We start from the raw sequence: 144,179 nt of genomic DNA, 5'->3' as shown, positions 1-144,179 counted from the left end.
CTTCGGTGCTCATGACGGAATGGTTCCGTCATGAGCGTCGGTTGAGCTGTGCTCATGACGGAACCGTTCCGTCATGACCACGCCCGCGCAAGAAACGGTCAGCACCGCGGGGGAATCCGCGCCGCATCGAAGGGGTTAATAAAAAGAGTGCAACGAGGTCTATTCGACTCCTGTAATTTCTGTTGGCTAAAACGCAGTTTATTTCAACACCTAGATGAGCAAGATATTGCTATTGCTTTTGATTTGATACTTACTTTACAACATGAACGAAATTGTTTTTTTTTTTTAATAACAAAATTAGGTACAATTACTTGCAAAGATCACAGATTAATTATATCCAATACAGAAGACTTCATAGACGAGATGGAACCACCTCAAGCCAAAACACTTTGGAGAAGATTTACAAGACCCTTGCACCACTTTTGCGTCATTTTTAACATGGAAAAAATGACGCAAAAATGGCGCAAGGGACTTGTTAATCTGCCCCTTTATATGAAATTTCGGCTAGGGATCCTGACACTTTGCTCTGTAATGGCAAAATGGCAGCGTGTTTCCAAGGAGTCAGATGGGGTTTGTCCTCTCTGTAACCAGGTAATTGAAACGATTGAATATGCTGTCATTTTTAGTCCAACATATCTTGGGTACAGAGGAAATAGATTCTCCCGTTGTGTTACAATTTGGCAATAAGGGACTACAGAGTAGTCATTTGGATCCTGAGAAGCTATGTGAGATACCCTGTTGTGTTTGCGGTTTCACGCTTTCTGTTACGTCCCTGGAGGTTTAGACAAAAAAGATTGCAATGTAGTGGGTCATCTTTGTAGTCTAAATGTGTCTTTATGTTTTATTTAGGTATTTAGGGGCATATTATCAAGCAAGGCGTTACAATTATCGCCGCTTTAGCGGCAGACAACTGCAGTTTAAAGCGGCGATAATGGGCTTGATAATATGCCCTGGAGAATTTCAATAGAAGCCCATATTCTGGTGTCACCATGGGCTTCTATTGGAATTCTCTAGAGCATATTATCAAGCCCATTATCGCCGCTTTAGCTGCAGTTTTCTGCTGCTAAAGCGGCTATAATTGTAACGCTGTTTCTTGATAATATGCCCCTTAGTGAGGGAATAGGACCTTATGGAGTTAAATTATCTTAACATCCTATGCTTTCTCTAGTATTTATTTGTCCTTTGAGACCAGCCCTGTTCACCTCCAGGATCCAATATTGGGCACTAGAGGTGTACTGAGAAACTATCTTTGCACATGGAATGCTGCTTTGTTTTACACATTGAATAGTAAATGTATGGCCCTAATAGTTTTAACTTATTTTACTGTTTTAGTATGAACAACTTTTTTGTGTATATTATAGTGTGTGATGTTTTTTATGTGCTTTTATGTCTGTACAGCCGAATAAAGATTTATATATGTGAAGTTAGAACAAAAACAGTATAATTATGGGTAATATCCCTCAAATCTAGAAAGTAAACACAAATTAGTATGTCCATTTTTAAACAAAAAAGAGCATTCATCTTATCAAGAAGATGGGGAAACAGAGAAAGGCAATATACAATTGTCGCAGATCATGAAGCTACCTATGAGCACAAAAGTGATTTAGATAAAAATGATTGACCTACAAAAGAAATCGGTTTAAAAAAAAACAAAACATTGTATAGGCATCATAGTATGGATGGGGTTACTAAAAGGATATGGGCAAAAAAAAAAAATATTAATATGGCACATTACCAAAAATAGTGGTATAAATCTTGATCACAAAATATTGTTATCCGACTGTTAGAGAAAGGATCGCGTGGAGGTCCTCCACAAGCAAGAACCCATCCATTCTCAGCGGGCTTCTTTGTTGTTGCCAGATGTTCGCACTGATGCAAAGGTAATACTCATTAGAACAGTAAATGGAGAACTACTTTAGGGAAATGATTTGCATTCTTTTTAGCAATATTAAACAGATTAGATGAAGATTTTCTTAGATACATTTTAACTTAATGACTTTAGCGAAAATCGAGCGCTTAGCTCGCTGAAGCTTACATTTACTTAAAAGATTTTCTGTAATTAGTAGGGCCAGACAGCCAGGCTGAAACGTTTGACAGATTTTCCTGGAAGAGGTACCTAACCGTCACTTTGCACCTTATGTCTCAAGATGTGTACACAAAGAGGATTTTGATGTTTTTTATTTCAGTTTTCATATTTTAACTACCATGATGAAAATGTAATGTTTTTTATGAGAAACAGCCTTACATACAATTGTAGCAGATTTGTAAGTCATATGACACTTATTTTGATCACTGTAGAAGAAAATCACAATTAAACTATTGAAACCATTCTGCACAACTGCCTATGTCTTTCAATACGAGTGGGCTTTTTTCCCCCCATCCCTGTACAAACGTGCTTGTGTAGGAAGCAGAATCACAAATTTCACAGTGAGTACTGCATCCCCGCAATTTTCCACATCTGAGTTTCAGCAGGTTAAACCTGTCAACATTTACTGGTAAGAAATGCTCAGAAAAACTGGTACATGCGGACTTAGATAGACAAAGGACCTACAACCACATGTTATGCCCCATTTCCAAGGGTACTTCTTGTTATAGGCAATATTTATCTCACATTTTAAATACTGATTCAAGGGGTATCAGTTTTGAAAAGGTGCAATAATGATCGCATCCGCAGATGGTATCGAGGTCCAAAGCCAGAAGGCAGAAGGCCCTCTCTCTAAGTGATGAAATATATCCCATTACCACCAGAGAAGGGTAGTTGAAAGTCACTTCACCTAGGGTGCCATCCGTGCACTGGTCCTGATTTCAAATAACAGAACACTTTTTTTCATGTTAGGTTGCAATAAGTAAGGGAAAATTAAAAAAAGATCACTTCTAAATGGGAAAAACAAATGGCAAAAATGGAATGTGTCAATATGGAATATTTGAGAAAATATGAAGATGCTGCTTCTCTTCATACACCCTCGAGGGCCTCGAAGATATGCCATAAACAATATTAAAGTGCACTACCTATGCCCTTAAGTCATACTCAGCAGCCTATCGAAGTCAGTCTTCTATGAGCATTGGTGCACAAATCAGGGACTTGGGTACGAATCATCAGACTCTGGGCAGTGTCTTGCCTCATGTCCCTTGCTGTTGAAATACGCCTTCTGGGTTTTTCGTGCAGTTGAAACACGCTTGCTTAGTTTTTCGTCCTGTCACACCCTCTTCCATCGACAAGCCTTTCACCTTCACTTCCCACTGGGTGCAGAAGTGCCTCTTTTCAAAACGGGAGGTTGTGGTTAAATTTGCAGGACTTTTGCTATCAGGCAGTGTTAAATTACAGATATTGGGGTCTAGATGGCCACCAAGCAGAGGTATAAGGAAGGTAATATCATAAATATAGTATGTAAGAGCTTTCACACACGTTCTTCCCCTTAAAGTGTCTGGTATTTTTAATCTGCACCAAAGGGAGTGCATGCACTTGCGTCAGTAGTAGGTCTTTCATTACTAAACTATTAGGGTCTGTGAGAAAGTGCCTTCTTTTGTGTGATCACTCCGTAGTAGGAAAGTCATCCTTTTTTCCCTATTCACCTCCATTTTTAGGTCTCGCCTAGCTTTGCAGCGCGCATGCGCTGCTCACTCTGCGAGGCATATTGTAGTATGGTAGGTTTTAGAAGTGGAGTGGCTTGCGTCATCGTCTATGCTAAACGTTGGCTTTCGATTAAAAATGAAGCTTCTTAGTCCCTCCTTGTTACCGCCCTGTCTCCTTTTGGGACGGCCCATCTGGACTGGATCTTTCACTTGCGGTGTTACACTGTCTCCTTCAATTACTGTCGGTAGGCACTTATTTTTTTCAGCCTGCTTTGGAAATGGTGGCTGTGTGTATATGCTTGCATAGTGCTTTCACTTTAACAATAGCTACCGCCCCAACCTGCGTGTGCTGTGTGGGTTGGCAGCTACTGTTAATGTGAAAGCGCGATGCAAATATAAACAAGAAGGCTGCCTTTGCAATGGTGACAGCTTGTTTTGTATTTGCAGCGCGCTATGCGCGCTTTCACTTTTACAATGGGGCCACACCCACCACTAGCGGGACGGGCTCTGCAGCTCATCCAAAACATTTTTTTTTAACATTAAATAATGGTGGCCGTGTGTCTTGTTCACAGCTCGCCCAACTCCTTATCTTTAATTTTAGCGGCTCGTGCGGTACCCCCCACCCAGTACACCACTCTGTCTTGTCCCTAGTGTTATAAAAATGTATATTTTTTAAAAGCCCCTTTGGAAGATGGCCACCTTTTTTTTATTTAGTCTGCTGTGTTCGTTGCTTGCTGCTGCGCTCTGGTGCCCTGCTGCTCCTTCTCTGGTCTCCTGTGTGGTCGGAGGCCCTGTCTCTCCTCTTCCAGCCCCCCTTACCCGTATCTGTCCCAGGCGGATGAGACCATGAGCGATAATGATGCCATTGAGGTGGAGAGCGATGAAGAGCAGCAGACCTTCTACTCCGAGACTGACAAACGGGCACACCACAATGCACTGGAACTCAAGCGCAGGGGCCACATCAAAGACAGCTTACACAGTTTACGCGACTCCGTCCCTTCCCTTCAAGGAGAGAAGGATTCCCGTGCCCAAATCTTGGACAAAGCCACAGAGTATATTCAGTATATGCTGGACTGGCAGCATTGCAGCATTGCAAACCCCAGGTGAGTGTCAGCCCAGCATTCAATTTTACTGCAGCTTGTGTGGTCGCGCTGCAAGGTGTCGACATTGCAAAGTTGCAACTAGGGTCGGCTGATATCCAGGTATTTTGAGAGGCGTATCTGCCACTAGTGAAGCAGGTAGAGTGGCACCGGGGCCCACCGGCTTGAAGTGCCCACATAAATCTGTGTATTGCTTTAATTTATCATTCAAACATCAGCCGAGGGCAGTTCTTTCGTTGCAGGAGGGCCTATAATACACTGGCTTCACTACTGGCATGTTCCTCTCCTAGAAGTGTAAATGAAGTGCGACGTGCAGGCTTGGACTTTACTCTCGCTGCTGTACTGGGCATGCCACTATAACACCAGTCACCTTCAACCGCGAAGCCTGGGAGGACAGGGTGTTCCTTCATCTTTCACTTGACATGATTACAGTTTCACCAAATTTGCACGGGGTATCTATCACTCAACTTTGCAGATATGTTTGTGAAAATTCCAGTTCACTAGTCACAAGAGGTCTGCACAGTCAGCCGCTGAGAGTCCAGCTGCATTTTGTGTCTTGTTGAAAAAATATAGACACAGCTTCCTGAGCCTAAAACTGACCACTGTTCTGTCAGCCAGCAACCGCAGAGCTCACAAGGTCAGTCCCTCCCTGTCTTTGTAATGTAAGCACTGCACCCACAGGCCTAAATGTAAACACTCCTGTCTAGCGCCTAACCGCTGCTGCAGATTTACCCAAAGCAGCGCTTTGATCTTCTTCCTACACCCATTCAATTCCTCTGCACGGTCAAGTTAATGGCAAAATGCAGATTCTTCTAAAAACAATGCTTTGCCACCAGAGCAAGGGTCAGCTGACTATCCATCCATAACCCCATTTCCCAAGCATTCTTCCCTTGCTGCTATTTCCAAAAATAAATATTACTCCCCCATGTCACTATTTTATGGAAGTGTGATTATTTATATACAGTAGTTTGCCCCATTGTGAAACAACACTCCTTTTACAACCTAATTGTGTCCTAATCTCGCCGACCATGCATCCCCATTTACAGTCTAATCCACAGACCTACCAGCCCCCACAGCCAAACCATGCCTTAATTGTTAGACGGACCGGGAGGGTCGGCCGAGGACAAGGGGAGAGGTCTCCGGGGAGAGCTGTCTCCAGCGATCGTACAGATGAATAACTTCCCCCCCACAGATATACACCACACAAGGATAAGATTTAGCGTTCTTTATAGGTGATTTCTTAAGGTACGATGAAATGGTACAAGGAGGTCTGGACTCAGGGGTCCCCTCGATTCGAGTCTCTTGGTTTGGGGAAAGGGGGTAGCGGGACAGTCTGGTTACCAGTCTGGTAGCTGAGATGGTATGGTGGATAGCTCACAATCCTCGAGCTCGGTGTTCTAGCTTGGACGGGCCGCGGCAGCGCCAGCAGGTCCCGGTGAAGATGGTCGTTACACGGTCCGCGGCAGCGCCAGCAGGTCCCGATGAAGGTGGTCATTACAACGGTCCGCGGCAGCGCCAGCAGGACCCGACGAGGATGGATGTTGCAGAAGGCCGCGGCAGCGCCAGCAGGCAGGACGATAGTTCACAAGGCAGGGCTACGGCAGCGCCAGTAGTCCGTCAAGGCTGAGTTCTCTCGGTGTCTCTCGACTCCAGGATACAACTGCCTTCCTGCTCTGGAGCTGCCCTAGTTATAGGTCTGGCGCCCTTTGATGTCCGGACCCTCGCACTTGGAGGTCGGGGGGTCCGGGATGAGGGAGTCCAGACACCCAGCAGGGGGTGGAGCCAGCGCCTGGGGGAGCTGGAGGGTGATCGGCACCTGGCGGGGGAGAGCCCTCGACGCTTCTTTCTCCCATTGATCTGCCAAGTGGTCCGTTCACCTCCTGGGTGGATGGTGGTGCCGGGATGTCGGGGCCGGCCGGGCCCAGGGTTAGGGTCGGGCTGAGGCCACGCGGCCTCGTGGCGCAGTGTCCAAGATGGCGGCTGATCCGGCCGGGGGAGCCGGTAGTGGTTCGGCCCCATGATACATGGATGTCCGGGGGCAGGAGTTCCGTTGGGAGACGGGGTGCGGGTTGCCCTTGGGGGTAACACCTGGGAGTCCGGGGGTTGGGCCCTGTCGTGCGGGGAGGGAGCAAGCCCTTCATGTGGCCTGTCCAACATGCGTCCCCCCCAGCTGAAGGCGGGGAGAGTCACCCATCCTCGTGGGGACTCTCCTCGTCGAGGCGGAAAAAGCGTGACAGGCCATCTGCGTTGGCGTGGTCTTGGCCCGGTCGATGTTCCACAGTGAAGTCCATTCCCTGCAGGGAGATGGACCAGCGCAATAGTTTTGGGTTTTCCCCCCGCATCTGCATTAGCCACTGCAGGGGTCGATGATCGGTTTGCACCCGGAAGTGGGTACCGAAGAGATAGGGCCGGAGCTTTTTGAGGGCCCACACCACTGCGAAGGCCTCCCTCTCGATTGTGCTCCAGCGCTGTTCTCGGGCCAGGAGGCGTCTGCTGATGAAGGCCACCGGCTGGTCAAGACCCTCGATGCCGTGGTCGGAGGCGTCCGTTTGTACAATGAATTCCCGACTGTAATCGGGGGCCTGGAGCACAGGGGCGGTGCACAGGGCGGCCTTCAGCTTCTGGAAGGCCGCTTGACAGTCGGGGGTCCAGTTAATCTTCTTCGGGTGGTTTTTGGATGTGAGACCTGTGAGGGGCCCCACAATGCTGCCATAGTCCCTCACGAACCGCCGGTAGTAGCCGGTGAGTCCCAAGAAGGCTCGGACCTCGGTCTGCGTGACGGGGGGTTGCCAGGACTGGATGGCAGCAATTTTGAGTTGCAGAGGGGCCACCAGACCGCTTCCCACCTGGTGTCCGAGGTAGGTCACGGACCCTTGACCAATTTGGCACTTGCCGGCCTTAATCGTGAGGCCGGCCCGCTGGAGGGCCTGCAGGACCTCTTGGAGGTGGTGGAGGTGGTCGAACCAGTGGCGGCTGTACACAGCGATATCATCCAGGTAGGCGGCGCTGAACTCTTCGAGCCCCACCAAGACCTGGTTCACTAGACGTTGAAAAGTAGCTGGGGCATTCTTCATGCCGAAGGGCATGACCTTGAAGTGGTAGTGGCCATCGGGGGTAGAAAAGGCGGACCGTTCCTGGGCCCGGGGTGTGAGACCGATCTGCCAGTAGCCCGCTGTCAGGTCGAAGATGCTGAGGTAGCGGGCAGCCCCCAGGCGGTCGATCAATTCATCCGCTCGGGGGATAGGATGAGCGTCGGTCCAGGTGACAGCGTTCAAGCCCCGATAGTCGACGCAGAATCGGAGTTCAGGAGTGGTTCCGGGGGCAGCGGCTTTGGGGACCAGCACGACCGGGCTGGTCCAGGGGCTGTCCGAGGGCTCGATGACCCCGAGCATGAGCATCTTGGATACTTCCTCTTGGATGCAGGCCCGCACCCGATCTGGCACGCGGTAGGCCCGGTGTCGGATAGGGGGACTGTCCCCGGTGTCCACGTCGTGCAAGCACCAAGGGGTGATCCCTGGGGTGAGGGAAAACAGTGTAGCAAACTGCAGCAGGAGGTCCCGGCAGCCCTGGCGTTGCTCTGGGGTGAGGGTATCGGAGAGCCGGACCCCGTCCACGGAACCGTCGTTCTCCTGGGTCTTCAGGAGATCAGGGAGGGGCTCGGAGTCTTCTTCCGCCCCACTGTCTGTAGCCATCAGGAGGCTGAGTTCCGAGCGCACAAAGTGGGGTTTGAGTCTGTTGGTGTGGAGGACCCAGAGGGGGTTCCGGGGGGACTCCATGTCGATGAGGTAGGTGACGGGGCTCTTGCGTTCGACCACTTTGAAGGGCCCCGTCCACTTATCTTGCAAGGCACATGGTTCGGTGGGGGACATCACCCACACTTGTTGACCAGGTTCGAATTAGACGGAGGAGGCATTCTGATCGTACCATTTTTTCATGTCCTCCTGACTGGCCTCGAGGTTCGCTTTTGCCATTTCCCTGAAGCTCCGGGTCTGATTGCGTAGTGCCAGGAGGTACTTGAAGACGTCTGGAGGGGTCTTTAGGGGGGCCATCTCCCAACCTTCTTTGACTAGGCTGAGGGGCCCCACAATGTCTATTCCTACCCTCTCGAACGGGGTGGTGACCACTGGGAAGGGTTGCAGAGGGGCTTTGAGCTTACGGCCGCTCTTCCCGCTGGCCTGGCACGTGGGGCAGGACCGGCAGTGGTTGAGGACGTCGTTCCGCATCTTCGGCCAGAAAAAGTGGGTCACCAGGCGACTGTAGGTTTTGTCCTGGCCCAGGTGTCCAGCCAGGGGAACATCGTGGGCCAAAGTTAGTAGGAAGTCTCTGAAACGGAGGGGCACCACCAGCACTCGACTGGCCCCTAACTCCGCGATTCTTTGTTCACTGTATAGCAGGTCGTTATCCCAATAGACCCAATGGGGTCCGGAGGAGTCCCCTGCGCTCTGGGCGCTGGCTTGCTGGCGGAGTCCCTCGAGGGAGGGGCAGGTCTTCTGTTCCTGGCGGAACTGTTCCTGGGTGGGCCCCCCTTCTTGACGCCACTGAGCCAGGCCGGGAAGGTCCTGGGGCTGGGCGACCCCTTCGGGCGTTGGCTCTGGGGGGTCGGTATAGTCGTTGTCCTCTACTGGAGCGACCGGGGGAGGAGGTGCTGGCCATTCTGGTTCTTCTGGTCGGGGGACGGCACGGGCAGCCATGGACCGGGTGGTTACGCAGGCCCAGTCCGGGAGGCCCAGCTTCCCCAGGTGCTCTCTTCTTTCGACGGCGGCCCACGGGGAACTCTCAAGGTCATTCCCCAGGAGACAGTCCACGGGGGCATCATCCCGGACCGTCACCTTCAACATGCCGGAGACCCCTCCCCATTCGAAGGGGACGCAGGCCATCCGACACAGACTTTCGGAATTGTCGGCTGAGCGGACGGGGCAGAGAATGTTCGGCAGGATCTGCTCTGGTTTCACCAGGTGACAGCGGACGGCCGTCACACTGGCCCCTGTGTCACGTAGGGCTTCGGCCCGGCGCCCATTAATGTTCACCCACTGGCCATATTTCCGGGTGTTGGCGGGTAGGGGAGCCCGCGGGACCATGTCTTTTCCCCCTAGGCACGCTAGAATCATGGCGGCCGGTTCCCACTCTTGTTGTGCCTGCTCATATTCTTCCTGTTCCTCGGAGATTTGTTCTCCCCCCAGGGCGGCGGCAGCTACCTGGCGGGGCTTTGGCGTTTGGTTCTGCGGGCAGCTCGGGTCATTGGCGTAGTGGCCGACTCGCTGACATCGGTGACACGTGACGTTGGCTCGGAACCCCGGGCGCATCGGGGGGTTGCCCCGGCCGGCCGGGGGCGGGGTGCTGGCCGCGGGAGTGGCTGGGATGGTGTCTCTCCCTCGCCCCTGGCCTCCTCCTCCTCCTCGGGGACGGTGCTGACCTTGGTTGTTTTTCGGTTTTGCTCGTGTGGCCCTCTCCGGCCCACTCGGGTGCTTTCCCACCGGTCAGCTTCGGCGGCGAGTTGCCGTGGGTCAGTCAATTTACTGTCGAGGAGGTGCTGCCTGAGCTCGACGAAGCAGTTGTTAGACAGGTGCTCCCACACCATAAGATTAAAGAGTTGCTCGTAGGTCGTTACGTGGCTTCCCTTGATCCAACCCTCGAAGGCTCGGCTGAAATAGTTGACGTATTCCACCCAAGTTGTACCCGGGATCCGGGTGCAGTCTCGGAACCTCTGGCGGTACATTTCGGGTGTGAGCCCATATCGGGTGAGGAGGGCAGCCTTCATGTGGTCATAGGATGACATCTGATGATCTGGGAGCTGCAGTAGGGCATCGCGGCCTTCGTTGACGAACCTCCCCCATAGGCCGGCTCCCCAGTCACTCCGATCGATCCGGTGGGAGGTCATGGCGATCTCGTAGGCTTTGAACCACTGTTGTATGTCGTCCTCTCGGACATACTCTCGGACAACATCCTTGGGGATGTGGACTTTCTTCTCGGTTGCTCCCGGGGTGTGCGGTCGCTCAGGCACCCCCGGTTCTTTATTCTGTTTCCGAAGTTCTATTTCCGCCAGTTTGCGCTCGTGTTCGAATGTTAGTCTTTTTTCTTCGAGCTCTCTCTGCCTCTGTTTTTCTTCCCGTTCTTCTCGGAGCCGCAGGTGTTCTAGATTTAGTTTTTGCTCGGCTAACTTTAGTTCACCGTCCATCTTGAGTCGTGCCATTTCCAACTCATGTAATCTGGTTCTTTCTCTTTCTTGGATCTCTTCCTGCGAGAGGCCCGTTCCTCGCTCCTCGGGAGCTGTGGCGTTCCCCTCTGGTGCTACACCGTTTTGGTCGGGGGATCCGGTGACCCCGGTTTCCGCCCACGACTCAAGGGCGTGCTTCAAATCGTCTTTGGTACTCAGGCCGGTGGTAGCAATGCCTAGTTCCATGCAGAATTGTTTAAGTTCGCGATGGCTATACTCTTCCAATTTATCCATCTGGAATTTCTCGGTGGAACCGCTCTCTTTGGTTGACATCGTGGTTTTGTTGTGGGGTGAGCTACTCTCTGTACGATTACGCGTTGATTCGGATCGCGCCGCTGGCCACCAATGTTAGACGGACCGGGAGGGTCGGCCGAGGACAAGGGGAGAGGTCTCCGGGGAGAGCCGTCTCCAGCGATCGTACAGATGAATAACTTCCCCCCCACAGATATACACCACACAAGGATAAGATTTAGCGTTCTTTATAGGTGATTTCTTAAGGTACGATGAAATGGTACAAGGAGGTCTGGACTCAGGGGTCCCCTCGATTCGAGTCTCTTGGTTTGGGGAAAGGGGGTAGCGGGACAGTCTGGTTACCAGTCTGGTAGCTGAGATGGTATGGTGGATAGCTCACAATCCTCGAGCTCGGTGTTCTAGCTTGGACGGGCCGCGGCAGCGCCAGCAGGTCCCGGTGAAGATGGTCGTTACACGGTCCGCGGCAGCGCCAGCAGGTCCCGGTGAAGATGGTCGTTACACGGTCCGCGGCAGCGCCAGCAGGTCCCGATGAAGGTGGTCGTTACAACGGTCCGCGGCAGCGCCAGCAGGACCCGACGAGGATGGATGTTGCAGAAGGCCGCGGCAGCGCCAGCAGGCAGGACGATAGTTCACAAGGCAGGGCTACGGCAGCGCCAGTAGTCCGTCAAGGCTGAGTTCTCTCGGTGTCTCTCGACTCCAGGATACAACTGCCTTCCTGCTCTGGAGCTGCCCTAGTTATAGGTCTGGCGCCCTTTGATGTCCGGACCCTCGCACTTGGAGGTCGGGGGGTCCGGGATGAGGGAGTCCAGACACCCAGCAGGGGGTGGAGCCAGCGCCTGGGGGAGCTGGAGGGTGATCGGCACCTGGCGGGGGAGAGCCCTCGACGCTTCTTTCTCCCATTGACCTGCCAAGTGGTCCGTTCACCTCCTGGGTGGATGGTGGTGCCGGGATGTCGGGGCCGGCCAGGCTCAGTGTTAGGGTCGGGCTGAGGCCACGCGGCCTCGTGGCGCAGTGTCCAAGATGGCGGCTGATCCGGCCGGGGGAGCCGGTAGTGGTTCGGCCCCATGATACATGGATGTCCGGGGGCAGGAGTTCCGTTGGGAGACGGGGTGCGGGTTGCCCTTGGGGGTAACACCTGGGAGTCCGGGGTTTGGGCCCTGTCGTGCGGGGAGGGAGCAAGCCCTTCATGTGGCCTGTCCAACATTAATCTATCTCCAATCTAGCCCTTAACCTAATTATCCCGAACAGGCTTTCCTCTAAAAATCAACAGTGAGCCTTGATCAATCAAGCCACTGACAGACGCCCTGTTTGCCTTACATAACTAAACCAGCCCCCTAGCTCCCCACCAGCCCTCCTGCTCTCACTATAAATAATTAACATCCACTGCTTTGTGCTGCTCCCTATCCCAGCCCCAGTTAATACCAGTGCCTCCCTCCGCATCCTCTCCCTCCTTCCCGACCGCCCCTGTTCAATCCCCACACATTCCTATCTTTTATCTTCCACTGGGACTGGCCACTCTCCTCTATTTATCTCCCTCTTTTTCCTGGAAGCCGTGCTCACTGGAAGGGAAAAACAAGCATTTGCAATTCAATAGGTCTTACATATTAGCAACAGTTTGAGCTATTGGTGTTGCAAATCAAAATGTTTGTTAGATTTATTCACTTTTTTAAATATTCCAGCAGCAGCATAGGTAATAAAAAAAATACCACGAAGCAAGGCAAGGGTGCAGTACCTTATGTGGCTAATAAAGGTCCCTTTACAAATCCACAGGGTCACCTAGTAACAGCCTGTGGTACTACACCCTTTCCTCGCTTCGTGGAATTTCTTTTCTTGCTTATGCTACTGCTGGTTAAATAAAAAATAAATCTAACAAACATTGTCATTTGCAACGCCAATAGCTCAAACTTAACCTAATGCGAGACTTATTGCATTGCAAATGCTTGTTATAACTGATGCTGGTGTTTACTGAAAGTGCCCTGAGCTCTACTAACCAGGCCCAGGGCCAGTTCTCTGCCCATAAAAGGTATATAGTAATTAGTATAATTCTAATTGGCCAGTACAGCCTACCTGCAAGTCCTTCGTATATGGTAGAGCATGTATGTTTAGAAACCCCAGTGGACTTAATGCACTTAGGTGTGGACTGGTGTGGTGTCTGGTGTCATTTTAAAGCCAGACCTGCCTTGCAGGCTGGTTTTAAAATAAAGCAGTTTCTAAACTCATCTTGGGAATTAGGTTACTGAGATGGGTGGCAGATTCTGGGCTTTGATGCTACAGTAGACAGGGCCCAATGTTGATGATGGCACGTGCCTCATAAATGGCTGCACCCACGAGCCATTACGGAGTATAAGTTTAGGTAGTTGGTGGAGGACTGTGCCTTCTTTAGTAAATTTTCTCGTAGGTGGAATGATTTCCAGAAAGGACTCCTTCTATTTCTGGGACCGCAGTGACCACTACAAAAAATAATCATGGAACTGGATTACCAGCCACGACCCTCTGTTTTAAAAAAGCCCTCGGCCGTTGGGCAAATGGGCGAAACACGTGTCGGCTGTCTCTTGAGCCAAGTGTGAAAAATGAATAAACACACCTTATATGAAACCAACCAATGATTTCTGGAAATCATTCCGCCCACAAGAACATTTACTAAAGAAGGCACAGTCCTCCACCAACTACCTAAACTCATCTTGGGAATTACAATTACTTCTAAAGTCCAAACCTACCTTTTTATTGCCTACAAGTCACCCCTACGCTCTGCCCTAGGTGCCCCAAGGGTAGGATGCATTGCTATAAAAAGCAGGGAATATATAAAATATGTTTTCTATCCCTGGTAGGGAAAAGCAGCCAAAGTTGTTTTCCCTAATGTTGTGCTGCTAGCCCCATACTCTAACATGGGAAGGCCTTTATTAATTGTAATTGTAATTGTAAAAGTATTTAATTAAGCGCGTTTGCTGCCCGCAGGCGTCCAAGCGCTGGGTTGATCAGAGAGGTGAAAGATGAAGGAGCTAAGAAACGCAGGATTTGGCGAACAGCAGTGTCTTCAGGTTTTTACGAAAAGAAAAAAGATCTGGATTGGAACGAAGTGAGAGGGGGAGAGCATTCCACAGCCTGGCGGCATTCAAACTTAATAAAGTCTAAGGTTTGATGGGAGTTAGCTAACATTATGATTCAAAGTATCAAAATAATGTTTATAATAAATCCAACAACTTGCCAAGCTCAAATTTATTATAACTATTACAGGAATGTAGTTTGACAACTTATTATCCTGAAGTTACAGAAAGCAGCCCTGTGGCAGCCTCTTCTGATTGGTCAGCCTTTCTGAAACTGACCTAAGCTGCCCCCTGCATAGTTGTCCCAAGCCAGCCCCCACTTCTTTTATCCCCAGTCAGATTGGAGCCAGCCTAATTAGATTAGGAGAGGGACTAGAAGGGGTGTATAGTCAGCTGTTATCCTTACCTCTGGGCTGGGTTGTACTGACACACACTCCAAGGAGGGAATTTCCCCATTTAGATGTTTGTAAAAAGAGTGTATTCTGGGTGAAAAATATGCCTCACTACACAGGAATTGGTCATAGCAGAGGGTGGCAACTTTACCCCTATTGGCAGTGCCCCCCCCTTTGCCAGCCCAAATTGGAGAATAAATATAGGAGAACCGCAGGAGCCCCACAGATCACTGCCTGGAACATCTGGAGAAGAGGACTGCCCTGCCGAATTTAAGGAAAAGGACTGGTCGCACCGAGCAGCAACAGGTAGAAAAATGCTGAAAGAAGCCATCTGGAGCAAAAAAAAAGAGGACTACTCCAGCTGACCAGGTACAACTGGATTTTCCTGGACTGCCCAGGTGCAGTGTGGGAGATTGAGTCCCAGACACCAAGAAGCAATCCAGAGCTTCTGAGCCCATAGCTGGTGCTGCTGGATACTTTTCAACACAAAGGAAATAACCAAGTAGGAGTTCTGAAAGTTTGGGAACTTTCTACAAAGTTTTGGTAAAATGCTCCAGATGAAGACCGGCTCAACATCGAAAGTCAAGCCACTGTGGTTGACTCTAGAATCAACCGGACTGCCCTAGTTTGTCCCCCTGAAAGCTCCAGAGCTCCTCGCCATCAACACTGAGGACAACAACGTCCATGGACTGATCGAGGCATCACGCTGCAGCAGACTGCTGTCATCAAAGTGAACTCCGGATCCGAAGAACCCAAGGGCTTAACATCAAAAATAAATCTTCAAGAAAAAAGTCCAACCTTGACCGGGGTCTGGTGCTTAATCTATCCGACCCACACTCATTCATGGTTGGTCTAAAACTTTGACTTTCTCCTGGTCCATAGTGACCAGATAGCCTGGGGTGATGCGTTAATTTGTTTGGTGCAAGAAAGCACATCTTGTTTATTTAATCTTCAAAAATTCCTATCTATGGTTCCTTACATTGGATTTTTGTCATTTCTGAGTCATTTTAAAGATGAAACTGATCACCATTGTTATAATTGGTGTTGTATTGTGTCTTTTAATTGTTTAATACTTTGTTGATATTAAACACTTTACACACCTGCCTCCTAATTTAGCCTGACTGCTCTTTTGACAAGCTACCAACGTTTGGGTAAGGATTAATTTATTGAGACATGCCTGGAGCTTAATAATATTTGTGGTATTATTACTTGCTGAAGGTGCATACTTCCACCTACTAATAACTTACTTTTCAACACTGGAACTGCTTTTTCAATCAATCAGGACATATTTGTACAGCGTGACTTGTCACCTGAGAGGGTATCCAGGTGCTAGCTGCAGGTTGCAGTCAAAGAGCCAGGTCTTGAGTCCTTTCCTGAAGTCAGTCAGCAAGGCTGCAGTGTGGAGGTGGAAGGGGAGGGTGTTAAAGGTTTTGAAAGTGAGATGGGAGGAGCTTCCTCTGGTATGGCATGTGAGGGGGATGTGTGAGAAGTGGGGAGAGGAGGCTCCTGGGGGTTGGAGGAAATGGAGGTGGTGGTTCCTGTAGGCGTGTCCTTGGTCATAGATGGCTTTATAGGCATGGGTCAGGAGTATGAAGTGGCATCTCTTCTGGTCTGGGAGCCAGTGGAGGTCTTTCAGGTGTTGGGTGATGTGGGTTCTTTTGGGCAGGTTGAGGATTAGTCTTGCTTTTGCATTCTTATTTGTCTGGAGTCTTTGCATGAGTTCAGTAATGGAACCTGCAGGGAGTGCGTTGCCATAGGCCAGTCAGCTGGTAATGATGGCCTGCATTACCATCATCCGGGTGTTGATGAGGATCCACTTGAAGATTTTGTGGAACATGTGGAAGCAAGCTGAGGAGACTCAATTGACTTTGAGTTTCATGGAGAGATTGCTGGCAAGGATGATGCCGACATTGCAGGTGTGTTCATTTGGTGTGGGTCCGCGTTCTGATGACCACCAGGAATCATTCCAGAGGGTGGTGTGTTTACAGAAGAACAGTACTTCCACTTAGTGTCTGAGGGTGCTCTTTATATTACTAACTTGAGCTACTGTTCCTCCCTCAGTGTGCAAATCAGGAACTTCCAGGCACTTTAACATTTCTATTACAGAGATCCTCCAGTAGGAAAGGATGCCAGTACCTCTGATAAAATTAACACTGACAATTTCTCCGCAGGAACCTTTCTTTGAATCGAGAAATAGAAGCACAAATCTTTGGCGTCTGCCAGTGCACTCCAGGCTACTGTTCTCAAATCCCTTCTGATAGCTTGTATCATAGCATTTTTTGGTAAATCTAGGACCAGTTTCAGCAAATTACCTTCTACGCCATCCTAAGCAACCCTTCTATCCACTGGCAACACCTCTGCACCATAAAGAGCCTGAGGTATGAATTTGCATTGTTTCACTTTTCCTAGTGGCTCAAAGGTATAGCTACCAAATTTGCGATTGAACTTTTTTGGTCATTCACTTCTGCTAAACGTACAAGTCTCCAGGAGGCCATATGTTTATCCCATCTCAGATCATGAGAAAATGTCCTGCCCAGATACTTGTACTCCCAAACTTGCTCCAATTGCACATTACCTAGGAACCAGTCAAAATTATTTTTCTTTCTAGCGAAAAACAAGGTTTTTGTTTTATCAACATTTATCATCAATTTGTTTTCCAGACAATATCATTCACAACAAAAAGCAGCGCCATTAAAGACAGAGTTGTAGGTACAAGGCACATCCCTGCACAAACATCGGACTATGCAGTGGTTTGGATATAGTTATCATTCAAGGATGAATATTTTTCTCATAGATGGATGATAGATCATGGATTATTATTGTAAGTTGAATTAATATGGTCAGTTAACAAACAGATTTTTTCTAGCAGAATGTAAACAGCTATTCTGTAAGTATTGTTAAGCATTCTTAAGATGAGTAAGAACCAAATAGTCTAGTTGAATGGTGTAACTACAGCACCAAGTGGAACAGTTATTGTTACATCGAATCAGAGTAATAGATTAAGTATTTCTGAATCAGAAGTATGAAACCCAGAAACAGATGACCAATTAGAACAAGCAAAAACAGACCTTAGTATCAAGTTAGAAGTTAAAGATAGCGCTAGAAGACTAGGTGAGTAAATAGTGGCATTTTGAATATGGAGAAAAGAGTGGAAAATTGGAAGCCTGGAAGACAATAGTCGAAAGAATATGGAATATATAAAGTCTTTATATAACAATGAGGTCTTTGGGAATAAAGAAATTGCACATATTTTTGAGAATTATTTTCAAAGCTTGTATGAGGATGAAGTTAATATTGGGAAAGACAAGGTTGAAAGTTGGCTACCGGATAGGTCCTACCATTTTTAGAAAACCTTATCAAAACAAGCTATCTAATGATATTAATGAATCTGAGATTAAAAAGACAATAAAGGGGCTTGAAAACTGTAAAACTGCATGTCCAATTGGTATACCTGGTGAACTGTATAAAATGCTGATGATTGAACCTGTAATTCCAATAACAGTTATTGAACTCTATATTAACTGTCATAAGGTAAAAATATTATTTATACTAAAGCTAATAATGACCCACGAGAATGTAGCACATACAGGCCAATCTTGTTAACGTAGATTATAAAATTCTGACTTCAATAATGGCATCTAGATTAGCCTCGGAAATTGGAAAACAAAGATGAAAAAGGATTCACAAAGGGAAGAAATCTTACATGACCAAACACATTTATTGAAAGACACTATCAACATGGCAGAAACATTTGAAAAGCCATTAGCAGTTATAACTTTGGATGCGGCAAAAGCCTTTAAAGATGTTAACTGAGACTTTTTCTTGGAATGCTGAAGATATTTTGTTATTTCTTTTGAAGTCATTAAGATGATCCAAACATTCTGTAAAACCCCGACAGCAAGGGTCTTAGTGAATGAGACCGTATCAGAAAATATACGCTTACATTGAGGTGCATGTCAAGGGTGCTCACTATAACCCCTACTCTTTAATATATGTATAGAATGCTCTTTTCAGGTAATAAGACATGATGAATTTGTCGCTCCCTTTAGATATAAGGAAAATTACATTATTGCTTACACATCATATCCTAAAAGAACTAACAATCAGATAGAGAAACTGGCAAGGGAATTTGGATTTTTTTTTTTTTTTTTGTTTTTGAAAATTTTATTGAACAATAAATCAATTACAAGAATGGGCCTACAACCACCGGGGCCGGCCGCTAGATTCGGGAAGGATCATACAGAGGTTAAGGCAGTAGTCGACTCCCGGGGTCCAGCCCCGTACATGACTCCGGAAAGTCCTAGGGAAGCAGGATACATAGGTTTAACATAAATAACAAATAAAAACAAAAGGCGAGGCGTACAGGCAAAAAAAAAAGTGGGTAAGGCTACATCCGGGGGACTCTACTTCTGATCTTCAAATAGCTACTAAAAGGCAGGAGTAATAATAGGTCGGGGGGGGGGGCACGGGAGAGGAACGTCTATATTCGATTATCCCAAAAGTCGCAGGGAACCATCAAGGGTCAGGGGGACAAGGCAATGTCGGTGTCCACCAGGGGGGGAACACAGATACCCCCACGATACGCATTCCATTGCCCCCAGATTCTACCCCACGCCCCCGGCTTGCCACGAGCAACATACACAGTCTTCTCCCTGAACATGCACCAGTCCATGTTCTCCTTCCATACGGACACGGTGGGAGGCCGCTGGGAACCCCAAAGCTGCGCTATATCTCTCTTGGCAATCATGTTCCCCAGGGCCGCCCACCGAGTCTGAGCCGCGTTATAGTCATTGGGCTCCCACACATTCAGGACACAGCGACGCACCTCCGGCAGCAGCACAACCCCGGTGACTTGTCCCATGACCACATGAATCCGACGCCAGTATTCCGCCACCTCGCGACACTCCCAAAGGATATGGAGAAAGGTGGCTCTGAGTCCACATCCCCGCTTACAGAGCCCGTCTTCAGAAAATCCCATCGAGACCAAACGGGGACCCGTCACATACACCCGGTGGAGAATCTTAAGTTGGACCAGACGGAGACGGGCTGGAATGGCCACTTCCTTGGGGGACGACAGTGCGGACTGCCAGTCCTCGTCGTCCAGTTCCACCCCATCCCCCGTCCACGCCTCCCGGAGGCGCACCAAGAGGTCAGCCCGATTATTGATAAGTTTTTTATAAATTAATGAAATAGTACTGTCGGGGACATGACCATCGAGTATGCGGTCCTCGAGGGGCGAAGAAGCCGGGATATTGGTCCCCTCCTCAAAAACAGAGAGCAGGGCATGCCGAATCTGGGCGTAGCGGAAGAACTCCCTTTCCGTAAGTTCGTATTTGCTCTGGAGCGCCGCGAATGTTTTAACAGCACCCTTAATCCATAGGTCTCCCACTCTACTAATACCAATCGTGTCCCAACGTTCAAACCCCTTCGTTGTCCAGAGGCTTCCCAGGCGATCGGAGGCAAACAGAGGAGTAGCACATGTTAATCGCTCACTCCAGCCCAAGGCTACATTGGCCGCCTTCCAGATCCGTACCGCAATCTTAGTAGGGCCCGTAAGGGTCCGTCCCGCCGAGCTGGAGTAAAGTGCCCTGTTATAGTTCCCGCCGGGAAGCAGGAATTTATCCATTTCATACGCCGGATTCAAGCCAGGCGCATACGTGGCATGGTTTATGGCCGACAGCTGTGAGGCCCAATAATACCTGCGAATGTCGGGAAGCGCGATGCCCCCGTCGTACCAGGGGAGAGTAAGCTTCGCCAGAGCGATACGCGCCCGTCCATCCCACACCAGTCTCCTCTGCAGGCTCTCCACCTCCCGAAAGTAGGACACCGGAATAACATCGAAGGAGTTCTGGAGTGCATAGAGAAATCTGGGAAGGGACATCATTTTGAACAGCGCTGCCCGACCCAGCGGGGACAAGGGCAGCCTACACCACCGAGCCGTGTCCTCCCTCAAACGCCGAAGTGGAAGCAGGAGATTCTGCTCATAGCGAGCCACCGGGTCCATCGAGACGTATATTCCCAGGTATTTAAAGCCGGACAGAGATAATTGGATCGGAAGCCGAGGCGGCAAGAGAGGAGGGTCACCAGAGATAGGATAGACACAGGATTTAGACCAGTTGATCGTTAGACCCGAATTTCTCCCAAAGGAAGTCAGAACATCAAAGAGAACATTAAGCGACTGCCGCGGCGAGGTGAGATACAGGAGAATATCGTCCGCATACAACGAGATCCGATCCTCGAAGCCCGGGGCCCACCGGATCCCTCTGATCGAGGGCTCCCAGCGGAGCCAAGCAGCGAGCGGCTCCAAGGCAAGAGCAAAGAGCAGAGGGGACAACGGGCACCCCTGCCTCGTACCCCTACCGAGATCGAAGGGCCGAGAGACCCGCCCATTAACTACCACCTGAGCCATGGGTCCCGTGTAAAGAAGCTTCACCCAGCCAAGAAATCCCTCCCCAAAGCCGAATTTGGTCAAGACAGCCCAGAGAAATGGCCACTCGATGGTGTCAAAGGCCATCGTGGCGTCTAAAGAAACCAGCACGGCAGGTTCGGAGAGGTACTCCGCCCTGGCGAGGGCGCCGTGAAGACGCCGCAAGTTAAGAGCGGTGTTACGGTGAGGGATGAAGCCGCATTGATCAGGATGAATCAAATCACAGATGACGCTCAACAAACGGTTGGCAAGGACTTTCGCCAGGATTTTAGGCTCTGCATTTAGCAGCGAAATAGGCCTGTAGGATGCACAGCGATCTCGTGGCTTACCTTCCTTAGGGATCACGACTATCGTTGCCAGACGTTGGTCGTCAGGAAGGGAACCCGCATCAAGGGACTCCTGAAACATACGACGGAGGAAGGGCGCGAGTTTATCCGGGCGCAACTTGTATAATTCAATAGGCAGACCGTTGGGACCCATCGCCTTGCCCGAACGAAGGGACCGAATCGCAGTTGCTATTTCATCTACAGACAAGGGGGCGTCCAGCTGCACACGGTCTTCGACAGACAAGCCGGGCAAAGCAATATCCCTCAGCAGAAGGCGAGAGTCTTCTTCATCCCTATCAGTCACCGGGGAGTACACGGCCCGGAGGTGGTCAGCGAAACATTCCACAATCTCACCAGGCTCAGTCACACACACTCCATCCGCGACACACAGCTCCGGGACCACTCGGTTCACTCTCTCCTTCCTATCCAGCCATGCAATCAACTTTCCCGCCTTGTCCCCGGCATCATACAATCGACCCTGCTGTTCCCTATACAACGTTTTGGCGGCGTCAGTGACAAGAGACCTGTATTCAAACTGTTTCAGGCTGAGGGCATGGAGCCCGCCCGGTGTGACACCCGCCTCCAAGGCCGACTCCAGCCCCGAAATGTCAGTCTCCAGCTTCACCACTGCCTCACTCTTGAGTTTCTTAGCCACCAGTATCTGGGAGAGGGCGTGTCCGCGGATTACGGTTTTAAAGGCTTCCCACAGGGACATTGCGGACGACACCGACCCCTCGTTTTCAAGGAAGTATTGGTCCATAGCCTTAACCAGGCTGTCGCGAGTCATAGGGTCTCTCAGGTACCACGGGTTAATGGGAGCAATCCGCCCTGCAGACCGCGTCTCGGCGTCAAAGAGCAGCCACAGCGGGGAATGATCGGAAATACCCCGCGCCAGGTGCCTAACCTCCCGAATCCGACTAGTCTGTGCCGCGGGCATAAGGAAATAGTCTAACCTAGAAAGACTCCCATGTGCCCCAGAGTGAAAAGTGTACTGACATTGGGTCGGATGCATTAATCTCCAGCTATCTACCAGGCCGAAGGTATCCAGCAGGCCACCAAGCCATGCCTGGGCAGCGGGGAGGGCCCTGGGTGGGTGACGATCCAGGTCACCCGAAACCACCGAATTAAAATCCCCGCCCATAAGCAAAAGGCCATCCGGAAGTTCAAGCAGCATTCGACCCAAGTCCGCGAAGGTGGAGTTCTGGAGGCCCGGGGGGACGTAGACTGAGACCAGGGAAAGGGGCTGCCCCTCCCATCTCCCAGACAGACACACATAGCGCCCTCTGTCATCCGAGACTACCCTAGTGATATCCAACGGAAGTGAGGATCGCAGGAGAATGCCCGCCCCCCTGGAACCAGTTGTGAAACCAGAATGGGCCACGAGGCGGTATCCTCCCCTGTTCATTGCATGACAAACATTGCCCACCAGATGCGTCTCCTGGATAAACACCACATCAGGAGTAAGACGACGCAAATACTGCAGTACTATACCCCGTTTGATACGATCCCCCAACCCATTGACGTTCCATGACATCAGTCTCAACCCGTCCCCCCCCATCCCCTCCAATAGACCAAAGGCCCCCCCGTCAGTAGCACAGTTCCCGTATCTGGACAAAAATCAATACCTCGCCCTGTAAACAAAAAACACACAGCAAAACAACTCCTCCCTCCCCCCAACCCCCCCCCCAAAAATCCCAACTCCCCCCACCCTGCACCCCTGCGGGCCTGAAAACCCCCCCAACTTGCAGTGTGCCTGTCGCCCTACTAACCCCATTCTACGAAAAGACCCCGGAGGAGGAAAGGGATCCGTCCCCGCCCGCCCCCCACACTGGTCCTAGTGAGACAAAATGAACAAAAGAAGTAAAACCCAGATGAACAGTGCAAAATGGCAAAATCAAGGACCAAAAGTTACTCCAAAGGGGACCCGTCACCTTCGGCGCCCGCAGAGGGCCCGGGACGGTCACCTCTGTCCGGCAACGAGTCCAGCCAGTCACTCACGGCCACAGGAGAGTCAAAGAAGGCAGTCCGATCCTCATGTTCCACCCGGAGTTTTGCAGGGTAGAGCATAGAGTACTTTAGGCCCAGTTCACGGAGACGGCGCTTCACCCCCTGGAATCCCATCCGCTGTTTCTGAACAAGTTGGGTAAAGTCCGGATAAAAGTTGATGGATGAGTTCTCATGACGCACTGGGCCGTGGACCCGTGAGGCCTGTAGAATCGCATCTCGGTCTCTATAGTGGAACAGTTTGGCCACGATAGGCCTCGGGGGGGCCCCCGGCCGTGGCCGACCGCCCGGAACTCGATGTGCCCGCTCCACGGCAAAGAACTTACTTAGGCCAGCAGGGGCCAACTGTTGGAGGATGAGTTCCTCAACCAGGAGGTCAACCGGTCGGCTGTCGGAGGACTCCGGTACGCCTATGACACTGATGTTGTTGCGTCGGGCCCGTCCCTCGAAGTCCTCCAGCCGCCGGGCCATCTGGTCGTTGACCGCCTTAATGTCACCAAGCGCGGCCTGCAGGTCCGACACATCCGTACCAAGGGTGGAGGTCCGCACATCGAGAGCCTGTACCCTCTCATTTGTTTTGGAGAGATCTGCCCGAATTAAGGTGACATCGATCGCCACCGTGTCGATTTTACGGGCCAGGGCCTCGTATTGCGTGGCGATGGTTTCCCTGATGCCCTCAATGGCGCCCATGATGTCCTGCAGGGAGAGCTCCGGAGAGACGGTCGTGCCACCACCGACGGCATCCGGGGGGGGGCCGGTCGCTCCAGGGGACCCTCTGCCCTGAGTGTAACGGTCCATGTTGTTGGCCTGGACCGGTCCCCCGCGGAGGGAGGCCTTAGTCTTACGCCCCTCGGGCCCCCCTTGCCCCCCATGTGGTCACGGACACCGAAGGGGATCGCCGATCAAGAGTCGTAGGGGGACCGGCACCACAGACCAGCGCCTCACCATAGACCACAATATAGCGGTGCGGGGGGACCCAAGGCGACGGGCACTCTAGTGGCAGGTGGAGACAAGGCCTCGCGCAGAGGCCAGGGGAATACCCCGCCACATCAATTGGAGTCGCAGGCCAGCCCCCTGAAGTACGAAAGTGAAACCGAAAGTGGTAGAGCGGCCACTGGCACCGCACTGCAGCCGCTGTTGTTCAATTACGACACGGCTCCACGGTTCACCTTCGCCCCGGGCACCTCCGTCGGGTGGGTCCCAAAAGTTCGAACGACGACAACTCAGGATTCCCTGGTCCGATTCGAGTTCTGAAAAGAGATACGTGCTCTTCCGGTCTTCATCTGCCAGATTCCACAAACCACATCAGGATATTCTCAGGATAAATTCCGAGGAGCAGCAAGGGTCCGGGGAGCCCTGTGCTCACGCGACCATCTTGGATGCGCGCTGGGCTCCTCCCCCGGAATTTGGATTTTTGTTCTCATTATGAACTAAATGAAGGGGAAATTGAAGTTATGGAATGGAACATCTCCCTAGAGACTTTGTCGCAATAAAGAATAACACCAGTAAGATAGTTGGGTATACTAATAATGCAGGATTTGAGAGAAATACCTGCTCAGCACCTAAGTAGGGCTACTAGAGAGACTGAGGTCACTTTAAGGAAATGACGGTGTTTATGGTAGGGTCAACCTTATTAAGATGTTAATTCTCCCCAACCCCATCTTTCTTTTTGATAACATAACCCAAGAATTTGACAGGAAGGAGATCTCAAAATTTCAGAGCAAATTGTCTAGCTACATATGGGCATCCAAAGATATCAGATTATCCTGGAAGAATATGAAAAGGAATTTAGAGAAAAGCTTACAACTACCAGATTTCTTCTTTTACTGCTTGGCGTTTCAGGTTAAGAACAACTGTATGTTAATTTGTCTTCCAGATGATTCCAGTACAGAACAGATGTTAAAATGTATGTTAAACATGGAAAAACAGGATATGGCCTTTCTCTATAAATTTGTCTTGTCTTAATTTTATAAGAAGGTACGTCTTAAGTCTATTCAGGCCAGTGTCAAGGTTCAATATAACATAAGGCTTAAATGGGATACACTATATAATAGTGCAAGGTAGTCAATTTTGGACTCTATCTATCAGTTCTCCGGAATGTTTGAAGGAAACTATAAGCCAAATACTGAGACAAGCCTTAATGCTTTGGTGGGGTGATCAGGCTGAGGGAACCATGCGGAAAACCTGGAAAAACCTGAGAAAGGATATGGCTGGGAGTATAATCAGATTTCACTATATTCAATTACAGTCTTGATTTGCATGGCAAAAATGTGCACAGCAAGATCTCATGGACATGGAGGAGGAACTACACTGTAAAAAAAACCTTGAGGAAAGAGGTTAGAAAGTGGTACAAAGCACTATGTTCAACGGAGGAGTTGATAATGGACCCCCATATTCAAACTAGAAAAGAAGCTTGCTAGGGAAAGATCTGGAAACAAAATGGCAAGTATCTATATACACTTAGTATACTGTTGTGAAACCTGCTACCCTCAAAAGGTAACATTTCTGTGCACTCATCAGCCCATACTAGACCCCTCAGAAGCCAAGCAAACTGAAAGCATCTCAAGAGGTGTATGTAGAAAATGTGGTGGCAAGATGATGTCTGTGTGAGCGGCCACCTTCAGCTGCTCCTCCCCAGCTCTGAACCCCCAGGACAAAGTAAGATGTATCAGATGTGAGAATCTGCATACATCAGCCCTGTGAAATGTGTCGGCATTCCGACCGGCACACTGAGGTGTATTTGGCAGCATGGAAAACAAGGAAAGCAGCGTGTCCTTGGACTGAAATCAGGTCGGAAATCATCACAATTACAGCCAGAGTGGTTGACCATGCTCTGAGAATGCTGCGTCACACTGATTCTAGTCTTCTTCTTTACTACCTTATGAGACCCAGGTGGTTTGCAGTGCGACCTTCCCCAGAGTCTTTGGAGTCTGAAATGCCACCCAAATCTGCACTGTCAACCCAGGACCAGCTTACTGAGGCAATAATGTTGACACCATGTCCCTCTGGACCACCCAACTCAAAACAGTATTGGAACGGGGTAGAAATGAGAAGGAAAGATAACTGGGCCCAGAAACACCATTGGTACCGAGATGCAAACTGCAGCAGAGCAGATTAACCATGATGTCAGCGAGTACATTTTCGTGCCACAACCTTCTATGACAGAATTCTTCTCAGTAACCACTGCCGCTTCAGCCCAGGATTGACTGAAATCTGAGCTTTTACTTGGGTGTATGGGTTTAGAGGAAGGGACAGCTTCTAGTGGTCTCTCACAGAATGGGAATCCAATTGAGGATACAGAAATTGATCTGGCTTCTGTTTGTGACTTGAAGATTAACTCTCCTATTAGTGAGACTGGCTGCACCTGGGAAGGAGCAGACAAAGGACTTGGCAAATGATTGATGGTAAATCTTAACCCTCAAGTTAGTAAAGGGCTTAGAGATTCATTGTAGGGGAAGAATCTCTTTATGAAACAAAATACTCCAGTAATGACAGTCCATAATTTGACTAGGTGTCAAGATATCCAGAGTTTAGGATTCATGGCAAGTTAGGAGGTCGTCATAGGTTCTTTTACTGTAATGCCCTAGTCTTCATCTAACGGGGCTTCAAGACACAAGAATGTGGTGTGGTCAGGAAGGTTTGGGGAATGGGTGCTGCTGGGTGTTTGGTGGGGGGTTCTATTCCACATGGGGAGAAAAGAATGAATTAAGACCTCATTGGGTATTTTTCTTGTTGTTTGGAGGATAGTTTTGGTCAGAGGGAGAGTAAAATTCTTTGGAAAAAATGTTAGATAACACAGGATGTCTCTATGGTTAGCACAGCTAAGATACGCTTTGTCTCAGTTAATATTTGTGGGCTGAATGATAATACTAAAAGTAGTACTGTGGCTGAAGATCTGAAAGCTCTTAGAGTAGACATTCTGGTGCCGATTACGATCCTGTAAAAACCGGGTACGAACCGTCGGACGGAGCATATTCTCCGTCCGACGCGTACCCGGTCGTAACAATATACAAACATGGAATTACGATTCGCACGGAAACACCATTTCCGTACGAATCGTACAAAACCCCGACCGACGAAAATAAACATACAAATGCGATCCGGGAAAGCGCCGACGTGACATCGGGACGCACGCAGCCTGCCATTCACGAACCAGGAATTACGATTCGCACCGACGTCATCCCGCACGGACAATATTTTCCGGCTGCCAAAAACTGCCGGGAAATCAGGACGACGCGAACAAGGAGTACCTGTACGCGATGGACAGACATGGACCCGAACCTACGTGTCATCCCGGCCCTCATAGCAGTCGACCTCCTCAACAGGTTCGGACGCAGACGCCGCAGAAGGTCAGAACCACTAAGGGAGGGTGGAAAGGGGGGGGGGCAGGACCAGGGGCAGGCCACAAAACCCCCACCAAAGTCACACAGCACACATGCCCTGGACATACCTGACCCCCAGGCCCTGGTCACTACGAGGGGGTGGGGGCGTGTCCAGCAAAGCCAGCGTCCGCCACAACGGAAGTGCCTGACGACGCGAAACAGCAACACAACAATACAGGTACGTCCCGTACCCACGCCTTAAGAGCGTGGGTACGAGTCGTACCACGGCCACACCTACGTCACCCCAACAAAGGCGGGACGGCTGTACCCACGTGGCAAAGGCCTGGGTACGGCCCGCACAAGCATTCCACAGCGTGGGTACGGATATGTACGGACCGTACCCCCACCCGCGTATGCATGGATCGTACCCCCCACCCCAACCGTGTATGTACGACCTGTACCCCCACCCCCGTATGCATGGAGCGTACCCCCACCCCAACCGTGTATGTACGTACCGTACCCCCACCCCAACAGTGTAAGTACGACCCGTACCCCACCCGCGTACGTATGGAGCGTACTCCCACCCCAACAGTGTAAGTACGACCCGTACCCCCACCCGCGTATGCATGGAGCGTACCCCCCACCCCAACCGTGTATGTACGACCCGTACCCTCACCCGCGTATGCATGGAGCGTACCCCCACCCCAACAGTGTATGTACGACCCGTACCCTCACCCGCGTACGTATGGAGTGTACCCCCCACCCCAACAGTGTAAGTACGACCCGTACCCCCACCCGCATATGCATGGAGCGTACCCCCACCCCAACCGTGTATGTACGACCCGTACCCTCACCCCAACAGTGTATGTATGACCCGTACCCTCACCCGCGTATGCATGGAGCGTACCCCCACCCCAACAGTGTATGTACGACCCGTACCCTCACCCATGTACGTATGGAGTGTACCCCCACCCCAACAGTGTAAGTACGACCCGCACCCTCACCCGCGGACATATGGAGCGTACCCCCCACCCCAACAGTGTAAGTACGACACGTACCCCCACCCACGTATGCATGGAGCGTACCCCCACCCCAACCGTGTATGTACGACACGTACCCCCACCTTGTAAGCATGGAGCGTACACCAACCCCAACAGTGTAAGTACGACCCGTACCCCCACCTCGTATGCATGGAGCGTACCCCAACCCCAACAGTGTAAGTACGATCCATACCCCCACCTCGTATGCATGGAGCGTACCCCAACCCCAACAGTGTAAGTACGACCCGTACCCCACCTGCGTACGTATGGAGCGTACTCCCACCCCAACAGTGTAAGTACGACCCGTACCCCCATGGAGCGAACCCACACACGTGTATGTTCTAAGTGTACATATCGTTAAATAGGAGGGGTGTGTGCAGAGTCCTCCCAGCAGTGCCCAGAGACAGGAGGGGTGGGTGCAGAGTCCTCCCAGCAGTGCCCAGAGACAGGAGGGGTGGGTGCAGAGTCCTCCCAGCAGTGCCCAGAGACAGGAGGGGTGTGTGCCTATCACTCCCAGCAGTGCCCAGACAGAGGAGGGGTGTGTGCAGAGTCCTCCCAGCAGTGCCCAGAGACAGGAGGGGTGGGTGCAGAGTCCTCCCAGCAGTGCCCAGAGACAGGAGGGGTGTGTGCAGAGTCCTCCCAGCAGTGCCCAGAGACAGGAGGGGTGGGTGCAGAGTCCTCCCAGCAGTGCCCAGAGACAGGAGGGGTGGGTGCAGAGTCCTCCCAGCAGTGCCCAGAGACAGGAGGGGTGTGTGCCTATCACTCCCAGCAGTGCCCAGACAGAGGAGGGGTGTGTGCAGAGTCCTCCCAGCAGTGCCCAGAGACAGGAGGGGTGGGTGCAGAGTCCTCCCAGCAGTGCCCAGAGACAGGAGGGGTGGGTGCAGAGTCCTCCCAGCAGTGCCCAGAGACAGGAGGGGTGTGTGCCTATCACTCCCAGCAGTGCCCAGAGACAGGAGGGGTGGGTGCAGAGTCCTCCCAGCAGTGCCCAGAGACAGGAGGGGTGGGTGCAGAGTCCTCCCAGCAGTGCCCAGAGACAGGAGGGGTGGGTGCAGAGTCCTCCCAACAGTGCCCAGAGACAGGAGGGGTGTGTGCCTATCACTCCCAGCAGTGCCCAGACAGAGGAGGGGTGGGTGCAGAGTCCTCCCAGCAGTGCCCAGAGACAGGAGGGGTGTGTGCCTATCACTCCCAGCAGTGCCCAGACACAGGAGGGGTGGGTGCAGATTCCTCCCAGCAGTGCCCAGACACAGGAGGGGTGTGTGCCTATCACTCCCAGCAGTGCCCAGACAGAGGAGGGGTGGGTGCAGAGTCCTCCCAGCAGTGCCCAGAGACAGGAGGTGTGTGTGCAGAGTCCTCCCAGCAGTGCCCAGAGACAGGAGGGGTGGGTGCAGAGTCCTCCCAGCAGTGCCCAGACACAGGAGGGGTGTGTGCCTAACACTCACAGCAGTGCACATGGAACGCAAAGGGTGGAGTAGCCACAGATACCATGCCCACAAATTTCAGTCAGGTGCACAAAGACCCTGCAGTACATGTACCACATGTGTGCGAGGCTGGGAGTATACGCATGCATAGCGCAGAAAAGAAAACATGTCCACATGAAGTCATGTCAATAGTCCACATACACAAGTACAATGACTACCAAGGATGCCACGAATGATGCAGTTGGAGACATTGCTCAGCATGCATGTGCAAAGTTGAAGGAGTCCGTCACACACCCAGCTAATGTACACACAGCTCAGCGCTAAATATTGGGAACACCCTGCAGGGAAGATGTCAGGGTACACAGAGTAAGGAATACACCTTTGGACAATTTCACCATGCAGCAACTGCTTACATGAACGGAGAAACCTAGCTAACACCGTGTGATGGCACACAGATCCCAGGGTCCCCCTATGACCAGCACACTACTACATTTCCCACACACCCAACACATGAACACCACCCAAAACCATGTAGCAGCCCCACCAACAGCAATAGCAGCAAAGCAGTAGTGTTCCAAGGGGAAAAAAATAAATTGCTTTATTCAGCATGAACCAAAAAAGTCTTGTTTGTAGGAAGTTCAATATTTACAAAGCCCATAGGGCAGTCCAGAAGTCACAGCTGGATGGGGGACACAGTGGGATGCGTGTCCCCTAGCTTGCCTGCACAGTTAGATTCCGTCGTCTTCCACAGGGGTGAGGGCATCATGTGCGGGGGAAGAACCAGGCACCGCAGGGACAGGAGGGCGAAGGGTAGGCGTCGTGGGTGCAGGGATGGAGGACTCCACCACAGGGGGTGGGGCAGGGCCAAAGGCGGAGGCCAGGATCTCGCTGCACACCTTAGCAAGGTCCTCCAGGGAATCCCCTGCACCCAAAGGAACCACAGGCCCCAAAGAGGGGGGGGGTCAGAGGGATGGCTCGTGGCGCCACTGGGGGAGGGTGTAGACAGGGGGGGAATCAACCACCCTGACCGGGGACTCCCTTGACCGCTTGCGGGGTGGTGTCACTGTGGGGCTCAGGGACAGAGCGGCCATGAAGGAGTCTTTGTGTGATATGTGGCCAGGAGAGCTGAGGGGAGGGGATTTGGAGGGAGTGGAGTTGGTGGAATGCGGACTACCACTCTGGCTGCGTGTCTTACGTTTGCCCCCCGACCCAGTGGGTGTGCCTACTTCACACTGTGTGTGCGTGCCAGGAGGTGTGCGGGTGACCTTCCCTGCTGGTGTGGTGCCTGTGTCCGTCGTGGTGGGTGCATGCTGACTTCTGGGTGTGCGTGGGACAGGCATGGGAGTGGGAGGTGTGGATGGGGCAGGGGTAGGGGGTTGGGCGTAGTGCTGCAGGAGACCCACTGCTGCAGTCAGTGTCGAGTCTATCGACCTCAGCAAGCTGCGTTGGTCAGCCTGCGATGAGTGAATACCCTCCAAGTATGCCTCCATGTTGTTGAGGACCTGGCTGTGGCCATGGAGGACATTAAGGATCGCAGCCTGACCAATCTGCAACTGCCGTTGGATGTCCACAGACTCTGCATTGGCGGCAGCAGTGGAGACAGGGGCAGGGGGTGCGGTGCCTGGCAGGAAGGAGACATGTGGTGACCGGGCACGTTGGGAAGGGACACGAGCAAGTGGGAGGTGGCTGATGGCAATGGAGGGGGCGGGGTGCGATGGTGTGCCGCTGTCAGCTGGTGGTGCAGCCTCCGCCCACTCGGAGAGATCATCCTCAGACCCGTCAGCTTCATATTCGGTGGTGCCCGTGGACAGGTCCTCGGCCTCACTCTCCTCCGCCTCTGTACCACTCAATGTGCCAGCCACGATGTAAACGCTGGCACTGGTGCTCGGTCCCTCCGCTCCGTCTGTGCTCATGTCTCCCTCCGTGTCCCCCGACGATGCTGTGGGCAAGGTGAAGAGACAGCAATTAATCACACACCTGTATACATATGTCACATGAGTCTAATCAACGTAGGTTACAGTGCATAGCCTGAAAAGAAAGATCAGTAACATCTACAAAACAAGGTACAGATGTAGGGCATGCAACACACAGTTGGTTGACCCACCATGCCAATGAAAATCCATGGAGAGCATGACACAATAGCAAATGACATGAAATGGAGTTTGACATAGGAGCCAGGCCCTGGGGACAATCCAGCACTGCATCTGCACCACACAGCGTTGCCGACAATAGGGATGAGGAGGGACAAAATCCATGAGCTTGAGGCACATGCTGCATAGGTAATACTGAAAACATGCCCAACATGACTGGCTCACTGCACCTTGAGTGTATGTCCAGCCAAACATCACACACTGGCCAGAACTAGCAAGGAGATTTCAGGTTTTGACATGTAGGCTTGCCCCGCACCAACCACCCCCTACATGAGACAATTTGTTGAGACACAGGTGGCACGTACACCTCTTAGTCTGGGTGAAATACACAGGGGATGCATAAATGCAAGATTGGACGCCAAATACCCGAGGTGCGCCTGTCCAAATAATCATATACAAATGGCCAGCATCAGATGATTGTAACAAGACACACAGGCACTGGCCACTGTGACTATGAACAAGGAAAATCAGGTCAGGCTATACAGTGGACACTTGTACTACATTTCACGTCAATATACAAGGTGCCAGGGGACAATGGCACAGAGCACAACCTATGCTGTAGACACTGAGAGTGTCCACGTTTTGTGATGACACACATGACACCTAGGAAAATATGACCCAGGGGACAGTAGTGGCAACACAGCTCCATGGTCCTGAATGGGAATGACTGCAACACACGCCACCATCCCTGCACTATCCGTATCGCACACTCATGCACATCATGTCACAGGCCACAACATAGGACATGCGCACTGTAAGGCATGACACTTGTGAGACTAACTCCCATGTCTGGACTCTGCATCAGTGCCAACTGACATGGAACCCACATGTACTGAACTGGACAGGGCACAGGCAAGGTCCCAAAACCTGTTAGACACCACCCCCACACATGATGCTACAGGCATAGTTCACGTGGAGAAAGTGCCAGCCTCGATAACCTTGTGAAGGAGTGACTACACACAGACCAGGGAACACATTGCAAGGAGGGGAAGGGAGGCAGGAGAGCACAGCTATACAGTGGGTAACTGGATCTGCACAGCACCTTTAAACCCTGGCAGTGTATCCATGCAACTGTGCACTTACAAATGCTGGTGAAACACAACAAACACACATGTACCTACCCCCTTCCTGCTGCTGCATCTCCTGTAAGCGCCTCTCCAAGTCTGGAAAGACCACCGGCAGCACACGCTTGTGGATGTGGCTCAGTCGGCGGCGCCCGCGGTTCTTATGGCTCTCAGGTAAGTCCCCCAGCAGGACCCGTGCGATCCTCCGTGTCCAGCACCGGATATCCTGCCAGCGTTTCCTCACCTGGGACAGGCGCCGCTTCTGACCATCCGCACTCCTCACGGCGCTGACGGCGGTCAGCCATATTTGCTCCTTGGCAGAGGCGCCTGCCTGTGAGGATGAACAAGTGACACAACATCAATACACCTGGCACATGTCACAGAGACACATATTAGAACACATTTGCTGTTTACAACAAGGCATAGTATGCATCCAACGCATTGCACCTTTGTCATAGGGACATGATCCTCTGGGGAAGGGCAAAAGCAGTACGTGCCATTGAAAGGACACAGGTGGAATGAGGGCAACTACACAATCAATGATCCAGGCTCACACTGTGCATCACAAGCTACACCAGGATAATGTGCAGCACCTCTAAGCAGTCACATGCCACAGGCCACTGACGCTACCGCAGCAGAGTACACAGACACACACAGGCACAGGACATTCACCTGCCATTGCCCAATGCAGCGACAAACCTCACTCTGCACATGTGCCACTAGACTGGGGGGGGCTCACAGGTGTGGGGCTGGCTCTGCACGTCAGACACACAGCACTGCTCCCTGCTCACATCACATGGCCAGGGTATATCTATCCCTCATGCAGCTGGGGTGCTACACTCCACATATGCACCCACCCACATGACAGGGGACTTACACACACACCCATGTCCAGGGTACGAACACATCATGTGGACACTCTCAGCACAGGTACACAGAACTAACACACATCTGTGGGTACAGTCACCTGTCAAACTGGGCTGACCACATAATCACATGAGGACTGTAGAGGCAACATTCCCAGGAGGATAAGACAGGCAGAATGTGGCATGCACCATGCAGTGATTGTCACAGTAAACACGATGCAAGTGAGGACGGCAGACATGCACCACTGCATGCTCTGGCTGGGAGACATCAGGCATTCCCCTCCCTGGGACCCCCCCTACAGTACATAGCATGTGTGAGACACCTGGACACAATGCCAGAAGTCACAGTCACAAAAAAGGGACACAGTCTGTGCTAGTGGACTCTGCACTCACCTGATATCCTGATCGCCCATACAGCATGGGGTACTGTGGGAGGATCACATCCAGCAAAGCCTGGGAATCAGTAGCAGCAGCTGGGTCGTGGAATCCAGAGATGTGCAGGCAAGTGCTCCCTCGTGGGACCTGGCTGCCTTATATCTGCCTTGCTGGCCTGTTTCATGCACAGGAGTACAGAGTGATTGGTCACTCACATTTGCATCCTATGTTTCCTTCAATCCCTTCAAACCTAGCACAGTCAGTGGGTTCTTATTGTGGTTTTTTCTTCAGCATGATGTCAACACCACAAACACATTGCAACAAAGTAGATTCATTCCAACTGACTTCTGCTTTGCACCTTCCAGAACACATTCAAACTTTAAAATTGGTCTCCATGACAACCAGCATGCATGTAGGCCTTAATACTTGTTCCTCATGTGTCCCCTATGTAATTTTGAGCTTCACACACAGGTACTGTGCGTTCCGGGGCCCTAGGGCACCCCAAATGCATAGCAACGGCCCATACAGGCGTGTGTACGGGCCATACCACTATGAGTACGCATACGCAAGAACACCCATAGTGGTATTGCCCGTACACGCGTGCGTACGTTCACTATCACTATGGGTGTCCTCGCGTATGCGTACTCGTAGTGGTACGGCCCGTACACACGCCTGTACGTTCACTATCACTATGGGTGTCCTCGCGTATGCGTACTCGTAGTGGTACGGCCCGTACACACGCCTGTACGCTCACTATCACTACGAGTTCGCATACGCGAGAACACCCATAGTGATAGTGAACGTACAGGCGTGTGTACGGGCCGTACCACTATGAGTACGCATACGCGAGCACACCCATAGTGATAGTGAACGTACAGGCGTGTGTACGGGCCATACCACTACGAGTACGCATACGCGAGGACACCCATAGTGATAGTGACCGTACAGGCGTGTGTACGGGCCGTACCACTACGAGTACGCATACACGAGGACACCCATAGTGATAGTGCACGTACAGGCGTGTGTACGGGCCGTACCACTCTGAGTACGCATACGCGAGGACACCCATAGTGATAGTGAACGTACAGGCATGTGTACGGGCCGTACCACTATGAGTACGCATACGCGAGGACACCCATAGTGATAGTGAACGTACGCACGCGTGTACGGGCCGTACGACTATGGGTGTTCTCGCGTATGCGTACTCATGGTGGTACGGACTGTACACACGCCTGTACGCTCACCATCACTATGGGTACACATACGGCAGCACTCCCATAGTGATACGGGAATGTACACAGGCCCTCTTAGCAAAAGTACGGTGGTTTTCACACATCACAGTGGTGACAGGCAGCACACAGGAAGGAATAGGGCTGACATACTTGTCCATGGATGGACATCAAGGCATTGTCTGGGCAGTATTACATGTGTGGGGCACAGGTGTGAAAGGCTGTGATGTGGCACATTACTCCTGAGTCGAGAAGGCACCAGATGTATGATGAGATGTGTACACATGTAATGTGTGACGGTGCAATGTGTGGCAGGCATGCCCTTGACTCCTTTGACATGTGTGCATGTCGTACTGCACACTTGGGATGAGCGCCACTGGCATGGCACGGACACCAACACACAGAAGTGTCCCCTGAGGCCCGGTACAGGGGTTCCACACCTGACATGTCACTACCCACAGTGCACGATGTGACTATGTCATGTATGTGTGGGGGATTCGCATTAGCTTGATGTTGGAGCTCCCTCAAAAGCTGCAGCTGTTGCAGCAACCAACATGTGTCTGTGTGTAGATTGACATTGCACACTGTTCCGCACACCATGCCACTTGTGGTATCGGATGTGAGGTGCGTATGTATGCATGGGACACGGAGTAGCGTAACAAGGACATGTCTGCATCCTCTCTATGAATGTGTGGTGAGTCATCACATGTACACCTTAATGGCAAGGTGTGTGGGCTGTCCTAGTGTAATGTCATGTGACATGTGGCTCTAGTGTTCTGCTACCAGTCTCTGAAATCGACATCCTACTTCTGCTGATGTGTGGATGTATGTCACTCCTGTCTTGCGTCTGGCTGTTCACTTACACTGGGACACAGCTAATCCCATGCCATGGCATGTGGAGGTTCACAATCTCCGTGTGTAGCTGGGTCTTGGTAGGAGTGTCACCTGGCAGCCATACGTATCCAGGGCATGTGGCACATACCTGACTCCGTATGTAGCATATATGTATAGACAGATTAACATGTGCTCATTACAAATAAATTGTTGTTGTGGTGCACTCACTCTTCCTTGTCACTTCCAAATTACTGCAGAGCGCCGCCTCTTCCCCGACCAATTCCGGACTTGGCTGCCATGCGGGAGAATGACTGTATCCGGTGCTACCGCTTCCCCCAACAGTTGATTCTGGAGTTGACGGCGAGACTGGCACCACACCTGCAACCGCTGCACAGGTATCCTACGGCACTGACACCCAAGCTGAAGGTAATGGCAGCCCTACATTTTCTTGCCACGGGTACCTTTCAAAATACCATAGCTCATGTTGGTGGCATGTCCCAGAGCATGTTCTGCCGTGTGCTGCATGATTTCTTAGAGGCCATGTTGATTCACCTGGATGACTTCATCCATTTCCCAACCCCTGAAATGTTGACTGGGGTCAAGTGTGGATTCTATGCCCTGGGAGGGATGCCCCATGTCATTGGGTCCATAGATGGGACACATGTGGCTTTGGTACCACCACAGGCACAGGAGGTCGCGTACAGGAATCGCAAACACTACCACTCCATCAATGCCCTTGTGGTGTGTCTGTCCAACATGGTGATTTCACATGTCTGTGCTCGTTTTCCAGGATCAGCACACGATGCCTACATCATGAGGCGTAGCAGGGTGCCTGAAATGATGACGCAGCTGCGCAACAAACGAGCATGTGTTGTTGGTGGGTACACTCTGTCTGTCCTGTATTTTGCGTAGACTTCCAGCACGACCGCTTCTCCTGTCCTACTTATGTCCATGTGCTTTCCATGTAGGGGACGCTGGCTATCCCAACATGCCATGGCTGATCACACCTCTCCGCAACGCCATCACGCCGGCCCAGCCTTGCTACAACACCGCCCATGGCCGGACAAGGCGAGTGATAGAGAGGACGTTTGGCCTCCTGAAGAGCCGATTCCAATGCCTCCACAAGACCGGCGGCGCCCTCCCATATGCCCCGGCGAAGGTCTGCAAAATCTTCATGGTCTGCTGCATGCTGCACAACATGGCAGTTGAGAAAGCTGTGCCACTCATCCTGGATCAAGATGACCAGGACCATCCACCCATGGAGGACAAAGGGCTTGGCAATGGGGCTAGTGATGTGGAGGATGTGGAGCCGCAAGAGGACATCCGGACTCGGCTCATACGCGACTTCTTTGCTTAGTGGTGAGTACCAGTGTCTGAGTGTGCACGCATTGGTCCCCGTGTGGCATGTGTTGCGATGTGTGTCTCCATCTGCATGTATGGCACGTGAGTCAGAGGTGTGTGTGAATGTGTCACTGGAGTGATGGTGCCAGTGATGAGTGTATTTCCCCAGTCATAATTGTGACCTAGCATGTTGTCATCCATACATGTGTCGAGTACATGCACATGCAAGTGGCTGTGCTTTTTGTGGCTGACTTCTTGTGTGTCTCTCTTCCCCAGGTACTTGCGCATGCCGTCTGCTGCTTGCATTGTTGTGGCACTGCTATTCCTCATGGACACTAGGCCTGGGCGGTAAATTCCGTTCCGTTCGCGGAATTTGCGGAATTTGGGTAATTTCGCATTCCGCGGAGAACGCAAAATTGCCCAAAAATCTGCGTTAAGCGACTTCGCGAAATTTTTTGCTTGTTCGCGTTCTCAATAGGGGTGGGCGGAATTTGCGTAATTGCGTTACGCAAATCTCCGCGAAACGGTAAAAAATCTTCGCGAACACGCAGAAATTCCGCGAACACGCGGAATTGCTTGTTCGCGATGCTTTTTTCCTGTTCACAATTGCTGTTTGCGTGCTCGAGGAGAAATATCTCGCGAACACGCATTTTGAGAACGCGAACAAGCAAAAATTTCGCGGAAACGCGGAAAGCAGACTTTTGAGCAATTTCACGTTCTCCGCGGAACGCGAAATTACGCAAATTCCGCAAATTCCGCGAGCGGAACGGAATTTACCGCCCAGGCCTAGTTCTCAATATGCGTGTTCGCGAGATATTTCACCCCGAGCACGCAAACAGTGATCGCGAACAGGAAAAAAGTATCGCGAACAAGCAATTCCGCGTGTTCGCGGAATTTCTGCGTGTTCGCGGAGATTTTTTACCGTTTCGCGGAGATTTGCGTAACACGATTACGCAAATTCCGCCCACCCCTAATGGACACGTCATCGTGTGCTGACTCAGCGTTACACGCACGGACAAGTTTGAAAGTCTCCTTAGGGTAAGGGATGCATCAGGGGTGTATTGAGTGTGGCAGTAGTTCACGATGTATGCACACTGCCCCTGTCGATGTTTGTTTCCTCTGCAGACATGTTGCATCACCATGGTACACATGACATGCAGATGGGTACACCTGAATAGATGGGCAGACTTGTTGACAGTCATCAGTGATGGGATTGAGGAATGTGATGATGGCATCAATGTGTGTAACACTGCCCTCGGACACATACGGTTTGCATTGGCTTGACATGGTGTGGGACTTCCACATCAGCTGATCAATGGTGTATGGCAGTCTCTCCGTGAGCAGCAGGGGGTGTGTAGCTGTTAGCCGACACTTGTGTGCCAGTTCCATGTATATCACGCATTTGTGCTGCAGAAGGGGGGTGCCAGTGTTGGACCCACATGTTACTCCACATGTTCATGTGTACTCCGACTTGCCTCTGCAATCCCAAATACATGACTAATAAAGGTGTCCCTATGCCTCCAAGGTGCCTCTTCTCTGTCAATGCTGGTGTGTTGCCAAGGTGCATCCGGCATGTCTGGCATGGTTTTCCGTGATAGTGGCTATGTGTCTATGTGTAGAGTAGCAAGATGCAAGCTGTTTGTGTGGGATTAGACCATGTATTGTGCATGATGTCCATGACTGTGTGGGTATTGTGACATGTGCCATCCCCATGCATCCAACGTTGGCCAGGCCACCATTCTCTGCATCCACCTGACTCAAGCTTGCAGGACATGGTTCTGCCACCTGTCTACACATACCTGAGTGCCCCCCAGGACACTCGACATGATCCCTGACCTCTGCGCATGACTGTTGCTGTACTCAATATGTCTGTCGGCACGGTTGTGCGGCCACCCCCTCAGCTGGTTGGGCCCATCATGGGTGTGTATGGTGCTCCATGTCTGTCTTGCCTAATACACTGTGACCCGTGTGTCCTGTGCCAGACTCAGGCCCCAGGGTGTGGATGGTTGAAGTCAAATGAGAACTCAGGCATGGTTAGACTTTACAAGACACATGTAAGGTAATAATGCAACCAGCAGGCATCTTCTCTTCATGGTGTGACTTTTTATTTTAGTGGGGGGGGGGGTTTGACATGAGGGGCTTTCCGGGTGTGTGGAATCCAAAGTTCACTAGGGGAGTTGGTGTCCTTGCCATTAGAAATCCTCAGAGTCCATGCCACAGTCTTTGTCAACATTGGTCAGACAGTGACCAGCAAGTCCATGTGGCAGAGAATGTCTTTTGATGCTGTGCTGCTGTTGCTCCAGTGGGCCAGGTGCCAGGCCAGGTGTCCTGGGAGATGGTGCTGTTCCGGTCTTTTACGTGGACGACCCGCCCTCCTGCGGGGACCCTCAGAAGCAGGCCGTGACGATGTTTGGGATGCTCCATCGGATGTTTCCTCCTCCTCCTCCTGATCCCTCCCTGTGGGTGGTGATGTTCTACGCCTTCTGGCACAGGGAGGGTTGCCCATGTTGTCGACCATCCGATGGAGTGTAGTGTGAATTCCCGTGAACACCGTCACGAGCTCAGCCTGTCTGTCCTCCATCCTCCGTTGGTGTTGCAGTAGACAGGCATGTTGCTCCGCATGTTGCTGGGCCTGCTGGGTCTTGATCCCCTCGAGGATGGACACAACCTGGGCCATGCCCGTGGTGTCCTGCCGGTATGTGTCCAGGATGTTTCGGACATGGGAATATACCGGTTCCCCAGCCAACTGGTCAGGCTGGTGCCTCCGCCGTCCTCCACTCCCACCACCCCTGCCCACTTGCACCTGGCATGCCCTTGTGGGCACATCGGGTCTCCGGGACCCCTGAGGGGTGGCATTGGCGTTGTCGCCTGCCTCTTCCTGGGTGCCCGGGACACCGTGTCCCTCCTGGCCAGCCTGGCTGCTTTGTGGTGGTGGGGCAGGGATCCTGGGTGTCTCCTGGGATGTGGCAGGAGTGGGGGTGGTGGTTGGCCCCGTTGTACCTGACGCAGGTGCTGCAGGTCGTTGGACACCAGAGGGGCCAGGTTGGTCGGGGTCGGGTTGGTCCACAGAGTGGTGAGAGTCGTCGCTGCCGGTGGCTCCTTCATCCCGCCGAGCCGGGTCCTGTGAGTCTTCCCCCCCAGTGTTGGGGAGTGATCCACGACGTTGACCTGTGTGTGAGAGAGACAATGTTAATTTTGTTCCATGCAACATCCATGTTTCATTAGTTTCAAAGTTGGAACATTTCCTCTGGGAATTTGGATATGTCTTGCATTCCAATCACAGTGCACTTGTGCATGGGTATGTCCCTTGGGCACAGCTTTGGCGACTTTACCTATGTGTGGCACAGTCTTACTTGCGGCGTCAAGTGTGACTGCAGTCAGCAGTGGAGTGGGCAGGTGTGGCGAGCCGTGTATTGGCGCCTTCCGTGTAGCACTGTACGTGGGCACATGAAGTTGTTCCACACACTTATATGATGCAGGTAGCTGTCGTTGTGCTCGTGCACAGGTTGTGACATGGCCCTGTGTTTTGCCATGGAGGAGAGGGGGGGTGCTGGCACTGGCCACCCTTGTCTACATGCACGCAGTCCACCTGCTGACGAGCAGACATTCCCACACACCACAAGGCTGATTTGCTCTCCCTGTGTCTCCCTCCCTCTCTGTCCCCCTCTCCCTCCCTCTGTGTGTCGGCCTCCTCCCTCTGTCCGTCTTCCTGTGTCTCCCTCCCTCTCTGTCCCCCTCTCCCTCCCTCTGGGTGTCAGCCTCCTCCCTCTGTCCGTCTCCCTGTGTCTCCCTCCCTCTCTGTCCCCCTCTCCCTCCCTCTGTGTGTCACCCTCTGTCACCTCAGCCCAGTTTACTGTGCACAGACTGTTAGCAGATCTTTGAATGGCCCTTGGATTGTTGATGTGAGTTTGTTTCTGATCTCCAGGCACCCATTGGGTGTAGTGTGTGTGTCTGCACTGCTGCTGTGGTGGTGTGTGCTGCTATTCTTTCACAGTGTTGGCTGTTCATTAGCTGCTGTCATGTGCAAGAACGTGCCGTCACCCCCATGTGTTGATGCAAGGCGTCCGCCATTTGCTGGCAAGTCTTTCCTGTGTGGGGACATACTGTTTGTCTGGCTGTGACCTAGGCCATATGGGCAGGGGGCATTGTTGTCTGCTTCTGAGTTGCACTATGTGATTTTTGGGGCCCACCCTCCCGCCATCCGGCTTACCGTGTCATGTGTTGGTGTCTTCTGTGGCCTGTGACTTGACATTGTCCAGCTGGGTGCATGGGGCATGGTTGCGCCAGTGGCATGTGCGTGTTCATGGAGTGTGGTTGAGTCATGCGATAGCTTGGGGTGGTTGCGTGCCTGTTTGTGAGTTTGGTTGTGGATGACATTCCCCCCATGTGAGGTGAGTTGTTTGTGTACTCACCCGGGTCTCGGAGTCCTTCTAATCCGTCCACTGCCTCCACCGGCAGTATGGCCATCACCCTCTCCTCCCAGGGATGGTAGTGTACGGGTCTGCGGGACGGCCCTCCTCCAGTGACGTTGGCCTGGTTGTGTTCATCCGTCATCTTGGCTCGGACCCTCCTCCGCAGATCGTACCACCTGGCTTGGCATTCCTGCTTGTTCCTTCTGGTGTCCGCAACAGCATTCACAGCATCGACGATGGTCTGCCACATGGCTGTTTTTGCTGAAGGGCTGGTCTGTCTGACCAATGTTCCAAAGAGGTGTGGCTCGACTCTGAGGATTTCATCGACAAGGACCTCCAACTCTTGGCTAGTGAACTTTGGATTCTTGTTAGTGGGCATGGTGAGGGGTGTGGGTGTGGATGGTGAGGGGGGTGTGTGTGGATGGTTGTGGGTGTGTGGGTGTGGTTGTGCAGGTGTGTGTGTGAATGTGATGAGGGGGTGTTTGTGAAGGTGTGTGTGTGAAGGTGTGCAAGTGTAAGGTGTGGTAAAGCTTCTAGTATGGTGCTGTAGGTTGTCTGTGGGGTCTGGCAGCAGTGAGGCTGTTGCAAAGGCTCATGGTTTGTGTGTGTGGGCCCTTTTTATTGGTCCATTGGTGGGTGTGGCTGTGTTTGAACTTTGGGTGGGTGTGTTATAAGGAGTGGTGGTGTTTTGGGCCTCTGTTTGTTTTTGGCAGTTGCAGGTCAGTGAATGTGTTGTTTTAGTGGTTGTTGGGCATGTTTTGTGGCTTTGTGCCATTCGAATGGTGTATTCTTGTGTCGTTTTGGTTTGTCCTGGTTGTGTACGTGCGTTTTTTGCGTGTGTACGGTGTGTACATGGGCCATTTTGTTGTACAGTGCTGTCCTTGTGTGTGGCTTGGTACGACTCGTACATGCGGTTGTGATGTTGGGGCCTGGGGTGCGCTCCGTACTTAGAATGTTGTGGTGGGGGTACGCTCCATGCATACGCGGGTGGGGGTACGACACTAATGTACACGGGTGTAGATACACGGGGGTATGACACGAACGTAGAGGGGGGGTACGACACGTACACGGGTGTACATACACGGGGGTACGACACGTACACAGGTGTATATACACGGGGGGTACGACACGTACACGGGTGTACATACGTGGGGGGGTACGACACGTACACGGGTGTACATACACGGGGGGTATGACACGTACACGGGTGTACATACACAGGGGGTAAGACACGTACACGGGTGTACATACACGGGGGTACGACACGTACATGGGTGTACATACACGGGGGTACGACACGTACACGGGTGTACATACACGGGGGGTAAGACATGTACAGGGGTGTACATACACGGGGGTACGACACGTACACGGGTGTACATACACGGGGGTACGACACGTACACGGGTGTACATACACGGGGGGTACGACACGTACACGGGTGTACATGCACGGGGGGTACGACATGTACACGGGTGTACATACAGGGGGGGTACGACACGTACACGGGTGTACATACACGGGGGTACGACACGTACACGGGTGTACATACACGGGGGTACGACACGTACACGGGTGTACATACACGGGGGGTACGACACGTACACGGGTGTACATACACGGGGGTATGACACGTACACGGGTGTACATACACGGGGTGTACGACACGTACACGGCTGTCCATACCCGGGGGTACGACACGTACGTACACGGGTGTAAATACGGGGGGGTACGACACAAACGTACACGGGGGTACGACACGTACACGGGTGGGGGTGTATATACACGGGGGTACGACTCGAACGTACGGGGGCTGGGGGGAGTGTTGGGCGCGTATGCGGGCACATGTCTCCATGGTTGCTATGGGAGTTCGGTGCAGACGGTGTTTTTTCCATACGGTTGTAACATCGGACGCACGGGATGGATCGTGATTCCGCGGTCGGACTTCACTTTTCACATTTGTACGGTAAATCGTCCGTGGACGTGTCGGACACATTTTCCGACCCGAGGATGTGTGGGGAATACTTCCCAATGCGATTCGTATGGACTTTTTACCATGCAAATTGTAATTGGCAGTTTGTACGGCACTTGTACGATTCGTACGGTAAAAAGACCGGATACGAGTCGTACGGGCTATTTTTTTACCGGATCGTAATCGGCACCTCTGTGTTTGCAAGAAAATCATATTGAGGGATCTAGTAAAATCTTCTCAATGCTCTTGGGTTTTAGTAGTGGTATGTGCAACACAGAACACAAAAACCTTTGGGGGTGGCTGTTCTAGTCCCCAAAAATATCTATAGGGTTAAGCTGTCCTTCTCTGATAAATTTGGCAGGTTGGTGATGCTGAATGTCAATTTGGTTAGAACTCAGTAACACTTTGTTCAATATACGGTTCCAACTTGTTTTATTTCCTGAATGTTGAGTTGGCCTCATGGCCCACGCCAATAATACCTTGAAGGGATTTGAACATTAACTTGCTGGGTGGGGTACTTTAACAGGTAGGTGCTGGCTATCAGGGTCTCTCTGCTCTACAGTGCCTCACGGGTAATCTCGGGATTGCAGATATTTGTCATTAAAAAAAACATCTGACCCAGATTTACCTTCTTTTTGGGCCCCATAGGAAGCATGTCCATCTGAACAACTTTTTTACATCCCTCAGTCTGGATCAGGTGGTTTAAATTCAGGAACACTCTAGAGTTATGTCAGATCACAACCCCCTATTCATCAAAATATCTGATGTTCAGAGTGTAGGACTGGGGCAGATTTGGACGTTTGAAAGATGCTTATTGCATGATGAGCGGTATATTGCACATATGAATCAGTGGATCCCAGAGTTTCTGAATCATAACTGAGGCAGTGCTTCCTCAGAGGTAGTCTGGGATGCTCTTAAGCCTGGGATTAGAGGAGAGACACTTAGTTATAGTCTTCACCTACAGAAAACTCAAGTACAGTTATTGAAAAACTGCATGGATAATTGGCAGCAGCCGAAGCTAAAATGTATTGGGGCACTTGAAAGAGGAGATGATCTAGCACTAGATTAACAGAATCTTGCTCTAACCAGATTGTCCAAAAGTATTTCGGCAAGTAAAGTGACTGAAAAGTATTTATCCTACAAAAAGGAGTGCCATACATTTAGTGAACAGATGGGTCCTATGCTTGTGGTACGTACCAAACCGAAACTAACTCAGGGTGACATTACGGAAATAAGTTACAAGCGGGGTCATATAATCATGGACTCTGTTTGTTTACGTGACATATTTTGTGATTTTTATGAGCATTGTATAGGACGGAAGGGGTGCTTAATGATGGCATCTTAATCAAATATCAGAAAATAAAGTCACCTCTGAGGTCAAGGCTTTTTTGTACGCTCTTTTAAAAAGGGTTGACGTTTTTATGACTCTCTCTGAACTCACACCTGGAAAGGCAGTTGGAACCGATAGAATACCTATTTAATTTTATAAAGTGTTTTTTTCGGCTCTAGAAGAATACCTAGTTGAGATATTTCTCTAGGTACAGAAAGGATTGGAAATACCAGATTCTTGGGGCATGACTAATATTGTGGTATTTCTTAGAAAAAGGAAAACCTCCACAAGACCCTGGGTCATACAGTCCCATCACTTTTACAAATATCGACATTAAAGATGTATTCAAAAAATGTTGCCACCAGTCTATGTAGGGTTTTCTCCTAGCTAGTCTCTCCCTGGCAGAATGGTTTTATCCCGGGGAGGGGAACTACTGACCATGTCCGCTGCATCATTACTTTTTTTGACGCTTTAATTGTCCTTGAGAAGGCCATGGCTCTGGCCCTGTTAGACACAGAGAAAGAGTTTAACAGAGTAGCCTGAGACTATATTGGGGGAGTGATGAAATGGTTTGGAATCGGGTGGTGGCTACATTCAGGCTATTCAATTGGACTATCATAATCCCACCTCCAGGCTTCAGTTAATGGGGGTCAGTCCTCAACCATCAGAATCATGGGGAGAGTGAGGCAGGGATGTCCCTGTTCCCCTTTACTGTTTGCCCTTTATATAGATCCATTGCTCAGGAGATTAGAGCACAATGCCTTAATTAAAACTATGCGGTTTCTTGATAGGTGTACTAAGAATTTGGCATACATTTATGATATTGCAGTGGTTACGTCGGACCCTGTGATATCTATATGAGGGACAGTAAAATTTGGGAATTTGTCTGGATATGCCTTAAATCAGACTAGGACGCAGGTGGTGGCTAATATATTTGTGCAATCTAACAAAGGACACACTGTCAAAGAGACAGTCTACCTGGGAATTAATATCTTGGCTGATTTAGGGCAGATTGTGGAGTCTAAAAACTCTGTAAAACCAAAAGAGATTTTTGGAGGATAGATAATCTTCATATGTCCTTTGCTGGTCGCTATAATATCATAAAGATGTTATGTCTACCTAAGGTCCTTTATATATTCCAGGCAATTCCTTTGGAATTTGAAAACCGGTGGTTCGACCTGATGGAAGATATGGTTATTAGTTTTGTCTGGTTGTATGCTAAAGCCCTAAGAGGGTTAAAATTCTTAATATTATCTAGAGAAATAGGGGGTGAGTCGTTTTATCAGTGGGCGGAATGCCCAACAATATATGGCATTTCTTATTGGTGTGGGGGAGGGAATAAAGCCGCTCAGGCTGTAAAATTCCCTCTATCTATGAGGTATTGCTTGACAAGGCGGCTGAAAGCAGCTTTTTAAGGATTACTGAGCAGAGTGTTTTTAAGATAGTCAGGTTCAAGACTCTCAATGCGGCTGTTAAAATCGGGATGAATCTATGGAAGGGAGCTGGACTCTGTAAAATCAATTATTACACTATCCAGTTGGGGATCTTAGCACTTCCCATTATTGTTCCAGGACTCCTGCTGCCTCAGATAGAAGGTTGTGGGGCTTAGGAGGATAGGGGATTTTTATATATATATCTTAGTGATGGAATGTCTGATGACCTGGAAAAACATGCTGGCAAATGGGCCAGGTGGATCGATTATGTCGATTGCTGTTTTTACGAGTCCTTAGAACCCGGACATACAATATTGTTATCTGCAGGACTGCAGGCGCAGCACATCAAAACACAATTTGATCTTTACTACACCACGCCCAAGATTGTCAAATGGGGTGGGAATGTGGATATTAGCTGCCCCAATGCCATAGTCAGGAGGCAGACCGTGTGCATATCTTCAAGTCGTGTCCGGGATCTTGATTCTGTGAAACAGGAGATAGTTAGGTTTATATCAGTAGAGGTGCGACTGGATATTACAATAATGCCCCAGCTAATAATACTTTGTCTTTGTGATGATGGAAGTCGGTCATATTTACATAGCGTCAGCCTTGTGTAATCCACTTCCTCCCACATTCCATCAATGGCTAGGCCAATTACCGTTGATCTACAAACTTGAAACAAGTTTATATACTTGTAAAGGCAAGAAAGTCTTGAAGTGTGGTGGACAGGTCTAAGCCCCATTGTCAAAATGGGCTGCAGATCAATCATGGGTTCATGGGGAAGGATAGACCTTCTGTCATATACTTTTCCTTTGTCAAATGAATGATTATGGCACTTTCTCTTTATGCTCAATCCCTTTAGAGTGAAGAAGTCATGACTCTAGGATCTGCATTTTTTCTCTTTATACCCATCCTCGGGTTTGATGGGAAGGCTTTTTGAACATTAGCACTTTCTTTCGCTATGGCTTGTCTTAATGGGTAATGTGTAATGGTTGCCCAATGGTTGTTTTGTACTTATATGCCTAGTAATGGCTATTAAGATATTTTCTATCCTTTGGACTTTACCCTCTAAAGTCTTTTATCGCACTAATCACCATAGAACAGATGTATTTTTGTATTATGTATTCATGTTATTTTTTTTGTTTGGATGTACTGTATTAATAGATTACTGAAGCTCATTTGCGCTTGTTATTATCATGTATGTTTCCCTTGTGGAAATAATTGGGAAAAACCTATAAAAAATATTTACAAGAAATAAATTAAAAAATGTAAATAATCTGCATATGTTTGGAAACAGCACATAAAGTAGGCTTTTACTGACATATATTGGCAGACCCTAAACAGTTCAATGATTTCTACATCAAATCTAAAAATTCCAAAGAGGTTAACCACTGTAGTCACATAGCCTTAGGAAGCTGATTTGCCTCGCATCTGTTTTGCCGCCTTGCCCTGGTCTTCAGAGACCAAGCTGAGTGGCATAATGGCAGCTGGTAGTCTCACCACCTTCCTTAGACTCTTCTTGGTCTCTATAATTGTTAAGGAAATGGGAGAAGGTGGACAGCACTGTGCGTGCGCTGACCACCTTCTTCTCTGTCAGCACAGGTACCTGTAGACTTGTACTGAGATAGGCACAGAACATCTGTCAACTCAGTCCTTGCTCTCTGCTTTCAGTGCGAGAGCAGGAATCCTGTCTTTGGGCTGGGAAGGAGCAGCATTTTGAAGAGAGTGGCGGAAAAAAGTTGCTAGAGGCCAGGGTAATTAATTATTTTAGTTTGGGCAGTGGGCATGTTGAGAATGGTGGGAGATATGAGGCCAGATATTGTTTTGGAAACAATTTGTTTGAAATGACGGGGATATAGACAGTGTGAGGTGTGGGTGGCAGAAGGTTACTTTGTTTATGCCGTTTTCTACATGTTCCATATCCTGCCCCATTAATACTCTGTCACTCTATATATGTTGTAAGCAGAGACAGATGATTTGGGGTGCCTAGCATTTAAAATGCTAGATGGGTAAAATGTGAATTACAGGAATATTTTCAGGGGAAGGTGTTGGGGACTGGTTAAGGATGGTAGGTAAAGAATTTATTTTTTACACATGGGTCACAGAGGAGAGAGCAGATGATTTGCAGACCATCCATAACATACAATTATAGATGGGTAAAAAGTGAACTACAGGGCTATGCTACATCTCGGGATTCAGAAACCCATCCTAAAATACTCAAACATAACACTCATTGTCTATTTGATGTCACTTAAATTCCCTGGGTACAAAAAACATCCCTGTAGTTCACAGTTACCCATGTATAATTCTATATGTTATGTATGACACTTGTGAGAGCAATTATCGTGAATACTAGATTCTAAATCAGGTTATTTGCTGCTATAGTGTTGAAACTATGGAAAACAAAAGTATCTTCCCACTGTTGCAATGCAATAAAAAAAATTCAAGCTGCTCTTATACGATTCTTTGACAGTATGTCAGCACAGCAGTGGTTCTCTTCTCCAATGAAAAGCAGAATGCACAGCTTAGAATGGCGAGGAAGGCACACCGGATGTGGGGGTGGCAGCAGGAGACCACTTTTCATTTTTTGTACATAGTGGACATGGAGAAGCTGTTAAGGTACGTATGCTAAGGAAACAAATGATGGACTGAATGCTAAATAAATCAAAAATGCATCCCCAGTCAAGAGATCTGGGTTAAATCCAGTCTTCTTTTGCTCACCATGTAACCTTAGTTTATACCCAGCCATATGAAAATCAGTCTTGACCCTTCTCCTCATGGGAAGTGTCCAGCCAATCTGCCAAGCCAGGTCCTCCCTGGAATGGAAACAAGCATCCTGTGATCGGTTTCAGGGTATCACCCCTCATCAGCCAGGCTAGCTTGAATCCAGTGGCACAGTGAGCAAGGGATTGAAGTCTGGGCATTCCCATCTCACTTAGGGAGAAAAATGCTATGCAAACAAATGATGGACGAAATGCTGAATAAATCAAAAATGTACCCCTAGTCAAGAGACCTGGATTAAATCCATTGTTGAGGGGTGATACCCAAAAACTTGTTTTAGGAGGATAGTTTCCGGTCCAGGGAGGACCTGGCAGTTTGGGCTGGACCGTTCCCATGGGAACCGGGTCGAGACTGATTTGCAAATGGCTGGGTTTAAACTGCAATGGCATGGTGGGCAAAAATAATTATGGATTTAAGCCCAGATCTCTGTACTAGGAGTGAAGGTTTGACATTGTTCAGCATTCTGTCAATCAAGTGTTCTTTTTGCGTTAAGTTATGTATGACTTTCCCCATGATCCTCTACCTCTTCATGGCAGTTGAAAGTAGGGCAAGAGATTTGGGGGGCATGCATACCATAAAACTAAAGTGGATAAAAAGTGAATAATGTGGATATTTTTCACCTCAGGGTTCGAAGTGACATCATAGACAGCTCGTCACTCTCCTTGTTTTTTTATGCTACTCAAGACCCCTACGTAAAAAAATACTCGTTATTCACTATTACACATCTACCATTCTATGCATTTAGATTCTAATTGCCTGAAGCACTGTACACAAACAAAGCACTAGATGTTATCAATTAATGTACATGATGAAGAAAAAAAATAGAAAAACATTAGTAGCAAATTAATTCTGGGAAAAAACTAAACAATTAATGCATAATCTAGCACGAGAGGGCCAAAGAATAATTGTTCAAAACTCAACAAAAGGACACACGGCGCTGGAGAAGGAAAATATCTGACAGAAGAAAGGTTCACAAACATGAAGCAAATGCAAAGGATACCTCTTTTAAGAAAACTGCAAATCGAATCATTGGTACTACTAAATGCAAACACCTTTATTTCTAGCCTTTCTGCTGCAACCCCTAATCTTTAACTTGTCAGTAAAGTTACCAGTCTCACCGAGAATAAGGGCCTAAAAGAATGAGAAACAAAGTTTGAACTTTGCCCTAAAAGTCAAGGGCAAGCAGTTATTTAAACAACACTGGATTGTAACAAAATGTGCCACAAATTAAAGAAGAAGGGTTGAATGAATGAATGAATGAATGAAAGGCATTTGTAAAGCGCATGGCTACCCGAAAGTGTCCCAGCGCTGTGGACCAACATGGACGGGGGCGGACTAAGGAAACAGTAGAGTCTTTTGAGTTGTTTTCTGAAGGTCTGATGATTGGGGATCAAGCGTAGATGGAGTGGCAAGGAATTCCATAGTTTGAAAGCATTGTAGGAGAACAGTCACCCGCCACTTCTGGATCTTCTTATTCTGGGGACCTCGGCCAGACGCAGATCATCTGACCAAAGTTTTCTGTTGGCTTTATATGGAAGGATCAGGGCTGAGTTGATGGCGGGGCCTGTTCCTGCCAGAGTTTTATGAGCGATACACAACGTTTTAAATTTGATGCATTCATGCACGGGGAGCCAGTGGAGGGAACGTATTGACGGTTTTGCTGATTGTTTGTTGGATGAACCTGTCAGTAATCTGGCTGCACTGTTCTGGACTAGCTGGAGTTTTGAAATTACTGAGGAGGGGGAGCCCAGATATAATGTATTCCTGTAGTCCAGCCTAGAGAGTATGAGGGATTGTATCAGTACCTTTTTTGCTGGTGGGGGAAGGAGAGGGAGGATTTTCCGGGCCATTCTAAGCAGGCCGAAACAAGTTGCTGCTGTCCTCCTAGCCTGTGTCCTAAAATTCAAGTCCTGGTCCAGCCAAATGCCCAGACTCCTGATTTACGTTTTGGGGGTAGGGGGAGAATCCTTGCTAGATGGCCACATCAGGTTGGGGTGGAAGCTGCAGTGGTTACCCAAGACCATCATCTCAGTTTTTCCACTGTTGAGCTTGAGCTGGGATATAGCCATAAATTTTTTTTTTTTTTTTTTTAAACCTTTATTTTCAAAAGTCTGGACACAGCTGTTCAGCCGACAACCCGGAGGTTCGGCAGCTTCGATAAAGAGGAACAGAGACGCGTCCACAGTACAGTGAAGGAGGAGTGCAAAGATTCCATTTTTAAATAAACACAAAACACACAACAACCCCCAGCAAGGCAAGAACACTTAATGCCCATGGTGAAAGCCCCCCAGGGGAGGCAGGACCCCAATCATCCACCAGTTACAGTACTATGAAAAGAGGAAGAAGGGGGACAGCAGAGGCCAAAGAAGTCCATTAACCATACTGAGCTGGAAAGAAGGTTAGGAGGAAAGCTGTTCCTCGGGGGGATCCAAATCAGGAGCAAGACATATTCCCCCCCTGTATTGATTCCACCGCCCCCAGATGGCGTGCCACTTCCGAGGGCGGCCTCTAGCGCAATATACCGTCTTCTCCCTTAGCATACTCCAGTCCATATTTTCTTTCCACGCTGTCAATGTGGGGGGCCCCGAGGAGCCCCACAATCGCGCGATATCTCTCTTAGCGACCATGTTACCCAAAGTCACCCATTGGGTCTGTGCCTCATCGGGTCAGTGGGCCCCCAAGCATTCAGGAGGCAACACCGCGCTTCCGGCTGCATAGCAATGCCCGTCACCTCCCCCATCACTGCATGGACTCTCCTCCAGAATTCCGTAATGACACCACATTCCCAAATGATATGCAGGAAAGTACCCACCATACCACATCCCCTCCTGCATAAGCCGTCCTCCGAGAATCCCATGTGGACCAGCCTTGGCCCCGTCACATACACTCGATGCAGTATTTTAAGCTGCACCAGCCTCAGACGCGACGGGATCGCAACCTTCTTAGGGGAGGAAACAGCGGACTGCCAATCCTCGTCATCCAACTCGAGGCCATCCCTAGTCCACTGGTCCCTCAGCCCCAGAAGCATATCCGCCCGGACATTGATCAGTTTCTTAGAGATGAGCGAGATCGTGCTCTCGGGCATATGGCCATCAAGGACCCGGTCCTCCAAAGGAGAGGACTCAGGCACCTTCTCACCCTCTATGAGGACTGATCGGAGGGCGTGACGCACCTGAATATAGCGGAAAAACTCGGATGGCCCCAGCTCGTACTCATTCTGCAACTCTTCAAAGGACTTCACCCTCCCCTTAATCAGTACATCTCCGACCCTGGAGATGCCAATCAAGTCCCATTTGTCAAAGCCTTTTGTGTGCCAAAGCCTACCCAGTCTCTCAGATTCAAACAGCGGGGTAGCGAGGGTGAGCCTATCCTTCCAGCCCAGCGAGTCAGTTGCCATCTTCCACACACGCACCGCCACACCAGTGGGCCCCATGAGGGACGAGTCCAGAGACCGCGAGTACAACGCCCTGTAATAGTTACCACCACGCAGCAACCACCTGTCCATGGCATACCCAGGGCTGAGGGCAGGGCCATAAAACCCATGATTAATCGCACTCAGCTGGGTGGCCCAATAGTACCGTCGGATGTCTGGAAGCGCAATGCCCCCGTCGTACCATGGAAGCGTCAACTTTGCAATAGCTATTCGCGGCCGCCCATCCCACAGCAACGTTCGTTGGAGGCCTTCGACCTCCCGAAAGTAGTTGTCCGGTACCCAATCCAAAGTATTCTGCAGTGCGTAGAGGAACCGGGGAAGAGACATCATTTTGAACAGGGCCGCGCGCCCAACAAGGGAGAGCGGCAGCCTCCGCCAGCCTTCCACATCCCGCCTCAGGCGCGCTAGGGGGGGGGAGCAGGTTCCTCTCATATCGCACAGCAGAGTCCATGGAAATAAAGATCCCCAGATACACGAAGCCCTGCTGAGCGACCTGGATCGAACATGTTCGAGGGATCGGTGGAACCTCGCCACTAAGAACATACAAATACGATTTACTCCAGTTGATAACGAGACACGAGTTCCTTCCGAAAGATGTGAGTACGTCACAGACCACTATAAGTGATTTCTTGGGTGAGGCAAGATACAACAGGATATCATCAGCATAGAGCGAAATACGGTCCTCGTGTTCAGGCGACCATCTAAGTCCCCGTATATCCGGGTGCCAACGTATCCACGCAGCCAGCGGCTCAAGGGCGAGGGCGAACAACAATGGCCACAGGGGACAAACATGCCGAGTACCCCTCCCAAGCTGAAACGGAGTCGACGCCCGGCCATTTACCACCACACTCGCGAGAGGGCCCTCATACAGCAACCTCACCCAGTTCACAAAACCGTGGCCAAAGCCGAACTTGGTCAACACGGCCCACAAATATGCCCAGTCCACCGTGTCAAAGGCCATCGTGGCGTCAAGAGACGCCACAATAGCTGGTTCACGCAGCGTGCCCGCCCTGGCAATTACACCATGAAGGCGCCGAAGATTTAACGCTGTGTTTCGGTGCGGGATGAATCCGGATTGATCCGGGTGGACCAAGTCACCGAGTACCCTAATCAATCGGGTGGCCAGGATTTTAGCCAGAATTTTCGGCTCTGCGTTAAGGAGTGAGATAAGCCTATATGAGGCGCACTTATCTCGGGGTTTGCCCTCTTTGTGTATAACCACAATCGTCGCCAGTCGCTGATCCAACGGGAGGGCCCCACTCCCCCGCGCCTCCACGAACATGGCGCGCAGGTGAGGGGCGACCCTATCCGGAAACAGCTTGTACAGGTCGACCGGCAAGCCGTTCGGACCCGAGGCCTTGCCCGAGTTCAACGCGCGGATAGCCCCCGCCACCTCATCGACCGTTATGTCTCCATCTAGATCGTCCCTATCTATATCGGAGAGACAGGGCAATGCGATATCCCGCAGGAGGTCACGCGAGTCCTCGGGCGGCCTGTCCGACACTGAGGCATAAACCATACGGAAATAGTCCGAGAAACACTGTACAATCCTCTCAGGTTCCACAATCACCTCTCCCCCCTCTCCTGTCAACTCCGGCACTACTCTATTCACCCGTTCTTTTTTATCCAACCAAGCCAGGAGTTTCCCGGCCTTGTCACCAACATCATACAGACGGCCCTGCTGTTCCCTACTGAGGGTCTTAGCAGCATTAGTCACTAGGTCCTTATACTCGGATTGCTTCAAGCACAGCTCATGCAGTGAGGCCTCTGTAACCTCCTCCTCCAGCGCTCCCTCCAAAGCCGCGATCTCCTCCTCAACCTGCAAAACCTCGCCATCTCTCCGCCGCTTGGCAGCCACTACAAGGGAGAGGGCTTCCCCTCGCAGCACGGTCTTAAATGCTTCCCACAGCGACACTGCAGAGTCCACGGATCCCTGATTGTCCTTGAAAAAATTATCTACTGTCTTTACCAGCGCGCTGCGCATCTTGGGGTCTCGGAAGTACCAAGGGTTGATAGGGGCCACCCTTCCCCCTCCCTCCCGACCTAGATCCAGCCTGACCCACACTGGCGAATGGTCAGATATACCACGCGCCATGTGCCTGGCCTCGGACACCAATGAGGCATGCGCAGCCAGAGTGAGTAGGTAATCAATCCTAGAAAGGCTACCATGCGCCCCGGAGTGGAAAGTGTATTGGCTCTGTGTGGGGTGCCGGAGCCTCCAACAGTCTATGAGGCCAAGCGTGTCTAGAAAGTCTGGAAGCCACTTCTGAGCCCCCCCTGTATCTCTGGGCGGGTATCTATCCAGCAGACCGGAGCCAACAGCGTTGAAATCACCTCCCACCACAAGCATACCCCCCGGGAGATCCAGCAAGGCCCTACCCAGATCTGTAAACGTGGAGGCCTGCAGGGCCGGCGGGACATAAACCGAAACTAAAACCAAAGTTCTTCCTTCCCACCGCCCCGCCACCGCCACAAACCTCCCCCTATCATCAACAATGGTGGAGTCCACCTCAAATGGTAGCGAGGCTCTGACTAGGATGCCCACACCCCTGGACCCAGAGGAGAATCCCGAATGAGCTATGAATTTATAACCCTTCCTATTCAGAGCATAGCACGTATTACCTATAAGATGCGTCTCCTGCAGCAGGGCGACATCCGGCAATGACCGTTTCAAGAATTGCAAAACAATCCCACGCTTAATGCGATCCCCCAAACCATTAACATTCCAGCTTATAACACTTAAACCCCTACCCCCCATCCCCAACCGTAAAGAGGCCCACCCCACACCCGAAGAGCCACCATGGAACAGTCCTGGAAACAATCGCTATGCCTTGCGAAAACAAACCCCCCAACAACAAACCCAAAATCCCGGAAACCCCCCCCACCCTGCACCCCTGCTGCAGCTTACAAAGCCCCCCCAACTTGCAGTGTGCCTGTCGCCCTACCAAACCCAAAATCTACAAAAAGTACCCTAAGGGAGGAAAGAGCTCCCCTCGTCCTCCCACAACCTCCGTATTTACTGCAAGTCATTATCTAGAGTCAGTCCGAGTCAGTCCGGTTCCGAAGAGATCAACCTTGTTCATCCCGGCCACTGTCCCCGTCCACGGCAGTGTCCTCTTCCGTGCGTCGTCGAGGCAGAGCGTCCAGCCATTCATCCGCCATGGCCGGCGACTCAAAGAAGAATGTTCGGTCTTCATACACCACACGTAGTCTGGCAGGGAAGAGCATGGCGTATTTCAGTTCCCTCTCCCGAAGCCTCCTCTTCACCCCCAGGAAGCCCTGCCGCTGCCTCTGCACCTGCTGGGTGAAGTCAGGATAGAAATTCACCGACGCGTTCTGGAAGGGGACCGGGCCCGTTACCCTCGAGGCCTGCAGGATAGCGTCCCGGTCTCGAAAATGAAAGAGCCGGGCGACAATCGGCCTCGGTGGGGCTCCCACCTTGGGCCTCCCACCCGGCACTCTATGGGCCCTCTCAACTGCGAAGAACTTCCCAAGACCCTTTGGCTGCAGATGGTTGAGCACCAAGTCCTCCACGAGCAGGTCCACGGAGGTCTCGTCCGATGACTCCGGGACCCCGATTACGCGCACGTTGTTGCGCCTGGCCCGGCTCTCGAAGTCCTCCAGCCGGCGGGCGGCGAGATCACTCTCGGTCCGCAACTTACGGACCTCGGTCTGCAGGTCCGAGACATCATCAGCAAGGCCCGTGGTCTTGATGTCCAGGGATTTGACCCGTTCATTTGTTTTGCCCAAATCCGCGCGGAGCAGATTAACATCCACCAAGATGGTATCGACTATGTGCGCCAGGGCATCAAACTGTCTCCCAATCGATGTCTGCAGCCCGTCGAGCGCGCCCATGACATCCTGCAGTGAGAGCTCCGGGGCCAAGGGTGAGGCAGTCTTCTGTGTGTCCGGGGACTGGCTCGGTGCACCCGGTGACCCCCTCTGCTGGGCATAGCGGTCCATGTTATTGGCTTGAGTATAGGCTCCCCGCCTGGTGGCCTTAGGCTTCGGCCGGTCCACCTCTGCTTTGCCCGACATGGTGGACTCAAGCAAGTCGGTTCAATCAGGACTGCCCCCTCTCAGCAAGAGAGATCAGGAGTGCTTCGTCTTGCGATGGGTCGCCAGTGTGGCAGGCAGAGCGTCCAAATGATAATAAGGCAGCCGTGAGCACTCCCTGGGCTGGGCAGCCAAAGGGCGAGAAAGTGAAAGTGAAAGGATAGGGACCTCCGTCCGGCAGTTCACACCTCGCCTGGCCGCTGTTGTTCAATTAGAGGTCGGGCATCCTGCCAACTCGAGCCCCTGGCATCCCTCGGAGATAGGCCTCAATCTTCCGCCATGCATAACTCCGGTTCCCGGTGGGCGATTCGACCTCGGGTGGCATCAATCGCCTCCCTGACAGGTCATCTACACGATGCCATGCATACCAACAGGATTAGATACAGGATAGACGACGGAGGGCACGAGGGTCTCGGGAGCTCAAAGCTCACGCGGCCATCTTGGTCAAGCGCTAGGCTCCTCCTCCTCAGCCATACATTTTTAAATGTCTTCTAGGCAGGTATAGAGACTATTGGTGTTATGGTCTGCCTGATTGAGTGCAACCACCAGTTGTGTGTCGTCCGCGTAGGTCACCATGCGGATTCCAGAGGGGGCTACCATGGCTGCCAAGGGGGCCATATACACGTTAAAAAAGGGTCGGGCTAAGAGAGGAGCCCTGCGGGACCCCACTTGTTAAGGTGGCCGGTTCGGATATACCATTCTTCTCAAAAACCTGAAAGGTTCTACCTTCTAGGAACGAGCGCAGCCATTGAAGCACGGTGCCTGTGACTCCTATATTCCTCAGACGGTTAATTAGGGTCACGTGGTTCACCGTATCGAACTCTGCGCTTAGGTCGAGGAGAATGATGGCAGTGGAACCTCCTGAGTCGAGGATTTTTCTTCTTTCCTCTACTACTGCCAACAGGGCCTTTTCAGTGTTCATACGAGGGTGGAACCCTGTTTGAGAGGAGTGAAGCAGATTGTGTGTTTCAAGAAAAACTGAAAGGGTTAGGTTAACAAACTATTCCGTCACTTTACTTATTCCTGGAAGAAGAGATATTGGACGGTAGTTTCCCAGTTCAGCTGGATCTAGGTTAGGTTTCTTAAGTAAGGCCTTGACCGTAGCCTTTTTCCAGCTGGGGGGGGGCATTCCTGTATTCAAAGAAGCGTTAATCAGGTTCAGTATGTTAGATGCTAAGGTGGCTACTGCTTTTTTCAGGATATTGAGTGGAGCTGGGTCCCTTGGTGATCCGTTCTTAACGGAGGACAGCAAAGTGAACAGAGTTTCCAGGGGCAGAGGGGGGGAAGATCTCAAGCATGGGTTTGGTGGTACGTGGATCTGTATTGATCTGCGTTTCCAAAGCGTCATCCCTCTCTGGTAGAGATTCAAGGATAGCTTGTACCTTGTTGTCAAAGAAGTTTGCTAATTTATTGCACCGTTGGCCAGAGGGGTCTGGGACAGTGCGGGGGACAGGTGATTTGAGTAATTTTTTAATAATGATGAATGTTTCCCTGGGCGAGTTATGTGCTAATAGGATCTTATCTTCATAGTAAGATGCTTGTGCTTTTTTTTATTTCTGCCTTATACGTATGAATAGCAACTTTGTATTCAGATTTTTTTGCAGGGAGGAATTCTTTCCTCCATTGCCTTTCCTTGATTTTGCATTGCTGTTTAAGTGCACGCAACTCAAGGGAGAACCAGGGGGCATTGTGAGACCCTTCAGACTTTTTTATTCTGGTTTTAGGGTGGACTGAATCCAGTGATTGTTCTATCCAGTTTGAGAAAATCTTTGTTTGCTATGATTGGGCAGGGATTAGGTCTGGGTTTGGTTTTTCCTAGTGCTTGAATCCATTTCTCTAAGGGAAGCTTGGACAGGGACGGCCAAGGGCCCAGGAGGGTTGAGAGGAGTGATTTGTATGTTGATGGGACCAGGAAAGGATGATCAAGAAATGATCAGTCCATGGGAGGGGGATAGGGTCAGATCCTCGGAGGTCCTCTAGACTTGAGAAAACCTGGTCTAAAAGAGGACCTTTCACATGGGTGGCTTGTATAATCTTTTGCGTCAATTGAAGCGCTGAGAGGTCCCTAGTCAGCTCATTTGCGTTAGAAGTTAGTTTATCATCAAAGTGGAGATTGAAGTCTCCAAGGAGGGTCAAATTGGGCGCTAAGCTTGCTAGGTTAGCTGCTGCCTCCAGTAGTGATTGGCTGATGAGTCCATTGCTCCGGGGGGGGGGATATATGAGGATACCTGTAAATGAAAGGCGGTTACCGCAGTCAGCGATTGGATTCCCAAGCAAACGGCAATTGAATTGATACTTATGGATAGCAGCAATCCCACCCACTCTGCCTGTTGCCTGATCAACCCTCTGCATCACAAAGCTTTGAGGAAGTGCTTGAATGATGTCGGGTTCGGAGCATGTGTTAAGCCATGTTTCCGTCAGAAACAACACATCTGGGTCTAGGTCTTTAAGAAGCATCCAGATTTCAGTAGTGTGTTTCGGAAGGGATCTACAGTTTAATAGGAAGATTTTGAAATAATCAGAGGGGGTGGAGAATTCCTGGTTAAATGGGGTAAATTTGTGCTGACATTGTGGGCAGTAGTCGGGGAACTTTTCTGGCGGAATGGAGTGGGCACACAAGCTTCCTAGAGTTCTATTAAACTGTTTCAGCTGTGCATTGGAATAATGATGTTGAGTGGGGGAAAAAGATGCAGGGTTTCTGGCCCCTGGGCATGTTGGGCATGGACGGGCACAGACGGGCTTGCCTTTGGCGCGCCTTAGGTGCGCCAGCGGTGCGTCCGCTGCACAGACGCGTCATCATGCACCTTTGTAGCGGAGGAGGGCGACGCCTGGGCCCAGCAACTAGACTGCTGACCTGGCGCCGCTCGTAGATGCGGAAGAGAGTGTGCTCCCTTTGCGCCGCAGAGCAATTTAACACAGCTCTGCCCCCGTACACATAAAATACAGTGCAACAAGAATAAAAGATTATTTTGTTTTAAAAAAGCTTCCGATTGAATTATTAAAAAAAAAAATTAGCTGCAGAAGACCAGGAGACTCACACGAGTGGTCCTCCTCCGGTCCAAGTTAGTTTAAGGAGGTTGCGTCCTCAACAAGGATTGCAATTGAAAATGTACTTCTATTATGAAATTCTAAGGTCCTGGCTGGTGTTTCTGAAATCACATGGGACAAAGAAGTGATTTATTCTTCTAGACAGAAGAGATGTGGACATATGGTTTTGTCATATTATTATTATTATTAATATTTAGCGACTTGTAAAGCGCCTGGTGACCCAAGGGCATCCCCGCGCTATAAAATTTGCTGTCCAGATGAGAGGGAGGAAAGAAGGGGGATGACGTTATTTAGGGAATAAAAGTCTTTTCAATTTTTTTCTAAAAATCAGATAATTGGATTCCAGTCTAAGGGTATGTGGGAGAGAGTTCCATCCAGTGCTTTCACTGAGAAGCGTCGACCTCCAGTGCGTGTCTTTTTAAATTTGGGGATGTTGGCTAGGTGCTCACTCTTGGATCTCAGGGATCTGGACGTTTTATATGGAGTAACCAGGTCGCTGAGGATCGAAGGACCACCTCCATTGATCAATTTGTATGCCGTGCACATGGCTTTGAATTCCACTCTTTGGCGCACAGGGAGCCAGTGCAGGGCCTTGATAGCAGGTTTCGCTGACACTCTGGAGGGAAGGTTCATGAGTAGACGGGCAGCTGCATTCTGTGTTCGTTGCAGTTTCGCCAGGGTGGCCTCAGGGGCTCCCAGGTAGATCATGTTACTATAGTCCAAACGTGATAGTATGAGCCCTTGGACCAGTAGTTTCCTGGATGCGGGGGGGAGTAGGGGGAGAATCCTGCCGGTAGTACGCATAAGCCCAAAACAGGTTCCTGCAGTTTTGGCCGCTTGCATTTTCGGGTTCTAACCATACTCCTAGGGTCTTAATTTCATGTTTCGGGGTAGGAATTTCTCCGAACACGTCTGGCCAGACCGCTGGGGGGATGGTCACCCATTGCTTTCCCATGAGCAACACTTCGGTCTTTGACCCATTTAGTTTTAGTGATGACTCACACATCCAACCGTGGATTTCCGTAAGGCAGTTTGCCAGCTTGTCTGGGTGGTCGTCTAGTTGGGATAGGGAGACGACCATCTGTGTATCATCAGCGTAGCTCACTATTTTTATACCGAATGGAATCACCACGTCTTCAAGGGGGGCCATGTAAGCCTTAAAAAGCGTTGGGCTCAGGGAAGATCCCTGAGGAACCCCGCTCATGAGGGGAAGAGTGGACGAGCGATGGTTGCCGTACCAAACCTGGAACGTGCGCCCAGCAAGGAAGGACTCTATCCAACCGAGTGCCGTCCATATTTTATCAATATGTACATATATGCATTTATAAATCAATAGTATAACCCTAAAATGTAGCTAATTCACCATAGAAACAGTGAGTGGACAGTGAATTGAGCCATATCACAGAACAAAGTTTTGGAATAAGCTGTGAATAAAATACAGTCCGATTTTGGGATATTGAGCATGAGAAAGTGAAAAGATATCTAGACATTGATAGCAGCTGCACAGTTACACGGTGGTCAATCTTCAAAGAAACAATTTAAAGATAGAATTGGGTGTCATCCCTGTCCTGGTGGATACATATGTCAAAGTCAGCCAACACATCTGACAGAAGCCTCAAACAGATCCTAAACATCATGGGCTTGAGGACTACACTAATGGACTCTGTGCAACACACTGGTGGGTAGGTTTTCAAACACTCCTGGACTCAGCCAGCCCACCCATGCCATGCAAACCGGAACAATACGGAGATGTTTTCTATGGACAAACGTGTCTAAAGCTAGGGCATGGTCAAGGAGGATGAGGAAGCCAGCATCCCCTTGTACACCATATGCACTGCGTTATTTATTGCAGAGTAGCTATCTCAGTGCTATAGTGCACGTTGATAAGATGGTAAAATATCTTTTTTATTTATTAAAAGCTGGACTTGAAGTGAAGCTTCTAGAAGACTGCCAAAACAACAGAATAGAATTAATATAGAAAAAGTCAATTTTACCAAAAATGAACATTTAGTATTTGGCGCCAGAGTAACAACTCAAACCCTATATGAAAGCTCACTATGAATGGGTTAACCCTGGATGAAGTTCCAAGTCTGAGGTACCTGGGCTTTCAATTTACCCACCATGGGTCACAGGTAACACAGCTCTCAGCTTCAAAAGCAACCACCTTATCTTTGACGAAATGATTTAAAAAAAAACTGGCAATAAAGACGCACCGCCCAGATCTCACAGACATATGTGAAGTGATGGAGGCCAAGTTTATGCCAACATTAACTTATGGTGCAAATGCGACCCTAAAAGATCCCTCAAAGCGCTAATCTGGTTGGGCATTCAGGAAAAGAAAATCAGATGGGAATCCAATGCACGAACTGCAAAGCAACGTTTGGGAGCCAAAAGCGACCTTCAAAAAAATCTGCCCCCAAAGCTAACTTCCAAAATGCTCATTCAAAACGCAAAAATAAAATAAAGGGAGGAAGATTTGAAAGAGCTAGCTGAAAAATCCCATGCTGACTGACGTGCAACAGTCTATCGCGAACAGGGAACAGCTGTATGCCTATCCAGCTCCACGAAAATGGCACTCTTAAAGGATTTTATATCTGCGATTAGGATTAATTCCTCTCAAAATATACAAGTTTGGGCGTTTAAAAGGCTCCGCTGAGCAGAACTGTCAACTATGCAATTTAAAACAAGCATTTACAATGCAATAGGTCTCGCATTTACGCGAATTTGAGCTATTAGCATTGTAAATGACAATGGCTTTGATTTGCGTTTTCGTTTTTCAAACATACATAAAAGGCATCGTCATTTACAATGCCAACAGCTTAAACTCGCGTAAATGCGAGACCTATTGCATTGCAAATGCTTGTTGTCCATGTCTTCGTCATGAGGGAAGCGCATGGCCTACTTTTTATCTTGATGGCGCTGAAAACTCGAACTAGAAAAGATCTGTTGTTGGAAAATGATATAAGAAAACGAGTTGAAGATCATATGATCGGTGACTGCAAACAACAAAACTCTGAAGTCCGTTTCTTTCAGATGGAAATTAAAATGTATGACGTGCCCCAGGGCAGCTGTCCATCAAAGCCAGGGCACTGTATCATTTTCTTGTAAAATGATCCGTACGAGAATGAAGAAATGAGTGTGCTTGGAGTGATCTCGATTCTGTCATTTAACTCTAAATGAGTCATGTTTCCGTTTGGGATTATTTTTCAGGCGTTTACTTTGTCCACTTTTGTTCAGCAGAGGAGACCAAACACCACAATTCCCAAATTGCATCCGTTTGCTATTTGAAGTCTAGGACGAAGAGCATTGGTGTCCATAGTGGCACAAAGATGAATGAACTCCAACTGACCATGTCTAGGATGCTTCCTAGGTATCCGCCTTTTAGGTCTGTAAACTGAATACAAGGAGGGCTCACCGGCTCCCTGTGTGCTGGGACGAGTGTTGACGTAAGCAAAGGTCAGCTCGACTCGAAACAAGTGTGCGAAATAGTGAGTTTTTTATTGTTTCGCCTTTGACGTTTATGGATAAGTTCATCACACAAATTGCAACTTTTGTTTTGTCTGTTTTTTGCACAGATATCTGCAAAGCATAGTTTACTCTGACCGGCTTACTGTGTTCTGCCAGCTCTTGGAAACCTGCTTCGGTGCCGCAGGGCACTACAACTATTTCGGAATCATGCTCTTCGGTACTGAGGTAGACCCAGAAGTTTTAAAACTGCAACATCTGTCATCATGTTTTAATTGGCCTGACTGAAGTGTTTTAATTGGCCTGACTGAAGAAGCCGAATCTCGGTGCCGAGGATCACACGGGGCAGTGTGCGCGTTTGGTGCATTGGGAGGCTGATGTTACAACACTTTCCGTGGCTGCGTTTGCTTCCAGTCCCAGGCCAGCTCTGGTCCAACCATACATGTCATTAAGTGTCATGTTAGGGACTAGCACGTGCTGGTATGGTTTCTGAACGGATGAGCAGATTCTCGGGGCTTTGAACGTCCCCCCTCACCCCAAGGAGCGTCTGTAAACTTCTGCTTACAGCTCCCGCTGACACCATCTCTTCTAGGCGCTATGATGCCATACTATTTGCAGGATGTGTCAAATGGTAGTATACGACTGTAAATGGTAATATAGAAGTGCATGCACTCTCAACTTAAGAGTGAATGAATACCTGTTTGCCCCTGAGAAGTGCCAGTACTCTCCCGTTAAAAGTATTGGAGCAGTGCTGAGAAGTGCTCTCCCTTTCAAAGTTTAGAAATACCGGACAGTATCTGCCCATTGAAATCACTGGCGCCGCCGCTTTTAGTAGTTTGGTGACACCCAGTGCTTAATTTGTGCCGGTGGTTGCTTACAGGTTGTTGGGACCCAGACTTACTTTTCATCATCGGACTTTGACCCGCAGCAGAAGGGGGTAGGTAGGATGGAGAGAAAGGCGGGAACGCTGCAACGAAGGTTAAACTCAGGGTTGAAGGAACCTGCACGAGTGAAATACAGACAGGAACTGTCGGGCGATGGAAGAAAGAGGCACAGGTGGAATAAAAAACTAGGCGCCCTCCGGAGTCGGCAGCCCTGCATTCATTTTAAAAACAAGAATATGTTCCTGCAGTTCTTTGGTGACAGACAAGCGACCGAGATGGGTGACTGGGAAGAAAAACAGACTAAGTGTGTGTGGTACATGAAAACAACATCTTCTGCACGTTAATAGGGGGTAGCACGCCCGCACAATATCCCTTGTTATGACGGACTGTGCTTTATTGTGGGTTAGTCAAGATTTACTAGTGGCCAGCTGTCCTGCAGGCAGAGTGCCTCTTTAACATGCGGTCCCTGTGGGAGCATTTGCACGTTAGATGTAAAGCAAAGGGACGCAGCCAACCAGAAGCGCTCTGCTGCTATAAAGGCAGCACGCAACCTCAAAGAAGCCATTTCACGGCGCAGAGCTTTCAGACGCGGCCCCTTTATGGGATCTGGGAATGAGGCAAGGAATGGCAGTCCCGAGGCCGATCTTTTGCTTCAGGATTCTGTCCCCAGGCAGCCATGCTGTAGTCTAGAGGTCTTCAAACGTGTTAATGCTGTGCCCCCTCCTTGGAAGAAAAACAAGCGCTAGTAATGTTGCCAGTTGTGGGTGTGCCGGCAGAGGAGGCTGGGTCTGCGCAATTGAAAGTGATCGCGATCAAAGCGGCCGTGCGGCCGTGAAAGTGAAAGTAAGCGCGGCGCGCGCGCCCGCGCACATGCACTGTAGCTTTAGGCCACGGCAGCACTTTGAAAAGCCCACATATAAAATGTCTCTTCGAGCCTTTGGCTCGCGAGACCTAAAAATAATCCTTGCTACACATCTTTTGCCTTTGTCCCAGCCTTTTGAGTCTGCTGGCTAAAGCGGATATCCCGGCGCCTGGGCAGCAGCCAATGCAACAAAGAAGCTCCGACTTGCCTGAGCGGGGCTGCTGTTCAGTTCCAGCTAGATGTATGACGTTTCTCAGGGAAGCACTTACGCTACTGAACTCGAGCTCTACGGACACTTAAAAAGCTGCAGCTCCTGTCATGAACTTAGGCCACGCTGTTGTTCGCTCTTGTTTTACAGTGCAGGCTGGTACAGCCCGGCAAGGGTCAGTGGGGAACAGGCCTAGTAGGCTAGTTCTGTTGCCCAACCTGCACTTTACGTTTTGAATGAGAGTTCAGACTCTTCCTTCACCAGGTGCTACAGAGCTGCACGGAGCTGCGCAGGGCTTGGAATGGTCACACCCACTGCAATGTGTGTTAGCATAGTAATCTAACCTGGTTTAGACCGAGTGGGAACACATTGGGGCCGGACTTATTGTTGTTCCCGCCCGCTATTGATTAACTTAAGGTTCACATACTCCCTAGGCCAATTGGAAATATTGGCTACAAGCTCCTACTGCTGAATTGCTTTCATCTAATTTTATCCTGTGTTTATGTGTTCTACAGTACATTGTTATGGTTTTTAAATAATTTCAAATAATACATTTTGCCTTGCCTTACCATTTCACCAGAGTGTAAGGGGTATGGAGAGGTTGTGTCTCATCACTCTTGCAGTAGGACACTTCCCCGCCAGCAATGCAGCCAGTTGCTAATTAAACAGTGTTTCTGTTGTAGGTGGTGAAATGTCCATGGACAAGGTGGTAAGGGGTGCGTAGAAATGGTAAGCAAACCTCTGTATATAAAAAAGGAAAGTGGCACACACCTGGGGATAAACATCGCCATCAAGAGTGAGTCGGTGTTTACCCCATGATGAAATGCCCGCCAATCAGTCTAAGGTAAGGTAGTTCAACAGAGACAATAGCTATTTCGCCTAACAGTGAATCGGGAAGCATTCGTCTCTTGGAAAACCAAAATCTGGAAAGCATAACAGTAATTTGCTTTAAAAATTCTGCTGAACCAATATAATTAGACCTGTAATTGTGCCTCAGACGGAAGGCAAATCTACAATGCTTAAAGGAGAATCATCCTATTTAATAATAATGTATAATTTGAGGAAGAATTAAGGACGTGACCTAAGCTCACATTTTTTGCAGAAAGGTTGAAAAAATTGAAATCTTTTTGTAAAAATAAGAGATAAAATGTCTGGCTCTAAAAGAACAGAAGGCTAGATTCTATGAAAAAAACTGGTTCAAGGAGACTTTCACTGTGGTGAGCCACTATTTAGAACTACATTAAGCTTTAGCCATAGTGGTCTGACTATGGAAAGCTTTGCATTATAGTAAGGGATTTTTGCGAGCACACCTTAGAGCTGAACGCTTAGAGAAACAATCTGGGTCACACGTTTTATTCCTTTTCTTTTTTGCAGCAGCAAATCAGTTTTAATACAAACATCTCTAGAACCACCAGTAAGCAGATCTGTAAGGCCAGTAACTTGTTTCATTCGAACAATTTCATTAGAAATCAATTTAGCCAGTGTCTCATACATATTAGAAAAGGAGTTAGCATTACAATAGATATAACAACTAAAACTGTGAACCACATTTTCACATCTGTCATAAACTAGGTCACAGAAGATATTCGTTGATGGTTGTGTAAAGGCTGGTGAGGCAGAACAGGGACATTTAAGAGAGACAAGTGCCAGACAGAACAGTAACAAGAGAATGATTTGATCAGTAAAGCATGGTCTCATTGCTCATTTATAGAGGGCTAGGTCTCTTTGTCTGGCAATGATAGGCTCCTATGTGAACGAGTAGGAGCCGAGTTCAATGCATCCTTTACAAAACCAGTCAGTCCAGTCTTGACCATCTACAATATGAAAGTTGTTAGCACAGTTCTATATGGGGCAGAGCTCTGGGGTTTTAAAAATCTCTCTAAACTGACTGTAGCGGAAAATAGCTTCCTACGAAAAATAACTAACCTTCCACAAAGTACCCCAGTATAGCCATTACTTTGTGACCTAGGTAGGAAGGCATTGGCTGACAGTGCCAGACTACGCCCCTTGCTGTACTGGCGGAGAATTTGGACAACCCCTGATTTGTCACCCTATTTTGAGGGCTTTAAAGATCTAATAAGAGCTGACCGTTACAAGAAAATCAAATGGTTACAGAATGTTAGATCTATACTAGTAAATATTGGTATGGTTACCCTTTGGGAGAATCCTGAGAACATCCGGTTCCCGTCGAAAGTACACTTGAAGGAAAGATACTGGGGATGGGTGGATGCCAACACTTTCAGGAATAGCGATCCCTCAACATTGACGGGCCAATTCTTTATGGCTAAACCAACACAAAAGCTAGAAGCTTACTGGGATACTATCATGAAGCCTCATGATAGAAAGCTTTTGTTTCAACTGAGAGTGGGCACATTACCTGTTAAGTCTTTCACTGCAAGTTGGGGGACAGCAGATGACACTTCCTGCCTCATTTGCCATGCAATTTCGGAGTGTCTGGCCCATTTGTTATTTGTGTGTACTGCCTCTACAGTTCCGAGGCGCACATGGTTGGCCCCTATCTGTCGAGCTTTGGGCACTCGAAAATGTGATGTTGCACTTAGATTAATTTGTACCGAAACATGGTTACCACTTCTTATAGTCATAGCTAAATTCTTAGGTTGGGCATGGATTATAAGATCTAATGTGATTGCGGTATTATAACTTATGTATATTGCATATTGTATTTTTTAATCTTTGCACATATGTACACATTTAAGATCCCAAGCGATTGCGGCACTATAACGAATGCATATTGTATGCTGCATTCTTTATTATTTGTATATAGGTATATGTCTATGAGAGGAGTATATGCATTTTATCATTGTTGTTTTTACATTCTTATCGATTTTATACTTGAGGGATAATTTCCTGTTTAACAGTTGTATATAATTAGTCATTCATTATGTATTTGAATCTGCTTTTATGACAATTTGTTGAATAAAGCATTTATGACTGACTGACTGAGTAGGATAAGGCACAGACTGGAGATCTGTGGTGTGAATATCCAAACCCTAGCAATTTAATAGAAACATTACCAATGCTGATTTGTTAAAGAATAAGAGCCGTGGACCAAAGTTTTGCTCAGAATCCTGTGACCACAGCAAATGAATGTCAGCGATACCGAATACTAACGGCGGTGTAATCTAGATTCTGCCGTATGCCCATTTCATATGTCAAGAGACACACCCTGCCCCTATGTCTCACTTTTCATCCCTGCTTTCTTTCTTTGTCGTTGTTTTTCTGCCTTTCTCTTCTTCTTTGTTCCCAATTGTGTTTTTCTCTGTCTTGCTCTGGGTCAGGAGGAAGAATTAGTGTTGGTCCCTAAAAATGAGTGTCCGTGGGCCTCCCCTTCTCCCACTGGCTCAAATGAAGCACTGGGCGTTACCCGAATGTAAAATGTAATCTTGGAGAACACCAGTCACATCTTGATGGGTGGAATGAGTAGTGGCAAAACCTAAAAGTGGATCCAACAGTGTGGATAATATAAAAGGTAAATATGAATGTAGGTAAAAATTTAGTATATATATGTGAAAGTCTCACCAAAACTATATGCAATTTGTATGATAGAGTTGTGTCATAGATTTCTCTGTGTAGATTAAGGACAAACATTATGGCTAGGGCTCCTTTCCCCTTGAGAATAAAAGTAAATCTTAACTAAGTCACAGTCATAAACAGAACATCCAAATCACGTGAGACAAGAGGTAAACAACATTTACCCCGCAACTTTTTCCCCGCTTGGAATCACAACGCGGTCGTTACAACGACTGCGTTGTGATTCCGCATACCATTACTCCGCAAGTCGGAAGAACGACTTGCGGAGGGGGGGAGGTGTTGGATTTAAAGTCCAACACCTTCCCTAGTGTCCGCTCACACTGGAGTTGGAATAGTAAATTATACTATTTCAACATGCAGCGCCCCCCTTCGCAAGTCGTTCTTCCGACTTGCGGAGTAATGGTATGCAGAATCACAACGCGGTCGTTGTAACGACCGCGTTGTGATTCCAAGCGGGGAAAAAGACGGCGGAATAACGTCGTACATTCGAGACAAGAATATCACTAAGTTGAAATAGTTTCAACAATGGCACAGCAATACTATTGTGTTTCAAATTAGGTTGTGACACAATGCTAGCAGTGGAACTTACAAGGAAATTTAAATGAAGGTAGACAGCTGAACAGCAACAAAGTGAAAGTGTACTATTCTTGTTAGGTAAATATCTTTTTTCATGAAAATATTCAGTTTTTTTTTTCAAAATATGTGCATTTTCAATTAAGTAATAGAAGCTGATTTTTAAAAGTTTAATACGCTTTATTAACGTAAAATTCAGTATACAACATAGGGCGATACTATAACAATAAATAAGAAAAAATCAACAAGTGTTCAGAGAATGCCGTAAAACACAGCAGAAAGCCGTTTACAATTTTAGGATTATAAGGAGAAAAAAAGGGGGTAGGGAAGAAAGAGGGAAGATAAGGTAAACTCTGCAGCTGAGGATCAAATGGCAATGTCTATACATCAAAAACAGGAAGGAATATAATTGATACATTTCATATAAAAAATCTTTAAAATATTAAATATCTAAAACGAAGAAAAAAGGCAAAGAAGTGAAATAGAGAAATTATGGAGATAGGAAGTTCTGAGAATGATCACTGGATACTTGAGTAATAGACATCTCATTTAAATAAACTGGTAGTGGTAACCAAAATAGATCTCTATTTAGTTGTGGATTACAATAAGAAGCAAAAGCAGTATCCAATCTATGATAATGACATACATTGTTCCACCAAAATTTGATTGAAAGTTTGTTTGCACATTTCCAATTAAGGGTAATCTGTTGAAAGGCTAAGGCTAGCATGATGTTAAACAGCTCTAGTTTGTGAGACAATAGCCCCAGTGAATCGGATAGACTTCCTGTAAAGAAAAGGATATTTGGTATGGGGATGTGTAAATCAAAAATAGTCGAAAGCCTTGACCAAATTTGTGACCAAAAATAAGTTACGGGGGGACATGAAAAAAGGAGGTGACATAGATAAGCCGATGGGTGATCACAAGATCAACAGGTCTTATTATCACTGTGAGTAAAATTGACAATGGAAATGGGAGTAAAGAATAATCTGTGATATAGAAAAAACATAGATTGAGTGGTAGATGCAGATCATTGTTTTTCCGCCTTTCTCTTCTTCTTTGTTCCCAATTGTGTTTTTCTCTGTCTTGCTCTGGGTCAGGAGGAAGAATTAGTGTTGGTCCCTAAAAATGAGTGCCCGTGGGCCTCCCCTTCTCCCACTGGCTCAAATGAAGCACTGGGCGTTACCCGAATGTAAAATGTAATCTTGGAGAACACCAGTCACATCTTGATGGGTGGAATGAGTAGTGGCAAAACCTAAAAGTGGATCCAACAGTGTGGATAATATAAAAGGTAAATATGAATGTAGGTAAAAATTTAGTATATATATGTGAAAGTCTCACCAAAACTATATGCAATTTGTATGATAGAGTTGTGTCATAGATTTCTCTGTGTAGATTAAGGACAAACATTATGGCTAGGGCTCCTTTCCCCTTGAGAGTTTCTGTTTAATGCTATGATAGCAAAGGCTGTAGGAACAAAGAATAAAAGTAAATCTTAACTAAGTCACAGTCATAAACAGAACATCCAAATCACGTGAGACAAGAGGTAAACAACATTTACCCCGCAACTTTTTCCCCGCTTGGAATCACAACGCGGTCGTTACAACGACTGCGTTGTGATTCCGCATACCATTACTCCGCAAGTCGGAAGAACGACTTGCGGAGGGGGGGAGGTGTTGGATTTAAAGTCCAACACCTTCCCTAGTGTCCGCTCACACTGGAGTTGGAATAGTAAATTATACTATTTCAACATCCAGCGCCCCCCTTCGCAAGTCGTTCTTCCGACTTGCGGAGTAATGGTATGCAAAATCACAACGCGCTCGTTGTAACGACCGCGTTGTGATTCCAAGCGGGGAAAAAGACGGCGGAATAACGTCGTACATTCGAGACAAGAATATCACTAAGTTGAAATAGTTTCAACAATGGCACAGCAATACTATTGTGTTTCAAATTAGGTTGTGACACAATGCTAGCAGTGGAACTTACAAGGAAATTTAAATGAAGGCAGACAGCTGAACAGCAACAAAGTGAAAGTGTACTATTCTTGTTAGGTAAATATCTTTTTTCATGAAAATATTCAGTTTTTTTTTCAAAATATGTGCATTTTCAATTAAGTAATAGAAGCTGATTTTTAAAAGTTTAATACGCTTTATTAACGTAAAATTCAGTAAACAACATAGGGCGATACTATAACAATAAATAAGAAAAAATCAACAAGTGTACAGAGAATGCCGTAAAACACAGCAGAAAGCCGTTTACAATTTTAGGATTATAAGGAGAAAAAAAGGGGGTAGGGAAGAAAGAGGGAAGATAAGGTAAACTCTGCAGCTGAGGATCAAATGGCAATGTCTATACATCAAAAACAGGAAGGAATATAATTGATACATTTCATATAAAAAATCTTTAAAATATTAAATATCTAAAACGAAGAAAAAAGGCAAAGAAGTGAAATAGAGAAATTATGGAGATAGGAAGTTCTGAGAATGATCACTGGATACTTGAGTAATAGAGATCTCATTTAAATAAACTGGTAGTGGTAACCAAAATAGATCTCTATTTAGTTGTGGATTACAATAAGAAGCAAAAGCAGTATCCAATCTATGATAATGACATACATTGTTCCACCAAAATTTGATTGAAAGTTTGTTTGCACATTTCCAATTAAGGGTAATCTGTTGAAAGGCTAAGGCTAGCATGATGTTAAACAGCTCTAGTTTGTGAGACAATAGCCCCAGTGAATCGGATAGACTTCCTGTAAAGAAAAGGATATTTGGTATGGGGATGTGTAAATCAAAAATAGTCGAAAGCCTTGACCAAATTTGTGACCAAAAATAAGTTACGGGGGGACATGAAAAAAGGAGGTGACATAGATAAGCCGATGAGTGATCACAAGATCAACAGGTCTTATTATCACTGTGAGTAAAATTGACAATGGAAATGGGAGTAAAGAATAATCTGTGATATAGAAAAACATAGATTGAGTGGTAGATGCAGATCTAGAATTTTTTAACGATCTGACCCAGATATTGCTCCAGAAGTCAGTGCTCCATACACAGTCCAAATCAGACTCCCATGCAAGTTCCACCTTAGAATTAGTGCGCTCCGGATCGGCGGAGTTAAAAAACATTATAAATGAGAGAGGCCTTTGGAGACAATTATAAAATTCTAGTAAGCAGATCAGGTATAGACAAGGAGTCGTCGAAAGGGAGAGAACAAAAAACTTCCAGAATTGTTTCCATTAATAACAAGAATTTGTGCAAAAATGAACAAGGAGATTGAAATGTGGCTTGGAATTTGGGAAAGGAATAAGGAGCGAGACCATCGAACATATCCTGAACACAAATGATACCTTTAGATCTCCAAGAACTCCAAAACAAGGGTCTATTATTGATAGTGAGAAGACGGTTGTGCCAAAGAGGAGAACGCAAACATTTATCTCTAGAGATTATCTTTGGTTTACAATGTGGTCTTAACAAAGAACAAGTGTGTTTAAAAAGAGGAAGAGATGTGAGACTGTTTTTTGCCGTAAAAGCTAAGATCTCTGGGAAAGAGAAAGGGGAAAGTAAGCAGCGTTCATTATTGAGCCATAAAGGTGTGAGAGAGGAGATGCCAGTATGGAGCCAATAGGAGGCCTGTTTAAGAAAAAAGGCTTCATGGTATATTATAAAATTTGGGAAATCCACACCTCCCAAGGGATTTTAATTGTCTGAGGTGAAATAGAGAGATTCTGGATTTTTTACCATTCCATAAAAATTTGGAAAGAAGAGAGTCCAATTCTTTTAAAAAAAGAGAGGGAATATGAACTGGGATCATGGAAAGAACATATAGTAAAATAGGAGTGACCATCATCCTAATAGAATCCAAGCGTCCCCACCAGGAGAAAAAAAAAGGGTTCCAAGATGAAAGTAATTTGGAGATTCGATCAAGAATTTCTTTCCTATTTATTGTAATCGAATCCGGAATGGAATTGGTAAACCATAAGCCTAGGTATTTAATTTTAGAGCTATTCCAATGGAATCCAATCAGGTCGAGATGATGTTTAGGACAAAATTTGGTTATGGGGAGGATTTCTGTTTTGTCAGAATTGATTTTATAACCAGATACTGTGGAAAAATCTGAGATTTCCTATAATAACGGAGGGATAGAAGATTCTGGGTTGGATATAAAAAGTAAGATGTCATCTGCATAAGCAGAAAGCTTCAATTGATGATCTCCATACAGAAACCCAGAAATAGAAGCGTTCTGACGAATGTGAGATAGAAAGGGTTCAAGGGATAAGATGAAAAGAAGAGTAGAAAGAGGGCAACCTTATCTGACCCCATAGTAAAGCGAAAAATGATTGGAAACAAGACCATTAACTAGAGTAGAGGCAGTAGGTGTGGTATAAATTAATGAAACCAGAGAGATAAATTTAGGTCCAAATCCATGCCAATGGAGTGTTTTAAATAAGAAGGACCAATCAACTCTATCGAAGTTTTTTTTTGCACCTATAGATATAGCAGCTCAGGAATAAGACAGAGTGGGCGCTTTGTTCAGAACATTAAGAATAATCGGGAGTTATCAGATGTTAAGGTACCCTTGACAAAACCATACTGCTCTGGGCCAATTAAATGAGGTAAAAGTGATTTCAGACGAAGAGCCAATAATTTGGCAAAGATTTTATAATCCACATTTATCAAGGATATAGGGCGATAGTTTTGCAAAACTTAGGATCTTTACCTTCTTTATGAATGAGACAGATAGAGGCTTCTAGGAAAGGATCATTTGATTTCCCAGTGGTACAAAAATACTGAAAGAGATTAAAATGTTTTGGAAGTAAGAGATTAGAAAAATGTAAATAAAATTCCACAGGAAAACCATCTGGACTGGGAGATTTATTTTTCTTTAATGAGCCTAGAGAGCTAGCGATCTCCTGAAACGATATATCCAAATCTAAAGATTTGAAATCAAGATTTGAGAGGAAGAAAGAGAGATACTACTGAGGTAAGATACGATAAGTGGGTCTGATGGAGGTGATTCTGGAGTATATAGATTTTCATAGAAAGAAGTAAATTCATCCAAAATGTCACGATCTTTAAAAAAGATGTTTCCCATCTGCTGATTAAATAGAATCAATCAGAGTCCTTTCTTTTCTGGACTTAAGATAATTAGCTAGGAGTGAACCAACTTTATTGCGGCCTCCATAGTATCGGGCGCTGCTAAGAAGCAAGATAGAATAAGCGTTATCTGTAGAGATTTTATTAAAATCCTGCTTTGCACGAATAAGCTTCTGCAAAGTGACGTCCGATGAGGAGGTATACAATTGATGTTCTAAGCGGTTAATATTAACCAACAAGGCTGTATGTTGAGTAAGGACATTTTTCTTTTTTTTTAAAAACAAAATCAATGATAAAACCCCAGGCAGCAGCTTTAAAAGTGTCCAATACCAAAGCAGGAGAGATAGATGGGCCTTCATCAAGAGAGAAAAATTCTTCTGCAAAAGAAGTATAGAAGGAGGAAAAAACGGGATCCTGTTGAAGAAAATGATTAAATCTCCATCTAGAAGACTTGGGCTGTGGAGGGAGCAAATCAAAAGCAGCAATCACAGGAGCATGATCAGAAATCAAAATAGGTTCAATCGAAGATGAAATAAGAGTTTCAGCAAGTGGATAGAAATAAATAATCTAATCGAGTGAGGGAGCAATGTAGAGGGGAGAAAAAGGAAAATTCTGTTTGATCTTGGTTGAATAGTCTCCGAGCATCTATGAGATGCGCTTGTGTGATTGTACTGTGGAATTGTTAGTGGGTTTTATGGGGGACAAAAAGTACTTGGTATCTATGGTCAATAAAGGGGTCCATGATCTGGTTGCAGTCGCCTCCAAGGAGAAAGAAATCATCCTTGTGTTGTAAACATTTATTTGTAATAGTGGGCCATAAGGTGTAATCTGGTTGAGTTGGACCATATACATTTAGGACAGTTAAAGGAATATTGTTATTAATGAGCAGTTTAACTAAAATCCATCTATCATCAGCATCGTTCTCCTGTGAAACAACAGAACATTTTAACTTTTTATGACATAAGATAATAACACCGATTTTCTTTGTAGTTGTAGGAGAAACAAGAACGGAACCAACCCAATTGTGTTTGAGTTTAAGAGCCTCAGCTTCTGACAAGTGAGTCTCTTGTAGTAAAACTAAATCAGGATTATAGGAGGCTAAATGTGAGATAATGCTCTTTATACGATTAATACATCCTTTTACATTCCAAGTAACAACTCTGTATGGAAGAAAATGACAGTAAATACGGAACAATAAAACGAACAACAATGAAGAAATGTAGGAAAAAGGAGCAGAGTAAGAAATAGAGAAAAGAAAAAAATATGATGGATGTACCAAGAAGAGAATAATGATATCCGTGTTAGAGGAGAGGAAAGAAGAAGGATAGAGGGGGAATGGAAAAGGAGAGACAAAAGATACAACCATAGGGGACAGTACATGTCAAAAAGACAACTGTGGTACATACCATTTATGGGGAAGAAGAAGACAACAAGGAGGAGTGGCGACAACAATGAAGATGACACAGCCGACAAGGGAGAAGGCACCACACCAGGATGCAAACATGAAAGTTATTAAACAGACAAACCGAATATCAAATCATCTGCAAGTAAGGAGGAAAGATGAAGAAACAAAAAAGGTAACATACTTCAAATGAGAAACACATATATCAAGAAACAACCTGTAAAGGAAGCAATCATTAGTATATCTGAGAATTTTTTTTATATAGGACTATAAAAGTCAAGTAACTGTGTATGGGCCAGGAATTTCCATTGATGTTGTAGAATGTGAATGAATAAAGTCCGAAGGATCGTCAAATGTGGACGTATTGTTCTGAAATGTCACCTTGAAAAGGCATGGATGGAAGAGGCCATATCCAAGGGTGCGTAAAGCAGGTCGTAGATCAAGGAAGTCTTTTCGCCGTTTGGCCGTTGCTGTAGAGACATCTTGGGAGATAAACAAGTTGACACCAGACCAGACAAGACGTTTCTTAGCCTTGGCTGCATTTAAAACTTGAAGAAGATCTGTGAATTGTAAGAAGAGAAGAATCAATCACCGAGGTTTTGATGGGGCAGACATAGACGACAGATGAGGATCCAGTCTGTGGGCACGCTGGATGTTTATATTGGTCGAAGGAGAAAAGTCTAGGAGCTTTGGAAAGAAGGATGTGAAAAAAGCAACAGGATCATTCCCTTCAAGGCCCTCCGGAATACCATATAAACATAGATTGTTACTTCTGTTCTTGTTTTCAAGATCCTCAGCAGATTCTTTTAGGTTGTGAAATATCTTTCTTCCGCGTTGCTATCTTCATAGTAGCATTCTAGATATCATGAACACGTTGATCCACTGTTGCAAGGATTCTACTCATGCAAAGAACTATGCACAGGAAACCAGGACCTCGGTGTATTGTTGTGTACCAAAAAAGCCACCTCAGTACCCAGAACCCCAATCCGACTAGCATTAGTGTCTCATTCGTTCTCCGTACTACAGCGAAGCTACCAATGATTAGACAACCTAGAACATGCAACTTAGTAAACTCTCAGGAATAGTGGGAAACAAGAACACTCTTTCGTTCATACTCATACTTGTCCACAACGTGAGCAATAAGAGACACTGTATAGTTTAAAATGTTTATTTTTAACTAACGTGCTCTAAGGTGCAGTACTCTAGCCAATACGAGCAGCATAATGCATAAAAACAATATAATTAGCATGGTTACAATTCCATAAAGCACAAAAGAGGAAATCATATTATAATGACAGTGGAAACAGAACTATAGCTCCTTTTACCACCCTCCCCGTGCTCATGAGCTAGTTTAGAATAATTATAGAAGACCTCTGAGCTTTGTCAGCGAGAACCCATACCTACGAGATCAGATGCAGTGAATTACATCTCAGGATCAGCACAGCTCTTCTATGTTGGAAAGGTTTTCTCCAAGTGCTTTCTCATGCATGTAATGCCATATTAAAAGCACCCGAGTTTCAGTTGGGCCGCTGTGCTTTATGTTATGTCTATGTGCATGGGACTGACCAAAGTGAATCAACAGCATCCATTGTTATCCGACCTTGAACAGGCTGTACAGAAAGAGAGCGCGGTGCCCCGCTGAATATGTGAAAGGAAGACAGTTCTCATGTGAAGCAGCGCCAGCAAAGTATTTCACGAGAATAGAGCCATGTAGTGTTGTGTGCAAAAGCGGCAGAATGGCAACCAAGCCCATACTACTTATGCTAACTTAGCAATGTCTGTAGTTAACCCCATTACCTCACTACACCACTAAGGAAAGTAGGGAATCCATTGAGGACCACTTATTATCCAACACTTGTAGGCGAGTATTGGTCTCTTCAATAAAAGGGCGCAAAGCGCGTGTCTCGTCTAGAATAGTGTCTGAAGATACTGGAGCAGGAAGTTTAGGAGGGGAAGGAGGATCTTGCTTAAGGTGCTTGTTAGCTGTGGGAGTTGCCTGCATCTTAGAATTTGGCAAAAGCGGCGGTACAGAGCGCAAAGTAGACGACTGAGCCATATCTGCTGTAGAGACCGAACAATTTGTGGAAGACTCAGCATAAGAAGAATCTGCTGTGGATGACTTGGAAGTACCACCCTTATTTGAATGTAAGAGGTTTTTGCTTCTGCGCATATGTATCCTTAAGATACATTGTCAAGAAATGTGCAGACTAGAAAAGAACGCAGGCTACAATAGGCAAGTATTTCCCTCCAATAGTCTCCCAAAACCAGAAAAACAGCAGTCTGCTGATTGCGCAAATCTCCATAGACTAAAAGGTACAGAGTAGGTTGAATTGAGGCAAAGCCAATATAGGGCAAATAAAATACTAAATATTGTGGCGCAACAAGATTTAAAAACAATCACAGTCAGCCCAGTGCAGAGGGGAAACAAGCATCTATGAGACAAAATGGCTGCCACAATGCTGAGGTAAAATTTAGAAGTCCAAACAAAGCAAAGGAGTACTCCCATAAGACAGAAAACTGTCTTTGGGGTAATGGAACGCAGAGCAAAGGAAAGAGATTATCTTTCTTAAGAAGACCCCTCACTCACCAACCTGGTTGGTGACATGCTTCATCATCGGAGTCTCACCTGGACAGCCGAATGCCATCCAGGTGTGCTGCGACACCTGACTACAGTGGAGCTGGTTTTTGTGTGAAGGTGAATAGAAAATTTTGGTAAAAAATTGGCCAGATTGAACCCAATCCAAATGATTTATTCTAGGGCAATTTGGACAATGTTAAAAAATGATATGGATACCATGATAGGTTAAATTGACCTATAGTATCTTCTAATGAGTAAAAAGTGAAAAAAGGTCTACATGTTTCAACCATCCGTTGATATTACCGGGTTTTCGTCAGGACCAGTGAATGTGACCCGGGGGGTGTACACTCGCTAAGGTGTACCCTGCCCTTGGTCACTTAGAACCTAACCATCTACTCATGGTTAGGACTCCCTTCTTCCAAATCGTCGAAAGGGAAAAAGTCTGTGAAAATAAACACATAAACACAGAACAGACATATAATACATATAATCATCATTCATTGTAGGATCAATTGCTCATTGTGGTTCCCCAATGAAGTTGTGAACGTGAGACGATCATTCAACACTCAGTGGACCTCCTTGTTTGAGGGGTAGTGGACTCACACGATCTAATGCATCTAATTTTGGCAATCTAAACGTGCTTAGTGTGGATAGTAGTAATCATCATTAATGAGAGTGAAGATAATTAGCAATCCAAATACAATGTAAGCGTGCTTGGTGCGAAGTGTGGTAGTCAATGATTAATTCAGTTAATAGTACTTTGATAACATAGTCGTTATCATCAGCCATTTTTCGCTTCTTAATTAGAAAAGAATAATGTGTCAGGGTTGTCATTAAAATAATGTGTCTCAATCTAGGAGAGTTTAATGACCTATGTACGAGATAACACTGTTAGGGGTCATTGAATACATGTATTAAACAACATGTCCCTGGAATTGAAAGAGTGAGGGATCTCCTCAACATACATTCATTCCATCAACATTACTCAATGAATATCACACACATGTTCCCACTGGGAGTTTAGACCAATAGTGTATCTCTTTCTTAGGCGTCCTTCTCATTAAATAAAAAGAAAGACTTTAAGTACCAAAGTATCACAGTAAAGTGAGATATTATTTCGGCAATACTGAGTTCCAAGGAATATTCTCGTTAAGGCCATTGATGTGGGTTAATAGCCTATACACCCAACTTTGTTCCTTTTCAAAAAGTCTTTGTTGCACATTGAAACCGGATTTAATTTGCTCAATTATAGTCCATCGTATATCATTGGTAGTATGGTTTTTTCAAGGAAATGCTCAGTAAGCTTTGTCGTGACCCTTTTGCACCTGATGGTACTGCGGTGCTCACATATTCTCTGTTTGAGCTTTCTGGTTGTCATTCCCACATATTGAAGATTACAAGGGCACTTGATCAGGTAGATCACATTGGTACTGTTGCAATTTGTGTGGGTTCTTTGGGTCCATGTCTTTCCTTGTTCCAATGATTATGTCTTTGTGTTACTGGTCAAGTGGCAAACGCTACAGTTGCCACAAGGATAGTGGCCTACAATATCTGGTAATCCCCAAGCATTTAGTATTGTAGATGGATTGGCCTTCCCTATTTCTTTAGGGTGGGTGTTGACCAGAGAGTCTTTTAGGCTCCTTGCTTTCTTGAAAGAAAACAAGGGCTTTTCCCAATGTAGATTGCCAGTATTGATAATTGACCAATGTTTATTGATGGACTTCGTCATCGGATTAGATGCTGTGCTATATGTTGTCACACAGGTGAGAAGATTTTTGTCCTCCAGTAGGGATATTCTCGGCTTATTCCGTGCTCGTTTTTAACATTTGTAAAGGATTTGTTCTGGGTAGCCTCTATCAGTTAGTTTAGTAGTCAGATCTCTGGCTTGGCTGCGGTAATCAGTGATTTTGCTACAGTTTCTATGCAATCTCAAATATTGGCCATAAGGTAAGTTCTCCCTCAGGGGTCTGGGATGAAAGCCCTCAAATCTTAGGAGATTGTTCTTCGCACTCTGTTTATGATGGGTTTTGGTTTCTAGCAGGCCATTCTCCTTGGTGATTACCACATCCAGGAAAACCATTGTTTGAGGGTCCACGTTGTGTGTGAACCTTAGATTGTTGTCACAAGTATTTATCCAAAGGATGAATTCCCTCAGGATTTCAGATGATATATTGATGATGTCCTTGCCATTTGGCAAGGACCAGCTGAAATCCTGAGGGAATTCATCCGGATATCGTAGGCCACTATCCTTGTGGCAATTGTAGCGTTTGCCACTTGACCAGTAACACAAAGACATTATCATTAGATTGAGACACATTATTTTAATGACAACCCTGACACATTATTCTTTTCTAATTAAGAGGCGAAAAATGGCTGATGATAACGATTATGTTATCAAAGTACTATTAACTGAATTAATCATTGACTACCACACTTCGCACCAAGCAAGCTTACATTGTATTTGGATTGCTAATTATCTTTACTCTCGTTAATGATGATTACTACTATCCACATATCGGGAAGGTTAACAACCTCTACTCCCTTCAAAGAAACCGATTCCATTGATAGGGATTTAATACTACTGCCCCTTTCATTTCACTGTATCACTGCTGACCCATAATGAATACCATCACTAGGCACCAATAACTCCTTATACGCAACCTTTTTTTCTCATCTAACTTTATCACTTAAGACACGTATCGTGTTTTCACTAGCGGCTGATTACGTGCCCACGTTGGTCACGTGACCGCCATGTCACGCCTCATACTCACATGACCTGGAAGCACCAGCGTATCTAAGATGCTGCTGCCCAGGCTTCCGTACTCTACAGGGAGATACGCCCGATCTTACTACTAGGTACACCACGGACTGATTTGCTCCTCCGAGTGAGTACTTTGTCTATATACGGGAATTCCTTTTTTCTTTGTGCTCTACTCATGTTCATATCTTTGTGATTATCTTAATTCTCTATCAACTTTTTTCAACCTAGATCTTGAAGGTAACAAATCGTACAACACCGACTCTCATGAGGCACTCAAATACCGCGTTTTCAGTAAGCGCCCCGTTTCTGTTCTTTTCTCCCTTTCGACGATTTGGAAGAAGGGAGTCCTAACCGTGAGTAGATGGTTAGGTTCTAAGTGACCAAGGGCAGGGTACACCTTAGCGAGTGTACACCCACGGGTCATGTTCACTGGTCCTGATGAAAACCCGGTAATATCAACGGATGGTTGAAACATGTAGACCTTTTTTCACTTTTTACTCATTAGAAGATACTATAGGTCAATTTAACCTATCACGGTATCCATATCATTTTTTAACATTGTCCAAATTGCCCTAGAATAAATCATTTGGATTGGGTTCAATCTGGCCAATTTTTAACCTAAATTTTCTATTCACCTTCACACAAAAACCAGCTCCACTGTAGTCAGGTGTCGCAGCACACCTGGATGGCATTCGGCTGTCCAGGTGGGACCCCGATGATGAAGCATGTCACCAACCAGGTTGGTGAGTGAGGGGTCTTCTTAAGAAAGATAATCTCTTTCCTTTGCTCTGCGTTCCAATACCCCAAAGACAGTTTTCCGTCTATTGGGAGTACTCCTTTGCTTTGTTTGGTATTGTATTCATGAGGGGACCAGGAGTACCCCCTCCAATGGTTTTCCATTGCGAGAATCTCTTTCTCTCCATTTTTTTGGGGGGGGGGTAAAATTTAGAAGCCCAAAAAAGGTGTGAAAAAAGCCAGCAAAAAGAATGACAAGACCTTCCCTAAGTGCAGGACGTATTGCGATGTCATAATCATCTGTTTCTCATGCTGTTAGGATCGCGGAAACCGCATATTTAATTACGTCACTCCCTGCACGGTACGGAGCTCCGTTATCCGGTGGCTATCTTGGGTGTTGCCGCACGCGCCTCTCAGAAGCTGATTTTTAACAAATACTCACTACTGCCTTTTGATATTGTCTCACATATAAATTGTATGCCCTGTCAGCTGTCAGAACCGGTAAGATATCAGTAACCTGGCCAATAGTATTGCTGTCTTACAGTCTCTTGCTTGAGATTTTTGTCTTCCTATTATTTTTACACCCCACAGATTTTCATAGTAGAAACAAGAATCGCAATTGAAAATAAGTATTGAAAGTGACATGAAGATGTGAAGAAAGAGGCTTTGAGAAATATTATACATTATGAAATTGTATTTTAAATTTTTATAGCTACCTGTATCACTCGTGCCATTTTAAAAATTTGCTAAGGATATTATTTCAAGAAATGTACAGTTTTACCTTCTTCAAAACTGATTTTGAGCAAGTAAAATCCAACAACTCAGTGAGGTTAAGATTTGCTTTCCATACTATGTATTTATTGTAGCGTTTCATGAATGCCACTTTGCTATTTATGGCTTTTTAGAAAATGTAAGTGAATATTGTGCTGTTAAATGATAGCTTATTTTAAAATACCCCAAACCCTCCTGAAGTACCTGGGGCTTGCTTGCTTTCTTCACAATCTTGCTGAGTGCAATTGGGGGCCATTATTTCAATCAATCAATCAATCAGAACATTTGTAAAGCTCACTACTTACCCGTGAGGGTCTCAAGGAGCTTGGGGGGGTGCTCCTACTGCTCGAATAGCCAGGTCTTGAGGAGTCTTCTGAAGGTTAGCAGGTCCTGGGTCTGCCGTAGGAGGATTGGGAGGGTGTTCCAGGTCTTGGTGGCGAGGTGGGTGAATGGTCTGCCACCGGAGGTCGCTCTTCGGATGCCAGGGACTGTGGCGAGGTCGATGGAGTGGAGCTGGCGGTTGGGGGTGTGGAAGCTGAGTCGTCTGTTGAGGTATGGTGGTCCGGTGTTGTGGAGTGCCTTGTGTGCGTGGGTGAGGAGCTTGAAGATGATCCTCTTGTTGACGGGGAGACAGTGCAGGTCTCTCAGGTTGGGTGTGATGTGGCTGCGGCGAGGTATGTCGACGATCAAGCGTGCAGAGGTGTTTTGAATGCTTTGAAGTCATTTCAGGCGTTTGGCCGAGGCTCCTGCATAGAGGGCATTTCCGTAGTCCAACCTGCTGCTGACAAGGGCCTGGGTGACTGTTCTTCTTGTTTCGGTGGGGATCCACCTGTAGATCTTGTGGAGCATGTGGAGGGTGTTGAAGCAGGAGGACGAGACGGCGTTGACATGCTTTGTCATGAGAGAGTGGAGTCGAGGATGAACCCTAGGTTGCGTGCGTGGTCTGTGGGTGTTGGAGCTGCTCCCAGTGCGGTCGGCCACCAGGAGTCATCCCAGGCTGAGGGGGTGGAGCCGAGGATGAGGACTTCCATCTTGTCCGAGTTTAGCTTCAGTCAGCTGTTCTTCATCCACTCGGCGACGGTTTTCATTCCTTCGTGGAGGTTGGTTTTGGCAGTGAGTGGCTCCTTGGTGAGGAAGAGGATCAGCTGGGTGTCATTGGCAGAGGAGATGATGTTGAGGTCATGCAGTTGGGCGACGTGGACGAGCTGTGCCATGTAGATGTTGAACAATGTCGGGCTGAGGGATGAGCCCTGGGGTACGCGCAGATGATCTCGGTGGCTTCGGAGTGGAAAGGGGGAGGCGGATGCTCTGGGTTCTGCCGGAGAGGAAGGAGGTGGTCCAATCCAGAGCCTTGTCTCAGATCCCAGCGTCATGGAGGTGTGTGCGTAGGGTGCTGTGGCAGACAGTATCGAAGGCGGCTGACAGGTCCAGGAGGATGAGGGCCGCGGTTTCTCTGTTGTCCAGCAGGGCCCTGATGTCATCTTTGGCGGCGATGAGGGCAGTTTCGATGCTGTGGTTGCTGCGGAACCCAGACTGGGATGGGTCCATGATGCTGTTCTCCTCGAGGTAGCGGATCAGTTGTCTGTGTACAGTCTTCTCGATGACCTTCGCCGGGAACGGGAGCCGGGAGATGGGCCGGAAGTTCTTGAGGTCCTTGGGGTCAGCCTTGGGTTTTTTGAATAGGGCATTGATCTCGGCGTGCTTACAGCTCTCCTGGAAGGTTGCTGTCTCGAAGGTGATGTTGATGTCTTTCCAGAGATGGGGTGCGATGGTGGTGCTGGCTTTGTTGAAGATGTGGTGTGGGCATGGGTCTGATGGAGATCTGGAGTGGATGGTGTTCATGATTTTGATGGTGTCGTCGTCGTTTATGTTGGTCCAGGAGAGCAGGGGGTCAGTGCGGATGGTGGCTGTGGGGACGGAGGTCGCAGTGGTTGTCGGGGCGGTCGTGACATTGAAGCTGTTGTGGATGTCTGCGATCTTGCTATAGAAGAAGGTGGCAAGAGAGTCGCACAGGTCTTGCGAAGGTGGGATGTTGATGGTGTTGGAGCTGGGGTTGGAGAGTTTCTTCACAATGTTGAAGAGCTCTTTGGTGTTGTGTGCGTTGTGGTCTAGGCGGTCTTTGAAGGAGGCTCTTTTGGCGGATCTGATGAGGTGATAGTGTCTGCGGGTGGCGTTCTTGTGGGCTGCATAGCTGTCCGGTGTCTGTTCACGGTGCCATTTCTTTTCTAGCTTACGGCAGGTTTGCTTGGAGGCCTGGAGGTCTTTGGTGAACCAGCTGGCTTTCTGACTGGTGTGTCTGTTGGAGGTATTCTTGATTGGGGCGAGGGTGTTGGCGCAGTCGTCGATCCATTGTCTGAGGTTGCGGGCGGCGGTGTCGGGGTCGATGGGATCGGCAGGTGGGCTCCGGGCGAGGGTGGTGGTTAGCTGGTCTTCGGTGACTTTGCTCCAGCGGGGGATCTGTTGGGTGTGGTGGTGCGTGGTGGGTTTCCGGAATGTGAAGTGGATGCAGCGATGGTCGGTCCAGTGGAGTTCAGTGGTGTGGTTGAAGGAGACATGGGAGCTTGCGGAGAAGATGGGGTCAAGCGTGTGGCCGGCGGAGTGGGTGGGTGACGAGTTGTCTGAGTCTGAGGTTGGCGAGGTTGTCGATCAAGGTGGTGGAGTTGCGGTCTTTGTTGTTCTCGAGGTGGAAGTTCAGGTCCCCGAGAAGGATGTAGTCTGTGGAGACGAGGGCGTGTGTACTGAAGAAGTCGGCGATGGAGTCGCTGGACTGTGGTCAGGGTCCGGGGGGTCTGTAGACGAGGGTTCCTCTGAGGGTGAGGTTGGGATCGGTGTGGATCTGGAAGTGCAGGTGTTCGGCGGTGCTGAGGGTGTCGTTGGTGTTGGTCGAGACTCTGAGAGTGTTCCTGTGGACGATGGCGATTCCTCCTCCTACTCCATTGGTGCGGTCCCTGTGGGTGATCTTGTAGCCGTCTGGGATGGCTATGGCAATGTTGGGTGCCGAGAAGGGGTTCAGCCAGGTCTCCGTCAGGAAGGCGATGTCTATTTACCTCCACAACTTTCAAAATAAACCATCCTGAGATTGGATACGTGTTCCACTTTGCGGATCAGCCACTCATTCCCTCTTCATTTGCACTCAGAGCAACAATCGTTTCTCAGTTCTTTTAATGAACTTGCAGAAAATTATTCAGTTCAGCTGCTTTGGTCCTTTATTAGTACAGGAAACAGTTGGTCCTAGACACTATGATTAAATAATACAGACAATATTAATGTTTCTTTTTCATAAATGTTTAAATCCTGAAATAAATAAGGGAAAAAAGCAAGAAAACAAGGCCAAATACATTCAAATTAAGACAGTACCCACTAGTATAATTATGCCAAAAAAAGAATTAATTTATTCGTAGGCAATTCTCCATAGTTCAATTTAATGCATTCATTTTACTAAAACAAAAATTGAAGGGTGTTACTACCAGGAAGTGTGAAGAAAGGTAAAGAGTTGGTGCTCATGTGAGAGAAGACAGAGTCATAATAATAAAGAACACAATATTTTCAGAATATACAGTATCTGCTAAGGCCGAAGTCCTTAGGTTTATCAGGCCTGTCCCTACTGTCATTCAAAACTTTAGACGCTCTTATTCTTTAGTCACATCACAGTGATACATCATCTGTGACCATGGCAGGGGGGGTGGGGGTACATACAGTACAGGCCAAATGGGGTGAAAATTCATCGACGTTTCGACCCAGACGCAAAAAGGGGTAAGTGATCTCCTCAGCTATGGGTCTTCCTCAGGACAGGGACAAGGGAACGTGGGGGGTAACCATAGGATCAAAAGTCTGTATCTTAAGACCAATTCATATGTTACAACAAACAATGACCATAAATCTAAGGGTACTGACCTAAGTTTTAAGGATGTAGCGCCTCTAACGATAGGGTGGGCAACCTATAAAGGAAGAATGTCCCACCATTAGTAGCAGCTCCCTCTCCATCCACCAGCAGCGGAAGAACAGCAGCTCTCCCTGCCGAGCAACAAGTCAAATCCAAGGTAAGATGGGACTGGGCTCTGTTCTACACCTGATCCTTCGGGGCTTCATCATAATCTTGTTTTAAGAGTCCTTACATTGCTTCTTTCCTGCCACTGTGTTGGAGACTGCCTACGGCCGAATCAAACGGCCGCCATCTTGCTTTCCCCCTCTTCAACGAGGTATAGCTTTGTCCAGAAACAAGGGAGCACCCAGTATAAATCAAAACAATACCCTTTCAGGCATAGGGTGACGCATAATTTATGCAAGAAAGAAGCAGAGAACTCTGGCTAGTTCTCAAATTTAGGTGGAAAGCAGCTCCTGTATAGAACACCCTCAACACCAGCGACACTTAATATCTGCTCACCTCAAATGTCTGCTTTTCTATCAAAGTCTTTAAGCATAGGATTAGAACAGTGCTATCCAAGCCAAGATAGAAAGGAACAAAGACTTTTGCCATTTCTACAGCAAAGTCTTTGAGCATAGAGCTAGCGCAGTGCTGTCCGTGCCGAGCTTCAAAATGACAAAAGCCGTTTACCACTCCAGGCACAGTATTACAGCTTTGAATTGGTAAATTACCAACCAAGCCAACCTGAAATTATGAAAGCAACCCCTGACACAGTGTTTGCTGTACTTAGAGCTCTTCAGAGAGGCATAGCCTTGTCCATACACAAGGGAGCACCCGGTATAAGTCAAAACAATACCCTTTCAGGCATAGAGGGACGCATAATTTATGCAAAAAAGAAGCAGAGAACTCTGCTTAGTTCTCAAATTTAGGTCGAAAGCAGCTCCTGTATAGAGCACCCTCAACACCAGCAACAATCTAGATCTGCTCACCTCAAATGTCTGCTTTTCTATGAAAGTCTTTAAGCATAGGATTAGCACAGTGCCATCCAATGAATTAAATTCAATTCAGTACTACCTGTAAATAGCACAAAATCATGCAATGCGCGGCACTAGTCATTTTAAATCTCATCTATACTCAATTTAAACGCACTATTGCTACTCTGAAACTACTTCTTTAGATGAAGTCATAATACTGACTGGAAATCTTGCAAAGTACACTTTTAAAATACAGCCTTGTGCAACAAAAGCAAGGACATTGTATTCCCATATACACATCAATTGAAAAGATTACAAGACACTCGGGATCTCTCGGGATGTCGTAATGTTTCAAATAGTGCAATGATATATATATATATATATATATATGGATAGATATATATAGATATATAGCTATATAGAGGTATATTATGATTTGTTTTATATGAAACTGGCTAGACAGTGAAAACTCTATCTATAGCAAACCTAAAGATCAATGTCACATTGCACCATGAAGTACCAAAAAACTGATTCTAAGTTCAAGTATTTTTTATTTAGAAAACCCCATAATTAAAAAGACAAACACTACCAAAGAGGTTTTGAGAATGTATCCTGTCCATCTTGCTTCTCCCAAACCCTTTGATCCAATCTGTCAGACTTTTTTCTGGAGAAAAAAGATAAAATGAATCTCTGATCCTGAGCCTTTTCTTATCTGTCTATTGATTTAAATTTCTCAGATCCAGAGAACTCCATGCAAGACATTTCCACAACCATTACCTCTTTTTGATGAAATCCCAATATCAGCAACACTTTCTTTGATCAAATCCAGCTCACCTATGAACCCTTGTATGTGTATATTAAAAAGCTTTAAAAATACTAACCCCCCATCCTAATGGACTTTACAGTCAGTCTCTAGCTGAGGACATGGCCCATCCAACCCAGTTGGAAGCAATGTATGGTGCTTCCCTTTCTTGAGAAGCCGGCTGGTGAGCCCTCTGTGCTTACTAATGTTTGCTATATCAACCTCCCTCCCATTTACAACTTTCACTCTTCATTGGAAGACCCACAACCTGGACATGGCACAATCCTGTTTTAAAACATGCCGTTGCACTGAGACCATTCTTGAACGCCTGTGCATCGACCTGATTAGGAATCTAGAAATGTTTTCCAGATGCACTGAGGGATGATGAGACTTGCAGCTTTCTTGAAGTGATCATAGAGGTGTGTGAAATCCTGGAATTCTTTAATTTGTGAACTTATTAGAGTGGAAATGTGTAGGGCCTTAAAGATTAACATATTTATATGTAATTTAAATAAAAGGAGATTTAAAAATGCGACTAAAAAATCTGCACACATTTGTCACCTGCTTGGAGCAAGCGATACATGTGTTTGGGGTCTTTTATTTCGGCTGTGATATGAAGGTGGCAGGAGGGCAGAGTGGGTTCTGCCCACTCTGCCTCTTTCTGCTCTGCTCACGCGGCTCTATGCAGGCAGGCACGGCCCGGGTGTGGCAGAATCCCGCAGCTGTGCTAACAAGCCCTGAACAGGCTTCTCTTATTTCAGGTCCATAAACACCAGTAAATGCATAGTTGCCCAGAACAATACTGCCGCCCCAGGAGACAACTCAGGCTCAGGGCAACAAGGGAATCCGATATAGCACCAATCAAAGATACTAGAACCAGGGGGCATATTAACAAGGGCCGGCGATAAATATCGCAAAGCGCGCTTAGCGCTTGCATATTTATCGCCAGCTATCTCTGGAATTTATCGCCCGGTTAGCGCGTTATCAACAACACACATTGCCGAGGCAATAAAAATTCCAGAGATAGTGTGGATATCACCGTTTTCGATGGTGTAAAACTGCGATATTGTACATGATAGGGGCCTGTGGTCTTAGTCACAGAATCCACCCCCCATGTTAAGTATGCCTTAGTCAGGAATTTAACAGACGTTAAATTCCTGTGTTAAGGCATTCTTAACGCAATTTAAATAATCGCTACCCTTCCTTGTTAATATCGTGAAGCTGCCTTGGCGATATTTTCCCTGGTTGGTTTCACAGCCACGCCTACTTTGCATCTCATTAGCGATGCAAAGTTAGGCATACTGGAAACGGGCGCTAAGTCAGCAAAACACGCAATAGTGTGTCTTTGCTGACAAGGCGATAAAATTATCGCTGCTTTTCGTCCGAAAACGGCCGCAAAAGCGGCGATAATTTTATAGCGCCGCCTTGTTAATATGCCCCTAGATTAGTGAAGGCCAGAGGACTTGCGCTATATAACAGCGCCATTTTGTTGAAAAACGTCACACAGCTCCAGCCTTCTGTTGGGCCCAGTGTTCATCATACAGCTCCTGTGCTCCATATTTTTATATGTCTAAGGACCGTGACCCTGACATATTTCAACACTTGCCGTAACCCGACTGTCAGATTGAATCAATGGGATGTGCGGCAGACGTCCTCAACATTGGCCCAGTGTTACATATCACCAAAGGGTTCATCAAACGTTTATACTGATAAGCCGGTATAGATTCAGTCTTTCCAGGGCATGCAGCTAATGTAAAAGAGCACTTTGGCCATAAATGTTTCTTCGGAGTGTATGTCGTTAGCCCTGATATATAGCACTTTGGCGAAACAGTTCAATACTTTTTAAAACAACCGAAGAGGAAAACAAGGAACAGTTTCCAATATTCATTAATTTAGCAAGCAAAGTAGCACCACTGGATCAAAGGCATTAGTAAGACAGATGGACAATGAAACACAAATTAGATTTTTTTGTCCACTGCTAATATGAAATCATTTACCACTTTAGAGCGGCTGCAGTATGCTCTCAGCTAGCAGCAAGCAGTCAGCCTGCTCTGCACATTATGTCCATAAATGTGTGATTTACATTGCTCATTTAGCTGTACTTATGCAGCATGAAAGAAACATTGCACGTCGTTATTTATCCTCCTCTGCCCTTTTTCCGCAGTTTTCACCTTAGAATCAAGGTGTAAGCAGAATGTGCTAATATTCCATTTTTCACTTATTGTTTTTTTAGTAAATTTCTGCACACAGAAGATTAGAACGTTGTTTTATTGAAGGTTAGGGCAAATTCAGACGGTGTTCTGCTAGCCTAAGAAAGAAGTTCTCTTTTGATTTGTTAAATCAAATCAAATCAAATCATGGATATTTATTAAGCGCAACACATCACCCGAAAGTCTCATGGCGCTTTACGGAGGCTCAAAAGCTTGATCTGGGCATTTGCTGGCTAAGAGTCGAACAACCAGGTTTTTAGTTCCATACGGAAATAATTGTGAAATGACACGTAGGTGTAAAGGTAATTTGTTCCAGAGGGTAGGTGCAAGAAAAGAGAAAGATCTCCCACCCATTCTAGTGGTGCGAATTTTAATGGGTGTTAGAAGCGATTTACTGCTGGCTCTTAAACTCCTGCAGGGAAGGTACCAGGTAAGGTTCTTCCTCCAGTATATGGGGCCTTTGCCATGTAAATTCTCATGGGCTAAGCAAAGGGTTTTAAAATGAGTCTGCTTTCTGACGGGAAGCCAATGAAGGAGCCTTAGACTGGGAGCTGAAGGAGTTCTTGAAGGGAGATTCAGCACCAGTCTAGCTGCGGTATTCTACAATACCTGTAGTAGGGTAAGAAGATCTTCATTTATTGAAGACAGGAGAGCGTTTCCATAGTCCATACGGTTTATGATCAGGCCCTGGCCTAATGGCCTCCTCGCTTCCATCGTGAGCCATTTAAAAACTTTACGTAAATTTCGCATGATGCCGAAACAGGAGCCTATTAAGTGACTGACTTGATCTTTCATAGACAATTTGTTGTCTATTTGGATGCCTGAGTTCCGGACTGATTGCTTTGGTACTGAACAGCGGCCCAGGGATTGGAGCCACCACTCATTTGAACAGTTTTCGTGAGCTTTGCCAAAAAGGACTATTTCAGATTTTCCACTGTTTAATTCCGGATGGTTTGAATTCATCCATCTATCACTGTGGATCATGCAGTTTTGAAAACTTAATTTACTGTCATCTGGGTCTGGGCCTAAGGTGATCAAGATCTGAGTGTCATCGGCATATGACACTACATCAAAGCCATAAGATCTGATCACCTTGGCCAGAGGGGTTACGTAAAGATTAAAAAGTGTCCGGCTCAAGATAGAGCCCTGCGGCACTCACATCCTTACTGGCCTGTCGTTAGAGACGATATAATCAATCTGGATAGCTGTGACTCAATCAGTTAGATAGCTCTTCAGCCATTTAAGGGCTTTCCCACGGACACCGATATCCCAGAGTCTCAGATCTAAAATACTGTGGGAGATGGTGTCAAAAGCTGCGGATAGATGTAGCAGGATGAGAATAGATGATTGACCTCTGTCCAATGCTAGTCTAATATTGTCAGTGACTTCTACCAACGCAGTTTTGGTACTGTGGCAGCCCTAAAACCTGACTGGGACGAGTCCAGAAGGCCATGGCTTTCCAGATGAGTGACAAGCTGTCTATTGACCAGTAATTCAAGCATCTTCCCAAAATATGGGAGGAGTGAGATGGGACTATAGTTTACTGGGAGATTGGGATTTGCGGTGGATTTTTTAAGTAAGGGCCGCTTTCCATATCTTAGGAACAATTGCCTGTGATAATGAGCAATTAAATAGGTCAGTAAGAAGGTCCACAATTACAGGCGCAATGATTGGGAGAAACCGTGGTGGTAAGGGATCAACCGATGAGCCTGCTTTAATTTTTTCCATTGCACCTACCACATCTTCCTGCTTACATGTGGAAAAATCTTCCAGAATGGGAGGGGTACTAGTGGGAGCAGAAAGATAGCTTTGCATGATGTTACTGTTCTCTTAGAGTGGAAAGGAGTCATGAATTACATAGATTTTATCATCAAAGTATTTAGAAAGAGAATCCACCCAGTTTTGTGAGACAGATATAGATGCCGGTGAGGTGACGTAAACTCTTTTAAGATCTTATACAGCTCCTTGTTGGAATTTGCAGCTTTTCCTATTTGGTTTAAGAGAAATGTTTTTTTTTGCTAATTTAATATTTTCCAAATAGCTACGGTGAATACTTCTATATTTTTCCCGTTCTAACTGACATTTGTTCTTTCTCCATTTCCGTTCCGCTGTCCTACAGGAAAACTTTATTTCCTTCAGTTGTTCCGTAAACCAGGGAGCAGTTCTTGTTTTACATTTTACTTCCCTGAGGGGAGCTATTTTATTTAGTGTAGACATTATTTCTCCCTCAAGAGAGGTTGCAGCCAGGTCTATGTTATCTGCTTGGCATCTAGATGGAGGGGTAAAATGGGTTAGAAAAGAGGCGAGAGTCACTTTCCGCCATGATCTTCGACTTTTAATTTCACTTTTTAACTCACTTTTACTTTTATGAACTGGGATGGTAAATTTCAATAGGTCATGGTCTGACCATAATAGCGGGAGTGGAAGTTTCACTATAACATCTGAGGAATTTGTAAATATTAAGTCAATAGTATGGCCGGTAGAATGGGTGGGGCTGCCCACCAGTTGTGAGAGTCCAAGGGAACTCATATTTGTATGAAGTTGATAGGTATCTGGATCTGCTAGAATCTCTGCATGATAATTAAAATCTCCTATCAAGAGAAAACAATTCAGAGGCTAGCACATGTGGGGCAATATTCTCCAATAAGTTATATGTGAAGTCTTTTTTCGGGCCTGGTGGTCTATATACCAGGGCTCCTCTCCAGGTAGTCTGGGAGAGATTATCAATTCTAAAAATACATATTTCTGACTGATCTGTGCTGATGAATTCTAATATGGTGACCGTCAAGCCAGAGGTTGTGGCGATTAGCAGGCCGCCTCCTCTTATTCCCTTCCTGTCTACCCTAGTTATTTTATATTGGTGTGGGAAGGCGATTATCACATCTGTGGGGGAGTTTTCAGTCAACCAGGATTCTGTCACAAAGCATATATCTGGTGGTTCCATGTCCATGAGGCTCCATATCTCAAAAGTATGTTTTGGGATAGAGCGCGCATAAAAATACATTCCTTTTAATGGTTCTAATACTTTAGGAGTTTGTGTATGCTCTAGATTGTTTATAGCCTGAGATGACCCAAGGGAGGCACATCCTCTGTGTCCTGGTATTCCATTCGTGTTACAGGCAGCAGTGTTGCCCTGAGAAATGAATTGTTCTAAAGGAGGTTTATTTAAATATTTGAGCTCTATGCTGGAATATTTTTTTCTTGCCATTCCAATCTCTTACCAAAGTGTCCAATGGAAGCGAAATTGAAAGGAGATCCGGCTATGGTTCTGGCGACAGTCCTGCAGACCTATTTAATAAGTCATTTTTAAAAATTAGAAAGATTGCCTAACAAAAAATCCATTATAAAAATCAAATGTAAACTCAGTCTTAAAAGTTTATCAATGATTTCCCAACTTACCTCTACTTATGTCCTTTATCAGTAAATGATATGACCCCAAATAAGGCCCAACATTTATAACTGATTTCCTAAATATGTAAACTATTATTTTGTATTGAAGTAGTTTTTATCAGTTAGAAATAAAAAAGAGCCATACATTCAGAAATACATGCGACACAGGTAAAATCCATGTAATACAAGATGCGCATGAGAATACAGTTGATTACATAGAACAACTTGGTATGGCAGAGTTAAAAAAGTGGAACAGATGAGCAAGGACACAGCAGAGAGATGCGTCCGCAATATGAACAGTTAGCACAAATGTGATCAAGAGCATTAAAATAACCGTACAACCAGTGAAAACTAAGTATGAGGTAAAGCAGTACCATGGGAATTAATAATGTGTGTATCACCTATGATACATATAAAGCAAGGGGTGGGGGGCAAAAGGAAGGAAGGAGGTCAAGGAATAGGTTGGGATGTCTGTCACAAGACTCCAGCATGATCCTTAGGAACCAATAGAGGAAAGAGTCAGTGAACCCTGAGAGCCTAGTTCCATGTAATTATCAAGGGACCGCCAAATCCTACTAGAGATTAGAGGTACTGAATGCTTACCCAAGAGTGACGTATGAGCCCCACGGAGATAAGCGACCCAAGCCCACCAGGTGTGGTGTGATAGATTGTGAAAAGTCTTCCATTCTGTAAGTATGACTTTAACTGCAATGGTTAAGAGCAAGTCTAACAAGGCCATATCTGTAGAGTCTAAGGACAGAGCTGTTGGGGAAGCCCAAGGGCCTAGTGTTAACATAGTGAAGGTCAGAGAAATGGGAGTGTTGAGAATAGCTGATACCTGCATTTGAATTGCTGTTCAGTATGAGCTTAATAGGTGGCATCCAAAAAACATGTGTTGATGAGTGCCAGCCCCAAGTTTGCAGTTTGTATAACCGATCAGGAGTCCAGTGTAAAAGATAGTAAAAAGTTTTGACTGTATAAGAGATGGAGCAATTCTATTATGCAGGGAAAGTTTACGAATAGTGTGCCATGAGTCAGTTGTAATACGCTCAATAACCCCTTTATATGTGAACTATTTTTAACATCATTATGATATAGTACACAGCATATGCAAACCTGCCTATCCTTTAGTTTTTCAGAGGAGTCTCGTAAACTCTTCTCCATCTGCTGGTCAATTCATGGCATCTCTTAATGTTTGAGAGCTAGCTGTAGGCAAAAATCTAGGCTCAATCACGAGAAGAGTATGTGAAGTTTTGCTGTAGTGAATCTAACACCCGTAGCTCATCTGCTGCCCTGGTGCATTGTCGTCACTTCACCAAAAAGCCTGGGGTAGCGGAGGTGACATCACACGCCCTCTGACCTTCACTTTAACTCACACATACATGCTTACAAATACACACATTCACACTCACACACTCTCTCACATAAACACACTCTCATTTGCAAGCATGTGCGCACTCACACACGCACAACATACATTTTTACTTTCCTTAGCTGACATTGAAGGTCATATTACAGCTAATTGAGATTAAAGAGTAACAGTAAACCAGCACTCTCCTCTGCAGCCCCAGGAACATCAATTTGGCACACTGTACTGCATCTTAGACAAAGTAACCCATCGCACTGCACTGCATCCTATAGATACTAACATTGCACCCTGTACTACATCCTATTGAAATAACCCAGTACAATAAACTGCATTATAGGGACTGTTAAACCTGGCATAATTGGCGTGGCTTTGCCCTGTATTTTTGCCTTTGCCTCCTGTTATTTGTCCTGTGTGTTGAACTTCGTTTTTGCTGTTCTAGATGTTTTGGGCACTTTGCCACTGCTGTTCAGTGCTAAAGTGCAAGTGCTCCCTCTATTAATTGTTGTTATGGATTGGTGATTCCATGGTTGGCATATTTGATTTACTAGTCAGTCCCTAGTACAGTGCACTGTGTTTGCCCAGGGCCTGTAAATCAAATGCTGCTAGTGGGCCTGAAGCACTGAATGTGCCACCCACTTGAGCAGCCAGTAAATGTAACTCGGGCCTGCCACTGCAGTGTCTGTGTGCAATTTGGTACCGCCATGTTGACCTGGCAAGTGCACCCACTTGCCAGGCCCTAACCTTCCCTTTTCTTACAAATGAGTCACCCCTAAGGTAGGCCCAAGGTACCCCTGTGGGCAGTGTTCAGTGTATGTGAAAGTAGGACATGTGTGTGCCACGTCCTGATAGTGAAATACTGCCAATTTCGTCTTTCACTATTGAAAGGCTATCTGTCCCATAGGGTAGAATGGGAGTTTATTTATAACATCTAATACATTTAACTTTCCATTGGGACAAGGTCAGAATGTCAAGTTTAGTATGCCTGGACTCAGACTATAAAGATTCATCTTTTACTGAGGATGATTTTTACATTCTGTGTTTGCAAATACCACTTTAAGAAAGCAGGTATTTGGGGGCGTGGCTAGCCGAGCAGCGAGATGGCCGCTCTTTGAGTGAGCTCCGCCGGCTACTTCTATTAATCCTCCATTAATCCTGGTCCTGGAGACTGCGGAGCCCCGCTCCTCTAGGGTTCGGCTGCCTGCTACCTATAGATCCTCCGATCCGAATCGGGAGCGCGGGGACGGCTCACACCCGCGGAGGGAGCGGACGGCTTCTTAGCCGGCTGGCTGGCTGGTCCCGACCGGCGCCGGAAGTGCCCTCAGACGGGAGCTGCGAGGCACGAGAGACCGCGGCTGCGGGGGCCCCAGCGAACGGAGCGCCACTTACTGTCGGAGCCCCGCGGCTCCACCCCCATTGCGGCCGGCGTTGACCTTCCCTTTCGGAGAGCTGAGGGGAGATCGAGGTGACCGGGTCGCCTGGTTGGATTAGCTGTGACGCGACGACCTTGCCGCCACTGAGGGCGGCGCTGCCTGGTGTGAAGCCCGGGGAGATCGTTAGCGCGGACCTGCGCTGGCTGCTACGCGGAGACGTCCGTGGAGGAGGTGAGAGGGTGCCATTGAGGGACGAGGGGCTGAGACGATCCTGCCGCTTCACGGCGCCGTCGGGACCTCCCACAGCTCATCGGCTGGGCAAGTCTCACTCCTGAGCACCTAGAGAGGTACTTCGTGGCCCTGAACACCCCGGGCCCCGGCGCGCCGCCCTTCTGGTGGTGGGGGCAGATACCACGGTGCGCTCGGGCTCCGAAGACGCCCCTCGCTGACCGTTGCGGCTTGCTGAACACACTGGGCGCACTCGGAGATCTCCAACTTTGCCTGCCCTACCTGCTGCGTGTTAAATAGCACGCTTGGCTAGCGCTTGTGCCGTCTGGTCAGCCACGCATATACCTAGAACGTGCCGGCGGTGGGACGAAGGGGTGCTGCCCCATTGCTTGGCCGGTGGTTACATCCTGCCGGATGCGATGGGGAAAAAGGATGCCAAACAGCCTAAGCTGACATTTGACGGTAAAAAGACCACGAAGAACGCGGCAATGGAACCGGAGGCGAACGCATCGACGTCGCAGGGGCCGGCCCCAGATATAGATTTTGGGGCCCTTATCATGGAGGTGAGGACGAGCCTGAAGAGTATAGATGCGAAGCTAGACACCATGTCGGCGCAACTCGAATCCGTGAAGACTAAGGTGGACACCCACGAGAAGAAGCTGGAAAGCCTCGAAACTAGGCAAACGGAATGTTGCGAATTTCAACAACAGGCTAAGCGGCACATCACGACGATGGAGCGCGAGCTCGACCGTCTGCGCGCCAAGTCGGACGATTTGGAGGCGCGTTCCCGAAGATCCAATATCCGCATTACGGGCGTTCCAGAGACCACCAACACGGGAAAGATGGAATCGTTTGTGTCGTCCCTCCTGCATGACCTGTTCGACTCAGACTTGTCCCCGGTATTCACGGTGGAGAGGGCACACAGATCGCTGGGGAAGAAACCCCCGGTGGGGGCCCCACCGCGTCCGATCCTTGCTAAACTGCTTAACTACCAAGACAGGGACATCATTCTCAGGTTGGCGAGAGAGAAGGGCAAGATCACACATCAGGGTAATCACATATCCTTCTACCCAGATTTCACCCCGCTGGTGCAGGCGGCCCGGAAGGAATTTCTACCAGCGAAGAAAGTTCTGTTACAAGCTGGCGTGCCCTACTCTCTTCTATACCCGGCTAAGCTGAAGGTCCTCCACGATAACACCTCACACTTCTTCGCTGACGCCAAGTCAGCCCTCAAGTTCGCCAAACACATCTGTGCTGGGGCCAGGAGAAAATCGCCAAGACTAGAGGAAGCTTCGGGTCACCTGAGTGACAACGACTGAGGTCACTATCATGTTCACCCTGAAGGGCTGCAAATTTGATTTTTGAGAAACTGTGGCCAGCCGGACAGAACTTTTACACAAACTTGCTCCTCCTGCACTGAATACTTGCAATTGGTAGCTGGGACGCCATAGTACACCGGCTGGAGCTGCCGTCTCCGGGCTCTAACTGATACAAAGGTTGGTTGCGGACCTCGGGGTTTGAGGGGTGGAGGCGCTGCCAGAACCCAGGACCATTTAAGTTTGATGGTAGCCACCCCGCAGGTATGGGGGTGTTAGCCGAGCACGCCACGCCTCATGGGGTGCCTCCCTTTGTTGCTAATGTTGGGGAATTTTGAAGAACTGTGTATTTGTTATTGGGTTATGTCACGACCTGATTGGGGGGTTGCTGAGGGAAGGGGGTGGAGGGGGGGTTTTGCTATGTTGCAAGTTTGGGTTTGTATTAGGTGCATTGTGCTACTACACATTCCTAGATCTCAGAACGCTGGGTCTGCTGGTGGGAGGTATGGGTGCCGAGGCGCTTTCCAGGGGTGGGGTTGGGTGGCAGGGCTCTGGGACTGTCCACTGCATTAATGGGGGACGTTAAAATCTGGACTTGGAACATTAGAGGCCTTGGTGACTTCCGGAAAGCCCGCTTGCTACATGGCATGTTGTCTAGACATAATGTCGATATTTGCTTCCTACAGGAAACACACCTGAATGTCACCCCCTCAGCTAGATTGAAGAATTCCAGATGGGCGCATGTTTACTCTTCCATTTACTCAAATTATGCGAGGGGCGTAGCTATACTCGTTCGCAGGGGGCTGGATTGGCGGGAGTATTCTCACGAGAGGGATGCGGAGGGTAGATATGTCCTGCTCCATGGTGCTCTGCAGGGGCGACCCATTGTCCTAGCTGCAATATATGGCCCGAATGTGGACGACCCTGACTTCTTTAGAACTGTTTGGGCGAAAATTGTGTTGCTGGATTGTCGGGCGGTGGTATTGGGGGGAGATTTCAATGTGGTGTTAGATGATGATGCAGATCGCAAGGGTGTGAGCAGACCGCAGCACACTAGGGCGCGCCAAGCGCTTTCTGACATTATGAGGGAAGGTCAGCTTTCAGATATGTGGCGAGTTAGACATCCGGGTGCACGGGTAGGGACCTGCTACACTGCTCACAAGGCTGCTTGGTCGCGACTAGATTTCTGGTTGGTGTCTCCTGAGGTTGCGACATGGGTGTCGAGGGTGGATATCATGGCCCGATCATTATCAGATCATACTCCCTGCATGTTGGTCTTGCGTCCCCCCGACGCTACGCGCAGGGCGTTTCAATGGCGTCTTCCCCCCACGCGCTCACTGACCCTGTGTTTGTAGAGGAGATAAGAGAGGATATCACTAATTATTTTACTGAGAATGAGGGATCCGCCACTTCTGATGCCCTGGTGTGGGACGCATTTAAAGCTGTCATAAGGGGGCAATGCATTGCCCGAAAAGCAGGGGTCCTTAGCTCCATAAGGGCCACGTTAGCTAAACTTGAAGGGGAACTGAAAGACCTGGATGTCGCTTTTAGCTCCGATCCTACGCTGGAGCTAGCGGGCGCACTGAAAACCAAACTGCTGGCATTTAACGAGGAGGCGGAACGTGAGGTGCGATTTCTGGGGCGGCAGGCAGAGGCGCGCAGGTACGGAGAGGGGGATAGGCCAAGTAGGACTCTTGCCAGACTGATTGCTAGTCGCACACAGTCGAACTACATACACTCTATCTATGATAGCACTGGCAGGCTGGTGGTGGGCCAGGAGGCGGTGTTGGGAGCCTTCGCAGACTTCTATGCTGCTCTGTACACCTCGAGACAGCCCGCGGCGCCGGCGTCGCTGCAGGAGTTTCTCGACTCCATAGCCCTCGTATGGTTCAACAACAAGCACAGACAATACATGGACCTCACCGTTACAGTGGAAGATATCGCCCAAGTGATTAAAAGCATGCCGGCCAATAAAGCTCCTGGCCCAGATGGCCTGACCACCTCCTTTTATAAAACCTACGTTGCTGAACTAGCGCCGAGACTACACGCCGTGTTTGTCGAGGCTCTTGAGTCGCAGTCCCTCCCAGACTCAATGCGTGAGGCCCTCATTGTCACGCTCCTCAAACCAGACAAGGACGATCAACAGCTAGACTCTTACAGACCCCTGTCCCTTATAAACGTAGATGCCAAAATCTACGCCAAAGTCATTGCCGATAGATTGCAACCGTTGTTGCCGATTATAGCGCTTCCTGATCAATCGGGATTCATCCCTGGTCGTGCAACATCACATAATCTCAGGACTATCTTTTCGGTCCTCCACTATCTGCACCCGTCAGTACAAGCGGCGGTGGTGTTTTTAGACGCCACCAAAGCCTTTGACTCTTTGGAATGGCCCTACCTTTTCGAAGTGCTGAGGCGGATGGGATTCAGTCAAAACTTCCTGACCCTTATTAAGCTCCTATACACGTCACCCAGAGCCCGTGTGAGCGTTAACGGTCTTGTCTCCAAACCTTTCGATGTCTCGAGAGGTACTAGGCAGGGCTGCCCGCTATCTCCGCTCCTCTTTGCGATTGCTATGGAGCCGTTGGCAGCTCGAGTTCGGCAGCACCACACTGCCAGGGGCATTGGATTCAGTGCCAGAAGCTTACTGATCTCGTTATACGCGGATGATGTCACCTTGTACGTTCAGAACCCCAAAGAGAACCTGAGCCCAATACTGCGTGAGTTTGTGAGATTTGAGGGTCTGGCAGGGATATCCATTAACTGGTCGAAGTCGGTGGCCTTCCCCCTGACGGAGAGCACTGATAGACCTGCTCCTGACTACCCCCTCAGGTGGGAGACGGAGGCTGTCAAGTATTTGGGCATCTGGATCAGTCGAGATGTACAGGAGTTGTGGTCGCTGAATTTCGGTAGGGCAGTGGACTGGCTGGAAGGGAAGGTCGAAGTCTGGAATAAACTGCCGCTGTCCTTGGTTGCTAGAATTGCACTGGCCAAAATGGTGGTCCTCCCCAAGTTCTTGTACTTGTTCGTCAACGTACCACTACCTATGACGACGCACTTCCACACCCGGGTCCGCTCGCTCCTGCTGAAACTGGTGTGGGCGGGCGGCCAGGCCAGAGTGTCCTGGGACCTACTCACGCTTCCTCTCCGACAGGGAGGACTGGGGGCCCCGGACTTGAAGCTCTATTCACTCTGTGCACAAGCTCAATTCCTGCATTTCTGGGCCTACCCAACCCCTTTCCAGCCGCATGTGGCGGTGGAGCTAGCAGCAATCGCCCCCTCGCCACTAAGAGTGGCGTTGTATGGAGAGGTTGTATGCCCGTCGCGTGAGGTGGACACGGTGGAAATGGTCCGCTGGTCCTGGCGTGAGCTTCGGAAGCGGGCGGGTCTCTCCCTGCTTTATGCGCCGGCAGTTCCTCTTAGGGGCAACCCGATGCTGCCTTGTCTGGCGGCGAGGGGTGACGTCCTCACTATCTGTGGGAGTAGGCTTCTCACTTTCGCGGACCTTTATCCAGATGGCTCATTTTTCGAGATGCCTGCGGATGGGGATGACCAACCCTGCACGTTCGCTGACAAATTACTATATCATTCCCTTCGGGAATCTTGCAAGAAGATAGGACAGGGCTTCCCGGAAGAACCTTGCGCACTAGCCGCGCTGCAGGACTTGCTCTCACGTCCATCCCCTAAAAAGCTAGTGTCTAGATTATATAATTGCATGCAGGAACAAGCCCCGGTGACGGTAGCATTGGCCGAGTCCGCTTGGGCTGAGGACCTGGGGGATCAGCTGCCGGATGACGCATGGGAGTATTGCTGTGCTCAACTCACGGCTCTATCACCGAGTTACCGACTGCGGCTTATCCACTTCAAATTCCTTCACAGATACTACCGCACTCCGACACTACTGCGCCGCATGGGTCTCCGTGAGGATGCCGCGTGCTGGAAATGCGGGGGGGACGATGCCACCTTCCTTCATGTGGCTTGGAACTGCCCCAAGCTGGAGGCATACTGGTCAGGGGTCTTCAACGCCATAAATCAAATCGTACAGAGATGTGACTCACCGTCGCCACTGCTGGGATTGCTGGGGTACGTTAAGCGCACGGAGCCCTGTGACAGGAAACTGCATGCGTTACTCCTATTATACGCCAAACGGCAGATAGCTATACACTGGGGAAGACCGGCCCTCCCCACGCTCGAGAGCTGGATCAGGGATGTGACTTATGGCCAAACTCAATTGACACACTACTGGGAGACCATGCCCACCGCTTCCAGACCCATTGACATATGGGGCCCGTTCGTACGGTGGACTACTGAACGCGCGGCCTCTGACCCCGCTGATACCTCCCGCGCTACTAGTGTCTCGGACGATATGGGCTAGGGGGGCGTGCTGTGTAAGTTAATGATAGCGGTCCCGCTGCCCCGCATTTACGCTGTCGGGCACTGCCCAGACGCAGGAAATATGTTTACCGACTCCGCTAACCCAGATAGAGTGAGCTGCTCCCCCCCCCCCCACCCCATTGGCCCTATTATGGATAATTTGCTGCCCCTCCCCCTCTCCCCTCAGCCCCGCCCGTCCCTTGCTCAAGCGCGCAAAGCTAAGATATCTTCCCCGCACCTGCTCTACACATGGCCGGCCCTCTATCAGAAAAACCCTCGGTTAGCCCGCGCATCCCCTTTGGGGCCTGGACTGCGAAATACATGCTGTTCCTAAGTACCTGCACCTATGTTTGAGGTTTATGGTTTAGTTTTGTTGGGGGGGATTGTGGGGGGAAACATGGTGCTGACTGACGAATCCTGTCTATAATCTGCTGCAGCGGTGGGTTGACTGCTGCTTCCTAGGGGGCGGATGCATTGATTTTCACCATCTTTCTACGGTCAGCAGCACTGGGGCAAAAGTAAGACCGTTTCCACGCTAGAGATGTACAATACACACTGAAGATTTTATTGTATCTTAAGTTCGACTCGGACTGCTCCCCTGGCCGGGTGAGGGCCTTAGAGTTGTTAATGTATAATCTTTGTACACTTTACCATATAGCGGCCTGCCTCCGGGTTGTTGGCGTGACGCAGTGTAACGCATCTGTTTCATTTGTTCATAATAAATGTCTTACGTCAAAAAAAAAAAAAAAAAAAAAAGAAAGCAGGTATTTTCTTGCTTAGCCGCCCTGTGTGCCTGATAGGTGTGTGTAGTGACTGTCTGGTTTTGGAGTGACAGTGTGCATTCTGTTCAGACAGCCACTTGGGGGTTTGAGGGGTATCCTGCCTTTCCAGTGTGAGTCAGGGATGAGTTGAATAGACCTGGTCTGCATTCAGAGTATGAGGAGGAGATTTCTTTCACACCTGAATGTGCCTGGTCTGCCTTAGACAATGCTGATGCCATCTCCTGCCAGGAAGCTGCACTAACAAGGAGAGAACAGGTTTTTGCTGGGCAAAGACTTCTCTGCCACCAGAGAACAAAGGATTCTGTACTAGAAAAAGTGAGGCCCAGACCCCAGACTCTTAGATCATTTTTGGAATTCAAGAGGAACCTTTGCCGAGGAGAAGAGCTGGAGAAACTGAGTAGAAGTACTGCCTCTTTGCTGTGCGCTGTCTGGGGTCGGTCTACAGTGGCTGCTTCTGCCAAACAATGGACAAGGAATTTGCTGTGTGCTGTGTCCCCTGCTTGAGGAAGATCTCCAAGGGCTTGAAGTAGAGCTTGCCTCCTGTTTTTGAAGTCTCAGGGAAACAAAGACGTCACCACCAGCTCCCCTGAACTTCCTAGCTGGGAGTTCTGACCTGCCAAGGAGTGCCTGCTGCTGTTCTGGGCCTCCGGAGGTTGTTCCTGCTTTTGGGAGCTGGAAAAGCAATGCAACTAAGAGAAGGGGGAAACAACTGTACCTGTTTCTGATGCTCACCTGAAGAAAGAGCCGCAGTGCCTGCCCGCAACTCATGAAGTCACTGCACGCTGCATCGAGTGCACCGATCTACGAAGTCCGAGATCACCGCTCCGATTCTGACGCAGGCCTGGCTGTGCGGCTGCTCGAACCAACGCATCGTGGGACCGCAGCTGGAGATACCATTGCATCCCTGATCCTCACGCATCGCATTTGGGTTCCACGCCTGCAAGAACACCTGGTTCGCAGTTAGAAACCAGCACATCACTTTCCCTCACAACAAGAAACCGATGCATCAACTCTCCTTCAGTAATGAATTGACGCATCACGCCTTTGGATGGCAGTAGGGCACCAAAGCATCACCTCACCTGAAGTAAGGAACTGACGCATCAACTTCCATGGGTGTAAGGAACCAACGTATCACCATCCTGCAACAGTTTTTGTTTGTGCGCGTGATGCATCTGAGGTACTTTGTGTGAAAAGTGTTGCATCTACAATTTGCTTTGAACAGAACTGTTTCTACCTTTTGACAGTCACACTTTTATTACTGTATTGTGGATTTTTGTTGTTTTGGTCTTGTTTGGTTTACTTAAGGATTACTTATTTTTCTAAACTGGTGTGGCGTTCATTTGTAGTGTTTTTACTGTATTACTGTATGTATGCACAAATGCTTTACACACTGCCTCTGAGATAAGCCTGTCTGCTAGTGCCAAACTACCAAGGGGGTGAGCTGGGGTTATTTTAGAGGTGTTTCCCCCTTACCCGGACTAGGAAGAAGGGTCTCTAATTGGACAAAGGTGCAAACCGTTGCCAACCAGAGACCCCCATTTCTAACAGGGACATTAACCTAGCACACTGTACTGCATTCTAGCCAAAGTAATGCAGCACATTGCACTGCATTCTAGGGGCACTAGCCTGGCACATTGAACTATATCCTAGCAAGAGTAACCCAGCTCTCTGTATTGTTTCCTAAGGACACCAACTTCGAACATTGTACTTTATCCTAATAAGAACTCATTTTTTATTTCACTAATCGTGAACAAAATAATTATAACAATATGATAATACTCACTAGTAGCATATTAAAGAAGACTAATGGGCCCGATTCACAGAACTAACTTAAGACAAAATCCTAAACTTACTACTTTTGGTATTCACAGAAGGCATTTAGTAGTAGAAAAGTTAGGATTTTGTCTTAAGTCTGTCTTAAGTCTGTCCTAAGTTTGTCTTAAGTCTGTCTTAAGTCTGTCTTAAGTCTGTCCTAAGTTTATCTTAAGTCCCTCCAGTCGGCAGCAGCAACTGACGAGCCGGGAAGGCAATCCAACAAGCCTTTAGCACACCAAGGGTGCCAGTGAAGCAGCACCACTCGACTGTTGTCTACCACTGATCCATTATCCTGGAAAAATACCTATTTTTACAACACATTTAAATTATTAAGCATATCCATACCTGCTGTTTGTGCTGCTAACTGGTAATATCAACACCTACAGCAACCTAGGTGCTAAGAATAAGACAACAGTAAAAGTACTAACCCTTCCCAAAGCATAAACCCAGTGGATCAGATGCAAAAAACTTCCATTCACAAAAAGTGGTTGAAAATTGCACCCCAGTGTTCTGCGATGAAATAGAATTTTTCAAAACGAAACAATGTGCTAATAGATCAGTTCACGAAAATCAAAACGACCTCATTAGTATTCATGAGGTAGGTTGCAAATTGTGAAACACTCCAAATGATGGCAAGACTGATTTGCATATGGCTGGGTCCAAACTGGGGTGGCGAAGTGAGCTAAAGAGCAATGATGGATTCATACCAGATCTGTGACTGGGGTTCCATCATCTCGTTGTGTTTTTGTTTGTTTGCCCTAAGTTGGCAGGGTATGCCCAGGTGTGGGCCCCTTGCTCACTTTGCCACTGGGTTTAGGCTAGCTTGACTGATGAGGGATGAAACCCCAAAACTGATCCCAGGATATTTGTTTCCAGTCCAGGAAAGACCTGGCTTGGCAGTTCAGGCTGGACTGGTCCCATGAGGAACAGGGTCAAGACTGATTTGCTTATGGCTGGGTCTGAACTGGGGTGATGAAGTGAGCTAAAGATCAATAATGGATTAAACCCAGATCTGTGACTGGTGTTGAGTTTCTGAAAAGTTTCAGTGCTGCGTCCATCATTTCCATGTGTTTGGACTGCTGGGGTAAGCAAACTGCCAAGTTTGTGGTGGACGCTTTATACACACACACATGCATGCATGCATGTGCACACATACACACATTACCTACTGGCAATAACCAGTAGGTAGTTATGGTTAGGACCAAATTTTCCATAGGAAAAGCATTTTTTGTTTTGTCAAGAACTTTAGCGTCGCTTGACATATCTTTATGAAGTTCCCACAAGACGTCCCCTTTTGGGTTCCGCTGCTGTGTTGAAGGTTTCGGGTTGGTACGTCGAGTGGGGCTCCAGAGGATCCTTGGATGCCAATACCACTCTTGTTACTTCCAGTAAGTCCCACACAGTGGGATTGCTGAGAGGTTATCAGAGGCCATGCGTTATATCTCCAGCACTCTGTGAATGCGCCTCTTGGTGCACTGCTGGTCGGGGGATGAAGTCCCCTTGGTTCCAGAGGGTTCTACTGCTGTAGAGCCAGAGAAAAAAGAACAGTACAGCTGCTTTAGAGCAAGAGAACCAGGTCAGCAGAACTGCTTTTGAGGGAGAGAACCAGGTCAGCAGAGCTGCTTTAGAGCCAAGGGACCAGGTCAGCAGAGCTGCTCGCTCTAGAGCCAAAGAAACAGGTCCTCAGAACTGCTTTAGAGCCATAGAACTGGGTCAGCATTGCTGCTTTAGAGACAGAGAACCAGGTCAGCAGAGCTGTTGTAGAGCCAGAGAACTAGGTCAGCAGAGCTGCTCTAGAGCCTAAGAACTAGGTCATCAGAGCTGCTGTAGAGGGAGAGAAAGAGGTCAGTAGAGCTGCTTTAGAGCCAGAGACACCAGGTCAGCAGAGCTGCTTTAGAGGTAGAGAACCAGGTCAGCAGAGCTGCTTTAGAGCCAGAGAACCAGGCCAGCAGAGCTGCTTTAGAGCCAGAGAACTAGGTCAGCAGAGCTGCACTAGAGCCAGAGAACCAAGTCAGCAGAGCTGCTTTAGATCCATAGAACCAGGTCAGCAGAGCTGCTTTAGAGCCAGAGAACCAGGTCAGCAGAGCTGCTCTAGAGCCAGAGAACCAGGTCAGCAAAGCTGCTGTAGAGCCAGAGAAACCAGGTCAGTAGAGCTGTTTTAGAGGGAGAGAACCAGGTCAGCAGAGCTGCTCTAGATGGAGAGAACCAGGTCAGCAGAGCTGTTGTAGAGCCAGAGAACCAGGTCAGCAGAGCTGCTCTAGAGCCTAAGAACTAGATCAGCAGAGCTGCTGTAGAGCCAGAGAACCAGGTCAGCAGAGCTCCTGTAGAGCCAGAGAAACCAGGTCAGCAGAGCTGCTTTAGAGGTAGAGAACCAGGTCAGCAGAGCTGCTTTAGAGCCAGACAACCAGGCCAGCAGAACTGCTTTAGAGCCAGAGAACTAGGTCAGCAGGGCTGCACTAGAGCCAGAGAACCAAGTCAGCAGAGCTGCTTTAGAGCCATAGAAACAGTTCAGCAGAGCTGCTTTAGAGCCAGGGAACCAGGTCAGCAGAGCAGTTGTAGAGCCAGAGAACCAGATCATCAGACCTGCTGTAGAGCCAGAGAAACCAGGTCAGCAGAGCTGCTTTAGAGGGAGAGAAAGAGGTCAGTAGAGCTGCTTTAGAGCCAGAGAACCAGGTCAGCAGAGCTGCTCTAGCTGACCCTGACTGACTGACACTGACTGATTGACACTGACTGACACTGATTGACTGACACTGACTGACACTGACACTGACTGACACTGACACTGATTGACGGAAACTGACTGACTGACAATGACTGACACTGATTGACTTACACTGACTGACTGACACTGACTGACTGACACTGACTGACTGACTGAAACTGACTGACACTGATTGACTGACACTGACTGACTGACAGACACTGATTGACTGACACTGATTGACACTGATTGACTGACACTGACTGACTGACTGACAATGACTGACTGACACTGACTGACTACTCTCTACTACTCTACCCTACTATTCACTCTCTACTACTCTCTAATACTTCTCTCTCTACTACTCTCTCTCTACTACTCACTCTCTATTACTCACTCTCTACTACTCTCTACTACTCTGTACTACTCACTCTCTACTACTCAATCTCTACTACTCTCTACTACTCACTCTCTACTACTCTCTCTCTACTACTCACTCTCTACTACTCTCAACTATTTACTCTCTACTATTCACTCTCTACTAATCTCTACTATTCACTCTACTACTCTCAACCACTCACTCTCTACTTCTCTACTACTCACTCTCTACTACTCTCTACTACTCACTCTCTACTACTCTCTACTACTCACTCTCTACTACTCACTCTCTACTACTCATGCACTACTACTCTCTACTACTCACTCTCTACTACTCACTCTACTACTCTCTACTACGCTCTCTCTACTACTCTCTACTATTCACTCTCTACTACTCACTCTCTACTACTCACTCCACTACACTCTACTACTCTCTACCACTCACTGTCTACTACTCCACTACTCACTCTCTACTACTCTCTACTACTCTCTCTCTACTACTCTCTCTCTCTACTACTCACTCTCTACTATTCACTTTACTACTCACTCTCTACTACTCGCTCTCTACTACTCTCTACTACTCACTCTCCACTACTCACTCTCTACTGCTCACTCTCTACTACTCTCTACTACTCACGCTCTACAACTTACTCTCTACTACTCTACTACTCTCTACTACTCTCTCTACTACTCACTCTCTACTACTCACTCTCTACGACTCTACTACTGTCTACTACTCTCTCTACTACTCACTCTCTACTATTCTCTACTACTCACTCTACTACTCTCTACTAGTCCCTACCACTCACTCTCTACTACTTTACTACTCACTCTCTACTACTCCCTCTCTACTACTCACTCTCTACTACTCACTCTACTACTCACTCTCTACTACTCTCTCTCTACTACTCACTCTCTACTACTCTCTACTACTCACTCTCTACTATTCATTCTCTACTACTCACTCTCTACTACGCACTCTCTACTACTCACTCTCCACTACTCACTCTCTACTACTCACTCTCAACTACTCTCTACTACTCACTCTCTACTACTCTACTACTCTCTCTTACTCTCTCTACTTCTCACTCTCTACTATTCTCTCTACTACTCACTCTCTACTACTCACTCTCTACTACACACTCCCTACTACTTGCTCTCTACTACTCGCTCTCTACTACTCTCTAGGAATCACTCTACTACTCACTCTCTACTACTCTCTACTACTCACTCTACTACTCACTCTCTACTACTCTCTTCTATTCACTCTCTACTACTCCACTACTCTCTACTATTCACTCCCTACTACTCACTCTACTACTCTACTACCCTCTACTACTCTCTCTATACTACTCACTCTCTACTACTCACTCTCCACTACTCTCTACTACTCACTCTACTACTCACACTACTACTCACTCTCTACTACTCACTCTCTACTACTCTCTACTGCTCCCTCTACTACTCCCTCTACTACTCACTCTCTACTACTCTCTACTACTCTCTACTACTTACTCTCTACTACTCACTCTCTAATAATCACTCTCTACTACTCACTCTCTACTACTCACTCTACTACTCTCTAGTACTCACTCTCTGCTACTCTCTCTACTACTCTCTACTACTCACTCTCTACTCTCTATTACTCATCCTCTAATCTCTACCTCTCTACATCTCTCTACCTCTCTCTCTACTACTCTCTACCTCTACATCTCTACCTCTACCTCTCTACCTCTACACCTCTACCTCTCTACCTCTCTCTTCACGCACACATATGCACATATACATATGCATATATATGCATATGCATTTATATATAGGTGTGTGTGTATAGATGAACATACATATATAAACATATATATAATCTGCATATCTAAATAAATACAAATATAAATGCATGCATACATATACATATATGCATACATATGCATGTTATGTACATGAAAGTTTAAAAAACACTAATAAAAGCAAAGCTAAAAAGTCACCTAATTACAAACAGAATTGCTTTACCTTAAACTAAGGCGAGACCTATTGCATTTTCAATGCTTGTGTACTTTGGTTCCATCAAGAAGGCATTCAGATGTGTCACACATTTGCCATGAATTCTGAATGGTAGCACTCTAGTTGCTCATTAGATCATTGTAGTAAAGCTACTGCTCACCAGGGAAGTCTGGTGCTGGTATTGAAAGTGCATGTTTCAGTCTGCATGTCAGAATATTTTAATGAAATAGAAGAGGATTTGAGAAGTCACTCAAAATGTGCCCTAATTTTTCTTTCTGCAGCACTCATCATACTTTCTATGGCAACATGAACCCCCTCATTTTTCCTTTTTAAATTAAATGTTTTAAGAGTCACCACTTTATTTCAATCAAGATGGCTTCAGGTGTGCCATACGTTTATCATAAGTAGGACTGTTAGCGCTCTAGTTGTTCTTTAGAACACTCTGGGAAGCTGCAGTAGAACACAAAGGAATCAACTGACAGTCTCTTCCCTTGATGGATGTACATGTTTTACAGAGAATGTCAGACTTCATTCTCACATGACTGAAAAAGATAATGTGAATTTACAGAAAATATGCTCTCAGTTTAGCTTATAGATCACCTTCCAAATCTCTGTGGGAAAAGCATGAGATAATAGTTTTCTCTCAAACATGATTCATGATATCCCAGCAGAAGGCTTTTTCACATGGTAAAATCACTGTAGAACACATCACAATTCCTAAAATGAGTATGGTACTATCAACAAATGATTTATAATGTATTAACGTCTTAAAACCTTTTATTAACTGCAATGCTTTTTAATGAGGTGCTATCATGTATATTGGTCCCAAGATGGCTGCCAACACTTCTTGGATGAAGTGCTGACAGCCAATCAGATCTCACGATGAGATGTGTGGTTAGGCTCTGCCTAGATATATATGTGATTTTACTTTTGATTTTCTCAGGAACTACTGAACAGATTTACACCATTTAAGCAGAAGGCACAAGTCTGAACTGAGGACTACCTTTCTGCCCAATTTGGTGTAATTCCGTTCAGCAGTTAAGGCTGTAGCTGCGGCTAAAGGTTATATGGGAAATTGCATGGGGAAAACATGTTTGGGACCCCCTTTTTTCTCGGCCCTCTGCTACACGAATCATCCAGAGACTTTCAGGATAGGAGCGGACCGGAGCTGGCCAAAAGTTTTGAAAATTTCGCGAAGATTTGTCAATCGGCGCCAAAGTTATTGGCAATAGAATGTTGCAGATTTGCTATGGAAAATAGGTCCTAACTATAACTACCTACTGGCCCACCAGGTACCTCCAGTATGCGCCAGGGAGCTGCGTTGCAGAGAGGTGTTCAGAGGCCACACCCCTTTTTACAACACTCTGCAACGCAGCTCCGTGGCAATTCGTGGAGGTACCTGGTGGGCTAGTTGGCCCCCAGGGTACCTCAGGATTGAAGAGGAATTAATTCCCCAACTTAAAAAGTGCCACAGGGCATGTTTGCAGACATGTCACCTCCGGGTCCGCCCCCTTCCTTCACCATTGTGCAAACGCGCCCTGTGGTGCGTTTTATGTTGAGGAATTAATTCCTCTTCAATCTTGAGGGTCCCTGGATGGCAACTAGCCGACCAGGTACCTCGAGTATGCGCCAGGGAGCTGCATTGCAGAGAGGTGTTCAGAGGCCATGCCCCTTTTTACACCTCTCTGCAATGCAGCTCTGTGGCGCTAGCTGGAGGTACCTAGTGGGCTAGTTGGACCCTAGGGACCCTCAGGATTCAAGGGGACTTAATCTCCCAACTTAAAACGGACACAGGGCGCGTTTACACAGGGGGAAGGGAGGGGACGGGGCCTGAGTTGACGTGTGCAAACACGCCCTGTGGCCTGTTTTAGTTGGGGAATTAATTCCCCTTCAATCCTGAGGGCACCTGGGCGCTAACTAGCCCACCAGGTGCTTCCAGTAAGCGCCACTGCGCTGCGTTGCAGGGAGGTGGCCCAGTCTGTGCCCCTTTTTACACCTGTCTGCAACGCAGCTCTGTGGCGCTTACTGGAGGTACCTAGTGGGCTGCTTGGACCCCAGGAACCCTCAGGATTCAAGGAGACTTAATCTTCCAAATTAAAACGGACACAGGGCGCGTTTACACAGTGGTGAAGGGAGGGGATGGTGTAGAAAAGGGGCTCTATATATAGTGGACCAAAGTAAAATCAGCCGAACTACGAATTCCGATTTACTCACCTGTTATCAGGAGAGACCTCAGTGCTGCATCTTCGAGCCCAGTACTGATCCTGAAAAGTAATTCTAACCGTACTTACCAGTAACTTAATTTTCCTTCCATAGGCTAACATTGACTAGTTTCACTTGGAAATTCTTCTAAGTGTGGAGTTTTGGAACTTACAAATATTCCTCTAAAATCAGCCGAACTACGAATTCCGATTTACTCACCTGTTATCAGGAGAGACCTCAGTGCTGCATCTTTGAGACCATTACTGATCCATAAAAGTAATTCTAACCGTACTTACCAGCAACTTGAATTTCCTTCCATAGGCTAACATTGACTGGTTTCACTTGGAAATTCTTCTGTGTGTGGAGTTTTGCAACTTTAAAATATTCACCTAAAATCATCCGAACAGCGAATTCTGATTTACTCACCTGTTATCAGGAGAGAACCCAGTGCTGCATCTTTTAGCCCAGCACTGACCCTGAAAAGTAATTCTAACCGTACTTACCAGTAACTTGTATTTCCTTCCATAGGAATCCATTGTCTGGTTTTCACCAGAAAAGTTTTGAAGTGTCGATTTTCACAAACTACAAATATTCCTTAAAAATCGCCTGTATGACTTAAACACATTCTTTCAACTGTTTACAGGAGATACGCAAGTGCTGAATCCAGGATCCACCACTGAGTAAGAAAAAGTAACGATAACACTACTTACCTGCTAAGTGAATTTCCTCCCATAGGATAACATTGGTGATTCTATGTGAAAAAGTTTCATAATGTCAACTTTTAAAATACAATAATATTCCTTAAAAATCACTAGTGTAACCAAAACACTTTTACTCAACTGTTTACAGGAGAGGTCCCAGGACTGAATCTAGGATCCAGTCCTGTGGTTAGAAAAGTTATCCATAAAATAACTAATTGCATTTAACTAAAAATTCCCATAGAGCTCAATGTTGCATTGTGTTTCAAATTGTGTTGCCCATTGCAAGAACTGTAACTACTGTACTTAAAAGTCTAGTGCCTATTTGCAAAGTATTTAAACTAAAGTAATTCATTCTGAGAAAGTATATTTCGTAATGTAATGTATAATGTAATTATAATGTAATTTAAAAAATAAAACATCTAAAAATAAAGTTTAAAAAAATGTAGTAAATCAGTATCAAAAAAATAAAAATAACAATTAATACATTTAAAAATTGTCATTTACAAAACCTTTGAAATTTACTGAAAAAACCTTAGGCTTCAGACATGTTATAGTTAGCAATTAGCTTTTAAAAAACCTTCGAAATTCACTGGAAAAACCATAGGTTTCAGACATGTTATAGTCAGGAATTAGCATTTAAAAACCTTAGAAATTCACTGAAAAAACCATAGGTTTCAGGAGTGTTATAGTTAGCTGGACATTTCACTCGTACAAAACCCTTGAAATCCCCACGTTATAGTTAGTTCAGCTAACTATAACTCGTGCGCCCGCAATGCACTGCTGATGACGTCACATATTACATCACTCATGACATGGTCAGTGACATCACTCATGACATCACTGATGATAACTCAAATGACATCACTGATGACATCACTGATGACATCATCCTTGTGATAGACCTCCTCTCACACTAATATAACCTTTGATACACACACTCAAAAATAGAAACTAACATTTTCTAAACAATGGTCATTCCAATACCAGTTACAACAATCTATTCAGTAATTCTAAGATCTACATAAACATACACTCATACATCAACAGTCCTATATAGTCACTCATACATGTGCTCACTCATCATATGTACTCATACACCTATACATCCTGTTACACACCACCTCTCATCCATAGAGTTACTCACACATATAGTCACTCATGCTAATAAAGAATCAAACATCCATTTACTTGCATATACAGTTATACACACACCAGCACACTTACTTCTACAGAGTTACACATACTTACTCTTTTAAAAAATCACTTAAAGAAACACATACTTATTCATACAGGAACTCTTCCAAACTCTCACTCTCACATATACTCACTTATATACAGCAATACTCACATATACTAGTTTAAAACATAGTTAGTTACTTATAAAGACACTATTGAGACAGTCATTCACTCACTAACACACCCATACACACACTCATCCACCCATACAGTCCTGCACACATACTGTGTTCAACACATACAAACAGTGACACACTCATTCATGCATCTAAGCACTAAGTAATACCCTCCACCGAACCATACAGACACTCAGACACTCGAAAAACCAAGTAATAACCCATATAGACACTCATGTAGCTACTCAATTTGCGATTCCTTAAATGCAATTCCAATTTGAGAAATCTCAATAATTTGCGATTTCCTAAATTGCGAGAGGCTGACAGGTTGATGCATCGCAGAAGCCATTTTTGCAGGCACAAATGGACGATTTTTGCGAATCGCACCGTTTGCGCTCGCAAAAATGGTTGATGCATGTGCCTGTTTAAGGATTGTTATTAGGAAGTGGCAGAATTTGATTAGGGAGTGGGGCTCATCTATTCAGATTTGACATATGTGACCCACAGTATATGTATATATATATATATTCACTGAAAAAACCATAGGTTTCACACACGTTATAGTTAGGAATTTGCATTTAAAAAACCTTGCTAATTCAATGAAAAAACCATAGGTTTCACACACGTTATAGTTAGGAATTAGCATTTAAAAAACCTTAGAAATTCAATGAAAAAACCAAAGGTTTCACACACGTTATAGTTAGCTGGACATTTTACTCGTAAAAAACCATTGAAATTCCCCCGTTATAGTTAGTTAAGCTAACTATAACTCGCGCGCCCGCAATGCACTGCTGATGACGTCACATATTACATCACTCATGACATGGTCAGTGACATCACTCATGACATCACTGATGACATCTCAAATGACATCACTGATGACATCACTGATGACATCATCCAGTGAATGTGTGTTTTTCTGAAAATTAAATATGTTTTATATATGTATATCTCAAGGTCGATGGAAGAATAAATGGGTATATAAGTGTCTAAATGGATGATTTGTTTTTGAAAAATTGATTGTGTAACTGACTGATTAGGTGTATCATAGTGAATACATGGCTTAGTGAGTAATGTTTAAATATGTATATATCTGTATCAGTCTTTCACTTTGTGTATAAGTGGCTGCATGGGTTGGTGAGCAGCTACATGAGTGTTTATATAGGTTATTAGTTGGTTTTTTGGGTATCAGTATAAGTGTCTGATGTCTTTATGGTTCGATGGGGGGTATTACGTAGTGCATAGGTGCATGAATGAGTGACTTACTGTTTGTATGTGTTGAAGATAGTATGTGTGCAGGACTGCATGGGTGGATGAGTGTGTGTATGGGTGTGTTAGTGAGTGAATGACTGTCTCTACAGTGTTTTTATGAGTAACTACATATGTTTTAAACTAGTATATGTGACTATTGGTGTATATAAGTGAGTATATGTGAGAGTGAGAGATTGAAAGAGTTCCTGTATGAATAAGTATGTGTTTCTATAAGTGATTGTTTAAAAGACTAAGTATGTGTAAGTTTTTGTAGAAGTAAGTGTGGTGGTGTGTGTATAACTGTATATGCAAGTAAATGGATGTTTGATTCTTTATTAGCATGAGTGACTATGTGTGTGAGTAACTCTACGGATGAGTGGCATTGTGTAACAGGATGTATAGGTGTATGAGTACATATGATGAGTGAGTACATGTATGAGTGACTGTATAGGACTGTTGGTGAATGAGTGGATGTGTATGTGGATCTTAGAATTACTGAAGAGGTTGTTGTAACTGGTATTGGTATGTCCATTGTTTTGAAAAGTTTAGTCTCTATTTATGAATGTGTGTAACAAAGGTTATATTAGGGTGAGAGGAGGTCTGCCACTCTATCACAAGGATGATGTCATTAGTGATGTCATCAGTGATGTCATTTGAGATGTCATCAGTGATGTCATGAGTGATGTCACTGACCATGTCATGAGTGATGTAATATGTGACGTCATCAGCAGTGCATTGCGGGCGCGCGAGTTATAGTTAGCTTAACTAACTATAACGGGGGAATTTCAATGGTTTTTTACGAGTAAAATGTCCAGCTAACTATAACGTGTGTGAAACCTTTGGTTTTTTCATTGAATTTCTAAGGTTTTTTAAATGCTAATTCCTAACTATAACGTGTGTGAAACCTATGGTTTTTTCATTGAATTAGCAAGGTTTTTTAAATGCAAATTCCTAACTATAACGTGTGTGAAACCTATGGTTTTTTCAGTGAATTTGTACGGTTTTTTAAATGCTAAGTTATGTATTTTTTTCTATTTTTTTTACATATTTTTTAAAAAAAAATTCTATCCTTTTTTTAAGACTGTGGTTAAATTTTTAAAATTCTATAATATGTTTTTTTAAAAATTTTTGTATAATACAAAAAGGTAAAATTGATTAGCAATACATTTTTTTTTTTTTTTTTTTTTTTTTAGTACGCGTACCGTAAGCTTACGGTAAGCGTACGGTTTACGCAACGCCCGTAATTTTTCTACGCTGTTTGCGTATAGTTACGCAATTTGCGTAGCCGCGCGTACTCCGCGTGGGACGCGTACGCGTGTACGCTACACGCGCACGTTACGCGGAAGTGTCGGGTAGTGACGGTTATGCGCATGCGCGCAAGCGCGCAAGCGCGTGTCTTTTTTACGCGCATGCGCACTTTTGCCGCAAGCGTACCGTAAGCGTACCGTAAGCGTACGGTAGGTCATGTGATCATGAAACACAACTTTTGATTGGTTGAAACTACTTTCAGTTCTAGAACTCTCCTACACCACACCCATTCCCCTCATTTCTGCTTGTGATCCCTTAGGAGAAGGAGCTGGGTTGTCTTTGTGATACGATGGCAGACCAGCAGAGCTCTTCTGAGAGTGAGGCTAGCACTAGCAGCACTACCTTGAGGCAGAGAGCGAGGAAACAAAAGACCTCTTATGTATGGGATTATTTTACTTTTCCTGAAGGCCAGAAAAAGGTAAATGCACCCTTGGTAACTTGCAAGCTGTGTAAGCGTGTACTTTCAAGAGGTAACCCTGACAGGAAGTATTCCTTTGGGAATCATACCATGAAGAGACACCTCAAGGATGTACACAGAAGGACACATGCTCGACTTTTTGGAGGTAACCCTTCAGAAAGTCAACCAAGCACATCCACAGCAGCTCAGCCTGGACCATCATCTGCAGGGCTGACTCCTTCTTCTGCAGGTCAGGTGAGCCCTTCATCTGTGGGGGGAGCATCTCCTTTTGCTGGCCCTCTGGAAATTAACCCTCGATTTCTGAGGGTTGATATTCGATGTGCCTCTTGTCATGATCTAATTTGTCATAGGGAGACCAGTGTTTCCCTAGTGGACCTCAAAATAGATCAGCACACTTGTCACAGAGACTAATTTTCCCATTCTTTCTTTCCTCTCTCCCTGCATGAACACAACGGCTCTTTTAAGAGCCAACCTTATCTTTCATCTTTTTTTTATAGATATTTTTAAAAACTTTTTTTTTTTTTTTTTACCGTACGCGTACGGTGCGCGTAATTTTATTTATTTTTTGTAAAAAAAAACACTAAAAATCAATAATCACATTACAAGGACTTTGAAACACTACAATTATTATTATTGACTTACCATACCCACTCAAAAAAATATTTATTCATTTTTTTTTAAAAAAAAAAATTCCTTTAAAAATGGGTCTAGTTTTCGAAAATTTTCTATATCAATCTGAAAAAAAAGAAAAAAGTCTTAATATTTTTTAAACATTTTAAAATACAGTACTCGTATTTACATATGTTTAAAAAAATATTTTTGCCTTATTTTTGCTGTTTTCAGAATAGATTGCATTTCACTTTAAATTGTGAAAGCAATTGCATTCATCATTTAACAGCGGGCAAAAAAAAAATAACAATCTCAAAGATTGTATTAAAAAAGCCCAGAATCTCTTCTCACTTAAACTTAACATTACAGAAATGCATAATATTCTAAAAAAATATCATCAAAAAACAATACTTATTTCTTTAAAATACCGTCTGATATTTTTGTTTCAGAAGTATAATCACAATATTATATCTCAAATAACTCCACAATACATCTGATTCCATTTCCTTTATGCAAAATAGTAATTTTAAAAAAATTTTTGGATTAAATTTCCAATGGTAATCCAATAAAATTCTAAAGTTTAATTTGTCCAGATCTCACCGATTCTCTGTAACATTTTGGTTCAAGAATTTTTTTTTAATAATTTAATAAGTCCACAATAGAATTGGTTACTTTTCCGCATGGCCAAATAGTAATTTTTAAAATCATTTTTGAAAAAATTTCCAATGGCACTCCAATAACATTCCAAAATTTAAATTGTGCAGATGTTACCGATTATCTCTAAATTATTGGTTTTTGAAAGTTTCATTAAAAATTAAAAAAGTCAACATTACAATTGGTTATCTTTCCATTAGGCCAAATGATAATTTAAAAAATCTTTTTTTTAGAAATTTCCAATGGTAATCCAGTAAAATGGAAAAATTATTTAGTCCAGATCTTGCCAAGTTTCTCTAAAATTTAGGTTTCAGGAAGATTAGATAGGAATTTGCTAAATCAAAAGGCAAACGTTGTTTGAAAATCAATTGGGAATCATTACACAGTGTCCAGCCTTTTTCACATTTAAGATAAACTGTGTAATGTCCAGAAGTAACAGTAGGTCCATCATGGAAAATTATTGCAACAGTTACAAAAGTTTTTCCTGAAATTGATAATTGCTGTCCTGTAAACTTCTTTATTAAAGTATCCAATTTTGAACCATCAGCTCTACATCGTTGCATCATTAAAATTACATACTTTCCGTATTCGTTTAAAATTAATGTTGAAAACATGTCAGATTTACACTCACCGCATTTCATGCTATGATTAGCATCTTTAACTAATTTTGCAAAAGTGACTGTTTTACTATCTGGCAATGTCAAATAAATAAACCTTTCATTATCAACATTAGAGCCACATATATTATAACAGTTTTCACAACTATGTTCCCATTTATAAGAGAGACCAAATACATTTTCAATGGGAACCCCTTCTTCTTCCAGTACCTGAAGAAAATACACCAAGAATTCCTGTGCATCTTGCTGTACATTTTGAGAAAACTGTGTTCGTCCTGAACATATATCTAAAAGTTTTCTAATTTCAGTAGCACTTTCTATTTGAGTTTTATCTTTACTCAGCTTTTGAAAAAGGAGACTCAGCTCAGAACAGAATCTTTTTCCCTGATTTACTATTATCTGCTCTTGCAAACTTTCCAGATAAAATGCAACATTCAGCACTACATTTGCGTAGCAGTTGACACCAGAGCTATTTTCAAAATGACATCCTACAACCTGTTCTTCATTTTCCTTTTTCTTTTTGCTTGCAATTACATCACTCCTCTTTTTTTTCCTCTTCTCTACATCTTCATTACAGATATTCTCATTTTTTCTTTTACGAGAAACTACACGTTTCTCCAACACAGGATACTGACCTAAATGAGGAGCATAGCTTCTTCTTAATCTATTATACTCCTTTACACAGTTTGTATCAGCACTAACTTTTGAATCATCAAAGTCTATCATGAATAAACCTGATAATGTTTTCACTCGTGACAAAGCAACATATGCCATACCTTCTTTGAATACAGTTGAACCAATGTTCACAAATGCACAATCTACAGTCAATCCTTGAGACTTGTGAATAGTTACAGCATATGCTAGAGAAAACGGAAACTGCTTTCTACGTACATATAAGTCTTTCACAAGCATGAAACGAACTGTACAACGACAAATATCTTTAACTTCTTCTATCTGATCAAATTTTATTTTTAAACATTCAATTCCATCTTTTTTCTGATAATTAATAAAACCCACAACTCTTCCCATAGCTCCATTAACTAAACCTTTTTCAACATCCAAATTTCTTCTTAAAAATACTCTACAGTTCATGCAAACATATTGATTTTTTTCTAATCCAGCTGTTTTGGAGATGTTCTTCTCTAGTGAGTCCAATTTATTTTTCAGTTTGCCTGTTACTGTGACAGTAATTCTTCCATCCTCAATTTTGTCCACTGCTTCCAATTTCCTGATCTCTACCTTTTCCAATTTCAAAAGCTCCTCATTAAATATTGAGCATTCACGTAGAGTTGGCATTAAGCAGATGACACTTTTGTTTTCTGCAATGTTCTTGTATATCTTCTCTGCAACTATTTCTTCCTTTGGAAATAAATTATGTAGCAGCCGACTCTGTAATGCTTTTTTGCCAACTTCTGTGAGTAGTCCAATTCTGATATCTTTCAGAATACTTCCATATTCTTCATCGCTTGCTTGCCTCATATTAGTAGTAAGTTCCTTGTACTCAAAGAAGGACCAAATATTTGTATTTCCGATGCTTCCCAATGACTTCTTCGTGTCTTCATGTGTGACAGTACTAAACACTGGTTGTCCTTTAACTGGAGTAAGTTGCAAAAGATCTCCAAAAACTATGACGTGTTTTCCACCAAATAACATGTCATAGTCTGTCTTCAAAATTTGCTGCATTCTTAAATGCACAAAGGCAAGCATTAAGTTTGATACCATGCTCACCTCATCAATAATGAGAACTTGCATCTTCTTCAATACTCTTGAAACTTCCAAGGATGCTTCTCCAGTTAGCTTGTTGTATTGTATTTTGTTCTCATGCTCCACTGGTAACATTAGCAAACGATGTAAAGTGATTCCTTTTATGTTATATGCTGCTAACCCAGTTGGAGCAGTAACCACACAAGACAAAGTAGAATCTGTTTTTTGCTGTAGGTAGCTTCTGATGACTTTTATAAGGAAACTTTTTCCAGTTCCAGCTTGTCCGCTTACATACATCCTGATTGGATGAAATGATGTGCATGAGCACTCTTTTTTTTCATGTAGAAATCCGTGTTCAATTTTGCTTCTGATCTCTTCATAAATTTGTTGCTGGTCTTGATTCAGTTGTCTTTCCAAATTTTCTAAGTCTATAAATTCTTCTTGAGCTTGATTCATAGCCGTTTCCACTTCATTCATGGCTATTGATGCTTCATTTTCAACGATTGGTTGTCCTAGGGGATCTTGACTGAGTGTTCCTGAACTTTGGCTGTCCTGAGAACTGTCTCTAGCTATTTCTGCTGCAATTGTAGTTTCCTGTTCAATTTCTTCATCTAACATTTGCAGATAACTTGAGAATGTACTGCATTGTATGCTGTCTTTGCAAGCATTAAAAGAATCTTCATAGCTTTGAAATTCTCCCAGTAGTTCATCCTCTGTACGCCATGGTTTAAACAACTGTAAAAGAGCCAAGTAGTAAAATTCCTTCTTGTCAGTAGTGTCGCAACTCAGCTTCCTGTGATTTATCAAACTTCCTTTTGTTTGCTTCACCAAACATCCTTCCTCACCAACGACTTTATATTTTCCATTGTTGATGTCTTCTGCGGCTTTCCGTGAATAAATGTAGTTCTGCAGCACTTCATAGAGACACATGTTCTTCAGATGTTGACTTCTCTTGGGATAATATGTGTCCAACATGTTTGATTTCAAAATATCTGTACTTTCTGGGTCATTCTCGGCCAAATATTCAATTTCTCCAACAGATTTCAGTACCCGATTTCTCATTGCTGCAAGGCCTAAACTTGCCCAAATTATTCTTCTTGACTTCGAGTAGAGACTTGCAGAAGATAACCTATCTGAACATTCGTAGGATCCAATTTCTCGATGCGATAACATCTTCAAACTGAAACTGTACAGCTTCTTACTGACAGTCTTCTCGTGAGAAATCTCTTCCCACATTTCCTTCAATTCTGTTTTTTCTGATTTCGTAATGTAAGACGTTACATATCGAGCAACAGCAATGGAATTGTCAGCTACATACTGTATATCCATGTTAGCGTTCCACATGGATAAAATGACTGGGTTGTAGTCATTTATATTTTTGGATTCTTCTTTTCTTTTTAGGTTGTAGGTATTCTTAGGTGATTTCCTTGTGATAGTATGTCTCACAGCTGACATAAAACTGTTGACTCTTCCATTTGAAAGAACAGGTCTAGGAAATCCAAATCGACATTTAGTGTAGTATTTATCTTTGCTCTTGTATTTCCGTCGACAGTATTTTCCACACCGATGACTTTGGAAACGTAAAACTTGCTCCTTTAACTTTTTCTCTTCTGTGCTTTTTGGTATAGCACATGTTGCATATTCTTCAATGAAAGATAACACTGCTTCATCAGTATCTGTTCCAAACTTTGGGGCATCCTTGATCCACAACAGCATATGAATATGAGGAGCACCTCTTGCCTGGTACTCTTTTCTCCAAAAGAAATCTACTACTTCTCCAAGAGGTGGATTTTTTTTATTGCAGATGAAGGACATCATAGCCTCAAATCTATGATTGAAATATCTGCAAACATTAACCGGATCCAATGAGCACAGTTCTCCTGCTGTCTTGTATTCAATGTTTTTAATGTTTGAATTTGCCTCTCGTAGAAAATCCAGTAAATCATCCCAAGCGTACTCCGCACAGCTTAGGGTAACGAACCATGTTGGTGTTCCTAAATTCCGTAACATGCATTTTAGTTCACCATGGCGTCGGTACCAATATTCATTTGTCCCACGCTGACAAGCCATCAGATTGATCAGTTGTGTTTCCAAATGATCATCTCGGTGCTGCACTTTCTCCATAAAATCCTTAGCAGACACATTTTGTAAATGTACTCCACTTTTTAAAATGTGATTTACTGCATAAGACAGTGCAGACAAGTCGCTTTCAAATAAAAGAAAGAACAAATAAGGAATACTTTGTCGAAATCTGGGATCTTCAGCATATAGTCTTGTAGTCCGATACTCAGAAGCTGGAATCTGTTCTGGACGTTCATCGTATCGTCCTCCTTTTCCTTTAGGAAACAGCTGGGGAAAACATCGAGCTTCCAAGCTCTCCTCCCATACACTCTCGGGAGTTCCTTTTGCTTTCTTCATCTGAAAGAGATCAATATTATCTCCCATAACTTCTTTTGAATGAAGAGGATGTATGCTAAAATGTTCATAAATTTCTTCTTCCTTTGACTTGTCCACTTTTTCAATTTGTCCAGTTGGTGTTTCTGTGTCTTCTTGTAAATCTTCTTCTTCTTCTTCTTCTTCTTCTTCTATATAAATTGATTCATACCATTTGTTATTCCTTTTCAAATACAAATTTGCTCTTTGTACTTTCCGCACATCTACCAGCTCCTGCCAAATCTTCTTATTCTTTGTAGGTACACCATTAACCAGAATAATTAATGGTTCAGTTTCCAAAGTATCCGCATCAATAGTTTCCATATTTTTTTTCAAATCCAAGGGCAAATACACCACTCTTCCTTTTAAACCTCTCAGTAAATCAGAAGGAGGCCATTTACCAGTTTTGGGCTCCATGCGTACTATGGTCTGGAACGGATGAACACATTGAATGAGTATAGACTCATATGTATTTAATTCAGAAAGTTCAGCAGGAATAGCATCCAATTCTAAATTATTATGTACAGCTCTGGTCGGCATTCTATTTTCCTCTAACTTGTTGTAACAGTATTTACAAATACGCTGATCTTCACCCAAATCAAAACAATTTTCTAGAAATATATATGTGGCAAAATCCTTCCACTTATAATTATCTTCATTTTCACTCTTTCTGTAGAGATCAACATTCCTAGTTTGTTTTCTATAATGAGTTCTGCGGCAACAAATACAAGTAAAATTTGGTCTTTCATTAGAGACTATTGCAAATTTTGTTATATGATCATTAAATGTGTTACTTACAGAGGGTTCTACATTCTCTTCCACTTCTTCCTCATTTACTGTGTCCTTCTCTGCACTGTTTTGTTCAGGACCAAAGTAACAAAACTGAATTTCATCCACAACCTTCTCTACATCTGATACCGTTCCTCGGAACAGAGCCCTATTCAATTCATTTAACTTTATTGCTGGACTTTTGGCAAAATACAACCGTCTCACAAACTTTCTCATTTCAGTATGATGAACAGCCAGCATCCTAAAATGATGGAAAACACTATTGCACACTTTTCTAGATAGACAAGCCAGAGAATGACCCTGCAAACCAGTATTCTCTCTCACTCTGCATGGATCCAGACTTTGAAGCACCTTAATCTTCTGTTTTATACTTTTTTTACTATATTCTCTTAGAAACTCTCGAAATTTGTCAATAGATTCCTGACGCACAGTGCAAATACTACTACAATTCCAAGTGTACACTGGGGCTTTAGGACGTCTCCCCATAGCCTCATCTGCCATCACTTGTACCTCATCTCTTGGAACCATTATCTCCTTCTCCATTATGCAACCATTTTTTACTTCGTAAGAACGACCTCTGGTGTCATCTGCATGCAGCAAACTATTACTTTGAAAAAAGCTCTCTTCATTAAAAAAAGGTTCACTACTTGAACTATGCATCCACTTTCCTAAAAACACTTTACAAAAGTTTGTTCTGTTCACTACTCTTTTCCTTTTGCTATGTGATTTCAGTACATTAACCATTTTGTCTAATGTACGCATCCTATTCAAAATTAAAATGAATAGTTTCCTTTTTAATTCTAATGCCTTTGCTACAATGGCTTCTATTTCTTTTTTTCTTTTATAAAACTTTGTCTTTTTCTTATATTTCTTCACATCCTTCATCAAATTGGACATAACTCTTCTCTGAAACATTTTTCTACGTATCTCTTTAAACGCTGTTTTTCTATTTATATAAATCTTTTCAGTTGCTGAAGGTATATTTGCATTAACTAAATTGTCAATTTTTTCCTCTCCTTTTTTGTTCAAAACATCCTTTCGAGTACAGACATTTTGTACATTTTTCATTCTTTTGAATATTTTTTTTAGAAATTCTTTTTTCTGCTTACCAGAAGATTTTTTCTTTTTCCCAACATGAGCATCTTCTACTAACTTTGGTCCTCTAGTTGTCTTCAAATATAGGTTTTTTTTGTGCGTTTTTTGAACTCTGGATTTTGTAGGCATCTTAAATTTTGTCCACTGCTCTTCAGCAATACCTGAAAAAAACTAAAAAAAAAATCCTTTATTTTATTTAAATATATTACTACATTTCTTTTCACAATAGTCACAAAACGTAATTTCTTTGCCAATTTGAATGCACACTTACTGCTCTTTTTTTTTGGCAAGTTAAAATCACTTTTACAGACTGACACATTATGAAACCACTTTTCAGTTTTTAAAAAAAGCCCATGTCCAGACTGCTTTTTCAGACCACCACCATGTGTATCCTCGGTGACTGCCTACACTCCAGCAAGGGCAACCAGCCTTAGTGATGCTGAATGTATTTGCATTGACTGAAACCTGAAAACCCCACTCGCTTCTAAATACTGTGCATGATTATACATGGAAAGGAGCTGGGTGTGTGCTAAGAGTCTGCTTCTTCCCCCAAAAAATCGCTCCCCCTTTTTCCTACTAATGCAACTGTGAAATCACCAGAGCAAAACGCAATAAATCTCTGCCTGTAATTCCTATTTCCACACAGAGTCATGTTTTCACATTAGTCCCAAAACGAAATTTCTTTGCCAATTTGAAAGCACACTTACTGCTCTTTTTTTTTGGCAAGTGAAAATCACTTTTACAGACTGACACATTATGAAACCACTTTTCAGATTTTTTTAAATTGCACATGTCCAGACTGCTTTTTCAGACCACCACCATGTGTATCCTCGGTGACTGCCTACACTCCAGCAAGGGCAACCAGCCTTAGTGATGCTGAATGTATTTGCATTACAGACTGAAACCTGAAAACCCCACTCGCTTGTAAATACTGTGCATGATTATACATGGACAGGAGCTGGGTGTGTGCTAAGAGTCTGCTTCTTCCAACAAAAAATCGCTCCCCCTTTTTCCTACTAATGCAACTGTGAAATCACCAGAACAAAACGCAATAAATCTCTGCCTGTAATTCCTATTTGCACACAGAGTCATGTTTTCACATTAGTCCCAAAACGAAATTTCTTTGCCAATTTGAATGCACACTTACTGCTCTTTTTTTTGGCAAGTGAAAATCACTTTTACAGACTGACACTTTATGAAACCACTTTTCAGATTTTTTTAAATTGCACATGTCCAGACTGCTTTTTCAGACCACCACCATGTGTATCCTCGGTGACTGCCTACACTCCAGCAAGGGCAACTAGCCTTAGTGATGCTGAATGTATTTGCATTACAGACTGAAACCTGAAAACCCCACTCGCTTCTAAATACTGTGCATGATTATACATGGAAAGGAGCTGGGTGTGTGCTAAGAGTCTGCTTCTTCCCCCAAAAAATCGCTCCCCCTTTTTCCTACTAATGCAACTGTGAAATCACCAGAGCAAAACGCAATAAATCTCTGCCTGTAATTCCTATTTCCACAGAGTCATGTTTTCACATTAGTCCCAAAACGAAATTTCTTTGCCAATTTGAATGCACACTTACTGCTCTTTTTTTTTGGCAAGTGAAAATCACTTTTACAGACTGACACATTATGAAACCACTTTTCAGATTTTTTTAAATTGCACATGTCCAGACTGCTTTTTCAGACCACCACCATGTGTATCCTCGGTGACTGCCTACACTCCAGAAAGGGCAACCAGCCTTAATGATGCTGAATGTATTTGCATTACAGACTGAAACCTGAAAACCCCACTCGCTTGTAAATACTGTGCATGATTATACATGGACAGGAGCTGGGTGTGTGCTAAGAGTCTGCTTCTTCCCCCAAAAAATCGCTCCCCCTTTTTCCTACTAATGCAACTGTGAAATCACCAGAACAAAACGCAATAAATCTCTGCCTGTAATTCCTATTTGCACACAGAGTCATGTTTTCACATTAGTCCCAAAACGAAATTTCTTTGCCAATTTGAATGCACACTTACTGCTCTTTTTTTTTGGCAAGTGAAAATCACTTTTACAGACTGACACATTATGAAACCACTTTTCAGATTTTTTTAAATTGCACATGTCCAGACTGCTTTTTCAGACCACCACCATGTGTATCCTCGGTGACTGCCTACACTCCAGCAAGGGCAACCAGCCTTAGTGATGCTGAATGTATTTGCATTACAGACTGAAACCTGAAAACCCCACTCGCTTCTAAATACTGTGCATGATTATACATGGACAGGAGCTGGGTGTGTGCTAAGAGTCTGCTTCTTCCCCCAAAAAATCGCTCCCCCTTTTTCCTACTAATGCAACTGTGAAATCACCAGAACAAAACACAATAAATCTCTGCCTGTAATTCCTATTTGCACACAGAGTCATGTTTTCACATTAGTCCCAAAACGAAATTTCTTTGCCAATTTGAATGCACACTTACTGCTCTTTTTTTTTGGCAAGTGAAAATCACTTTTACAGACTGACACATTATGAAACCACTTTTCAGATTTTTTTAAATTGCACATGTCCAGACTGCTTTTTCAGACCACCACCATGTGTATCCTCAGTGACTGCCTACACTCCAGCAAGGGCAACTAGCCTTAGTGATGCTGAATGTATTTGCATTACAGACTGAAACCTGAAAACCCCACTCGCTTCTAAATACTGTGCATGATTATACATGGAAAGGAGCTGGGTGTGTGCTAAGAGTCTGCTTCTTCCCCCAAAAAATCGCTCCCCCTTTTTCCTACTAATGCAACTGTGAAATCACCAGAACAAAACGCAATAAATCTCTGCCTGTAATTCCTATTTGCACACAGAGTCATGTTTTCACATTAGTCCCAAAACGAAATTTCTTTGCCAATTTGAATGCACACTTACTGCTCTTTTTTTTTGGCAAGTGAAAATCACTTTTACAGACTGACACATTATGAAACCACTTTTCAGATTTTTTTAAATTGCACATGTCCAGACTGCTTTTTCAGACCACCACCATGTGTATCCTCGGTGACTGCCTACACTCCAGCAAGGGCAACCAGCCTTAGTGATGCTGAATGTATTTGCATTACAGACTGAAACCTGAAAACCCCACTCGCTTGTAAATACTGTGCATGATTATACATGGACAGGAGCTGGGTGTGTGCTAAGAGTCTGCTTCTTCCCCCAAAAAATCGCTCCCCCTTTTTCCTACTAATGCAACTGTGAAATCACCAGAACAAAACGCAATAAATCTCTGCCTGTAATTCCTATTTGCACACAGAGTCATGTTTTCACATTAGTCCCAAAACGAAATTTCTTTGCCAATTTGAATGCACACTTACTGCTCTTTTTTTTTGGCAAGTGAAAATCACTTTTACAGACTGACACATTATGAAACCACTTTTCAGATTTTTTTAAATTGCACATGTCCAGACTGCTTTTTCAGACCACCACCATGTGTATCCTCAGTGACTGCCTACACTCCAGCAAGGGCAACTAGCCTTAGTGATGCTGAATGTATTTGCATTACAGACTGAAACCTGAAAACCCCACTCGCTTCTAAATACTGTGCATGATTATACATGGAAAGGAGCTGGGTGTGTGCTAAGAGTCTGCTTCTTCCCCCAAAAAATCGCTCCCCCTTTTTCCTACTAATGCAACTGTGAAATCACCAGAACAAAACGCAATAAATCTCTGCCTGTAATTCCTATTTCCACACAGAGTCATGTTTTCACATTAGTCCCAAAACGAAATTTCTTTGCCAATTTGAATGCACACTTACTGCTCTTTTTTTTTGGCAAGTGAAAATCACTTTTACAGACTGACACATTATGAAACCACTTTTCAGATTTTTTTAAATTGCACATGTCCAGACTGCTTTTTCAGACCACCACCATGTGTATCCTCGGTGACTGCCTACACTCCAGCAAGGGCAACCAGCCTTAGTGATGCTGAATGTATTTGCATTACAGACTGAAACCTGAAAACCCCACTCGCTTGTAAATACTGTGCATGATTATACATGGACAGGAGCTGGGTGTGTGCTAAGAGTCTGCTTCTTCCCCCAAAAAATCGCTCCCCCTTTTTCCTACTAATGCAACTGTGAAATCACCAGAACAAAACGCAATAAATCTCTGCCTGTAATTCCTATTTGCACACAGAGTCATGTTTTCACATTAGTCCCAAAACGAAATTTCTTTGCCAATTTGAATGCACACTTACTGCTCTTTTTTTTTGGCAAGTGAAAATCACTTTTACAGACTGACACATTATGAAACCACTTTTCAGATTTTTTTAAATTGCACATGTCCAGACTGCTTTTTCAGACCACCACCATGTGTATCCTCAGTGACTGCCTACACTCCAGCAAGGGCAACTAGCCTTAGTGATGCTGAATGTATTTGCATTACAGACTGAAACCTGAAAACCCCACTCGCTTCTAAATACTGTGCATGATTATACATGGAAAGGAGCTGGGTGTGTGCTAAGAGTCTGCTTCTTCCCCCAAAAAATCGCTCCCCCTTTTTCCTACTAATGCAACTGTGAAATCACCAGAGCAAAACGCAATAAATCTCTGCCTGTAATTCCTATTTCCACACAGAGTCATGTTTTCACATTAGTCCCAAAACGAAATTTCTTTGCCAATTTGAATGCACACTTACTGCTCTTTTTTTTTGGCAAGTGAAAATCACTTTTACAGACTGACACATTATGAAACCACTTTTCAGATTTTTTTAAATTGCACATGTCCAGACTGCTTTTTCAGACCACCACCATGTGTATCCTCGGTGACTGCCTACACTCCAGCAAGGGCAACCAGCCTTAATGATGCTGAATGTATTTGCATTACAGACTGAAACCTGAAAACCCCACTCGCTTGTAAATACTGTGCATGATTATACATGGACAGGAGCTGGGTGTGTGCTAAGAGTCTGCTTCTTCCCCCAAAAAATCGCTCCCCCTTTTTCCTACTAATGCAACTGTGAAATCACCAGAACAAAACGCAATAAATCTCTGCCTGTAATTCCTATTTGCACACAGAGTCATGTTTTCACATTAGTCCCAAAACGAAATTTCTTTGCCAATTTGAATGCACACTTACTGCTCTTTTTTTTTGGCAAGTGAAAATCACTTTTACAGACTGACACATTATGAAACCACTTTTCAGATTTTTTTAAATTGCACATGTCCAGACTGCTTTTTCAGACCACCACCATGTGTATCCTCGGTGACTGCCTACACTCCAGCAAGGGCAACCAGCCTTAGTGATGCTGAATGTATTTGCATTACAGACTGAAACCTGAAAACCCCACTCGCTTCTAAATACTGTGCATGATTATACATGGACAGGAGCTGGGTGTGTGCTAAGAGTCTGCTTCTTCCCCCAAAAAATCGCTCCCCCTTTTTCCTACTAATGCAACTGTGAAATCACCAGAACAAAACGCAATAAATCTCTGCCTGTAATTCCTATTTGCACACAGAGTCATGTTTTCACATTAGTCCCAAAACGAAATTTCTTTGCCAATTTGAATGCACACTTACTGCTCTTTTTTTTTGGCAAGTGAAAATCACTTTTACAGACTGACACATTATGAAACCACTTTTCAGATTTTTTTAAATTGCACATGTCCAGACTGCTTTTTCAGACCACCACCATGTGTATCCTCAGTGACTGCCTACACTCCAGCAAGGGCAACTAGCCTTAGTGATGCTGAATGTATTTGCATTACAGACTGAAACCTGAAAACCCCACTCGCTTCTAAATACTGTGCATGATTATACATGGAAAGGAGCTGGGTGTGTGCTAAGAGTCTGCTTCTTCCCCCAAAAAATCGCTCCCCCTTTTTCCTACTAATGCAACTGTGAAATCACCAGAACAAAACGCAATAAATCTCTGCCTGTAATTCCTATTTGCACACAGAGTCATGTTTTCACATTAGTCCCAAAACGAAATTTCTTTGCCAATTTGAATGCACACTTACTGCTCTTTTTTTTTGGCAAGTGAAAATCACTTTTACAGACTGACACATTATGAAACCACTTTTCAGATTTTTTTAAATTGCACATGTCCAGACTGCTTTTTCAGACCACCACCATGTGTATCCTCGGTGACTGCCTACACTCCAGCAAGGGCAACCAGCCTTAGTGATGCTGAATGTATTTGCATTACAGACTGAAACCTGAAAACCCCACTCGCTTGTAAATACTGTGCATGATTATACATGGACAGGAGCTGGGTGTGTGCTAAGAGTCTGCTTCTTCCCCCAAAAAATCGCTCCCCCTTTTTCCTACTAATGCAACTGTGAAATCACCAGAACAAAACGCAATAAATCTCTGCCTGTAATTCCTATTTGCACACAGAGTCATGTTTTCACATTAGTCCCAAAACGAAATTTCTTTGCCAATTTGAATGCACACTTACTGCTCTTTTTTTTTGGCAAGTGAAAATCACTTTTACAGACTGACACATTATGAAACCACTTTTCAGATTTTTTTAAATTGCACATGTCCAGACTGCTTTTTCAGACCACCACCATGTGTATCCTCAGTGACTGCCTACACTCCAGCAAGGGCAACTAGCCTTAGTGATGCTGAATGTATTTGCATTACAGACTGAAACCTGAAAACCCCACTCGCTTCTAAATACTGTGCATGATTATACATGGAAAGGAGCTGGGTGTGTGCTAAGAGTCTGCTTCTTCCCCCAAAAAATCGCTCCCCCTTTTTCCTACTAATGCAACTGTGAAATCACCAGAACAAAACGCAATAAATCTCTGCCTGTAATTCCTATTTGCACACAGAGTCATGTTTTCACATTAGTCCCAAAACGAAATTTCTTTGCCAATTTGAATGCACACTTACTGCTCTTTTTTTTTGGCAAGTGAAAATCACTTTTACAGACTGACACATTATGAAACCACTTTTCAGATTTTTTTAAATTGCACATGTCCAGACTGCTTTTTCAGACCACCACCATGTGTATCCTCGGTGACTGCCTACACTCCAGCAAGGGCAACCAGCCTTAGTGATGCTGAATGTATTTGCATTACAGACTGAAACCTGAAAACCCCACTCGCTTCTAAATACTGTGCATAATTATACATGGAAAGGAGCTGGGTGTGTGCTAAGAGTCTGCTTCTTCCCCCAAAAAATCGCTCCCCCTTTTTCCTACTAATGCAACTGTGAAATCACCAGAGCAAAACGCAATAAATCCCTGCCTGTAATTCCTATTTCCACACAGAGTCATGTTTTCACATTAGTCCCAAAACGAAATTTCTTTGCCAATTTGAAAGCACACTTACTGCTCTTTTTTTTTGGCAAGTGAAAATCACTTTTACAGACTGACACATTATGAAACCACTTTTCAGATTTTTTTAAATTGCACATGTCCAGACTGCTTTTTCAGACCACCACCATGTGTATCCTCGGTGACTGCCTACACTCCAGCAAGGGCAACCAGCCTTAGTGATGCTGAATGTATTTGCATTACAGACTGAAACCTGAAACCCCTACTCGCTTCTAAATACTGTGCATGATTATACATGGAAAGGAGCTGGGTGTGTGCTAAGAGTCTGCTTCTTCCCCCAAAAAATCGCTCCCCCTTTTTCCTACTAATGCAACTGTGAAATCACCAGAGCAAAACGCAATAAATCTCTACCTGTAATTCCTATTTCCACACAGAGTCATGTTTTCACATTAGTCCCAAAACGAAATTTCTTTGCCAATTTGAATGCACACTTACTGCTCTTTTTTTTTGGCAAGTGAAAATCACTTTTACAGACTGACACATTATGAAACCACTTTTCAGATTTTTTTAAATTGCACATGTCCAGACTGCTTTTTAGGACCACCACCATGTGTATCCTCGGTGACTGCCTACACTCCAGCAAGGGCAACCAGCCTTAGTGATGCTGAATGTATTTGCATTACAGACTGAAACCTGAAACCCCTACTCGCTTCTAAATACTGTGCATGATTATACATGGAAAGGAGCTGGGTGTGTGCTAAGAGTCTGCTTCTTCCCCCAAAAAATCGCTCCCCCTTTTTCCTACTAATGCAACTGTGAAATCACCAGAGCAAAACGCAATAAATCTCTACCTGTAATTCCTATTTCCACACAGAGTCATGTTTTCACATTAGTCCCAAAACGAAATTTCTTTGCCAATTTGAATGCACACTTACTGCTCTTTTTTTTTGGCAAGTGAAAATCACTTTTACAGACTGACACATTATGAAACCACTTTTCAGATTTTTTTAAATTGCACATGTCCAGACTGCTTTTTAGGACCACCACCATGTGTATCCTCGGTGACTGCCTACACTCCAGCAAGGGCAACCAGCCTTAGTGATGCTGAATGTATTTGCATTACAGACTGAAACCTGAAAACCCCACTCGCTTCTAAATACTGTGCATGATTATACATGGACAGGAGCTGGGTGTGTGCTAAGAGTCTGCTTCTTCCCCCAAAAAATCGCTCCCCCTTTTTCCTACTAATGCAACTGTGAAATCACCAGAACAAAACGCAATAAATCTCTGCCTGTAATTCCTATTTGCACACAGAGTCATGTTTTCACATTAGTCCCAAAACGAAATTTCTTTGCCAATTTGAATGCACACTTACTGCTCTTTTTTTTTGGCAAGTGAAAATCACTTTTACAGACTGACACATTATGAAACCACTTTTCAGATTTTTTTAAATTGCACATGTCCAGACTGCTTTTTCAGACCACCACCATGTGTATCCTCGGTGACTGCCTACACTCCAGCAAGGGCAACCAGCCTTAGTGATGCTGAATGTATTTGCATTACAGACTGAAACCTGAAAACCCCACTCGCTTCTAAATACTGTGCATGATTATACATGGAAAGGAGCTGGGTGTGTGCTAAGAGTCTGCTTCTTCCCCCAAAAAATCGCTCCCCCTTTTTCCTACTAATGCAACTGTGAAATCACCAGAACAAAACGCAATAAATCTCTGCCTGTAATTCCTATTTGCACACAGAGTCATGTTTTCACATTAGTCCCAAAACGAAATTTCTTTGCCAATTTGAATGCACACTTACTGCTCTTTTTTTTTGGCAAGTGAAAATCACTTTTACAGACTGACACATTATGAAACCACTTTTCAGATTTTTTCAAATTGCACATGTCCAGACTGCTTTTTCAGACCACCACCATGTGTATCCTCGGTGACTGCCTACACTCCAGCAAGGGCAACCAGCCTTAGTGATGCTGAATGTATTTGCATTACAGACTGAAACCTGAAAACCCCACTCGCTTGTAAATACTGTGCATGATTATACATGGACAGGAGCTGGGTGTGTGCTAAGAGTCTGCTTCTGCACCAAAAAATCGCTCCCCCTTTCCATCTAATGCAACTGTGAAATCACCAGAGCAATACGCAATAAATCTCTGCCTGTAATTCCTATTTGCACACAGAGTCATGTTTTCACATTAGTCACAAAACGAAATTTCTTTGCCAATTTAAATGCACACTTACTGCTCTTTTTTTTTGGCAAGTGAAAATCACTTTTACAGACTGACACATTATGAATCCACTTTTTAGATTTTCTTAAAAAGCCCATGTCCAAACTGCTTTTTCAGACCACCACCATGTGTATCCTCGGTGACTGCCTACACTCCAGCAAGGGCAACCAGCCTTAGTGATGCTGAATGTATTTGCATTACTGACTGCAACCTCAAACCCTTAAAGTATTCCTTATTTTTACCAGTACACCTTAATTTATCATGAAAAAATTGTCCATATTATTTTACATGTTCCTCACATTTAAATTTCTCCCAAAACAGAAAATAATAAACACAACTTCTACAAAAGGAATTCCAATTCTATTATTCATTTCTTAATTTACCATATACATCCCCTCTCAAACTCTAAACTCACCTTTAAAATTAGTTAGTTGTGAAAGAAATGTGGCACTCAAACAGCAGATTATCAGAGCCAGGATCTCTGTTCTCTACACCTCTCTCCTCTCAGCAGAACCAGATAATGGCAAACTTTCCCTCTATTTTTCCACACATATACATGTAAGTTTCAAATCTCAGTGCTTCCCCCTTTTTTTTAAATGTAATCACACATTTCTATTGGTTGAAAACCAACCCTTTTCCAAAAGTACCCTGCCCCCAACTTGACTTCTGCCTAGTACCCTTCCCCCAACTTGACTTCTGCCTGCTACCATAGCAACAGCTCATGGAACACTGCTGTGTGGAGTTAGGTCAGAAGTTCGCCACACAATGTTTCAATTCCACAGAGCAAGAGTGCTTGACTTTTCAAACCTAACAGCAAATCCATAGTACTGTTCTTTGGTAACACATTTTTTTGTACCAATACAAAACATGCTTCTATTAATTTACACATACAGCCTAGTTTTTATTCTAGAATGGTATGAAACAGCCAATCAGTTCTTTTTGTTTTGAAAAAAATATGTATGCCTCCATTTCCAAACTGTCTTTCTTTTCTTATTGCCATTCTACTGAAAGACACCTCCTGAGTGCATCCAGTTCTCCTTTGAAGATGTTCACAGTGTGGATTGTAGGGCACAGCTATGTCTTCTGGAGTGAAAAGTTTGCAGAGAAAACAGGTATGGTGAGAGACCTTGCTTTGCCAAATGTAGACATTAAATGGATTGGTCAGAGAGGGTTAAAGTGGCACCAATTGATGCCATTGGTGAAATCCTTCATGCAAATCCAACACCCTGACCTCATAATAGTGCACTGTGGTGGCAATGACCTAGGCACTTTGACTGGGGTATGTCTGGAAATGCTTATGAAGGACACCTTTGCACAACTGTTTTCACTTTTCCCTAAAACTGCCTTTGTGTTTTCCAACATATGCCAAAGGCAAAAATGGAACTGGTCCAATCATTTCTGTCCGCAAATTGACAAAGCAAGAAAGCACGTCAACAAATCTGTTTCTGCTTTCCTCCGTGACTATGGTATGGGTGCCATTTACCACAACAACTTGCGTTATAACATGCAAGACATTTATAGAGGAGATGGTGTGCACTTCAATGATGAAGGGAACAGAGTCTTCCTCTTGAACCTTAGACTCTGCATCGGTACTTACTTGTAGGTACCACTTAAAAAATCACTTCATAAACACAACGGCTCTTTTTAGAGCCCCCTAATATCTAAACTCTTAAATCTGCATTTCATTTCTTTTTTAATTTTTTTTTTCATCCGTACGCTTACCGTAAGCTTACCGTACGCGTACCCCGTGATTTTTTTTAAAATCCATAAATGTTTTCTTTGTACTTTTCTGTCCTTCTTTGACCCCCTCACAAATGTAAGGGGGTCTGTAACTCTCCTCCTTGCCCCCTTTTCTTGTTTTCACTCTTTTTTTTCTGAGTGAAACACACAAAATGGCGGCCGCCGCTTCCTGGTTTCGGCCGATTCGAATGTTTACTAAAATCTAACAGCCAATCAGAATCGCGCTCGCGCACGCCACCGTACGCGTACGGTAAGCTTACGGTAAGCGTACGGTAAGCTGGCTCAGATATATATATTGATTTAAATGCTATTTTCTCAGGACCTACTGAACAGATTTACACCAAACCTACAAAAGGCACTTCCTTGACCTAGGGACTACCTCTCTGCCAAATTTCTAGTAATTCTGTTCAGCCGTTCGGGCTGTAGCCCTGTCTAAAGGTCCTATGGAAAAATGCATGGGAAAAACGCGTTTTGGGACCCCCCTTTTTTCTCAGCCCCCGCTTGACGAATCCCCCCGAGACTTTCAGGGTAGGAGCGGAGCGTAGCGCCCCACCTATTTTGAGAAATTCGCGAGGATTCGTCGACCGGCGCCAAAGTTATTCAAAATAGAATGTTGCGGATTTCCTATGGAAAAGGGGTCCTAACTATAACTACCTACTGGCGACCGCCAGTAGGTAATATATGTATATATATATATTATCTACTGGCGGTCGCCAGTAGATAGTTATAGTTAGGACCGTGTTTCCATAGGAAATCCGCAACATTCTATTTGGAATAACTTTGGCGCCGGATGACGAATCCTCGCGAAATTTTCAAAATAGGTGGGGCGCTCCGCTCCGCTCCTACCCTGAAAGTCTTGGGGGGATTCGTCAAGCAGGGGCTGAGAAAAAAGGGGGTCCCAAAACTCGTTTTCCCCATGCAATTTTCCATAGGACCTTTAGTCCAAGGTACAGCCCGAACGGCTGAACAGAATTACTTGAAATTTGGCAAAGAGGTAGTCCTCAGGTCAGGCATGTGCCTTTTGCATATATGGTGTCAATCTGTTCAGTAGTTCCTGAGAAAATCAAAAGTAAAATCAAATACATATCTGGGCGGAGCCTAACCACACATCTCATCGTGAGATCTGATTGGCTGTCAGTACTTCATCCAAGAAGTGTTGGCAGCCATCTTGGGACCAATATACAAGATAGCACCTCATTAAAAAGCATTGCAGTTGCTCCCAATCCCGAGCGCTAGGTGGCGCACATGAAGATGGCTGCCTCGATGTGAGGCTCGTGGTGCCTGACCCCTCGCATCCGGCTTTCATCCGCTTCTCGCCGTCCTAGCGGCGATCTGAGGGTCCCTACCTGCAGCGGGACCGGGGATCTACACTCGGTGCCACTTTGGGCTGCCTGCCTGCTCCTGGGCCCGAGTTCTGCCGCCCGTCGCTGAGGGGCCGAGAGAGGGACCCACCCGGCTGACTGGTGCTGTCCCCGGCATTGGCTCCTGCGCGAGGCCGCGGCGCCAACGCGTGACACGGGCCGCGAGGCTGACGGCGGCCGGACGCACATCGCGGGATCCAGGGGCGCCCCCGGAATCATCCGACGCTGCTGCTGGCCTGGTGTAGAATCTCCCCCAACCCACGGGGCGCTGCGGGGATGCTACGTGGCCGGGGGGGCCCTGCTCCTGCTGAGGCCTGTACTGGAGCTGGCTGGAGGTGAGAGCTGCGGACCTGTGTGGGCGCCTGGGCGGCCCCGGTGGGCCTTGCCGGCCCTGACTCCTGACTCCTTCCCCTGCACCATCTGACGGCTGGCGCTGGAGCCGATTGGGCGGAGGCCTCGCTGGGGACGCGGACGTGCTCTCGCCGCAGGTTCCGGCTTCCGCCGGGGGAGAGCCCCCCTCCGGCTGCCGGCCATTGGACCTTCCCCCCCCGCCACCGCTGGTTGGAGCCTGCTGCTGTTGGGTCTGGGGCGCCCTGCTTCCCCTTCCCCACCTGGAGGGGTCCTGCTGGGGCCCGGGGCCGGGAGCGCTGTCGGGCGCGCCCGTGGGCCCGTTGTGGGTGCTGGATCCGGCACCGGGCCGGTGCGGACGGCGCCTGTGTGAGGGGGCCACGCCAGACTGGCTCTGCAGCGGGTCGACGGAGTCCTCGGTGGACCCTGTGAGGGGACGACGACACCTCTTCTTCTTCGCCTTCCTTGTGCGGGCCAGTCGCTTGGACGTTGGGTGAGGCTGGTTGACGATTCGCTCTACAGCACCTGGACACCGGTGCGCACTCCGTGGGGGTAGCCATGGGCAAGGACAGGGGCGCCAAATCAGCGGCCGCGCCTCACCAGACCAAAATCGACCGCTTCACGACCTCCGACCCCCCGGGCACGGGCGGGGAGGCAGCACCGACTCCTGGCACGGACCTTGCCGCCATATTGCAGGCCATCACCGCCTCCCGTACGTCCCTCGAGGGGATGGTCGGGGAGGTGAAAGTGGACGTTGCACTACTGCGGCAGGACCTGCGCAATGCCACGGCTCGCATCACCGAGACGGAGTCCCGGATCTCGACGGCGGAGGACGACATTCGGCAGCTCCAAGACCAGGTTCGGGAGCTCACGACTCATTCTAAAGAGCTGCATCGGCGGGCGGAGGATGCCGAAAATCGGGCCCGCCGCAACAACCTCCGCCTGGTGGGATTTCCGGAGGGGGTGGAATCTGGCCGCACCGACGACTTCCTGGAGAAGTGGTTCAAGTCTTGGATGCCGCCGGCCAGCTTGTCCGCCTGGTTTGTCATCGAGCGGGCGCATCGGTCGTTGGCCGCCAAGCCTCCTGTGGGGGCCCCCCCGCGCCCCTTCATCTTGCGGATCCTCAACTTTAGGGACAGAGACGCTATTCTGAAGGAGGCGCGGATGCAGGCTCCCTTGACCTTCAACAACCACAACATCATGGTTTTCCCAGACTACACCCGGGAGGTCCAGGAGCAACGCCGCTCGTACGTGGAGGTAAAGCACAAGATGCGCTCCCTGGGTCTCAGCTACCAGCTTCAATTCCCGGCACGCCTCCGCGTTGTCTTCCAGAGTAAGACCCTGTTTTTGACACCCCCCGGGCGGCCTGGACTTGGCTCACCGAAGAACGACCGCTGCGCCAGGCCAAGCGGGTGTCACCGGCTCAGCGGCTTTCGGACCGGGATGCGGCCGGGCCCCGGCGCCCGGGCCGCAGGAGGCGCACGCGGTCTCGGCGGCCCCGGGGGGGCTGGCGGCTGGGCCTCGCTCCACAAGTGCATCGGGGAGAGGACTGCGGGACTCCTCCGCCTCCTCCGGGACGTCCTCCAAGGCGGCTGGGGGCCCCGGGCGCCAGTCGGCCCGTCTGTTGGACCCGTCCCTGACCCCTCTTCCCGTGTCAGTGGACCTTTCTGATCTCTCCCGCAGCCCAGCGATCTGACTCTTCTCTGTCCTCTGTTTCGGCAGGGGGTCGGACGGCCTGGTCCCGCTGCTGGGACCTCCACTACGGACCTGGATTCAGCGGCTTCCCACTCATCTGTAGCAATCTAGGACCGGACACTCGCATCCGTACATCTGGAGGGGTCCACCACGCTCTTGACACCCGAGCACGTCGCTTGGGGCCTTGTAGTTGCTGTTACAGTTAGGGCGACAGATGCTTCAGTTCTCGAAGTATAGGGTGGGGGGTTGGGGGGGGGTCTGGGTTTGTTGGGGTTTTGTTTTGCTGGTTGCTCCTCTTGGGGAGGGTGTTTCCTCTAGTTTGGGTCTGGTTCCTCTTGATCGTGTCACACAACAGTTCCTTGCGTGCGCTGCTGCAGAGCTTCGCACTGACATTCATATGCGCTCCACTCGCTCCCGCTCCCCGCCTGGCCTCCCTAGCTCCCTTTCGATTGTCCTCTGCTCTCCCCGCGCTGCCTGGGTGATCCTCCTTCACTCCCTGCGCGTCGGTGCGGCCTCGGGTCCTCCCGACGCCACCCCGGGCGCTCGATCCCGCGGCGTACCCTGCCCGTGGCTTCCATGGCTGACCTAGCCCCCGGGGCTCGGCTGCGCATCCTGTCTTGGAACGTGAACGGCCTGTTGGATAGGCTCAAGCGCACTGCAGTCCTTAAATATGCTCACCGCATGGGGGCCGACGTGCTCCTTCTTCAGGAGACCCACCTTATCGGGGAAACATGCCCCTTCCTGGCGCGTTATGGATACGATCGGGTGTGGCATTCAGGGTTTGCCCGTGGCTCCCGCGGGGTGGCGATCCTGCTGCGCCGCTCCTTCCCCTTTGTCCTTACACAGGTGACCCACGACCCTCGGGGCACCGGGATTGCTATCTGCGGCACGCTCGATGGTAGACCGATTAGCTTCCTCTCGCTCTATGCGCCGCCCTCGGGACTGGCGCAGGCTTTGTCCCACGCGGCCTCTCTGCTGGCAATGCTCCCTGGGGGCACTGTAGTGCTTGGGGGGGATTTTAATGCCATCATGGCCCCTCGGCTGGACTCATCGGGACCGATTTCGGACTCTCGCGCGGCTCGCGCGCGGCAGCTGGCGGGCTGGGCCGAGGCTCAGGGCCTCTGCGACGCCTGGAGGCTCTGGCATCCTCAGGTGTGTCAGTACACTCACACGTCGGCCGCTCACCATTCTCACGCCCGCCTTGACATGATCTTCGTCCCCCCCACCGACTGCGGGGGCGTCCAGGACGTCCGCATTCTTCCCAGGGGGATTTCGGATCACTCGCCGGTCCTCCTGGGCCTAGGTCCTCCGCCGCATACGGCTCGTCCGGTGTGGCGGTTTAGCGCCTGGTTCCTCCAGGATAAGGCGCTGCGCAAGGCGGTGGGCACCAAACTTATTCAATACTACTCCGCCAATGAGGGCTCGGTCTCGTCGGCGGGTACCCTGTGGGAGGCCTGCAAGGCGACCATTAGAGGGGCGGCTAAGGCGCATGTGGTGCGGCACCGCCAGTCGCGGCTGCAGCAGCTCACTGCCTGCGAGGCCCGGGCGCTCAGACTGGAACAGTCTCTCGCTGCACACGATGACCCGGCGGCGGCCCGGCAGCTGCGGCTCCTTCGCCAGGAAATTAGTCAGCGGTCCCTTGATGCGACCAAGCTCCTTTGGCAGTCCTCGGTGGCAAGGGTGTATGGATGGGGTGACAAGAACGGCGCGCTGTTACATCGCCTGGCTGCCTACCCCAGGGCGTCGTGTATCATCCCGGCGGTTACGGATTCCGCGGGTGTGCTCCGGTCCTCCTCTGTGGAGATGGCGGCTGCTTTTTCCCAGTTCTATTCTCAGCTCTACCGGGCTCGTGCACCAACTCTTTCCTTGGCCGCTCTACTCGCGTCTGGGGGTGCACACCTCGCTCGGCTTCGGCCGGCCAAGTGGGAGAGCCTGGAGGTCCCCATCTCCCTTGAGGAGATTGGAGATGCCATTGGGCGTACATCCGCGGGGAAGACTCCGGGACCTGACGGGTTCCCCCAGGAATTCTACGCCGCCTACAGAGACACCCTGGTCCCGCGGTTGCGCGCTCACTATGCGGAGGCGATTGAGAAGGGTTCCTTTCCCCCGGAGGCAGATCTGGCCACGATCGTGGTTTTGCCTAAATCCACGCCACCGTCCACCGACAGGGCGGCCTACCGTCCCATTTCGCTTATCAACACGGACGTGAAGCTCTATGCGGCGATCCTGGCCCAAAGGCTTAGGCCCTTGTTGTCGACCTTGGTCCACCCGGACCAGTGTGGCTTCATGCCCGCTCGGGACACCCGCCACTGTCTTCGCCGTCTCCATGTGGCCTTGGCCCACCGGCATCGGCTGTCCCCGTACCTCGCTCTCCTCCTCGCTGATTTCGAGAAGGCATTTGACTCAGTGGGGTGGGCCTACCTATTTGAGGTCCTGACTCGCATGGGTTTTGGCCCCCGGTTCGTGGGGATGGTGCGAGTCCTCTATGCCCATCCCCGAGCCAGGGTCTTGGTCAATGGAGTGCTATCAAGGCCATTTCGGATCTGCCGGGGGACGCCGCAGGGTTGCCCACTGTCGCCCCTTCTCTTTGCCCTTGTGATGGAACCCCTGGCCGCCCTGATTAGATCTGATCCCGTCCTTCGGGGCTGGGAGTGGCCTGGCCTGGAGGCCGACAAAATCGCACTCTACGCGGACGACGTCCTGCTGTACCTGAGTTACCCGGTGCACTCCGGACCACGTGCCCTCTCCATCTTGAGCCGTTTCGGCCGGGCGTCTGGTCTATCCCTCAACTCGCGGAAATCGGTGCTGGTCCCACTGCACCCATCCAGGGAGTGTTTTGACTGGCAGGAGACCATCCCTCTCCGCCGGCTATCGTTTCAGTACCTGGGTATCTGGGTCTCCCTCCTCCCGGAGCTGAGCTGGGCACTCAATGTCACCCCCCCTAGTGAAGAAAGCCAAGGCGGACTTGGTGCGTTGGCACCAGTTGCCCCTCAATCCGCTAGGGAGGGTGGCTCTCTATAAAATGATGATTCTTCCCCGGTTTCTCTATGTGCTGCAAAACACCCCCCTCTCCTTTCCGCATCTTTGGTTCCGCGAGTTGGACGCGATGGTGACGAGATTCCTCTGGGGCAGTGGGAGGCACCGGCTGGCTTTACCGACGTGCCGCATGCCCACCTTTGATGGGGGCCTGGGCATGTCTGACCTCTACCTTTATTATCTTGCCACTCGCCTGCTGGTCGTACATGACTGGTTTGGGGGGGTTGGTCTGACCCAGCCTACAGGGTGGAGCTCGGTGATTTGGGCTTCTCCGGTATCCAGGATCGCCTGTATGGCGCGTCCGTCCCCGCCTCTTGCCCGGATATCACCAGGGCCGTATTCTTGTCCTGGCGAGCGGCGCTCCGTCATACCCACTGGACGGGGAGGCTGACCCGGGTCACGCCCCTGTGGCACGGGACATGGCTGCGTGAGGTCGCGGCGCTGGACGGGTTTCAATCGTGGGACTTAATTGGCATTTCCCAG

This window comes from Triturus cristatus, chromosome 10 (genome assembly GCF_964204655.1).
Source record: "Triturus cristatus chromosome 10, aTriCri1.1, whole genome shotgun sequence".
NCBI classification, from domain to species: domain Eukaryota; kingdom Metazoa; phylum Chordata; class Amphibia; order Caudata; family Salamandridae; genus Triturus; species Triturus cristatus.
The sequence above is the reverse complement of the archived record's forward strand: the minus strand, read 5'-3'. Positions refer to the sequence as shown.